Raw genomic sequence first — 144,179 nt, forward strand, 5'->3', positions numbered from 1 at the left:
CGAAATCAAATCCCCATGAACCAATATATTTTCTCAAACGACGAAAATCTGACCCCTCGAAAATGTGATTTTACAAAAATGTATGTAATGATTTCAAAATTATGATTATCAATGTTAAAAATAATCTTTTTCTTGAACAACTTTACCCCTCCTCCTAATTTATATCACCTTCCCTATATAACTTGATTCGGATCTACTTTATTTCATTGTACAAATATGGTATGCAAGGTTCAAGCACAAGCTCTTATTATTAATGATGTCGTATTTTCAGAATGGTCCTCCTTCATGCCATAATCTTTCAAGGTTCATCACATTCATATACTTAACTCATATTTAAGCCAATTTCAAAACTTTTTGAAAAAATACAATTTTAAAGGCACAAAAAAGCTTTAACTGTACTTCATTTCCTTAAAATGTACTAAAGTTATCAAAAAGTTCATGGACCGACTCTGTATAAAGTTAACAACAGATTGTTCTTACACGCATATTAAGGTACGATAAACATTTTTTTATTTTTCAATAGACAGAATATAACCTTTTTCTAATATTTTGATCATTCAAATCTAGTATCATTAACATTTAAATAATTGTCCAAAACAATGCCTTTGAACAAATGAACAAGACAATGTCTGTTAATGTCGACTTACTAAACCACAGGATACTCACACATACTCACATCAAACCCCCTAAGGAGCTTAAATTTCTTTGTGATCCTATATTTTTAAAGTTACTTTTACATGTAGTTTTCAAACAATTAATTGGCCTTTTGATGAAATTAAGCATATCAAAAGCACGGTATTTTCAAATGCTTTATAGCTCTACTGGTCAGAGACCAGAAGAGCTTATGCGATAGTAATGCGTCCGTCGTCCGTCCGTCTGTCTGTCGGTCTGTCTGTAAACAATTTTTCAAATGCTACTCCTCCTACAGTTTTGGTCTGATTTCAATATAACTTGGCACACAAGTAGACTACACTAAGATACATAATTCAGTGCATCAGTTTTTGATTTCGATGAACGATGTTGCCATGGTTACTAAAAATAGAAATGTCTGTGAAATGCTTTCAAAATACTACTCTTCCTACAGTTTTGGTCCAATTTCAATATAACTTGGCACACAAGTAGACTACACTAAGATACATAATTCAGTGCATCAGTTTTTGATTTCGATGAACGATGTTGCCATAGTTACTAAAAATAGAAATTTCTGTGAAATGCTTTCAAAATGCTACTCCTCCTAAAGTTTTGGTCCGATTTCAATATAACTTGGCACACAAGTTGGCTACACTAAGATACATAATTCTGTGCATCGGTTTTTGATTTCGATGAACGATGTTGCCATCGTTACTAAAAATAGAAATTTCTGTGAAATGCTTTCAAAATGCTACTCCTCCTACAGTTTTGGTCCAATTTCAATATAACAAGGCATACAAGTTGGCTACACTATGATGCATAATTCTGTGCATTGGTTTTTGATTTCGATGAACGATGTTGCCATGGTTATTAAAAATAGAAATTTCTGTGAAACGCTTTCAAAATGCTACTCCTCCTACAGTTTTGGTCCGATTTCAATATAACTTGGCACACAAGTTGGCTACACCTTGATGCAAAATTTTTTGCATTGGTTTTTGATCTCGATGAAAGATGTTGCCATGGTTATTAAAAATAGAAATTTCTGTGAAATGCTTTCAAAATGCGACTCCTCCTACAGTTTTGGTCCGATTTCAATATAACTTGGCACACAAGTAGACTATACCTTGATGCATAATTTTTTGCATTGGTTTTTGATTTCGGTGAAAGATGTTGCCAATGGTTACTAAAAATAGAAATGTCTGTGAAATTCTTTCAAAATGCTACTCCTCCTACAGTTTTGGTCCGATTTCAATATAACTTGGCACACAAGAAGACTACACTAAGATACATAATTCTGTGTATCGGTTTTTGATTTCGATAAACGGTGTTGCCATGGTTACTAAAAATAGAAATTTCTGTGAAATGCTTTCAAAATACTACTCTTCCTACAGTTTTGGTCCAATTTCAATATAACTTGGCACACAAGTAGACTACACTAAGATACATTATTCAGTGCATCAGTTTTTGATTTCGATGAACGATGTTGCCATAGTTACTAAAAATAGAAATTTCTGTGAAATGCTTTCAAAATGCTACTCCTCCTAAAGTTTTGGTCCGATTTCAATATAACTTGGCACACAAGTTGGCTACACTAAGATACATAATTCTGTGCATCGGTTTTTGATTTCGATGAACGATGTTGCCATCGTTACTAAAAATAGAACTTTCTGTGAAATGCTTTCAAAATGCTACTCCTCCTACAGTTTTGGTCCAATATCAATATAACAAGGCATACAAGTTGGCTACACTATGATGCATAATTCTGTGCATTGGTTTTTGATTTCGATGAACGATGTTGCCATGGTTACTAAAAATAGAAATTTCTGTGAAATGCTTTCAAAATGCTACTCCTCCTACAGTTTTGGTCCGATTTCAATATAACTTGGCACACAAGTTGGCTACACCTTGATGCAAAATTTTTTGCAGTGGTTTTTGATCTCGATGAAAGATGTTGCCATGGTTATTAAAAATAGAAATTTCTGTGAAATGCTTTCAAAATGCGACTCCTCCTACAGTTTTGGTCCGATTTCAATATAACTTGGCACTCAAGTAGACTATACCTTGATGCATAATTTTTTGCATTGGTTTTTGATTTCGGTGAAAGATGTTGCCATGGTTACTAAAAATAGAAATGTCTGTGAAATTCTTTCAAAATGCTACTCCTCCTACAGTTTTGGTCCGATTTCAATATAACTTGGCACACAAGTAGACTGCACTAAGATACATAATTCTGTGCATCGGCTTTTTATTTGGATTAACGTTGTTGCCATGGTTACTAAAAATAGAAATTTCTGTGAAATGCATTCAAAATGCAACCTTTCCTACAGTTTTTGTCTGATTTCAATATAACTTGGCACACAAGTAGACTACACTAAGATACATAATTCAGTGCATCAGTTTTTTGATTTCGATGAACGATGTTGCCTGGTTTATAACTTAAAATAGAAATTTCTGTGAAATTCTTTCAAAATGCTACTCCTCCTACAGTTTTGGTCCGATTTCAATATAACTTGGCACACAAGTTGGCTACACTAAGATACAGACCCTAAACCGTGCTACTACACCTCAGAAACGAACCGTACCGTTCCGTGCAGAAAGCGTACCGTACCGTCCACAAAGCGTACTGTTCCGTGCAGAAAGCGAACCGTTCCGTGCATAAAGCGTACCGTACCGTGCACAAAGGGAACCGTTCCGTGCACAAAGCATACCGTACCGTCCACAAAGCGAACCGTTCCGTGCACAAAGCGTACCGTACCGTCCACAAAGCGTACCGTTCCGTGCAAGAAACGAACCGTACTGTTCTTTGGTTAATTATGCAAACCACGCCCCCAATGATTTTTGAATTGTGTAATGACCAAATAAGTCATTCTGGTTTATTTCTCGCTACGGCGCCTGTGAAAGGAGGATGGAGGTTGTGTCTGCCTGATCAAAACACCATTACCAAGTATCATGCGTCTGGGCCTTCAACTGTAAAATTAAGGAAACTACTCGAAGCAAACTACAACTTCAAAAAACTAGACAGAGTGTGAGACGATTCCTTATTTGCTATAAATTAGATCAACTGGTTGTGTTTGTGGTCAAAGGTACAGTACAGGCCACGAGGTTTTCCTGCAAAACACGTACGGGGCACAGTGGACCTCGAACAATGTCGGTGTCTTTGAAGTCTTTCATTTTCTTTATTTTAGCAAATTAAATCAATTTCCTTTTTAAATATTAGTTGGATTTAAATATTCGTAATTAAACTATACAGATATTTAAAGTAATATAAGATACCCCAAAATTCAATATATAATCGTGCTCGTGCCCAGGGATAAACCCTCCTTTAATGTGTACATGTACATTCATGTTTCATAATCCTATAATTGTATTTGACATAAAAATAGGTTCAATAGACTGTAATACCACTAAGATAGAACACGCTTTCATGAATTAATTCCCTGGTTGTTTCTACTTTTGATTTAATTTTGCTCATTAAATTCATTAAATCGGATACAAGATCGTTTTTGTCGTAAGTATGCATTCATATGTAGTACATATCAGATGTGTGATTTTACTAATGAATTTTCTGTAAGAAAATTTTTTAAAAAACATATAATTATAAACTTTCTAGAGTAAAATTTAAAAAAGAACCGTATTAGACTTTCACATTAATTCTGTTAAGATTTTTACTATAGGCGAATCACTGGTGCAGTTATACTTACTGAAAATCTGTAATCATGTAAAATATGAATTAAAATATTACATGCGGTAAACATGAAGATTTCTACTGAACAGACAGAAATGATAATCTTACTAATAAAACTGCATACAAAAATCGCCAGACGAATTTCTTGCAAATAAAATGTGCAAACTGCAGTATAAATATTACTTCATTCTGAAAGACATCTGAAATATATCTTATGAAAAATGAAAAAAAAAGTTTGCCAAAAAAATATTTTAAGGTTTGTTACACTGTAACCCTATCCCCTTTGTAGAAAGCAATACGAATTAGCTGGTTAAAAGTTCTTTAGAAGTCTGTAAAATGGTACGTTGTTGTAAATTAAAAAAAAAATCTACAGAAAAATCCTTAATAGTGTCTGAAAAAAGATAATTTACTAAATAAAATGAAATTTAAAAAAAAATATCAATCCTCTTTCAAGCCATATTTTGTTTGTTACTCCCCCCCCCCCCCTAGAAGGCGATACTAATGCGAATTTATGTGACTTTGAATTGTGCTTTTTTAAAAAATAAAAAAGTATAATTTAGGGATACATGCTTATTTATTTTTGTCTGAAAAGGATAATTTAGGAGGTAAATTTGTAATCAGTGTTGTGGTGAAACCTGGAAGATGAGTTTGCTGGATCCATGTCAGTTGAGTGATTAAATACACTTGATGTGGTCAGAATTAAATAATTTGAAAGGTGTGTTAAACACACGGCGCCCCCGTCCCTCCGGCTGCGACCCATTTTTTTTAAACAGGTGTGAACTATGAACTGAACATAAGAATGTTTCAAATCACAGGAGAAATTCTTCCTGCGTAAACAGACTTTCAGGGTCACCTAGCGTCATGCCATTTTGATTGACAGGTGATGCACCAGGATTTAATGCGTGCAGCATGCATGTACAGAGAACGGATTATTCATTGTACTATAGTTGTAAATGGGTTGATTAAATAGCATCATAGACTGATTAATTGTGACTTTGGCGATGTAAATAAAACGAATAATGAGAATAATTACAAGTTATTTTTTTTTTTTTACAGATAATGTATAAAGGGGTTGCATCTCTTTCTCTCTATCTCTCTCTCTCTCTCTCTCATTCACGACATCGTTTTTACAGACTTTACAAGAATAGAATAACTTAATAAAATTAAGAAAAACTTATTAAAATAATTACTCGATACACTGAAAGGATTATTGAAAACATAGATACTTGTCTGTGAAAAGAATGTTTTCTGTTACGAGAAAGCGCTCGGAAGTTTTCGTATTTATTTTGTTTACTGATATTTCTCTTCTGAAGCAAACGTTTAAACGATAGATCTACAATTTTAATAATAAAAAAAGAATGTACATACCTTATTACTAGGGATAAAAATGAAGCAGGAATAGTCATATTTATTTCTATAGATCAATCGATTAAAAATGATTTATATATGTGCGTAGCGTTTTATGTATAGAACAAGTATATACCCGGAATATATTTATTCCTTTTAATTATGTTACAACTTTATTTTAAAGTGAAAAAATGTTTCATTTAATTTTTTTTTCCTTTTTAAAATGTAGGTTCAGCATACGTAAAATATAAGTACGGAAATATTTACGAGTTCTATATATGTTTATACATATCTATACAAAATGCCTAAGAATTCAGTGGGATGATGTTTTTTCTTCCTTTTTTTCATTTTTCCTCCATCACCGCTGTAGTGTAGATTTATATTTTAAATGAAACCGAGAAATTAATTTGTTAATAGCGGAAATATAATTATATACGTGCATTAAGTACTTCAAAAGTCATTTAAAATGAATTAATTAATAGCAGCCAATCAAGAATTAAAGCTAATAGGCTCCGCCCACTTCATTTGCATATCGTTTCCCAAAGCGTGCCGTTCACAAAACGAACCATTCCGTGCCGTCCACAAAGCGTACCGTTCCGTGCACAAAGCGTACCGTTCCGTGCACAAAGCGAACCGTACCGTTCACAAAACGAACCGTTCCGTGCACAAAGCGTACCGAACCGTACCGTTCAAGTGGTGTAGTAGCACGGTTTAGGGTCTGTACATAATTCTGTGCATCGGTTTTTGATTTCGATGAACGATGTTGCCATGGTTACTAAAAATAGAAATTTCTGTGAAATTCTTTCAAAATGCTACTCCTCCTACAGTTTTGGTTCGATTTCAATATAACTTGGCACACAAATAGACTATACTAAGATACATACATGTAATTCTCTTCATCGGTTTTTTTGTATTTTGATGAGCGGCAAGGATCATTTTTCTTTTTATTGCTGTTTTAAAGTTTCCCAACTGCTACTTTTCTCTTCCTTTGTTTTAAGTATAAACCAGTAGAGCTACGTCTCGACAGAGACTTCTGGTTTTCATTATTTCAATCAAGTGATACATAATAGAAAGCATCACTACACTAGTATGCCCCAAGCATGCACACAGCTAAAATTTCCCTGTAAATTTCTTGAAAATATGTTTTGAGAATCCAAATCAGTAAGAATATGGTCACCACATCTCATTTTTAAGGTCTCTAGGGCCTGACCATTGGTACCTCTATATATACCCAGAATCTATATCTAAGACCTGTAATGTTGATTTTATTTTTGGATATTTGTGGGGGGGGGGGGGGGAATTTTATGCTATCAATTTATTTTTTGCTCATATGAATATCTCAGTTTTTGCACAACAGAAAAGAAATCAAAACACACCTTTTATCAAATTCATTAATCACAACTGAACTGCAGGCTATGATAAAGGTGTCTACAATTGCAGAGGTTTAGTTCAACCAATCCTGAATAACTTGCAATCATATCAACTTTTCTAAACAGCACAATACAAGGCTTTAATCTTTATTTTATGATCATTTTTGTGAAATGGTAAAACATGCAAATTTATGCTATAATTCCAAGTTCTTTTAAAATAATTATTTCCGATGAAATGTTTTAAAATTACAGGTAATAATGTTTCATATCAAATGCACTATTAAAACAGTCAGTATCAAACTGAAAATATAAAACACATATTTCAATGCAACTACATTAAAAATGTATTTCAAAAAAACTTTCACTCACTCCAGCACTACTTTATATCGTATCATTGCACATTTTGTGAGTACTTTTCAAACTCTCAGCAAAGATTTCGAAATCCAGACACAAAATTCTTCCCTTCCATTTTCTCCAAAATTCAAGCACTATCACTCGATCAGGCAATTATCAATATGAGCATTAAGATCCACATTAGATATATCCTTAAATTCCTGCTTGCATATAGGACAAATTAAGAGTTTATTGCTTGTTTCTTTCTTCCTTTTAGTCACATTAGCAAACATGGTTGCTAGATTTGACTGTTTCTGCCTTTTGGTAACAGGCGATTCTCCCATATCACCAAATGGTCTCTTTCTAGAGATTTTTGATGAGTCTGAATTTGACTTTGATGTTAAGCCACTCTCCACTGCTTTAGAATGATCACTTTTAGGAGATAAATCTTTTTTATTCACATCAGTTGGTGTTTCTACACGATCACATGATTTCACTCCAGAGTCATCTTTAGCACTGCATGTATCATCATTACTAAAACTAGCTGGTTTGAAGAAGTTTTTGATGGTGACCGGAGGTCTAAGAGCTCTTGCTTTGCATTTCTGGTTGACTGGGGTCACTTTCTCAATGATGACCTGTGTTACTTGGCCTTGATCAGGTTGTGTCAAGGACAAACTTGATCCAGCAGCACCATTCTGTCAAAAAATTCACTTTTACTCACTTGTCTGCTTATCATCAACATGTATAAAACAGTGACATCTAAATTTATGATTTGCTATGCATTAAATTAGTTTTTTGAGGAAAAAAACATTTTATGTAGTTCTTCTACAAAATGTTGACCATTATGGTAAATTGTCCTTAAAATTGTATCATCGAGAATTTGAGATCCTATCTCCTGATTTTCTTTTTGATCTCTTGGTTGTAATGGCTCTATTATTCCTTCATTATTACTAAGAAATTGGCTGACCAGGTTCTTATTGATCAGAAGACCCACTTAAAGGCTCTGCACTTGCTGGTTTTTACAATCAATCCCCGAAGTAAACAAGTGTGCACTCCATTTTTTTACTGCATCTCAATCATATGTCTACACAGCAAAAAGTCGGAAGGGATCTTTTTATTATCTTCATGGAGTTTTGATGTGTAAATAAAGAAACTGCAGTGCAAAACTCAGTTACCAAGTGGGCAAAGGCTAATTGCCTAAAAGAACTATAAGACTTGTGGTGAACTCATTACTGGCTGCTTATCACGTAATCAATAAATTCCTCATTAAACTATCTTCAAGAAAGTTGTTAATAAGCAATTATATGGATTTCCTATATGATCATTAAGTAAGGCTTTGGGTTTTTGTCAATCGAAGAAATCATCAAGATTGAGATGGCGGTTATTTAAAATAAACAATAAATCCACATATGGCTGCATTCAATATCTGCACTTGTACACATGGACAAAGTCCTCGTGTCTTGAGTTTCAAATATGGTCAAATATTGTCTCAGCGTTTTTTTTTTTTCCTTCATGTGGGGCATATTTACTTTTTTTTGTTTTGTGTAAGTTAAAAAATGGGTCTAGTGATAATTCATTATATATGAGCTAGGATTATCAGACCAGAAAATTGTTGTTCTTGCCCCATTGATTCAAAATATTTGACAAATTGATTTGAGAAGCAGACAGCACCAAGTGCTCAATACTAAGTAAACTGTGCTGAAAATTTAATTTATAATTCTCCAGACAAAAGAATGCACTCTTTAACCCAAATGAAGGATAAACATTGGGTTTATGACCTTAACTCTGTAGATAAAATTAACAATTTTCATCCACAAAGGGAATTTAATTTTATCACAACTAAATGTCCCGTATCTGTTCCTACAGTGTGTACAGCCTCCAATAAACAAAACACAGCTATAAATGTTCCTGAAAATAATATTCTTCCTCCAAAATTAAATTATTTTTTTCTTTTAAATTCCTTTATTTTTATTAAATCAACTCGAAATTTAAAACATTATCTTAGTCAAAAAGAAATTCACCAAAAAAATTAATTCAAATTTGGTTAATGCAATATATTTTTACCAAGTAACATTTTTGTAGGATTTAAAGATTTGATCATAAACTAAAAAGCTTTGATGACCTTTAACCTCTCAGCAAAAAAAGATTTAATCCTGAAATATGATAAAATACAAAGCCTAATTCTTAAATGAGGTCAGTGTGACCTACTTTTGTGTTAGGTGACACATCTTTTCTAGCATCAACTGACATAATTTGAAAGTCCGTCAGATGTGATGAAAAAGCTTCTCCATGGATGAGAAGAAAAATTCATTAATGCTACCCAAGAAAACACATCTACAGCGCATGAAGTAATAATCAAAGAACTATTCCAAGTTCAGCCAAAAATCTTTTAGAACTTACTGCCTGTAGCATAAGCTGCTCTGCTTCTGCCTTTTCCTTCATGGTCTTTTCAACATGAGGTATTAACACTGCTGGGTAACGGATGCCCACAACTCGTTCCCCGTTGTTCAGCTTCACCCTCACAACCCTGATATTGGATTCAGACTTACTGTCAAATAAAAAATCAAAAATATGCTTAATATTTCAAACCTTATCATGTTTATGCAACAAAATTAGCCTTGTATTAACAAAATATGTATTTAGAAATGGTTATTTTATATTTTAGATATGTTTGTTGATATTACAGGTAGCTTTTTGAATCTCAAACAAAAATTGTGAATTTGTTGTAAAACTTCTAATTTGCAAAAATGGTTATTTTATGTACCATACCTTAATCCCAATTTATGAGCATTGCTACTTAGTGTGCTCTCCAAGGTGGACATATGACTCAGGATGTTTCCACAGAGTAAATGAATTGTGTAGCATCTGCTACCCACTGTAAAGACATAACTAGAACTGTCCAATTGGGACAAAATACCCCCCCGCTGGGTTTTTCAGAAGTAAGTTTTTGCATAATAAAGATATGTATCAAACACAAATTATGAAAATTTTCTTCCAGTGACCTTGAACTTCCCAAATGACCTTGGGTCAAGGTCATGACACATCCATAGGTCATGGGCAATCTTTGTGTGAAATGAAAACCTACCAAGTTTATCCTTAAGAAAGATATGGACCGGACACGAATTATTAAATTTTTCTACCAGTGACCTTGAACTTCTCCAAATGACCTTGGGTCAAGGTCATGACACACCCTTGGGTCATGGGCAATCTTAATGTGAAATGAAAACCTACCAAGTTTATCCATAAGAAAGATATTCCGGACACGAATTATGAAATTTTTCTTCCAGTGACCTTGAACTTCCCCAAATGACCTTGGGTCAAGGTCATGACACACCCTTGGGTCATGGGCAATCTTTGTATGAAATGAAAACCTACCAAGTTTATCCTTAAGAAAGATATGGACCGGACACGAATTATTAAATTTTTCTACCAGTGACCTTGAACTTCTCCAAATGACCTTGGGTGAAGGTCACGACACACCCTTGGGTCATGGGCAATCTTTATGTGAAATGAAAACCTACCAAGTTTATCCATAAGAAAGATAGAGACCGGACACGAATTATGAAATTTTTCTTCCAGTGACCTTGAACTTCCCCAAATGTCGTTGGGTCAAGGTCATGACACACCCTTGGGTCATGGGCAATCTTTGTATGAACTGAGAACCTACCAAGTTTATCCATAAAAGATATGTGTCAAACATGAATTTTGAAATTTTTCTCCCAGTGACCTTGAACTTCCCCAAATGACCTTGGGTCAAGGTCATGACACACCCTTGGGTCATGGGCAATCTTTGTGTGAAATGAGAACCTACCAAGTTTATCCATAAGAAAGATATGGACCGGACACGAATTATGAAATTTTTCTTCCAGTGACCTTGAACTTCCCCAAATGACCTTTGGTCAAGGTCATGACACACCCTTAGGTTATGAGCAATCTTAGTGTGGAGTAGTAGATTCTAATGTCCCTCTGTAAGAAAGATATGGACCGGACACAATTGCACAGACAGACGGACAGACAGACAGACGGACAGACAGACGGACGGACAGACGGACAGACAGACAGACGGACAAGGTGATTCCTATATACCCCCCCAAACTTCGTTTGCGGGGGGTATAATTATAACAATGTCTAAAAAACATGGGTAGAGGTGATCTTGTTGATTCATTTTAATTATTTACAAGTAATTTAAACATTCATGAAAAGGCCTAAGAAAAAATTTATATTTATTCACAGTTATCCAAATGACTCTAACTGTATGCTATATATATATTTTTTTCAATTGTAAATCTGCAAACTGCCAAATAATTATTTTTGTCATTGATATACATGGGTATATAAGCTCAGTAAGTGTTATTGCCAATCATCTTAATCTGAGATTACTTTTGAAAATTGCTTATTTAAAAAAAAAACTGGTAACCATACCAGAAAATTTCAAATCAGATAACAAATATGTCTTATAAAAGCTGATATTTGTATTGATCAAGTGATTTTGATTTTCTTCCCACAGAGAAGAAATGTGTGGAGTTTGTGAAGCAGTGCCAATACAACAACCAGTCCTGTGTCATGTGTAACCTCCCCCAGTCCTCCCCCTCCTGTACCTCTGCAGGAGCGGCCATGTTTACACCCTCTGCCGTGCATGCAGTGGTCCTTGGAATCCTTGTACTGCTCCTTCCACACAGATTCTAAAAGTAACCAATCAAAAACAATTATTATTTTCTACATCAACAAATCATATGGATCAAGTCTTTAAAGTACTGAGATTGTCAAACTCTTTTGGATCCTCAAAATAAAAAAAATGTAAATCTCAAATAAAGACAACCTTGCCAATCATTAAGAACAGAGAATGATGTACAGTTGAGATTGGAAAGACAGTTTTCATGGATTTGGAATTGGCATCAGTAAAACCCAAGGCTGACAAAACCATGTTTTTTTCCTCTTTCCAATGAAGAGAGGGACACTCATTTCTATGCAGCGTACATGGCCCGGGAAAAAAAGTGTTAATTTCTTTTTTTTCCTTGATTACCCTCTGGAGGTAGAATCAATAACGTTCAGATAAAAGACTGATCACATGATGAAATCATGGCGGGCTTCACCCAGGTGGAAACATTGATGAGGGGTTTTACCTCCTGATAAATCTTCCAAGGCCAATAGAACTCGGAATCTTAGCAACGAGGGTGACAACAGGACAATGGGCAATAGTTACCATTTAGATCAATTTTTTTCCCTATAGTATCCAAAAATAATTTTTGTTCTTCTACAGCACATAATGTGTAACTTGACTTAGATTTTGTGCAATGCAACATTGTGTGCAATCATTTTAAAAACAATCACATGTATGGATCTTATATTTAAGACTTTGTTTGTTAAAGCAAGTCATTGTTTTGGGTACCAGGTATCTGGTCCAGACAATATTTGTTTGTAGTTTCACAGATTGTTTGCAAATTCAATAATTTTCCCTATCACCATGACAGATTCATGTCTCTTTATATCTCTCTTACCATTTGATAATGATTTATACAGCTCATTATGTGGCAGTATTACATGTGATTAAAATGGTTAAATATAGATGTAAAAAGAAAAGACAACTTCTCAGTTTGTAATCAAACAGATTTTATGACTTGTATTATACATGTGTTCTGTGGCAAATTCTATCTTAGTTCAGATTATATGTTACTAAATAGTATTGATTCCTAAACTCTGCTGAGTAATTAACATATAAATATTAAATTCAAATACCTGAAATGCATGTATTTAATTCAATCTTCAAAATTCTTTAAAACTATGTATTCTTTCTTTCCCTCCTACAATATTGAATTTTAATATTAATAATTTCTCTTCCAGAAAAGATATTTAAAATAAAGAAATGGCTATATGTACATTTATCAAGAATATTTCAAAAGCAAAGCAGAAAAAAAGGAAAAATATTATTCGAAAATGAATGGGGTTTTTTTTTGAACATGTTGAAAGCACAAAATATGAAATTCAGGTCAAAGAAGTAAAACCATCTTAACTGCATTCTTTACTGCTGTGTGGATGCATAAACATATTTAACAAGAAATACCCACAGCATTTTTTAAAAATCCATATGCCAAATAAATAGTCGTACCAAATAAAAGAATAGATTGTATTTTGTTGTCATTAGTTATCATGGTTTTAATACACTTTTTAATTCATGCTACTCGTTTCACTACAATAATAACTCCTGACATATGTCGATTTATTCTGTCAAATTAAGTTCACATTCCAACAAGCTTCATCAAAAGAATATTCATTAATTTCCCAATCAATACCTTCTACAGTTCTCAATCTAACTTTATTTTTCTCAAAGCACACTGTTATACTTTGGTCTCTATTGTATTTCAAAGAAAAATAAATGGACCTTACTATTAACATGATTAACTCAACTTTAACTTGATCAAGACTGTTTTTTAGGGGGGGTAGACAATCTTGCAATCTTCATGTTGAAATTTGGGTCACTAAGATTGGTTTGTTAATATAATTATTATTGATCTTATTTTTTCCAAGTTCATTAATCAATTTATGCACAGTACATATACATTTAACTTACATATGATTATTTCTTCTAAATATAAGAGACCTTCATTTTTTTTTTTAGCATGTGAAGAGTATTACGAATGTTTACTTTTGCCTCAGCTGTATTCTCGCTATCTGAATTAATGCTTATAATAAAACCATCTAATCAAAATAATACAATGTGCTTCAATTAAGAATGATGAAAAACAAAACAAAATTATTTTTGGTAGATACAGGATCAGAAGCTGAATGTTGTATTGAGATTTTGTTTTAGTTGTAAATACTTAGTAATATTTGTTAACTAAATGAGAAAAACTCCTCATAGGCACTTTCTGTTAGAACACAAAAACAGCAATTGTTCAACAAAGGAAAGAGAATCAAATACCTATGGATATCTCCTGTACAACTGAAGAATGAACAAGTCCAATTTAAAGTGTTAATCTCCAACTTTAAAATGTATACATGTATGTTTACAAATATTATTATTAAGCACTTGTATATAATCTACATGTATATGCATTATCATGTGAATTTCCAGTTACACTTGTACATGCAAATTAGTTTTCCAAATATATTTTATGCACTCATAGTATCAGACCATTTTAACCTTTGTGAATTTATTTAAAATTTTTGCAATGTGTTAGTATTTATCATGTAAAATACTGTAAATATTTTGTACCAGAAAAGTATGAAAATAGAAATTCTGTAAATTTTTGTGTGCTACTTGAACACAGCAATGTTGCATTTTTTTTCTTTTAATTCATATCTGATCTTTTATCATTTAAAATGAATAACTTACTAACAAAATTAACATTTTTCAATGTTAGCAATGGCATTCTGTACTAACTTGTAATTCTATAATAATGGCTTTCACTTAGTAATTTTGTAATAAAATTTCTTGAACTACATTTGAATGCTTTGTAACTGACTAACTGTTTTTTTGATACATGTAATGTACAATTCTCAACTTCCAACCAAACAAGCTATACAGAAGTTCTGAAAATGCAAGTTCAAAGCAAAAGAAAACTGGAAAAAAAGACTAAAAAGGATTTTTGACCGCTTTTTATTAGAAAGAGGATTTGAAATATATCCAGAACTTACTGTCTACAAATGGCTTTAAAGGAATCAGGAGATCTTTTGATAATGACCACAAAAAGTGTGCATTTAATAGTGTGCATTACTGTCAGTCTACAAGGTCTTATTTAACCATCACATTTACTGAAAGTCCATTTCTTGCCTTGAAGATTCTCATTAAAATCAATACATAATGAAGTTCTAGCCTAACCTATTTACTGTCTTCATTGAATCTGTTCCAACCAAAACTGTGCTTATATAAGAAATATGTCTAGAGTACATGAATGCCCCATCTAAGATACATTTATATTGCAACATGTAAAAAAATGTGTTGTGCCACTATAGTCTGAACTAACTGCAAAATATGATGAAAGATTTCATATACAGAGATTATACCTTCAGTAGAGTTGGCATCCTTTGTTGGTATGTGTAGTTTTGATTCATCGTCAAACAGCTAAAGGTAATTTCTGTTTCAAGTTCATTCTCTCATATGAATCGTATGAAGCACTTTTAAAGTATGTAGGATTCATAAGTTATTACCTTATAGAGATCATTCTGTATATGGAGTTTTATAAAGAATTCCTTCTTTTTGGAAATATAAATAACTAAGAGCAAAACAGGGAAAAAGTGAAATTCAAGGCCAAACTAGAACTGTCCAACAGGGACAAATACCCCCCGCTGGGTTTTTCAGAGAAGGTGCCAATTCAAAAATACTTTATGGATCTAGAGGTGTTCACAATTTACTTACAAAAATTTGCAGTGAAATATTATTGCTCATCATGTTTCTTAATGAAATATATGAAACAAAGGTGCAACCAAATGAAACATCAATACTAATACATTGTAATTCCATTGTAACATGGCAATTTTTTTTTATTTTTTCATCTTTTTTTTTTTTTTTCTGCATTAAAAAAATATATTGCAATTATGTGTTATGTCACTCTGCAAACTGATTGTTGATAAAAAAAAACCATTATACAAAATCAAATTAATCTTCATATATCAATTTGAAATGCGTTTTGAAAATAAAGAGCTGGTCATCCAGTAATGAAGTGCTTTGACAGACAATAAATTACAATTAAGAGAATAAGAGAAGAGAGATCTTTAATTCTTGTGCCTTATTCCCTGGAGATTAGATAACACACACGCTTGATAAGAGATATGCCTTAACAACTTCCAACACCAAACTCATTAATTTATCTTTAACTGGATGCATGTCCAGTCATTATTCCCAAGAGACAAATGAAATTACATTATCTTCTGTGCAATGTAAAAACTGTTTTTAACACTTGATGATGTTTCTTTTTTTAAAGTTTTTATGAGTAGTTTTAAGCTGTAGTATTTTTGAACAGATATTCTAGATTCTATATCTCAAACTTTATACATGAGCCCAAAATGAACAAGTCAATTAAAATAAAAAATAAAATCTGTAAAATGCAAAAAAATTAACAAAAAGAGTTGAAATTCCAGGAGCACACCTTCATATGGTGAATAATAAGTGTACAAATTTTCAGATTAATCCTTGCAATAGTTTCTGAGAAACGGTCCAGACAAAACCACAAAATAAAAATGAAAAAAACACCTGTAAAATTCAAAATAATAATCCAATCAAGATGAAAATATCAGGTGCACAACTTCATATGGTGAATAATATGTGTACAAATTTTCAGACAAACCCATCCAATAGTTTCTGAGAAACGGTCTGGACAAATTCTTGTCTACAGACATACAGACAGACAGACGGACAGATGGACAAGCTGATTCTTGAGAAGAAAATTTTTAAAGACCCCCCCTAAACTTCGTTTGCGGGGGGTATAATGAAGGTCAAGGTTAGAAAATCCTGACACTCTTGAATTGTGCTCCATAATTCAAATCAGCTAGTGATGAAGTTTGGCGAAAAAAACTTAAAACATTTTTTTATTTTTGAAAGGGAGGGCCCTTCCCCCGGGGGGGGGTTGAACAGAAAACTGCACAATGACAGAATAATGAATTGGTCATGAGAAGAGCAAGGTAAGAAAGTAACACACTTGAACTGCTATCACCAATATATATCTTAATTTGCATAAACTTTGATTAAAGAATTTCAGTAGAGATATTGATTATTAGTAGGTCTGACATGGTGGACACTGGACAATATTAAAATTAACATCTTCACAGCACAAACTTGCTTTTTGGATAGAATTTACAATGTACAAATTGTGAAAATGCTAAAAGGCATGATAAATTTTTGTCTTTTACTCTTCAAGGAAAAATGACATTCAAGGCCAAAGGAAGGTCAAGGTTAGAAAATCTTGATACTGTTTATTTGTGCTCCAAATTCTCTTTCAGCTAGTGTATGAAGTTTCTTTTCTTCAATGAATATTATCCCTAAAAACAGGTAGCTGCCTTGGTACAAAATGACATTTATGGAAATCATCACATTCAATTTAAAAAATACCACCTTTGTACATGGGGTTTAGAGAGATATAGAGATGGAGAGCAACTGCAAATTTCCAGAGGAAAAAAAAACAATTAAGGACCCTTATACACTATATTTTTTTGGAACTTTCAGAAAATTAAATCATTTCAAAATGTAAATAAGGATTTCATTTTTTTTTATTTTTTAACATAGCCTTCATGCCACTAAGACCAGGAAAATGTTTAGAGACAATCAAGTGTTGGTAAATAGAAATTACACTAGTACTTAGAGGGAAAATTACAGGAAATAAAATGTTAAATTCACAATGAAATATTTTTATAACCTTTCAAGTTTATTGATATCTAAAACAAGAAAAATACAGAAATATTTCATGCAACACAGGGAAATACATGCAGTATAGAGAAGAAAGACAACACTAATAAACATTTGAGTTCCCAGGATAACATGGTTAAAGATCTATAACTCCTCCCATTATTTTAAAGCTTCCCTTTTTTTCCTTAATAAATAAAAATAATTAACAAATTTTATGGAACAAGACTGAGAAGAACAATGTATATTGCTTTCTTTGTTGTTGAAATTAGGGACTAAAATTACCAGCTTCTTTTCTGTTTTTGTTTTTTTTTTTTTTTTTAAATGAATTCTGTAACACAGGCAAAAAACAAATGGAACTTATTAAAAAGGAAAAGCGTTTCATGTCTAACCTTACGAAATATCCTAAACATTACTAATATCAGTTGTACTAATATTTCCAAAACTCATAAAGCTGCAGTGTTTTTTATCAATATTTAAATGCAGTCTTTCATCCATTTTAGAATAATTATACACTCAAATCTTTAAAAAACTTGGAAGATTTAACTTATTTTTTAAACAAATAACCATTTCCAGGAAAATGTTTCTATTCGTCCGAGTTTTTTGGTAATATCTTAATTGAAATTTGGTTCAAATTTATGTCTATACTAATCCATGCAGAGTTTGAAGCATGTGCCCTTAAGAGTAAATCCTCTCACCTGCTTTTTCTCTAGATATAGGGCTGTATCTGTGAAAGAGATCTGTCTTTTCCTCATCAAACTGAGACAGCCCTGTATTTGGTCTGCAAGAAAAATTTAAAACCACCATGACACACAGATTTTTAAAAAATATATCATTTTTTTCAAACAAATACAAAATCAGCGATTTTTAACAGGGATAACTTGTATGCATATAATTGTAAATTGATTAACAAACAGGGCTAATGTATGTAAAATATAAATAGCATTACCACAACCATGATAACACCTAAATTTTCATTTAAACTAGAAATATGTCCATAGGACATGAATGCCCCGTGGAGGATATATTAGTAAAGCAACATGAAAATTTGTCTGTGTATAAAATTTGACCAGTTTGGTTCAGGTAGGGCTTATAGTTACTAGGGAATGAAAATGTAGGTCAGATCCAGCATCCAAAGCAAGTCTAGTAGTGTCCATCCCTAGATGCATCATCCATGCAAGTTTGGTTCAGGCAGGGCTTTTAGTTACTTGGGAATGAAAATGTAGGTCAGTTTCAGCATCCGAAGCAAGTCTGGTAGTGTCCATCTCTAGATGCATCATCCATGCAAGTTTGGTCCAAGTAGGGCTTATAGTTCCTTAGGAAGGGACCTGCTCCAAAAAACTTTAACCTTGTCACTCATCTGGAAAATGTAGGTCAGATCCAGCATCAGAGTTTTTGCAAATCATGGTATATGTTCATCCCTAGATGCATCATCCATGCAAGTTTGTATCAACTTTGATAACACCATCTTGAATAGTATGTTTAAAATTGAGCTAAACACTAAATTAAGAAAAGTGAGGTCAAGGTAAGAGGAAAGGTCAAGGTAAAAATTTTTGATGCAGTTGCATAGCTCTCATCAATATCTATCAGCATATGAAGTTGATGAAAAGATCTTGGATAATTTCTATTAAACTTAGCTTTGAACAGAGCTAAACGCAAATTAAGTGTGACGGAAGGACAACAAACAGAAGACGGACATGATATATACACTATATGCCCCGGCCATATTAATTTAAAAAAAAAAATCTACTTTTGCATCATTACGTGTTTGTACAGAAGAACTACCACACATCCATAGGCACCTGATGTTCCTTATTTTTCTTTTAATGGAAAAAATATACCACCTAACTAATAATAAACAAGGTGCAAATCGGCGCCATTTTGAATTTTTCTGGGTCGGTCACATCCGCTTGTATTTTTGTATGCAACTCTGTAAAATAAATTCCCTGCAACCATATTCTTTCTGTGGCCAGTCTTTTGATGTCTAAACTTAAGGACAGTGAAACCAGAAGGTCTCATCACACTTGCAAATATTAAAAATTCCTCGTCAAACTTGATCTACTGCTTCAACAATCAAAGAAATGGCAAAAGGGGGGCCGGTAATTTTCATTTGACTTAATTGATCTAGAAAAAATCAAGATGACCCTGATGTGTACCTTGTTTATAATTAGGTAGAGGTGTATTTTTTTATTAAAAGAAAAATACAGTTAATTCTCGATAAACCGCCACCTTTTGTAATTTAGAAATTATGGCGGTATAACGAATTTGGCGATGAATTGAATTTCCCATCTTTTAGGAAACAATAAGTAGAGTTACCGTTCTTAGAAATACCATAAAGTGTTTCTATTCTTATAAGTACATGTATATAAAACATATTTCTAAATTTTAAAATACTTTAAGTAATTTTTTATGTACAATTCCTTTAAAACAAAATGTGCAGTTATGAAATAAAGACAAGTACATGTGCATCTATTTACATGTAAATCGACACTTTAGATTTTCCCAAAAAAAAACATGCTGTGTCATGAAATTTACCAGTTTCCTTATGCTTATACATGTACACAAGAAATACGTAAAATGGTTTCTTGAATAAATTTATATGTTTATTGTTTATGGCAACATTGTTAGTGAAACGTTCACACATTTACACCGTATAATTATTTTTAAGCAAACTTTGCATTTTTTAAAGCAGAGATCATCAAAATAATATCGCAATCACACCTATCCAAAAATTGAAAATGGCGAAAACTAAATGATTTTTTTAAACGAAGAGAAAATTGAAAAAAACAGAACAACATCATTGGTTAGGGGTAACAGTTCATATTAAAATCTTTTGTCCATTTAATTCTAATTTAATTATTTAATTGCTTTTTTTGTACAACTCGGCTACTGGCTTTGCAATGAATTAATAATAAGGTGATCAATGTTTTTAAAATGAATTTTTAGCCGCGCTTCACTGACCGAACGCACCTGTTTGTAAACAATCTGAATAAGTTTGGACACTTAAAAATGGACGTTTGTTTTTGTAAAGTTTTAGTCAATGAAATTGATGAACTTCAAGTATTAATTTCAAAGCAAACATGATTTGATATAGAAGAGAATTTATATGATTTAATGTTCAAGACAAAAATCAAAGAAATAAAATACCCAATTCTTTTGAATATTTTTATAATTTATCATGTACATGCAAGTAACATCAGGTGCCTGTGCACACATCAGGCAAATGGAAAAAGTTTTCAATGAGAAACAGTATTGGTAATTCAATTAAATTCAACAAAATGTGCTTCTATATTTAGACACAGATAATAATTTCAAGGTTTCTCATAAAGGATGTATTCACTTTTACAAAAGAATAAGTGTGCTATAAATTAAACTGAACAGGTGTGTTAAAAATCAATCTTTATTTGTTGACATCATATATATATGTCTAAATTTTTCAAATTTGCATTTTACAAATTATTATACTTTACATTTTCGAAACACCATTTTTCCTCTTCATAAAGTTTTTTTGCATGAATCTTTAATGTGAATTTAGCGCCCTGCAAAACTGGTGTGTTTTATAGACGTAACAGCCGTTTTTGACATTTGTGACGTTGCAAATTTAAATATTTCACGCAAACGAATATTGCGAGGAAAAAGTGACAAATTAATTATAAACGCACATTTGTTGTATTTTTATGTTGAATTTTTAATAGGATTACAGTTTTTGAATTAATAATAAAAAATAATTAAAAAAAATTTAGCTGGTGAAAAAATTGTTTTCAATTATATTCTATTTATAATATTTCAATGCATCTTTCCACCACAGGATTTATTGATATTCAAATTATTTGAATTTTTATTTTGAAAAAACGCTTTTCCCCATAGACTTCAATGCAATCTTTCTTAATTAACTACTGCTTAATTAATTAACTTTTTGAAAATTTCTTGTGGGCAATCCTTTTCCACTATCAAATGCTTTAATATAATATCAGAGTATTGTGTACTTGACGGACATTTAAAGGTAGAGAATTTGGTACCATTAGGGATTGAAATCCTTAAGATACAATTTTTTTAGGGGCACCCCTGCCCTGGGGTCGAAATTCACAAAAAACCTACAAAAAAAAGGCAAATTTTTCATAATCTGCTTTAAATTTATGTCGATTATTCTTATAGTCAGACTAGCTCAGTTGATACATAGCTGGGTTTTTACAATATTTGTAAGCAAGAGAATACCTGGTACAACACTTTTAAAGTTTTAAATTTCGCCTTTTCATAAACTATTTTAATTTTTTTTTAAAGACCTGTGTATTTTTCCTTCAGTTATCTATCCTTTATGCATGCCCATTCTTGATATAAGAAACACTAAAGAGATATCAAATCGTAACAATCCAATGTACAGTTGTCAGTCAGGCGGAACGAACCTCAGCACTCTTTCTCCGAGGACAAGAATAACTCAATACAGGTATTCTTGGCAGCATTGAGCTGCGATGAATTTCAATTGTATATATTTCTTAGAATTTAATCACAGTGATTTTGGCTACATATTTCAGTAAATGCACTCCCTGGGATTTCATTTAGGCCTATATAATTTGCACATATTAATGACATGTATTATGCTGATAAATACAGACATTAAGAATTTAATTTCAGAGACAGTAGACATTACCTTTATGCTCAAAAGAAGTAAAGACAAATATTATTTATTACATTTGGAGATAACAAACTCAGAAAATCAATGAAAGGGTTCCTCCTACCTCTACTCACTGACATAAAGATTTAGGTAAAACAAATTGTTATATGTATTCAGCCTAATGTCATTTACTGGAACAGAAATCGACAAGCTTTTTGTAGAGAAAAAACCAAGCCCGGTCCTATAGGTCAGATCCCTATTTATTATGAAGTGATCCTTAGATTTTCAAAAACAGATATTACATGTCTTTGAAAATTAAAGGAAATAATTCATGAAGTTCTCCTTTAAACAAGGACCTATGGAGGAACTGCAACAGTTTATATATTTTCAGCACTCTGCTTTTTCCTATACTGATTCCTGGAATTAAAGGGAAGGTGAGGAATGGAGCACTAACGCTGGCACAATAACAAAATAATGGCTCTAAATGAAATGTATCAAAATGTATTTTCTGATATTTGTGACAAGCATGGTGATACTCAGGACATGTTTTGTATGGATTGCCAGATTAAGATATGCCTCATATGTGGTCGGCAGGACCACACAAACCATAATTGGAGTAGAGCTGCAATAATTCTAGAGAGACTACGATCTGAACTCCAAGATCAGTGTGGTAATATAAAAAATAAAAGAATCCCTCTACTGCAGGCTGATATCCAGAAAATCAAGTCCCTGAAAAAGGAGAACACAAAGCTGACCACTGCAACAGAAGAGAAACTTATGAAGTATTCTGAAGATCTTGCAAAAAGTATACAAAGGATTTCTGAACAGCTAATTTATTCATGTAAAGAACTAAAGAAAGAGAATGATGAGAAATTTGCCAAGAAGGAAAAAGAAATCACAACTGATTTGGCAAAATTTGAATCCTGTTTCAACCAAATACAAGAAAATGAATTAAAAGATGCATCACAATTACTGCATCTAAGAACAGGACTGTCTCAAATATCTGAACCTCTGAAATTACCAGATGAAGCTTTGACATTTGAGATTACTATTCAGGAAGGTGACCATGTTGGAAGTATTTTGCAATCTATGATGGGCGAGATATCACTGCATTACAAGAACATTACATTAACAAAAATATTTTCTGCAAAACAAGGAGAGAGAGACATCAAGTACATCTCTCACTTGACAGAAAGACTAGCCTGGCTTCGAGAAGTTGGAACTGCAGACCACATAATGATTAACATTAAGGAAAATAGGACAGTCAACATCTACAAGCATACAAAGTCTACCTTTAAGTACTATCCTGAAGACTTTGTAACCTTAAAAAATGGAACACATGTTTTCACATGCCATTCACGTCAGTGTGTGATAAAAATGTCCTCGATGTATTTGGATATTGAAGAATTGATCCCTACTACTATCACGAAACTTGCAGACATTTTTCCACTTTTTCCAGTTGGAATTTGTTCAACAGCAGCTGGTTGCTTCCTCCTCTCTGCAATTGACACACTAGCATTTTCAAAAGACATATACTCTGCCAAACAGCCTAAGGCAAGTGTAGTCCTTGTTCTATCAGAAAAAGGGAAGTTAAAAGAGGTTTACAAATACGCAAATGATGGGAAAACAAAATTATTTTTTTATCCCTACCGAATTGCAGAAAATAACAATGGAGATATTTGTGTTATTGATAGAACACATGCAGACAGTGGACATATATGTGTTCTCTCCTCGTTAGGAAAATTCAAATTCATCTATGATGGTGCAAATCAAAAGTCTAAATTCTCTCCCTTTGGAATTTGTTGTGATGCTCTCAGCAACATACTCATAAGTGACAACAAGTGTGTACACTTAATAAACAAAAGTGGAAAATTCCTGGCCTATCTCACTGTAGCCGATAATGAACTAAGGTCCCTGTCCATGTTTAACAAAACTCTGTGGATAGGAGGCACTGAGGGATTCGTTTATGTCTACAGATATGAACTAAGTGATTCTTAATGACCAGATCTATGCCTTTTAGCTACTTTCATCTATTTGACACAAAGATCCCAAGAATAACATTTTTCAAAGGACAAACATTTCCATGCAACATTGATTTTCACACAGTGATAAAATTGACACAAGTGTTTTATTTGATGCATGAATAATATTAGAGTACATAAAGTAAAACTCAAAGAGGAATATTACATGTTATTGAAAACAACATCAACAATGATTTCCTACCTGGCAATGGTGAAGAGATGAGAAGAGCCCTCTTTTTGTGTTGCTAACAAGTACATCTTCCTTCCGTACATGTCGCGTTTGGAGATATAAAAGCCGTCGTGCTTCCCTTTGTAGTTGTCTGCCCTTGTTGTAGCCATTTCCCAACTCATTCCACGATCAACATTCAGCTCCACTAAGCTTAGCAAATCAAGAGTCATCCATTGAATTTTCAATTCCTTACGAAAAAGTTTTTTTTTTTTGCATAGAACATTAAATTTACAAACAACTATTATTAATTTCCTGTAAAAATAGTGAACTACTGATACTCAATCAATAGTAATGCAGTTAACTGTACTTCAAATGTTGGGAATATGTACATGTTTGCACACAAGTGCACTGTACTTGTATGATTTAACCTTCAATGTTTTCTTGAATTGAATTTCTAAAATTACTTTTTACACATCAGAAAATATAAACCCTAAGAAACAAAGACAACATACAAGTGTATTACTTACTTTGTAACTGCATGGTTTTTGTTGAATTCTTTAAACACTTCCTTGGGTTTCCCCACCATTTCTACAGATGATGCTGTGATATCCAGTAAGCCTTCGTTATATCTACCCTCACTCTTAGCATTGTCTATGGATACTGTCATGCATTCTATGAAGTATTTAAAAATCTGAAAGAAAAAGTATAAGAACTTCTTTAAACTTTTGGTCCAGAATTTTATGAAGTGTAATTCAAATATTGTAGTGATGGCAATATAACATGTTAACCCATTAACAAGGAGATTACGAGTATCAGTTAGTAAAATTGCTAATGGTTGATAAAATGCATCTTATTTGGTAAATAACTAAAAAAAAATGTTAATTTGTTTATAACGTTTTTCTCTAATATTTGTTTAGCTTTTGAATGTATATGGTTTCATTAATACGATTGATTGGTTTTCACACTTAATTGATAGCTTTGATTGCCAGCAGGTTATACAAGTTTTGAAGTCACCCAGGTTATAATTACCTCATTAAATAATTTAACATGATCACTCAGCCGCCAAAGACATGTATAGCTTGGAAGTAGTTTAAAAGAACAGCTGATTCCATAACTGTAAAATGTACTTAATGTGATTGGTGTTATCGTGACTTCAAATTTCTAAATAATTATTCTCCTTGATCGTGACATATATCGGGGGTCGAAATGTAAAACTGATAAACGCCATTGTAAAATAGCATGAAACATTGAATATTTATTTTTCTTCTGATTTAATTAATTTTTTGATTATGAATATATTTAAAATTCAAGATATTGCTTGTTTGTTCTTTTTAAGTTCATAAATAAAGTTAATTCACGATACCTTTGTGCTTTATTAGAACCGATGAGTAAAAGATGAGATAAATGATACATGTGAATAAATATAAGACCTTCTTTAAACTTTAACCGGCTACCAGAATTTTATGATTTGCCAACACTAAAATATTGTAAAATCACATATTTTTGTGGGGTCAAATTTTCGTGGTTTGAGAAAAAACTCTTGCTTCGTGGGGATTTAAATTCGTGGATGAAGAATTGCAAAGTAGTTATGAATGTAACATTTTACATTTTGTGGTGGACATTAATTATACCTTGAAAACAACGAAAATTAAACCCCCACAAAAATTTGTGATTTCACAGTATTTCCAAGCAAAATCACTGGTACCACTAAGACAACAAACTGATTTTTTCTTGTGACCAAACCATGAGAGCATAATTCTTCCAAATAGGGCTACCATGTCCATGCAGTGTTATAGACATTATTTACTCACTTTTATTACCAAGAAAGTTACTTACACAGTTTTGTTTGGCTACAGACAACCCCAGAATACGGTTGAGGAATCTGGAGACATCCCCAGCATCTCTGTCCTTGATCTGTATTCCTACCCTCAGGGCCTCTACGTCAATCAACCCCATCAGGATCAGAGACTCCTATAACATAATATCAGCAATTAATGTAAGGCATGCAGCAGATTAGGCCTTTCAGTTTAATGTACATGTATTCATAAATATCAGATGGATTTAGAAGTCACACATATTTTTCTTCATGTATTTTACGTTTTTTAAATCTTCATACATCTGGAAGATTTTTCTTAGTTAATCAAACTGACACATCTATTGGGTGAGAATAGACACATCTTACCTGCATTATGGCTAGGAAGTCATCCTCACTGTATTTCTCAGACACAGTCTTCATGTTGATACCTGGAAGTATCTTTCTCTGTAAAAAAGACAGCAGGATTCAGACATACAGGTCTATGAAATCATACATGTATCTTTGTTATTTGCAAATAATATAAACTTTTGTCAACCTAAAAATTAATTTTCATTTGACTCTAGATTCTATACGCCATAATTTTTTTCCAGTTCCCAGTTTGTCTTTTTTTTTTACAAAGAGGACAAATAGGATATAATTTAAAACAATTATCAACAATAAGGCCTAAAAAAAAAAGTACGTAAGGGTTGCCCGCAACCCTGTGTCTCGCCTGCTGTCGCTGTGGTTAGTAAGAAATGATTAGAACATCTTGCCACCAGGTATTAAATCATTTAAAATGAAAACACTGATGTTTACCTACTGTGTAACAAAAATATCTGTAAAAGAATGGAAACAATCCTGAAATACAATAATAAAGAAATGGAACAGCTGACTTAATATCTAATCCCTTGGCGATTATATTGGCATTTATATATATATACATATACCCTGTAAATTCACAAATTATTGTGATGTTTTTATTATTGCGAATATTGCAACGTGTTATGAGTCGCAATAATTTGAACTTGCATTTTGAAATCAAATCCACTGTATATGTATCAAGTCATTCATGCAGAAAATGTAGGTGAAGATTACCTAATTTTTCTGATATTGTTGGTTACCCATGATGTGTAGACTGACAAATTATCATGCCACTATAAGTTATGTGTGAGATATGGACCTCCACCATAAATTTATGCAAAGTCACTCATGCGGAAAAATGTAGGTCAAGATGACCTAATTCTGGTACAGGCGTTTGTGGTTACCCATGATGTATCCACTGACAAATTATCATGCCACTATAAGTTATAGTTGCTGAGATATGGACCTCCACCATAAATTTATGCAAAGTCACTCATGCGGAAAAATGTAGGTCAAGATGACCTAAATCTGGTACAGGCGTTTGTGGTTACCCATGATTTATCCACTGACAAACTATCATGCCACTATAAGTTATAGTTGCTGAAATATGAACCTCCATTATCAATTTAACCAAAGTCACTCATGCAGAAAAATGTAGGTCAAGATGACCTAATTCTGGTACTGACGTTTGTGGTTACTTATAACCTGTACAATGACAAATCATCATGCCATTATAAGTTATAGATGCTGAGATATGGACCTCCACCAAAAATTTAACCAAAGTCACTCATGCAGAAAAATGTAGGTCAAGATGACCTAATTCTGGTACTGACGTTTGTGGTTACCCATGATGTATCCACTGACTAATTATCATATCCCTATAACTTATAGTTGCTGGAATATAGGTCTTCACCATAAATTATCATGAAAAAACTAAGTCCAACTTAAGGAAAAAATACGGAAAAATTTGAATTTTTTTTTTCAAAATCATACTTGGGATATAAATTTTTATCCATACTGAATATTGTGTCCAAATTTCAAGAAGACTGAATAAAATTTGAGAAAGTTATTGCAGTTTATAAAACTTTGACATTTGGGTTAACCAAAAGTTGGACGCCGACGACGACGACGACGACGACGGAATCTATGGTCGCTATGTCTCGCTTCGCGACATTCGTCGCAGGCGAGACAAAAATATGTTTGTTTCCTGTAACCCGACCGACCCATTCAAATTATCCCCGGGTGGATTTTTTTTTTCCTGACAAATGGCAAAACTTCGTTTGATCAATCAGCTGATTCCATTTATTAAATAAAAAAAAATAGCTTGTAGCTTAATTTGAGACATAAAATATGTCAACCAAGTTTACATTTACCTTAAATATAAAGACTAATCATTAGTGTAACAACAGTTTCCCCCTACAACTTTCTGAAGTTTGTTTTCTGCCGCTGGCAGCCATTTTGGATGCCATGTTGGGTGTCCACTGTAAATATAACACCTGTTATTTTCAGTCCGGGGATGTTTCACCATTCATAAGCAAAAAAAAAAAAAAAAAAAAAAAAAAAAAGAATTTCCGACCTACCGACCCTTGATTGTTTAGGAATGTTACAGGAAACAAACTTATTTTTTTTTAAGCCTAAACCTATCCTAAACCTAATAATTTTTAAGACTGTTACTTTCCAATACTAATGAGAAATAAATAGCTTACAGTGCAGACACTCTGATACATAGCTCTCAGAGCATTCCTTCCATAAGGTGTATCAAAGTTAAACTCTGTCAGGTCTGCCCCAGATGCAGCTCTCCTATCTCCCTTGGTTAGAGCACCTAAGAACACAGAAACATAAAAGATGCCAAACAAAAATCTCTGTTTTTCTGTTAACTTTATGATTTTTCTATCAGTACTTTGTAGTGTGTATGGGGATTTCCATGTATATTTAAATTAAAAATTCAAGCGCACAAAATGTTTAATATAAAACTTTAACATACACGAAAAAAATACCTTATTCATGTACCTGGAGCCTGTTTTCAATATTTTATTCCAAAAACAAACTTGAAGTGACCAATAAATAGATTTGTACCTAATGACTGCAACCTGCGTGCCACAGCAGCTGCGAATCTCCTCTCACCTCCCAAATCTGTTGTAAGGAGCTTATACATAGGACCACTGAAACAAGGCACAAGAACAGAAATGTTCATTTTGTATATTATTAATGAGGAGAGCAGTTTATCATTGACATTTGACCCTTACCTTGATTGATCTGGCCTTCAACCCTTACTAAATACTTTGAATTGTTTGACCTATGACCCTAACCTTGATTGGTTTGACCTGTGTGACCTTCCCAGCTGTTGAACAGCTTTGTCAGCACTCCACGGTAGCTCTACAGTCAGATGGATTCTCCTTCTCTGGTTGGCACAACGAACATCAGCATGTAAAGATATACCTACGATGATCAAGTAATGCATATGTACATATCGTAAATATGTTAGTACTGTGTACATCTAAAATGATCAAGCACCACATTTCACTTTTTTCAAGAGTTCCATCTCAAAAATATTTAGCATATACAATGCACAGATTCAATATATCTATTGTTTAATAAAAATACATTTCTTGCAGTTTTCAAAAGACAATTTTAATTCAGTTTTATCATGTGCATTTTTTATACTCTGGGAAAACCTTCATCGTATAAAAATTAATGTGAAATTCATTTAAAATTTGAATATTTTACCTGTGCTGGCTGCATCAGATATAATGGCAACTAGCTTTCTTCCTTCCATAAACATGTTTCTCTGAAATACACATTACAAAACTTGAGTGAATACAACCTCCTAAAGCACCTGCATATGAACACAAGACATTAAAATTCCATCTCATCTAATGAAGCTGAGCTTCATACTAGTTCTGACCTCTTGTACATTAAGACTCTCTATTCCCCCGTAACTCTCAGCGTTTGGTGTCCGCAGTTCATATCGAGGCATTTCCTCTGGAGAATTTCTAACAATTCTCCCCTTCCTACCCGTCATTTCAGCCACACAGTTTGGTCCACCTAACTTGTCTATGATGTCATCCAAGGGACTGTTGTAGAAAAAATAACATTGATCTCTCCTACTGATCAACAGTTTTAAATCAATATATATAAGTTCTCTTTTCATTCCTAAAAATTCCTATGTCACACAAAAGAGGTTTTCTGGAATAAATTAAGTTTACAAAGTACAACCTGGTGTCAGGGAAATTCAGAGTCTTAAAATAATATCCAATATTTCACTTAATTTATCTGTACCTGTTTGGTAAGTTAATTTTTTCAGCAAAGCCCAATAATAGATCCCTGGCCTGTTTGCTCCATTCATCCACCAAAACCTCATCCTTGTTCTTAAAGGAGTATAAAACAAAAACATTAATAGGCACAGCACTTTCAAAATTTATTTCACTTTGCTGAATGCTTTATATTATACAGGTATGAGTACAATTTTTCACAGTTTAATCAAAGATCTACTAATCATATTCTAATTGAACGTTACTGTAGATCACTATATTTTCGCAACACTTTATTTTTTGCAAGATAGTGACTCTTCATTGAAAATTTTCACAAATTGTGTTTATTACTCTATATAATCCTTACAGATGATAATAAATACAAGGATTAAATTGTCGAGAGCTAACTATCTCGCTTAATTGTGCAAAATAAAGTTCTACCAAATAAAAAGTGATTTACAGTATACTGCCTTTTAAATTTGATAGATTTGTACATGTATCTCTTACAGTATGAAGATACACATGCTGAAAATCCTTTAAAAAAGAAATACTACCTGGTTCTCTGTCATGATTGGGAAATGTTGAGTGATGAATCTAGTGAAGATCTCCTTACAAAGGGAAACAAATCCTGAAACTTTTCCTTTGTTCTTGCTGAATTCACTTTCAAATGAAGCCTAAAAAGCAAAGCTTTACGTCAGTAGTGCAAACAATCTGATATTCAGCATAAATAATGATGACCATCAGCAGGAAATCAGTTGTGGGGGGGGTAATGGTCTGATATGTGTGGATGTGACCCACAAAATGTAAGTGTTGACAGGTCTGTAATCATATTTCCTTCGTTTATTTCTCATTTTGCCATAGAATTGACATTCGGTAAATGGAGAATTGTTGATAAGAATTTGTAAATGCTTAGGTCACAGCTGTTTCATGCACACATAAAATATCCAAAGTATTTAGATCATCTATATTACATTGAATTTTTAAAGTGCCATACTGAAGAAAAGTGTTTTCAAAGAGAAAGACTGGCATGCAGTTTTTGGACAAAGAACAGTATGTTCTAAACATGATCAGTATAGATCAAAGTATATATACACAACTGTACATCGATCTATATGATTAAAATGAGGTTAAAAAATGTCAACATATAGTGTCGAAACATGAAAATTTTCCCCTCAAAAATACATGTATGTACATTGTACATTATTTTAATTTGCAAAAGTCATACCTCTCCAGTGCTTTGTAGTCCAATAACTACACAACATCCATTTTCTAGAGCTGTCTGAGCTTCTTTGACAATGGTGGGTATCTTCATACCAATGCTTCAAGAATCATAAATAAGAACTTCAGGTACATGTACTTTTCATATTACACATAATATTCTCATTTTGTCAATATATCTAAAATTTCATTAAACTTTGCTTTAAAAGCTCCAAGTTCAAATCCCATGATGCCACTTTTGTCTAAAAAATAAATAATAATTTTCTACATTCATGTCAGAAACATGTATGATATTTAAAAATGTTACACTGGTAGTTCACACATTTTAAAATATATCCCATATAAAAAATGTTGAATTCAAAATGAAAGTTCTACGCAGACAATCAATTAAGAATTGTAATTACCATTACAATACTTTTTAAAATTACAAGGAATTTTTCTTTTATTTAATGTGTACCCCATCATCTGCACATAGGAAAAGATAAATGTATATATATCAGATACTCATAATTTACTTTCATTAACAGATAGTATTAAATGTGTTCTGAGCTGTTATCACACAACAAATTACGTGTACTTTGATAAAGACTGACCAGAGGTGTTTGAAGAATCTCTGATGACAGGACCAGAACTGTGACCAGATTCTGCTGCCGCTGTAGTTAGTTCTCACTATGGCACTCTCCAGAGCCTTCTTCAACTCATTCCTAGAGGGGCAGAAGAAAAATTGTATACTGAATAAATGTACTCAATTGATTATTAAAACTAGTGATGTTCCATAGAGATATGATTGCTAAATGCTCAAACATAACATAAAACACTACAAAACCATCTAAATGATTTACCATTATTATACATGGTGTAAGACCAAATACAGATCTATAATTGAGATTTTCCTTTCATTCCTATCATTCTAGTCTTAATTTGTACTCATATCCCCAATAAATAATTTTAATTTTTCTTGACAACAAAACACATTTTTCATGAAATAACAGACCAGACATGAGCAGCTGTGTCATAAATCTTCCTCTGCTCTTCTGTGAGGGGGATTTCCACAGTAGAGAACTGTTAACAAAAATAATACATTCAATAAATCAATTTCTAGTCTTCAGGTGTAAATTTAATTCAAATATTCAAACCATCAATTCATGAAAAGTTTAAATTGATTAAATTTTTCCCAATTTCATTTAAGACACTTCCAATATTTAAATACTTACATACTGTAAAATAAATTCAGTAAAGCTATATATTATTCTTTACATATTTAAAAATTGTTAAAGGAAAAATTTTAAACTTCTTGTTCTTGTTAAACACTTTAGTTTCCGCCCTCCCCCTACCTCGGCCTGTTTGTAGCTCAGTCCCCTGGACACATACATTCCTGACATCTTCATCTCCATGGCCAACATCTCTGCCATTCCCAGTCCTTTCTTCTGAACAAACTCAATGAACTGTTCAAAGGATCGAAACTGGGCCCCTACACCCCATAGACCTAGCCTCTCCATAAATGCCTACAAATCACCATGTTCATCAAAAGGAATAGTAAAATGTATGTCTGTCGTACACAATAAAATCATACAGATTTAATAATCAGTTTTTAAGAATTTTCATTACAAATTTATTCCAAACATGAAAAGAAAAATTCATTAGAAGTCTGGCAACACATTAACATTTTGCCAATGAATATATTTACAGTGCGTACGTTCAACAATTGTTTAACATTCTTATCATATGACAGGACAGCCTCCTGTGTGCAGCTCTTACCATATTCTTGACATCTGTGACACCAGTGGCACTGCAGTAAAGCACTCTTGCTTTGGGTAACAACCTACAAAACCATCATTCAAATACATAGGTGTATATATGAATATGTATAATTCTACATATCAATAATCTACTACATGTAATTCTATCTAAAAAATTTAGTTTACATAAGTATATACAATACATAGCAGCTTGTAGTTGTCTTACCTTTGAATTGTTGTGACAGCTAGAGCTACCTTAGTACTAGCCTGCTCTTTACCCTAATGGAAAGAAAGTCACATTTAAGTAAATTACAATACCATTTCTCTTAAGTAAGTTATCATTCTCAGCAGGTTCTTTACTCGATATAGACTAACCACTAGATAAGATCTGACAGCATTTTTTACATGTATTATTAATAGTTGCCCAGAATCTTTTTTTTCTTTACTTACAGGGACAAAGTTTTTGGCCTTGTGACATTCATCAAACACCAGACATCCATCAAACTCCTCCCCTCCACACCAGTTCACAAGCTGTTGTAAACGACTTTGTTTTGCACCATTAAAGACACCTAAAAAAAAAAATTATCATTTTCCTTGTATCAATTACCAATATAATGCACATAAATGTACATAAATTAGGGATGTCAACAAATAGTCGACTATTCGACTGTCAGTCGAATGGACCGACGATTGAATAATGAAGCAACATTCAAATATTAAATAAATGCAAGAAAAGGGTGTGATAATGAAATGTTCATCTCAAAATTTAAAAAAAAAAAGGCCCTTCCTCAAACTATACAGCTGTATAGTGCATGTCCTCAGACGAATAAGAACTCAATCACAGTCACAGTATATAAGTAATTTTCCACAAAGTAATTTTCCACATTGTACATATTGAAAATAGTGATTACATACAGCAATAATCATTTCTCAATCACTGTCTTTTCTTTTTTTTTTTTTTGTTATTGTACGTAGTAAATTATGCAACACTATACTGGACTATTAAAATTATTTAATTGACTTGTACCAATTATATTTATAAGCTCTAGGAATTTCAAATGCTTAGGAACACAACATTTGCATAGCCATGAAGTTTTAAAGTTTGATAATTATCAAAACAATAATCTGACATAAAAGACAATTTGATGTGCAGTGATTTTTCTACATTTTTTAAAAGGGGCCTGGGCCTTTACAATTGGGAAAAATCGTCGACATTTGTATCAAATTGGGAAAAATAAAATGTAATAAAATTCATCAATTTATTTGCTACAAAATAATAAATTAAACATAGTTCTATATTTTTAACTTTTTTTTTTAATCTTTGAAAGTTGTTATTGTGACCAACCTATATCAGTATACAGTCATGTATTTCCTTTTTTGCTCTGACATTATGGTAGACTTAATAGAAAATCCTTCTTGAAACAACCATGGTTTAAGATAGAATAATCTGACATGATTTATTACAAATCATTTATTTTTCAAACTAATTATTAAAGCCTTCTAATTACCCTAGCTAAACATTGCTGCAATTTCTCTGCAATACTAGTTGCATCTGCCGGATGTAGAAACAGTTTGATTTTCGTGGAATCAGGGATGCTTCTAGTAGAACTATCAGCACTTGCATTTACAAATAAAGCTATGTTTCGCCGGTTAACTTGCATCTTACACTTTCTTACGATGTATTTACACACAAGTTTGACAAGACCCATGTGTTTTTCTAGGTCTTATTACCGTCTTCCTTGGAAGACGGTATTGTATAGTTGAAGTTTTTTACAGTCTTCGGACTATGCACTTCCTCTCTTTTGTGATTGGTAAAAATTGCATGATGAGAAATTTTTCAATTATTTCATTGGTTGAAATGCTGTTCAAGGCCAGGGAGATAACTTTCTGATGATCTAATTTTCGTACGACTTAACAATTTTGCAAGATTTCCAATCTTAAAAAAATGACAAAACGAACAGCAAAATCAGCAGTAATTAATTCTTAATAACATGGTATTTTTTATAGCAATAAATGAAAAAAGTCTCTTTAATTTCATTATAAATAAAATTTGATTTTCATGGTTTGCAGGCTTTACAATTTGTTATTATTCTTTTCCCCTTTCTTGTTTGAAGACGGGAATGGAATCTGCCGAGGTTTGCCGAAAGCTCTCGGCCAGTCGGCCAATTTACGGAGATGACCGAGCGACAACCATGGTAGAGTTAATGCCCGTAAAAAGCTAATGTAGAAATACAAAATTCAAAAGAATTATACGGCCTGATAGGTGTAGATCAGTTTACTGTTTAAGATTGTTGCTAAAGACGGGAAGCTTTTTTAAAAAGCTCTACTTGTAAACGCTTAAAGTAATCTGCTGTTCCTCACTGTTATTTTAAGAGTCTTAGTGACTGAGAACAATAGCGTTCAATTTTAGATAAGTCGTACGTAAAAAATTCAATATAACAAAAACAACAAAGGTTTTGTGTTGGGAAAAAAGCAACAGAAATTGGGGAAAAAAAACGGTAATTTTTGAGAGGGGAAAGGGCCGATATTCGGACCTAAATTGGGTGTAGAAAAATCACTGATGTGTAGCTTGGGAAATCATTGATTGAACAAACAGTATTTTACATTTTCATCGGAGGTGTGGATAGTGTGTGTTTACAGTTCTCCATTTCCAATTTATTTCAAATTTCCAATTTATTTTAATTAATAAGCTTTCAAAAACACTGTGTTATAAAAAAATTAATAAATGCTCCAAATAGTCGACTATCATTCGAATAATGCAATCGCATGTTCGGCTAAGGAAAATTAATATTTTGACATCCCTAACATTAATCAATTTATTTAATCTGACCTAGTAGAACTCTGTACGAGATACTATTATAATTTCAGACCAATTAAAATTTGACTTTTAAGTTCAATTTCAAATTTCATTTAGGTAAAAATCTATGGTAAGCATGTACAGTACAACTGCATGAAGTATTTCAAAATATTTATGATGAACCATGCTTGCTTACCTCTCTGAACTGAAGATACCAGTGTAGCATATGTACTGAACACAACTCCTTCTTTAAAGTCTGCAGGTAACCCTAACACCCTGTAAAAAGAAAACAAAAATTATCTTCCTCAACTTTGCTTTGAAAGTCAGCACTGTTTGGGAATTTTCATAGATAGCTAGATCTAGGAAAAAATTATTTGAAACAAATTGCACATTAATATAAAATCTATTAAAAATTTCTGATGTTTTCGGTAATTCATAAAGAAAATTTTTCGATATCACTTATATATGTAATATGTCAAACCATTCCTTTGATCCATTCAACTTTTCTATATTTAGAAAGTTAACAGATATACAGGTATATATCAGAACCTTGTTTGTCTGTCCAGCTCCTGACACCCATCAATAACTCTCACGTGGCAACCAATGTCTGATAAATCCCTGAAAATCAGACCAGAATTCTGAAAATTCCAACACTTGATAAGATTTCAAGAACAGTAAAGAATATTTTATTGATTCATGAAAAATATTCAGAATGTTTGATATACATGTCCATGAAAATAAGCTCAAAGTATCTGATAAATCAATGTAAACAAAATTCTGAAAATCTGACAAATCCTTCTATTAGGGCTGGGACGATACCGAACTTAGCCGATCCAATACATATCACGATACCTTAGGTGCGATACGATACATATCACGATACATTTAAAACCAAATAAAACTAGATATTTTTTTAGAACATTTAATTTGGAACATTACAGATTATAAAAAATAAACGAATTCAACAGAAACCCAACTTACTGCCATTTTGTTTTCGTTGATTTAACATAATCCGGCGTGTCTGACGCCATTCTGACGCTTGTATTTTGAATTCTGTATCACCAAGACGTTTGTACTTTATTTCTGATTGTTTAAACGTCTTGATGATACAGACTAAAGGACTAAAAATTTCGAATTCTAAAGCCGGGACATTTTTGGAAATTAAAAAAAAGTGCGGTCAGGTATCGTGATACTAAATTATATGAATCGATCCGTATATCGTCAAAGTGAATACTGTGATGCATCGGTGCACCGGTGGATCGTCCCAGCCCTACCTTCTATATAATTCAGAATATACCGTATCTGTTATATTGCTATTAATAAGGCATATTAATTCAGGATGTGCGTATCATGAAAATCCATCTGAAACGATCATACTTGTGAAATAAAAATGAAAATAAGTACTTGTAGTGAAATGAACAATGTATATAAACATTTTTCAAGTACAGATTTTACCTTCTGCTGTCTACAATTAAATCTGATGAAATGGTGAACCATATATGCTTCGTTCTCCCCCTGGCATAGTTGTCAAAGATAATACCAGAAATCTACAATTGATAGAGCATTCAACTTTATAAACTGTTGATGACAAACCAGCAATAAATGTTTGGATCCACTGTTCATGATAATGTCTTGCTATTCATGGTGGTATTGTACTGTTTGTGCAGTATCTACATCAACTGCAAATTGTACATCTTAAAAATTTACAATAAAAATATTTACTTGAGTGTAAGCTAAAGTAATGACATCTAAATCTTGAATTTAAAACATTGTATTACATTACTATGCATTTTCCTTGAGCAAAGAGAAATCATAAATCACCTGTCGTCCTTTTCCTACACCTGCAGCATCACCAATAAAGAAGCCCGCTCTCTGTCCACTGGGTAATATCCTCATATGCTGCTGACACTAAATCATATAGATAAAGCCTTGATATTGTTCCAGATTATAATAGCCACATACATAACATTTCATTTTCAAATTATATAATCATTTCAAGATATGGAAACGAAACAAAAACAACTTTTCATATTACACATGTACTGAATAGAACAATATTATCATTCTTTGTAAATCACTCATAGATTGAATATAACATTTTAATGCATTTATCATATTTGATTCCTGAATTTCACTGACCTGAAAAAGAATCCATGCCTTTTACATGCCTGTCATTGCATTCAAATATAAGAATTTACTCTGGATTCTTTTACCCGTGTATATGGATTATGCTACACATGTTCAGATGTACTAATACAAAGACAATTTATCCTCCTTATCACATCATTCTATGCAATTCTTTTATAAATACATCTAAATCTCAAAGCATGTACTTGTGAAAATAAACATGATTCTCTGTATTATAGAAAAATATAGACCTACAGCATAAAGCACTCCCTCTAACTGTAAGCTGCTGAGTTTCCCCTCCCTGATCACCTCCTCTGGCAGGGAGTCTGTCAGTGGGTACGTAGGGTCGGGCTGACTCAGAGCCTGGGAGGAAAAATAACGATAAAATACAGGTACCTAATCTGTAAACCAAAATCAATGCTAACTTTCACTATGTTTCTTGTAAAGATTAATTTCAAGTATGAATCAACTTTCAATATTTTTCAACACTCGTCAAAATTTTGTGCCAATATTGCAAGAAGAAAGAGATAGTATGTATATGAATGAAAATAATAAAATAAACACTTTTTTAGAACCACTTTATAGTCTGTCTACACTCCTATATATACTTTTATAGTAACTTACAGCTAAAGGGCCAGCCTCCACAATATCCCCCGGGTGTGGACAGCAGCCTTTGACTATTTCTCTATGCTGGTAAACTGAGAATACCTCAGAACTAAAAGAAACGTAGACATATTCAAATCACCATGCTTTTAATTTAAACTTAATTTAAACCATATTTTTTAATTCAATATGTTAATTTACATTGAACAGTATTAAGATGCAGGCAAAGCTTATTAAAGAATGGAATTTTTTTAGCACAGTCTATTTGTACATCCCTGTCAAAAAAACTGAGATAAAATGTGCTATACCTGACAGCCTCTTGTACACCTTCATCTTGCATCTTCACCAGTTCCTCGTTTTCTTTGTTTGCTGTGGGAGATGTAGCCCCCGCTGCTGTTTTTGTTAGAGGGATGGTTGTGTACAGAGCATTCAGCTGATCTATCTGCTGTAGAATGGGATGAAGTCCACCTGGCGTCCCAGCCATTATATTCTGGTAAGGTGTTGCCATCTCAATTAAATTTCTGAAGAATTTTATCAAGATGAGTGATTTAAAAAATTTCACAGAACTATAAAAACCTATTGTTGTAAAAAAATTTATATTCAACAACTACACTTTATAGATACCTAATGCCTAATGTTTTAATTTTACTGTTCATTTTTTAATGAACTTTTGCAAGAAGCTCTGAAATTGGACAGCTTACCCGGTAATCTTACTCCAAGAAAATAATAGAGACTCTTTTGAGGTATGAATATTTAGCTTACTAGTTTATAAAAATATTTAGCTTACTAGTTTATAAAATGATAATAATTGGCCATTTCAAAGTCCATATGATGTTGTCTAAGATGGGAATGGAAATAATCCTAACTGCATCCCCTTCCTTCCCACCTTAATCAAAATCTGGGTTTTTTTTCTTCTAAAAATTTTTTTTTGTTTGTTTGATTCTGTCAGAAAATGGTAACAAAAGGAGATACTGTCTCTCATGAATAAGGAATTTTAAATGTATTCACCTCCAATCACCACATGCTTGTAAATAATGGAAGTGCCCCTAATACCATAACTCTAACCACTACATAGTTTTTCTTATTTTTTTAAATTAATTTTATATCTCTTAACTTAGTGCTGATTTAAATTTCAAAGTTAGCCGTCAACTATATAAGTCAGTGCTTGAACTGAGCTTCTAGCACAGGGGCTTGCTCCCACTGTGTAATAATTATTAATTAAAAAATTATATATGGTAATGATAAAACTACACAAGGGAGGACACCATTTTTGACCCCTTTCTCACTTCAACCTCTGTTTTCGTTATATTTTGCCGTATTTTACTGACTCACCGCCTCGGATCTGTCAAGTAATGATTCTTCTAAGACCTTATGCTTGAATTTTCCCCTTGGAGCCTCTACAATACAGATTTCAGACTAAAAATAATCCAAACTCACTCGTTGGGACAGAGGTTGAAGTGAGGAAGGGGTCCAATATGGTGCCTCCCTTGGTTACTTGCGCAGTTTTATTATTACCAGATATGACTTTTAATAAATAATTATTACACGCCAGGAGCAAGCCCTTGTGCTTCAAGCTATCATATTGCGTAATGATGGTTTGTGTTTTCCTTTCACTCTATGGATTTTCAAAGTATTTACGGTTTTGTCTCACTATCAACTGAAGACTTACAACGTAATTATGTGTGTAATTTGATTGATCTACAACAAATTTAAAGCAGCCATGCCGAACTTTAAAATCGTGCAGTTGATTACACCATTCACCAAGCATACGATAAATTTCGCCATTTTTAGTTTACACTGTTTACATTTACGTTGTCCTATTTCCATGCTTGCTAACCTTAGATGTACATTAGATGTAATATCATTTCACTGATTGAATATGCTAATTAATATTCATAATGTACACAGATTGAAATTTTTACCATAAGAAGCACAACATTAATCCATAACTATATCTTCAAAAATTTTCCAACTCTGCAGTTTTTCCCGCCAACTGGTCAAGCCGTTCGTCAAATAATTCTGCTCAAGACAAGTCGTTCATGGGAAGAACTAAGAGACGCGGCTGCTTAGAATGAATTGTTTTGAACACTGTTTATCTTTCTACAAAACACATTATATATTGTTATTTTTTGCAATAAAATATTTTAAGATATAAATTATGGTAAAAGACTAATACTTTTACCCCATATTATGATAATATAAATAGAGCGCGTTTTTTACTTTATTTTTTGAATTAAACACTGTTAAGACTTTTGTACACGCTGTCGTTTTCACTCATTTTTCAAAATACAGGGTGACCTTAGAGCACCAAGCTTAATTACTGTCAAACGTTTCTTTAAAACAGTGCAAACTACTCCCGATATGATGTCTATTAAATTTGCAATGTGTCTTAAAGTCAATCATACAATTTATAATTTTTGTTGGCAAGGAGGGTACCCATTTTTGATGCCCATTATATAATTTTTTATCATTGAAATCCACCTGCTCATTTGTCTATAAAACAGGCATCGGTTGCTGTAAATGTCACATACTTCAGTGAATATTTCTTTGGGATTTTTAACAAGTTTTGCAGCAGCTTTAATGTAGCTTTTTTTTCACTCTAGTTTACTGATTCTTTACCATTCATTTATAATGCAGTGTCTCGAATAGCCCTTGTTTCCCAGCTTCTCAAGAAAAAACTATGTGATGAAAAGTGGTCACATAAACTGTTATAAATTCATTAAAGATTCAATAATGAGAGAAAATTAAGCTTTATGTCATATGACAACTATGTTGTATGTCATCGAGCTAATGACATTATTTATTGAACGTCCCTCGTAATAGTATGCTTCATATTTATTATCTATAAAAATTAAGAGGTGTACTTAGGTATTATATAATTCTTTAGATACATTACATATAGCTTCCCAATTTTATATGCCTGTATTCTATTACAACCACATGAGACTGATATTGCACATCCGAATTGCACATCCGATGTTTCAGAGAAGTCATCTTCGCTATTTTGTAAAAAAAAAAAAAAAAAAAAAAAAATCTATCCTTAAACCGTAATTCAATGCCCGCACGTTCTTAATTTTAAAACTGATAATGTAATGCAATCAATAGTTTGATTCAAGAATCTATTCAAAAAGCTCTCGAAATTTAATCATTCTGTTGTCAATCAATGTCGGAAGTTTGAGAATGTGTGAGTGTAGGGGGTAGTGTTCTTTGAAAGCCCCCCCCCCTCAGTCAGATCATAGTATTGTGGTCACAGACCCTTGTTTCGGAAATAAATTTTTAACCCATAGTTTAATAGTAACACTATTATATTATGGGTTAAAAATACTATTAAACAGTAAACTATTAAAAATTTATTTCCGAAACAAGTGCCTGTGACTGTGGTGCACTAAAAAAATTTGATTAAGAAGAAAGTTTCAATATTTTATTATGAATAATAATAAATTGATTAAACAGCAGGCCCTGCCTAAGTCCTTAACCCGCACCCCATAGAAGGCCATCCCCGAAGAAATATTTCCGACAAGCAATTTTCTTTCCCCCTTACACCACTGTCGGGTATCCGCGCCGGTTGTGACATGTTTGGATGCGGTGAAAATGGCGTAAAATGTACAAACGGGGAATACTGTGTACCTTGTCCAGGTCTATATTTTGGTAAATATTAATTTTTTTCTCAATTTTTTATTGAAATTCTATAGGTATCTGGTTAATTTAAATGATGTGTTTGAATTCTGTTTAAAGAGTTCATTAAATAATTCGTTGATGCACTTTTTTATCGATGCACTTGACATTTGTACCCTTTTAGCAAGTTTTAATTCGTGATTGTTAAAATAATATAAAATATATTTAAAATCTGAAGCAGCCAAAAGAAAGAAAAATCATTTTACATTTAGGTTATCAAAAGTGTATTTTATGTCCCATACAAGAAATGCATTTAAAAACCGTTTTATTTTATGTACCCTTAACAAATATAGTACGGTTTGGATGATGGGAGTGTTCTGGTTTGGATGCAAATTCAACATCTATGTGTTACGGTTTGGACGGTCTATAGTTTCAAATTTCTCAATCCAGTAGAGCTATGCGAACCAGTTTGCTTATTTAATACACCCTTACATGAAGGAAATGGCGTTTATGATAACATATATATTAGTATCAATTCATAAAAAATTTTAACAGGCACATAAGAAGTCACCTTTCCCTTCTTCATACATTGTTTTTACAGTTGATTTCATATAAAAATATGTTGAATCCCTTTTTCTCCACACGATTTAAACGAGTTTTCGATCACATCCCCTTTTTTCTTTAAAAACGATACTACATGTCTGATAACATAAAATAAATGTAAAATGTGTTAAATAAAATGAAAAACCAGAAGTCTCTGTCGAGACTGAAGCTCTACTGGTTTGTTCTTATAGCAATGGAAGGGAAAAGTTCTTAAGCAGTTGGGAATTAAAACTTTACCACAGCAATAAAAAGAATAATGATCCTTGATTAAGTCTCTTTATGTTTTTAGTATAGTCTACTTGCATGCCACATTATATTATAATCATACTTAAACTGCAGGAGGAGTAGCATTTTGAGAGTTTTTAACAGAAATTTCTATTTTTAGTTACCATGGCAACATCGTTCATCGAAATCAAGAACCGATATATAGAATTATGTATCTTAGCGTAGTCTACTTGTGTTCCAAGTTATATTGAAATCAGACCAAAACTGTAGGAGGAGTAGCATTTTGAAAGAATTTCACAGAAATTTCTATTTTTAGTAACAACGGCAACACCGTTCATCGAAATCAAAAACCTGATATACAGAATTATGTATCTTAGTGTAGTCTACTTGTATGCCAAGTTATATTGAAATCAGACCAAAACTGTAGGAGGAGTAGCATTTTTAAAGAATTTCATAGAAATTTCTATTTTTAGTAACAATGGCAACACCGTTCATCGAAATCAAAAACCGATATACAGAATTATTTATCTTAGTATAGTCTACTTGTGTGCCAAGTAATATTGAAATCAGACCAAAACTGTAGGAGAAGTAGCATTTTTAAAGAATTTTACAGAAATTTCTATTTTTAGCAACAACGGCAACACCGTTCATCGAAATCAAAAACCGATACACAGAATTATGTATCTTAGTGTGGTCTACTTGTGTGCTAAGTTATATTGAAATCAGACCAAAAATGTAGAAGGAGTAGTATTTTGAAAGAATTTCACAGAAATTTCTATTTTTAGTAACCACGGCAACAACGTTCATCGAAATCAAAAACCGATACACAGAATTATGTATCTTAGTGTAGTCTACTTGTATGCCAAGTTATATTGAAATCAGACCAAAACTGTAGGAGGAGTATCATTTTGAAAGAATTTCACAGAAATTTCTATTTTTAGTAACAACGGCAAAACCGTTCATCGAAATCAGAAACCGATACACAGAATTATGTATCTTAGTGTAGTCTACTTGTGTGCCAAGTTATATTGAAATCAGACCAAAACTGTAGGAGGAGTAGCATTTTGAAAGATTGTTTACAGACAGACGGACAGACAGACGGACGGACGACGGACGCATTACTATCGCATAAGCTCTTCTGGTCTCTGACCAGTAGAGCTAAAAAATCGTCTAATGCATATCCCGTCAACAGTCCCGTCCCATTTATAAGGCAGATTATCCCACGTTTCCAACTTTCTTTGATGCTCTTGCATCGCCCGCGAGGCGCACTGGTTAGAGCGTCTGCTCTCGAGTCGCGAAGTAAGGAGTCAATCCTTACATCGCGGGTTCGAATCCAACTGTGGGAGAGAAGGATCCTTCGGATAAGACAATATAAGGCGAGGCCCCGTGTCGCAGTACATGCTGGCACGAAAAAGATCCGTCACTACTAAATGACCCTGAGTGCCAAGTATAGGACATGTAGATGGAGCTCACAGCTGTATTGAGCTACTGATCGTGTAATACCGGACCCCACTTTGCAGAGAATTTAAACTTGTAATAAACTTGCTCATTTATTACATATGTTATATTCTCCCTCACAATGTCCATTCAAATGTAAAATTATATTCTAAGTATGAGAATTATAAGAAAAAGAACTCTATATTACATACGTATTGAATCCGGGGGGGGGGGTATCATGTTGTAAATTTTGAATTTACTATGGGGGATAAATGCAAAAATTAATTTTGCATTTTAATACCTAGCCCTAGTAAATTTAAAATTTACAACATGAGAGGGGTATCATTAAATAGGCATGCATTGAACATTGGGGCGTTGGTTACCCCCCCCCCCCCCCCTTCAACAGGCATATAATCAAAAAAGGGTAAGCAGTATATTGTGTTTGAAAAAAAATGGTAGAGAAAGAAATCCCCCCCCCCCGCACACACACAGGAAATAGGATTTTCGGGATTGGAAAATTTCAATTCTTTTTGTGGTCCATCAATTAGCCCCCCCCCCCCCCCATTTTGCTTATACTATATAACTATAATATTGATTAATTTATTGTAAATAATTATTTCATGAATCAATATATTCAGAGAATAGTATGTATTGTACATATAAACCGAATATGTCCGATTATGTAATAAGAGAATGAAATTTAAAAAAACAACAACACAGGAATCAGTATATTGACTAAGGGCTAAAAAAGGGGGTGGGGGTCGGCTTCTTACACCATTTCCCCCCAAATATAAATCATAATTAGCTTCTTGCTGTGGAACTTGTTCATTGAAAGGCCTATAAACCTACTCTGTTTTTTGCGGGGTTGCAGTACAGTCAAGTTATCATTTTATAGTATTTGTTTGTGATCCCCCCTTTTCGAAATATGGTTTATGAAGTCCTGATTTGTTACCATTATTTCTTCGTTAAAGATGTTTCTAGGTAAGTTTTCAAACAATTTATCTGGAAACCCCGCCCCTTCCTTTAAAAGTGTTAAAATTGACTTTTTATACCATAATGTTAAGTATGATTTATATCAAAGAATCTCATCCAAACCGTATCAGAACTTCATCCAAACCGTACACAGTTTTGTAAACACTAACATCCAAACATGTTACGTTGTTCTATAGCATGTCACCATCGGAACAGTTTCTTTGCATTAAATTCGTGGATTAATGGCAGAGCTATAGGATGAATAATTACTTTTCAACACAGGCTGTCTCTTAGTTGTAAAATTACATACTACAGATTCCATTTAATAAGACTAAATCCTTTCGATGAGTCGAAGCGGTTGATTGACTCCGCCATTTCCACTGCATCCAAACATGTCACAACCGGCGCGGATACCCGACAGTGTTACACTTTAAAAATGATACTACGAGGGGTTATCAAAAAGTTCGTGGACTGAGGCTATACAATTAGTTCTATGTAGTCTGTGTTTTCAAAATTTATAAGAAACATAAAACAACAAAAAATAAAGAAATGTTGAAAATTTTAGCTTGATATCTTCATTATTTGCCAATTTATTTTAAAACAAGAGGTATTGTAAGCAATGAGCTGATTTTAAATGATACCCCCGCCTCTCATATGGTTACATGTATAATGGCAAAGTCCATGATTTGCAGTGGCCGGGAAACCCAAAACGTCGTGTTAGAGGTTGCGTCGACTGGACATACCATTGTTTACAAAAACATTACTAAATTAATAAAAAATAAAATTTACGAATTATGGTTTATTCGACAGATAGAAAAGATGATGCTTATTACATATTTTAAAATTCATTGATGTACCTAAAGCGGTTTTAATTTTATGTCGCTAGTCCACGAACTTTTTGATACCCCCTCGTTCGTGCCTAATGTCTGAATGTGCATGAATAAAGTGTTATATTTTTTATATCAGCTTTATATAGAATTCAAAAAAAATCTGCCCGAGTATTCTACGTTGTTCAATGCAGCAACATCTTTGCTAAGCATTCATGAGGAGATCAGCGTATAAGAAACCTTTGGCTAGCGAAGATGATGCAGCAAATACTTTCATTGAAAGTAGAAACTCGCTGCTATAATGTAGCCCCCCCTTTTTTTCTAAGGGGGGATCTCCATAAAACATGAATCAGAAAAAAAATCGGAGAGGGGGTTTCATTATTGCAGATAGTAGAAAAATACATTTACATCTGTGCATCCTATAAGAGAGAAATACGTTATATACAGTGCATTGTACTTCGTACATAAACCTCTCACACATTCACAATAAAAAGGGCAACACACAGTCATATAGTAAAATATTTCGTTTATTTTTCACAAGTATACAATAAAAATTTGTGTAAAAATACCAATAAAAGTATTATTAAACAACAAAAAGTATTTGCTTTAAAAGTTGCATTAGTATCACAAAAAACGCCTACAATGTATGGTACATGTATATAAATCCACCGACTCTAAACCGCCGTATAAAAAAATCAATATTACAATTTACTAACATTCTGCTTGTAGCAATATAAAATATATTTTATAATTAATAAAAATGAGTTATTTTGTCAAAATAAAAATAATTTCCTATGACGCTATGAGGTTAAATAAACAAGCTGCTTATACGAATTCCATATCCCCTTCCGTCCTCCACCTGGGACAACCTCGGTTCCAACAACGGCGCTCTTCCGGTTTCTACCAATGCTTTCTTGTGCTTGTATCTGTCGCAACACTTCATCTGGAGGAAGGGCATTTTCCCGATCCTTAAAGTTTAAAAAAATATTAAAATAAAAAAAAATAAATTTAAAATATTTAACAGTCTGGGGATAGAAATTCTGATTGCTTTTTTATGGAACTTTTAAAGCCATATATGGCGTATGTACAATGAAAATTATTGGACTAAAATTATAAGAACTTATTATTTGTATCATTACTTTATATAAAGATGGAACTTTTCCGTAAATTACAAAATCTAAATCAATTGCGTTAGAAAGATATCACAATTTAATTTGGATTCTCGGAATTTTCTCCGACTCGGAAGAAAATACAAAAGATTTAAATAACACTTACAGAGAAGATAAAATCGTATTATTAGATGAAACGAGGTGTTCTCCGTGTTCAGAATTGTATTAAAGGCTTTAATTTAAATGTATCAACTATATTTCTACTAAATTTTGCGTTTTTTTCAAAAATATATTTTTTTGATCAGTTACGCTATATATGGCTTTAAAAAAAAATATATTTATTATTTAATTGAAAGCTGCTGTTTTAAAATACTACATATTATTTAAAGATACTTACCTGTTTACTTGCAATAAACAGAATTGGAATGTTACTAGCGGCCTCCAAACTCAGAAACCTTCTCAGTTCGTCAGCATTCTCTTCTAACCTCGCCTTGCTTGCCGTTGAATCCACCACCCAAACTATTACATGGATCCCTTTTACAAATTCCTTCCAATAAGTTCTACACATTTCTGATCCCCCAACTACAAAGAAACTCAAATGCTGATTATACATGTTATATTATGAATTATGAACACAAACTATTGCTTTAAAGTTCATATCTAAAATTATGTAGATCGTTTGCCTAAATGTGATTAAAATTGTAACATGTACATGTAGTTAGAAAGATTTTTTTTCCCATTTCAGCCTTTTATTTTAATTTTTTAATTTTTTTTATTTATTTGTTTTTAAAGTTTTTTTTCCAGAAATCGGAGAATTTAATTATCTGAATGGCGAGCGCACCAGCGTATAGGGTACACGTATCTTGTATGTTAACTGATTCTTACCATCCCAGATGTCGAACATGACGTCCCCTATGGTGACAGACTTGACGTTGAAGCCGACAGTGGGTCGCGGCATTTCATTCTTTTCCTTTCCCTTACTTAGACACTCCACAAATGCGGTTTTCCCGCTCCCATCCAACCCAACCACAAGTACTCGTGTCCTCGGACGCTCCGAACGAGTCTGTCGGATAGAAAAACAGATATAATATGGTTAATTTGCAACATGCACCTGCACATGATTCATTAAATGCGCACAATATGACACCACAAACATTTTTTTGCATTTTGTTGATATCAGTATGCGTTGTTGATATATCCAGATTTCATTAGTTAATATCATGGATGGGAAACGTATAAAGATGTAAATTTGAAAATGCTTGGATATAAATGTAAAAATGACAAATCAAATCAATGCGTTTTTAATTCATTTTTATTACATTTTGTTTAAAATGTTGTTAATGCCTTTTTATAATATACAATTATTATTATACAACACCATTCCTGCTACTTTATTTGAAATTTTGTCGCGAGAATACATTTAATATGCCTTAGATCCTTAAAAATTGTAATTTCCAACTGGGAGGTTTCAGACCCAGAAGCAATAATTTTTTTTCTCAAAACTTAATTAAATTAAAATTGTTGATAAAAATATTTAAATTTAACATATAAATTAGTTTCTGCAAACTGCAGTATCTCGGATCTAACAATATCATTTCATCAGAGTTGTTTGGTAACTTAATGGTAAGTTTATATACTCATCATGGGAGTCGGAACTTGGGGGGGGGGATGTTGAAACCGGGGCTTTGTTTAATCTAGCCCCCCCTCCTCTCTCCTCTACTTTAAATTTATTTTCGACGCCTATGATACTAATCGTTTGGTTGGCAGATGTGATAAGAGGCCAAGGACTGATTAAAGAGAAACGATTCTTTAATTTTTGTTCAATATTTTTTTTCCCAAGATTGGTCATTCCAAATAAATATTTCAATAAAATAAATTTTTATTTAGACTTATATGCCAACCTCTTTCAAATTGCTTTTGTGGAACTATACTTCAACAGTTTTTTTTATCAGTATAAAACAACAAGTTACAGATTTTTTGAGATTAATAAATTAAAACGCTTCTAGAGCCCTTGAGGCAACAGGCTGAGGTTCTCCGAGTTTAAGTTTGATTTCAATTTTGAGTTGTCCTTCTTTCGCCGAAAGTTTTGAGAAAAAAAATACTTTATCTACTTGACATTTCCACATCATATGTTTAAGTTTTATATCCTTTAACTTTCTGTATTTATACCCACCCCCACCCCCTACACACACACCCTTATGTAAAAAAGATTTATTTTAATATTGTAATGATTATTTAGAGAGGAAGCTTTTTATCATTTTTAATCAGTTGTCTCGCAGTTTGATTTTTAAAAATTATTTGACATATTCATCCCTCTTTATTTAACAAAGAAGTTGGAGACCACTGATTATGTGTATACATGTAATTTAAAAATAAATTGCAAGATATAGGGTATCCCCCTAGAGTAAAATTCATATATATTATAAAAGCACATTGTTTTAAAGTTTTATTTTTATTATTACTTTCCAACACCACATTCAAGTAGTTCAATGATGCTAATTGTTTGTTATGATGGATGTAAGTATGATTCTGGACCATGGTGGGAAATTACATAGATAATTACAAAATTATATACTCAGAGACTAGTACTTAAACATAAGAGACTTGTGTATATCTTTAAAGCTTATGCAATCACAATCAGAATGATATGAATAAAAACAAACCATCCAGAAATTTAAAGTTTCAATAACTTCAAGATGAAAAAAGATATTTATTATAGTTTCATGTGAAATGCTATTGCAATAAACTTAAGTTTTAAGATTTAAGTTTTTTCTGTTTATTTAATGGTCTTGCAGCCTGATGAGTAAGTGAGTGACCAATTAAGAGGTTTTTATCAAGTTCATGTCAGTATCTATGCACCTTTAAGTCTGCATGTTTTCAGTTTAAGATCTCAAGGTCAGATCTACCATTCAATGTATAACTCTTTTAGTGTGCATCCCTTGATGCATCATCCAAGCATATATTTGGTACTGTAACAGGTAGGACTTGGTTACTTGGGAATGGACTTTCTCCTCAATCTTTAATTTGGACATGAATGCTTAGACAACACATGGGTACATGTACAGCATAAGCTAATCTCAGATTTGCCAAATTGAGCAAAAAATCAAATGTGTAATAAAACAACCACAGTACATAATCAAAACTCAAGAGCATAGAAATGGAGGTGCAAGTGTACTCAGGAGAGGTAGATCTTTCTTTACCGGTCCCCAGATCTGCAAGATCCACAGGCTCATTGGACTATGACATTAACATTTAATACCTCACTGAATTGACAAGGGTTAGTCTTGCACACTTTTTGACTGATTAGGGTTAGTCCTGACACAAGTATTTGTTTGATTAGGGTTAGTCTCACGTCCATACGATAGATAAGGGTTAGTCCTCGCACATTATATGACTGATTAGGGTTAGTCTAGCATCTGCCCGTGAGATTTCGTCTTAACATCTTAGTCCTTGCATCTCATCCAAGAGATTAGGGTTAGTGACTCATTCTTTTAGATATTATCGTTTGCAGCTAACTGTAAAGTTTCATGTTACGTCACGATCTAGATGACAGCTGCACTCAAGGTAATTAAATTGTACACGCCTCCTAACCGCAAGCTTTACGACTGGAACTTTCTTCTTATCCCTGATTGGTTGCTTGTGCAACAGGCTATTTCTATGTGAATGTTGATAATTTGAGTTGACCAATCACGTGAATTGATTACGCTGGATGCATCTGACGAAAAACATCGTGATGAAACATGAAACTTTACAGCTGGCTGCAAACAATAATAATTTAGATAAATTAAGAAATTCAGTTGCTGTAATTTTTGCAAGATCATAATTCAACCTCAATGGCATTTCTTTGATTTATTTACATGGACGAATGGCTAAGTCTGAAAGAAATGACACTAGTAAGCATGCACTGCACCCGCTTCATTCTCAATTATTTTTTGTGGATTTTTTCAATGAATAAACAACATCTAACAGAAAACAAGGTTAAAAACTTTGTTTAAAAATGAAGTTTTAAACGAGACTTTTTACCATAGAATTCGATTTTGGGGGTCAAAAGGCAAAAAAATGTCTTCTTTTTTTTTTTTATCGCTTAAGCGATCTCATATAGTAATGTCACTTTTGGCAACACTACTTGATTTTAGCAAATTTTTCAGGGGATCGGTAAAGTAAAGTTGTTTCCTCAGGATTTTTTTATTGAAGAATAGAAACTCTCTTTTGCATAAAATACAGAGATAAAAAACCATGAGCAAGCCTAAAAGTCCCTTGAAACAATACAAAATAGCAGCAAAGCAAACATGGACCTCTAAAACATTAATGATTAATAGAGGTGGGATCTGGTGCCATATTCACAATCATGTTCATTAAACATGTTCAAGCAAGTGTAACATGTCAAAATGCTGCTGAAATTCAAACAATGAATTGCATACAGATATCTAATGAATGCTATGCCATATTATATCTAGTCACTATTGTATAATTGTAAAATGTTTCAACTGAATTAACACTTGGACCATAAACAATCTATATAGGCCTAGTTTATGGTTCTTCTTTTTTTTTTTTGGCAATGGGTGCCGCGGTAATGTACTCACTACGTTCCGCATGCCGATTTTACAATGACATTATTAAGTAAGTAATGACGAAGAAAAGGTATCAAAAAGGGAAATATCAGAGAAATTATGTAGATGCTGCTTACTACGTTTTGAACGTGTCGGAAGTATTCATCGGGCTTGCTTTCTGATTCTTGAAAGAATATGATTAATTTGTAGATTCCATAAGCAACAGCTGATGTGACGATTCCCGAAACTATAAAAGATGTCGGCCTTGTTTCCCACAGGTATTTGAGCCACGAGTTCATCCTCCCAAGCTCCCTACCTACATCATTGTTGACGTTCAAGATAAAATGCGACCCCGATCATTGTCCTGGTGTCTTGATCATCATAGCGTTTGAAATATTGGTGATGCTAATTAAAGAAAAGAAGTATTTCTTTCCCAGTAATGATCGATAGAAAGTTCAAACTATCCTTTTAGATTGTTATTTTGGTAAACAATAAAAATTTTGATATTTATTGTTTCTAAATATCAATAAAATAATTTCTCTAAAATTTCTTAATTTCGTTTCAATTTCTTTTTAAAATATGATTCACAAACATGTTCTCCTCAGTTGTGCCTGGTTTTGTAGTGTTTTTAACCATATGTTTAAAAAATATTCACAAATAATGTGTTTTATTTTCATAAATATTTTTTTATAAAAAACAAGTATATACTGACAAAACGTCAGAAATACTCAAGCTGTAGAAAGTCAGTTAGGAAGTATCATTAATTTATCCTAAAATGGTATTAGATGAGGGCTATCGAGTTCAATTCTCTGTTGAATAAACTACATGACTGTATATATACATGAAACAACATTCATATATTGAATTTTATTAGAAAAAAAAACATTATTATTAATCGTACTACTTTTTAAGATGAATTTACGTGACACACTTTCAGGAATATTTTATAGAGCATAGTAACGTTTCCGTTTCTGAATGAAATATTTTTTATGTAGACATTTAGTATACATGTACTTCAAACTATATACGTTTTTGTATTTTTTGCTTAATGACGTACATCACATTCAATATATACATAAATCTAAATAGCTTGTTTCAAGCCTGTAGAAAAGTTTTTCAAAGTGGAGGGGGGGGGGAGGGGGTCCAAAAACTCCACGTGAGTACGGGTTCATCCATCGTAGCAAACCACGGCCAAACTGTACGATCCTCTCCTACTCCGGACCGTGGCTTGAGACGATGGGGTTCATCTATCTGAGCAGCATGTCCAATGCATATTCCGTACGAACCAAAAGAAGTTATTTAAGTTCCGGTATCAAAGCTTAATACGAGAATTTAACATTGATTTTGTGCTTTTATTTTACTGTCTCTCAAATTACACATCAATTTTAGTTGGGGGTACAGCCATACATTTTCCGGCCATGCATTGTAGAATTAATTTGTTAACAATGGGGTAACCTGCGTCACCTTTCAGAGTCTGCAGTGGACTCGTCCAAGGATGCTTTGTCGGCGACTATAAAAAGTTACCTGAGATTCATACGCAAAGAAAAGCGTGAAATCTCTGTATAGAAACTGTTGCAGCTGCGACGCTTCATTCATTGTTCATTCGCTATAGAAAATAATCCGCTATTTAACACTTAATATCTTTGAATATACAGACGTTTTCAAGATAAGCTTCATTTTTGTTTTTAGAAATATTTTTATCTACAAAAATAATATATTTTTGTAATTTTAAACTGAGTAATTCGATGACCTAGCATCGTTTTAGATAACTCAAGCCCCTCTAGGGCTTGAGTAAAAATTAAAAAGTCTAACCAGCCTTTCTTTACATGTTTTATAAGATATTAATATGATACATCCATTTACAGCAAACTTTTAACTCGAAAACATCTTAGTTGGATATAATTAATTTTTTTCATTTTCTTTGAAAAAATACAAAAAAATTCATATAAAATAATTAAGAGCCAATATCGACTTTTCAAAGCTGAAACCCTTGTTCAAAAGGGATGACTCAAAGATCTATAAAATAAAAAGTTGGTGTGGCATTCCACCTTAATTAATTGCCTGTATGGGCCTTAGGCTTTTTAAATTTAAAACAAACAAAATAAAAACAAACAAACAAAAACAAACTTGAGATCTATTTTTATTGAATTTAAGGGACCCCGACCCTCAGCCAGGAAGGACAACTCTTTAATTTATAATTAAATTCAACTGGAAAATTAAATATTTTCATGCAACAATTTTCATTATATGTCTCTCAATGTGCATCAAGGTTCTTTGTAAAGCTTCATAAATGATTTCTAATTTCATATCATGTTAATAAACGTTGTTATCTAAAAATGCTTTTATGGGATAAAAATTTCTAATTTTAATTTGACCTTTCTGAGAAGTTCAAAGTTAAATTAAAGAGCTGTTCTTCCTGGCTGAGGGTCGGAGTCCTTGAAGCCTATATATATATATATATATATATATATATATATATATATATATATATATATATATATATATATATATATATATATATATATATATATATATATATATCATCTTTTTAGATTTTACTTTTTGTAAATTTTGCAAAGAATAATTGAAAAAATTATTCCAAAAATTGGGGTATAGGTGTTCAAAGAGCTATTTTGCTAAATGATTTATCTGGTCAACCATAATAAAGTATGTGTTATTGTTAGTTAAACCTTAGATATAATTCTTAATAGTTTTAAATAAAAAATTTCATATAAACAGTTCATATTTTGAGAATTATTTAAAAAAAAAAGATATTTTGAGATTATTTCTGAAAAACGTGGGCAGATTTCCTCAAGTTCTTAATGTTTTCCAATAAAGATTTCAAAAATTCTCTTGGAAAATGAATATTTTTAATTTTCATAAGCTTTATCAAAATTTGATGTGATTTGGCGCATAACTTAATAAAATATAATAACCCACTTTATGTTCAAATCAATTTTTGCTGTTGAATTGATAGAGGTATGTATATGTACTATGAAAATTTACCGTCAAAGATATGTCTCTTATGGATGTTTAATTCGTTTATGACTTATTCAAGGTATTCAAATTAAAAAAATTATCAATTTTACAGAAATTTTTGAAAGTACGGACCTATCTTATTTATAAAAGGATAAAAACATATAAATCTTTAAAACATATTGTAAATATTTTTTCGCATTTTGTAGGATTGAATGCAAGTAGGTTCAAAATATTACAAAAGTGAATCATTTGTGTTTTTTATTTCAAAAATATGCAGCCGGTTTCAGATATCGGTACTTGAAAAGCGTATTTAAAAAAAACAAAATAAAAAAAAAAATAATAAAATTGACCAGAGCACAAACACAAAACTGACGGTTAGCCCGCTATAAATGCCTTGTTCACACATATTCATACATATAAAGCAATTCAGAAAGGGCTAATTCAAATCTACGCTAACTTGTTAAAAAATCAATTTCCGCGAAACAAAACATTTACAGTGTTTAGTACAATTCTCTGTTATCCTTGGACTTTCAGTAAGGCGTGGCATTCTCGAGTTCCATAATTAGCATCTGAAATTTACACAACCTTTCATTCACTGTCGAAATATACATGGGATAGAAATTTGGGCGAATATCGATAAGCGTAGCAAGGATCCAATGATAGTTTTTCGTACAGCAAAGAGGTGAGGCTTAAGTCTTTTCATCGATGACAACAATTTAAAGTTGCTGATGTTGTTAATTTCGTAACCAATGAGAATCTATTTACCATATGAGAGACGCTAATTACGTAGCGTCGAGAATGCCACGTCTTACTGAAAGTCCAATGATGACAGAGAATTGTACTATATCAATGGAAAGGTCTTGTCATAATGAATACACATGTGATGCAAAAAAGGCCTAGCACTGATCAAAAGTTAAAGATAAAAATGGTACAAATTCTTGCAGAATGGTTCAAACGTCAAGGTCAAGAGGTGAAATATCTTGGCCGATACTCAACATGTAAGTTATGATCAAGGTTAAAGTTTTTTTTCAAAAAGAGACAAGATAGATCTAGTCAGACAAACGGACGGACAGGGACAAATTGTATACCTCTAATCTTCACTACTGGGGCACAAAACAGAGTAGTAATAAATAAATGGTCAACTGCAAAGAAAATACAGAGGCATTTGACAAATGGTCAAGTATTATAATGTTGTAGCATTCAACAGTGGTCATCATTATACAAAGTTGTTGAATTCTGCCTCCTTTTAGAATCTCTGTATACAAACTCCGTCCCTCCCCATCACTTTCTCTCACTCCCTCTCTTCCCATTCTTTCCCGCTTTTTCTCTCTATCTCCATTCTCACCTACCGCTCTCGCTCCGTCCCCTCTCTCCCTTCTATCTGTCGATCCCTCACTTTCCACTCTCACTCCCCACTCTCACTTTCCCTGTCTCCCCAAGCACACTCTCTCCATTTTCACTCTCACTCCCCTCTCTCCTACTCTCACCCCTTCTCTCTCCATCCTCTCCCCCTCCTTCTCGGTCTTTACCCTCTCACTTCCCCACACTCTCTCTCCCCTTCTCTCTCCCCTCTGTCTTTTTCTACTTCCTCTCCCATTCTCTCTACCTACTATCTCTATCTCTCTGCCTATCTCTCTACTTTTTCCTCCTTATCCCTCTCTCTCTCTTTTCTTTGTTCGTTTGACTCAGCTACAGTTTTATCTTGTTATAAATAAAGTATATACATGTATATTTAATACAAAGATGTTTGAAAGTTTTTACTTTAAAAAAATGAGAGAAAATACTTATTTCTATAATAAACAGAGATTTCCTCTCATCATTATATCATAATTTTTAAAACGTTTATTCTTGATCTTTTTATCTTTACTTGGATTTGACAGAATTGTTTATTTTTGCGAAAAACTTAATATCATTTAAAATTATAAGGGCGATAACTTCAGATAACAGAAATTACTCCTTTTTATTTCAAAATTATTTCAATGCGTTACAGAGTGTATGTTCGCTAATAACATTCCATATGCTTGGAGAACACTATTTATAATATGCTTACTATGCAAGATTTATGATATATCGGCTCGAAATCCCAGTTGGATATGATTTGTTGTACCGGTATGAAGGATAGCTATGCGGCTATGCCCAAGATTATCCACATGCAGAGAGTAGGTCAATAGATATTCTCAAATAAATATTCTTTATTTGACCTAGTTTGTGATTAAGGTTTGACATTCACTATCACAATTTTTCTTATTGTTTATAAATGATTGTTTGGTGTTTTATTATTCAAATACGTATACTGTTCATAAAACTGACTACGTACGTGTAATCTTTACTTGTGACATGGTTCTTCAAATTAACGTTTTTGAATGGACAGTTTCATATGATGAACCGTTGGGCCATCAGCGTAATTTGAGTAAATGTTCACCTTAATACATGCATGTTTCACACATCCCCTCGCCATTCGATTTTATCCCTCTCTCCGCTAATTTCATGGTATTCGGGAAAAGTTTACCAACATATACTTATATATTACAGGTCCTGGTCATGCTTTTGGAAAAATTCAAGTCACTCAATTAAGCAACAGAGCAATTCAATCTAAAAAGAAAGTCAAACAAATTTGGGGCTTCTCATGCTTCATATGTAACACAGGTATAGCTTTCCTAAAAAGCTTGTCTGACGTGAGCAAACTTATTATTATGCGAAGAATCAAGAAATTTAATTAAATTTAATCCAGTGCATCAACATATGATTCTGAGTCCAGAAATAAAGTCTTTTTCTTAGAAACAAGCTTGAGAAAAGTTCAAATTAGTGATTTCAAAATAAAATAAAACTTGGAAATATTTTTTTTTTGTAGAAAATATTACACGTGTATTTTCTTTCATAACGGAAGGAACGGGGGTGGAGGGGTCTAGTAAATATATACATAATTGTAAGGATGCCCTATTACTTTGGTGATACTCGCTAAGGATTTTTTTTTTATAAGTGCACATCCTTAATCGAATTGATTTGGTTGTACACCCTCTCTTGCACGTACAGTCGCCGTCACAGCAAAATAAACATGCGTGTTCGATTGATTGTTGTAACATGTACACGAAAATGATTTCTATTTGATTATAATACAGAAAAAATATCTTAGGCGAAATTATTTAAAATGTTCTTACACAGACAAGCAGACAAATTTCCACCACTCAAAGCAAACGTGCTTTTGACACGGATGCGGTTTTAGCGTCATTAATTTTCCACCCACGAAGGGTTTTTCCAACTACATGTTGACCCCATTCTAAATTTTCTGCATGTGTAATTTTAGTTGAACTGGCCTCGATCAGTGCATGTTTACATATTCAGTAGGATTTCACTGAGGGATGGGACAAATATTAGATAAATGTACTTTAGCATGTTTAGGGCTTTCACGGTTCTACGAAATAACCGAAAACCGCGGTCCCCCATGTTGTTCGGTTCAGTTCCGGTTCCATTTTTCAAAACAAGCAAGAATTGTCAGATTGAAGTTAAAAGCCGTCCCAATAGCCATAAACACAGATGTCTAGACGTTAACATGGATAAGATTTATTTTAAAGGTGAATGTAACCCCCCCCCCCCCCCGATTTTTTAAATGTTAAATTCATGAAGTTAAGGTTTAAATAAAGGTAAATAACTCAGACAACCGAAAAAACCGAATCCGAACCGAAAATTTACAGAACCGATACGACCCGAGAAATTTTGGAACCGTGTGACTGCCTTAATGTACTTTCCCTACTAAACGTTATAGAACATTGTACACTTATCCACTGGTTGTTAGTGGGATAGCTCTTTTATCAAACCCGCGACAGGAAACTATTCCCCGAGGGGAATAGTCCCTGTCAAGGGTTTGATAAAAGAAATATCCCACTCACATCTAGTGGATAAGCATTTTATTATACTGATGTATAATATAATTTCTGAGGTTTTAATTTTTTTTTTTGGAGTAAGATAATACTGCAAGAATAATCTGAAATCCTGATGACGTCACAATGCTACTGAAGTCAACATGACATCATCAGTCAATAGATTTATCGCTGGAAATCAAAATTGGAGGCAAAAATTGCATGAAAATTTTCCAAGAGTGACACCTATTTACTGGCTATGAGGACAATAGCAAGTTTATCGTTCCCCTCGACAGCAAACTATTTCCCTCGGCTGCGCCTCGGGAAATTTAGTTTGCTGTCTTGGGGAACGATAAACTTGCTATTGTCCTCATAGCCAGTAAATAGGTATATACTACATGTATACCCTGGGGTATAGCTTTGCTATCGTAAACTATAAAAGATAGCTATTTTACCTTCTGAACTTTAAATAGGAAACATTTTAACAGAAGTATAGTAATGATTTCTGACTGACCACGTGTATAATCCATTCAATACATAATGATTTACACAATTACATACACGTAATTGCATCGAACTATGAAATTCATTATTTAAAAAAATGTATAATTAAATCAAACGTTTCGCGCATATATAATATTCTACTTTACATTCTTCTTGATATATATATATATATATATATATATATATATATATATATATATATATATATATATATATATATATATATATATATATATATATATATGTTAATATGCACCAAGAATTTTAGAAAAAATACACTTGATGCATGTAAATATCGCTTTTTAATCTATTTAAAGAGACAAAGAAAAAACATTTTCATACAACACTGAATGTCCATCAACTACAGTAATGGGTAATAATAATAATTTATCAGTTTTTGTAAACTTCTAGCCCAGAGTCTACGGATTTTTTTGCATGAACTAATTAGTCTATTTGATAAAGCAAAAGCAATTGTGTATCTCAATATCAGTTCTTGGTGTCAACCGTTTGTTCTACAGTGACGCGCTGTTGTGGATTGTATACTAGCATGACACTGCGCAGGGCAGAAGAAGAATGATGCGTTTACCGCCATCAAGCCATCTGGCACGGGCGTCTAGCGCAGACAACGGCGCTCTACCGTCAAACCGTCTACCAGGAGCAAGAAATATTTACAATTTGTCCGACCTTTTCTTGTAATCGACTGTTAACAAATTCTATCTTTCGTTCCTTTATCAGAAAAAAAGTATAAATAAATGTGTGAGATCATATGTATTCATGTATATACGTATTTTTATTTAAAGGGGAGTTTTAAAGACGAAAAGTGAAAATCATGACCACTTCCTGAACGTTTTCTAGGCAAACCATTCATGAGTGGATATTTATATGAACGACACGGGGGATTTTTTTTCTCGGTTGTTTCTTAAGAGCTGGGTCCTTAAGAATCTCTCTGTTTATGGAGTAAACCTTTAGAAATGTGTCGAAAATGCCTTTCATTTCAAGTGTACGTTCACTGTGTTTAAAGTAGCACCTGAGGAGGTGACAATGACCCCAGAAAAAACAAATAAGATCGCTCTATTGAATGGCGGTCCTCTTCATGAAACCCGACACCCGTTCTTGTCAAAAATGACAATTTGGAACATCTTAAACAAACACTTATCATATCCCCCAAACAGGGATGACAGACACTTGTAACATATATTTTTGTACTTATTTCCATTCAAGGAAAAGTAGTAGTACTTATGAAAGAGAAAATATATAACACAGTCATCAACTCGTGAAGTGTTACGCGGGATGCAAAGTCCAGTAGTTAGTCAAGCCAAAAGTGCAGCACGTGTTTGATTATTATGTCATTCTAAAGAAGTACTCTGTTCATTTTTTGCACAGTCTTTTTAAATCCTGCAATGATTCAACTAGCTGTTTAAAAAAATACCAGTACTAGTTAAGAGAGGGAGGGGGTCACAAAAATTTCAGTAATTGTAAATGTAATGTACAATAAATGCCTTATCGATCATATAGAATATATGTACATGCACATAGATGTAAAGGGATTTATAATTTAGTGCATATCCTAATATGCTTTTGATTCTTTCTAAGAAATCAAAACTCTCGTTCTTCTTATTACTCCATTATTACACATGACCATTCAGAGGCGCATGGGCAGATAATATTTGAATATATATGTGAAAATACACATGCAAAGAATATTGGGGGATGTTGCAAACGTCATTCAATAAAACAATACAAACTGATTCTGAATTTTATTTCATTTTATTTTGCGATAAAAATTTCTCTCTCTCTGTAAACTAGAGCCGTCGTTAACATTCATCCAACAAAACTTTTCAAAATAATACTTTTCATCCGCCGAAATTATATACCGTATAGCGGGTTTCCTTGGCGATGTAAAATTTGGCGTTTTGCCAATAATGCCAATAATTTTGGCGTAATTTATTTTAGCGGACTTGCGGTTTCAGCTCTTTGCAAATGGACACTAAGAAGAGTACTGACTATTTTAGCATATAGCGGACAATTATCAAAACGCCAGAATAAGCCAAAATTAGCATACCGCTAAAATAACCCGCTATACGGTGTATGGCTAAAATGTTGCCGATTCGGCGTTAAACAATATAATGTCTATCAATCAAATATATGAAACCTTTTCATGCTTGCATTGAGCATATAAAGCATTCAACACATCGAAGATACTTTATGTTCCCACGAGTTGAGATTTCAATTAGAATAATTTGAAATTTGATTTGAGAATTAACACGTGGAAAAAAATATGTATCAGCGAAGTTAAACCGGATGCTATGGACAAGACATATGATCGCGCATGCCTCAGAATATAGTAGACCAAGTGGCAATGTTATTGCAAATTGGATGTGATTGGTGCATGGAGGAATACGCATCAGGTCGAAACATTTCTCCGCCGGAAACTGCCTTGTCACCCATTTCATATTTCGCTCTGCATTAAGTTCTTCAAAAAGCTTTCTTAACTTGTTTAATATTTCATTGAAAATAGGTTTTGATTACAACCTTATATTAGTATAGGCTTTGACAGCAAGAATAAAATGTTGCAATTTTAGTTAGAGATGGATGGGGTGGAAGGTAGGTAGAAATTCTTGACAAGCTTAAAAAAAAAAGGTCATCTTACACATAATTTCTTGAAGGGTGATGACCGTAAATAAGTTTGTTCTTCTACTGTAGGGGTTACTGGCAAAATTATTAAGGAGACAAAACTGTAAATTATAGCTTATCTCTTCATAGTGAAGTATAAACTGACACAATTACTAGAATCCCCTCCAAGTTCTTCTAGGCCTGCTATCATACATGTATGTCACCATCATATTTTCATATTTTATTAATACATGTACTTCAAAATAGTAAATTTTCTTGTTTTTAAAATATTTTATTCATTTTTCAAATTGTCTGTGTCTTCATAAACTCTGGCATCGTAGCTGTGCTGTTGGAACATGATTAATAGCTAAGAGATTATGAAATTGAAAACATTGTAAACAACAGTATTTCAATGAATTTATAACCCAGCGATAAGTGTCAAATATATGCAATAAAGCGACAAATATAATTATATACTCATTTTTTTCTGAAAACTTTTTATTTGAACTGTAAAAAAATTTCTTGACTAAAATATAAATACGAATATATTTGATAATCGTCTGCTAGTATTTTATCTTGCACAGAGAAATAGACAATTAAGTTTGCTAATTTTAAACTATAAAGATGAGAATTAAGTGTATATAAAAATTACATGTGATTTGTGTAGATCATGGTCGATACTTTCTCACAACCAAGGATCTAAAAAAATACACAGGCACACACAATTTTTCTCCTATTTTATGTTGAAACTTATAAACGAAGAATTGCAAAATAATTCAAGTTTCTTCAAAGAAGAGTTATAACATGCTTTTATAGCACATTTGTGGACATCATTCATCTGCGGAGAATGTTGACGTGGGAGGTATTGCTGATCGAGGTCCCACAAATTTCCGTCCTCCCGAAAAGACGGGAATATTTACAATATGACGTATCCGGTCTGAGGAAAGTCATATCCTAATGACTCGCAACAAAGACCCAAACCATTTTCTCAAATTTTACTGCCTATTCTGTTTCAGTAATCGTGTAGTTTAAGTTACACCCTTTATGTATAGTTTGTTCTTAAGTGACTTAATTCTTTTCAGTTTTACGTGACAACTGACATGGTTCTTTCTTTTTCTATTTCCGACACTTGCCGCGAAGATTTGGGTATACAGTATACAGAACATGCTGTTTCAATTCTTCTATTTATAATCTATTGTTTTTTCAAATTTCTGCCAATAATCTATAACCGAGAAATAGCTGGAAATGCTCAAAGTCATACCGGGTATTTGTTCCAAGTTCATGGTGAAGGTTATAAGGTTAAACGTCAAGGCCAAGGATATATGTACGTCAAAGATCAAACTGAATCTTATTCTCACTGCTTCGGGTGGGTTGTAATATGTTATTTCTTTTTGAAATATGGGCATATTGAAATTTTTTTTGATTATCATAATTGTACTATTCTTCATGTATTTTATGTTTTTGGGATAACATCAGATTCCGAAAAATACTAGTCTATTATTACTGGCTGGCCCAGCTAGGGTAGCAGTTAAGTCTTCGATTATAAACAATATCTTTTTTACTAATAAAGAACGTACGTTTAATGAAATTTTGTTGAAGAATTTCAGACTGTATACAATATTGCAGATATTTATATACTTTTTTTTTATACATGTAGATCCTATGTATATTGACTTTGAACTGCATCTACATGTAGTTAGGCCTACTAGCATTCCATTCAACAAAGATCCTGTGTACTAGAAATCTTCGTGTCCACATGTACATAAGATTAATAAATACAAAATATGTATTGTTAAAATTAGCTTAGAAACAAAAGTGTATTTTGGCCAGAGATTAATTAAGTCTCCCTGTTCATAATGATTATCTGTATTTCGGCACGTTAAACTGAGGCGCTTTCTGTTTTGGGAGGATACAGCAAATGATACAATGTAGATTTTGTTTCTTAAACAAAGACTCTTTAATTTGTTAATAGCGCACTCCAACTGAAGATCACATCTTGTTGTCCTGAGTAATTTTGTCAACGAAATAAAACCATCTACACGCAAAACTTAATTGCTTTCTAATTGATTTAAGTGTATCTATCTTAAGAAGCAATCTAGAGGCAAGATTCTATGAGTATATGTTACACAGTGTCTTATATAGGTGCTTAGGAAACCAATAAAGTAGCACCACCTATAGTTGTATTTTTATTCAACATTTACAGTGTTATTTGTGGCAGTGTTTCCCATGAGAAAAATGTGGTCAGCCACTTGTTCCTACTATTAAGGTACTTTGCATGTTAAGAGAGTCACTGTTTGTACATATATATTGACCAGCAAAAGTGAAATGCACATGAAAGCAACGTTTTGGAACAGAAGTTTCCAATTTTTCTTTGCAATTCTCCCTTCGCGTAAGGCAGCAATGAGTTCTTTCCCCTGTACAATTTCTCCTCAATATGTGTATTCAGTAATAATTCTCTATATACGATAATTTATGAATGTAAAATACAGATTTTTTTCTTTAAACAAGTATTCTATGTATATACTTATATAACTGAAGAACAGAAAAAAAAATACGAGTACATGTACAAGTAAGCAATCATATAAAAAGGAAAATATGGCATATTTTTATTTTTAAATTTTTATTAGTTTTTATTACCCATCATTTGTACAAATTTAAAAAAAAACACATGTTAAGTCTTTGCAAAAAAATGACATAAAAATAATAACGTATAAAACTGTAAAATATGCAAAATAGTCCAGATTGTTAACAATATTTTTATGAGTATAATGAATCAAAATCTACTAACTTTAATCACGTACGAAAAAATGTCGGAATTTATCGCAATTGATAAAATATTCAACCACACATCAGCACTTTTTTATCCATACATACAATGCTCATGACAGTTACACAGGTCAATATTGTTTTCAATTTTGATTTTCATTTTGTATCATAAACTTTGACGAAATGTATTGTCTTGTCATGAAACACAACTCCTTTTTCACATATTCTTATTCAAAATACAACTCTTATTTACAATATATTATATATTTACAACAAATTGAGGTCAAATACAAATATTATCACCAAGATCGTATGCCTTGGGGTATTTGTGAATTTGCGTAGGGATTTTGTTGCATGGGATTGATGGGAACAGCTGATGAAACGTGAGTGTTCAATGATGAGGGATAATAGGGACTACTGTATGACGCGGAATAAGGGGCTCCGGGGACGTTCTGCGGCAAACATGGCCGTCCATCGCGGACCAGCATTTGAACTGCGACTCGCCTTGGTGGCATGGAAGACAATTCTAAGCTTTTGTCTTGTCTCTGGCGTTTACATTTGTATCTTCTATTTTGGAACCAGATTTTCACCTGCGTAGAAGTCAGTTTGAGTAAGGATGCTAGCTGTTCTCTTTCGGGTGCGGATAAATATCGTTGTTGTTTAAATCTTCTTTCTAATTCAAACACTTGTGCCTGAGAAAATAACACCCTGGGTTTTCGTCTTGAGCGTTGTTTCATTAAATTACATTCTCCTGATTTTTCTGGGTTTTTGTCGTTGTCGTTTTCATCTAAAGGAGATGGAGCTTGGCTGCAGTTTCCATTGTCTAAAATTAAAAAAAAAATTTTATTGAATATGTAAAATGGTATAAAGGAAGCTAAATTAATAGAAATGTTTAGATTTACAGAATAAATCCCCCTTTCCCTATTCGTAAACTGGAGTTGAAGTGAGAACTTCCAATAAAAGCCTAAAACTATAGTTTGGTGTAACTTCAACGTATTTGTTAAACGACTTTTACTGGCGACATGAGATTAACAGAAGCGAAATCTTATATATAATGTATTTACAGGTACCAATAGAAATTGTCAATTGTATCCTTTGCAAAAACATTCTGATTTTTTTTTAAAAAAAAAAATACTTTACGGAAAACAGTTATGAAGGTGAAGCAAGATGATAAACGTTATAGTACTGAGGTTACGCGGACAATCCCTGTATCAATGTAAGGAAACATCTGTGGACAATCCTATCGGTTACCGATTTGTCATTCCGGCAAAGTCCGTCGGTCTTATTGCATCATCGTTTGAAAGACAATGTTCTCATCATGCATTCATCATAATACAAAGACTTAGAATGAATCTTAAATAACCAGACAAGTGTTACACAGGGGAAGGGATTAAGAACAATCCTCTTAATGAGCGGGGACCAACAAAGTAAATACGAAAATAAAATCTAAGTCAGACGGAGACAGGAAATCCATAGAACACGAGCGACAATAAAGGCGTGTATTTAAATATAGACAAAAATAATGAGGAAAAGTAAATAACAATACTTTGGTGATTAAAGAATTTCTTTTAAACATCTCCTTGTATACATGTATACGTCTTGTGTATGCAAAACTTAAAAAAAAAAAAGTTCATGTTCCCTGTGTTAATGTCATCGAAGAAAAATGAACAACTCTCATCTTCTCGTTATGAAAGATATAACTCATCAAATGTTTCTCTTTTTATGTATTAAAAATAAGACCAGTTGTTCCTTCTAATGGATAACATTTGTTTAATGGTTCTGTCGTACTGCCGACTGATGCAGTTTACACATTATACCAAGTGCTTCAGATTTTTTTTTCTTGATTGACAAGCGCATCCTTGCCTCCCTTGAATTCCTCCCGTAGCTTTTAACAGCTCGCAAACAATAATTATTAAGAAGTTATGCTTTAAGAAAAAGACTAACATCGGAAGATTTACACCCGATACTTGAAGAAAGTCTTCAATCCTCGGCAGGGGGCGGAAGCTTGCATAAAGACATAACAACAGTTGTTGAAATTGGCTCGCGGCATGCTTGCGGAGGGTAGACTCCCTCATGTATTATTTTCCAATAATTTTCTTAACAGAGGCAGCGATTCTCTTTTTAAACGAGTTCATTACCTAACAGTTAAAAGATCCACTAACAGGACGGCAAGTAATTAATATTCGGTTATTATTAGCATAAGGAACATTTGCAGGGAGAAAAAAAAAGTTTGGAACTTTAAAGTGTTGTGGGAAAGGCTAGCAATCAAAGACACGCGCCATACCTCCAAGTAATTAATATTAACAGTTTGTCAAGTTTTAAAATGTCAGGAAACAGAAAATGGTAAATGAAAAATGAAAGAATCATTTTGACTGTCTGTAAAGCATAAAAAACATGGTTATGCATCTTCTAAATATATTTGTGTGAAAACGACCAGCCTCAAGAAAACGAGGTAAATGATAAATATATATATATATAGAGAAAGATGGATACAAAAACATCCGCTGTAGAAAAATGGAAAACAAAGTAGCAGTAACTCGAAGTTCTTCATTAAAAATTCATGCAAAAATTCTTACGATATTTTGATATAAGTATATGTAATAAAAATGTTTCTTTTTTCATTATCTCATATTCAGTATTAGATAGTTTCGCTCAATGATCTTAATTAGTATAGTACGTCACTAAAATAAACATCTGTATCGCAAGGACAAGGAAAATCTCTTTTTAATATAAATATTTTTTTGATTACTATTTGACAAAAAATTCCTAAGTTACCATAAAAGAGTATTAGAAATGAAAGGAAACTTTGTAGTTCATATGGCTAAAAGAAAATGTGCACAATTTTCTTCGTACACTTATGCCACCACCTGGTATTATCAAAATTAAAAGATATACAGATATTGCGTCTAAGAAAATTCCTTTAGATTTGAGTAAAGTATATTAGATTGGTTATGCGAATCTTATTCTCCCCTCTCCCTCTTTCTTGATTAATGCTTTATATATATTTCCTATCCTAATACTGTACTTTTCTTCATCATTTTGAGAAAAAATGACGGCATGAATGAAAATCTTTACATAAAGACTTTATACATGTATAAAGAAATTAATTAAGACCGACAAAATGAAAATTTTCAAATTGATTTACAAATGGAAGATACTGTAATATTTTCATTTCCATATGGAAATTACTTTATAATCTTCATTTCCATTTTGAAGTCAATGTTTTATTATATCCTTCTTATACGTTCTATATATTTTATTTTGAAATTTCAAAGTAAATATATTTAATAGATCGATAATATTTTTGCTACCGGAAAGAATATTTTACTCACATAAAACGATATTTTTTACGTGTTTTCTTACATCTATTTCTTTAAAATATTTATCTTCTTTTTTTTTGTTTGTTATAGAACACAAATTTAACAACCCTGGTATGATTTAAAAAAAAAGAAGAAGACAAAAACAAGGATATACTAGTAGTTCCAAAGAAAGCAATGAAAGAACTTGGAATTTGAAACGTTTCACCAAATATATATAGCGATGAATATCATAAAATATTGCTGAAACATTCTTTAAGAGCTAATTTCCAAGTTGAATTCTTTCTAAATATTTGAAGATTATTGGGATATAGTTTTATTTCATTATATTATAACCGTGAAATATAATTTTGACGAGGTAGGGTGGGGGGTGAGGTGGGGGCGGGGATTTTCTCTCCTGTTCGGATAGCACCAGACGCTTAACATGTTTACATTTTTTATACTTGCTTGCATCAGTTCCGTCTGGGGGTATTTAACCCTTTCGACTTTTACTTTGTTTAATTTTTGTTATTTATTTAATTGCAGTTTTCATTCTCCAGACATGTGGTATATCTCTTAGTAAATTTATATCCATTTTTCATCGAGCTGGAAATTATATTTAAGTAATGTGATGACTGTTTTATAAATAGACAGGGGATTTTAGACGTGCTGAATATCACAAAATGTAAATATCTCTGTTGGACTTTCAAATTGCTGTTGATGTTTCTTTGATAAAGAAATCAGAAAACAGTTTGCAAAGATGATAAATTATCAAATCTCTCCTCGTTTCTAACACCTTTCTACATACAAATGATAACATATTGAGCAGATTTTAACGAGATGGACAAATTTTATCGATAAAATGATTTTGTGTTTGAAAGCTTGTTTATTTCTGATGCAAATCTAAAATCATTTTGCAAGCACGGTTCTTAGGTAAGTAATAAATAAATAATGATAAAAATATTGAAAACGAAACAATGAAAAAAACACAGCATATACCACGTAATTCATTTGTTCAGACCAAAGGGTATCACTAATTCTATACAAACTATAGAAGACCAAGCAACATTTTTAATGAAAAAACTAATTAGTGACCCACAAAAGCAGGATACAACAAAAGGGAGGAAGAAATAAAAAATAATAAATGAATGAAAAATTCTAAAAATATACCCCGTTTCCAGTTCAAAAATTATGCTCAAAGGGAAAAGACACATAAAAATGGGGTATTTTCAGAAACTGTCAATAATTACAAATTCTTACTCTCTATATTTGTTCTAGAGATTGATACAGCAAAATCGGAATAGAAGGTGAGGATAATCGGGGTAGGCGATATCGGTAACTTCCAGATTTAACAGATTTGTGATAAAAATTTTCCCTACATCCTGTTGCGAGGCAAAGTAAGCGGATGTCCCCCCGATCGTAGCCCCCTGTTTCCTTGTCGCGCGACAGAGCAACTGCTCACATTTTGCAGGTTGTTGTTCCAATTTTGTCCTCATTTTAGTAGGAAAGAGTAAAAATATGGAAAAAAAAGGATGTTACTGTGCTTTAGTTATTTCAGTAACGTTTTGTCGTGAATCCGATAAAAAAAGCAATTCTGCGATGGGCATAAAAAAGATCGCGTAGACATGTATTTATTACAATTTGGAAGATTATCGTTCATTTGAGTAGATATTAGTTTGACGGAAGAAAATGTTTACTTTGGAATTACTTTAAGTAAACAGATGATATTTAAGTTTTTTCCATAAAAGAACATTTAAAGCTGCAAAAATCCAGATATAATCAATAAATAATATTCTTTTGCCATAAATGAAGAAATATATTAATGTACATATTCATCTATTTTTCATCAACTGAGCATTTGCAAAATATATTTAAGCAATGAAATTCTCTAATAATTTTCTCATCATTTGTATTCGATCAAATCTTTTCCGTTCCACTTCAGCTTATATTGTTTCATTATACATGTATTTTGCAACTTCATTGGGCGCATCACGATAATTTTCCTATCAATAAAACTTAATTGATTTGTTAAGTTTTAAATAAAAAGCACGTGAAATACCCTGAATATTTCTACTTAGCATGACATTCGGCCACACGGGGAAGTAAAAGATCACAAGGGTATTTAATGTCCAATAAATATGGTGATCTTCAGATCGCGTTATGCAGTTTTGAGCTCGACGACCAAGCGTAAACGTTATGAGATAAATACCGCGATCGCGGAGGTATCAGTTCTCCCCTCTCCCCCCATTTAACATCATATGAACTTGATGACCCCTGTTTGCTTAAACACAGATGAACGAAGGAATTTTGTATAACGGTGGTTCCGGAGTACATTGTATAAAATTAAATGAAAAAAATGTGCCAGGAGCCTGATTTATATACAGGAAATGGCAATAGATTTTCTAATAAAGAATCAATATGCTACATGCTAGATGATGTATTTATTTTCTAAATCTATCTATGTTATTCGAATTCTACTTTTCTTATGAGAAATTAAACAAACTAGACATCCAAATATAATTTCTCCATGTCGCAAAATAAGCTCTACAATTTAGCAGATAAAGTATAATTATTATATAAATCGAAATGTTTTTCACTCAAAATTGAATTTTTAATATCACTGTAAAAAATCTTGTATGAATATTCAAAAATTATCTTTAATTTAATGATATATTTTGATTCCGTTGCGGATTAAAAATAAAAAGACTCATTAAGGACCTGTCGGGGTCCGGGGGTTTTCTAGATTTCACGTCTTTGAAGTATTTTTGCTGCCGTATCTGATTGCTTCAAGTTCCACAACGTAATTAGAAAAATGTATCGTAAATAGTGGCTTTATGTTGAGTGATAAGATCATAAAATTAAACGTAGAAAATAAAGACGAAATCAGAATTACAACTCGGGGCCTAGCGTTCACAGGATCCCAACTTGTCCGCACGTTTTTACAGCTCCAGCTGATAAATGCAGTAACATTCTAATTTAGAAAATGTTTAAATAAAAATTAAAGTTTCGTTCAAAATTTGATTTTTATCAGGGTATGTGCTAGAAAGACATTATGCAGCAAAAATGCTTATGGAAGAAAAAAATATATTCACATCAAGAATATTGCATAAGAAGATGATAGAAACAAACATCCGAAGCACCCCAAAAATACAACGTATCAAGGAAATTCATCCTAACAGTCTTTTCTTTAGGAAATACTAAACAGTACAGGAAATTAGAAAATATGCTATCTTCCTATCCATTTACAAGGAAATATTTTTTTCTTGTTATTCTCAGTAAACGCTTTCAGTCTAAGTCACATATTCATATCAAATTGACTATTACTTAGAGAAATTGCTTTTAACAAGGATTTTATCAATCCCTCAATTAATACAAACTCTTGAGAAACTAAAACGCAAGACGGAAAATTAAACCATTAATGATAAAGGCATATGTATCGTAAATCTACATGACACAAATTTCAATTATTAATGATGGAATTTATATACTGCAACATAAGTACTTAAATACAAATACATAGTCATTATGTCTAATTATCCTGCCCGGCTTCCGTTTTGTACGGAAACTGTAACCCGAAAAAATTAATATCCAAATTAAAACTCATGAACTCTACACTATATAAATATAGAGACAAAGCGATCGATGTGAACCATTCCCCCACAAAATAATTTAGACCGTGTCCACCCAAATGCCCAAGGTCTGGGTAATAAGTCTTCTTTGAACTTCAAATTATGACAGAAATAATGTTTGTGAATCCGACCGCGCTCCCGGGCCCCTACAGAGCTGGGGATGAAATTTGCAGAAACCGGTGTGATAAAACCGTTTTTCTGTCGTATATCTTCCCATCAAACTTAGTTCGACATGTGTACGTACATATGTATTTAATATTGCCTCCTATGATATCGTCCTAATATTGACTTTCTCAGGGAAAAAGTGCTCTATGGACAATCCTGCTTTTCTTACTGTTTTGTTTGTTTACCTCTACCATTAAAATTGAAATAATCAAATAAAAGTGTATTTTAACTGATTTAGTTATCGTAATATCTGTTATAAAGGTTTTTGACTTCATTTTCTAAATCTTCTAATAAGATTTCAAGAACATGAAAATGGTGCCGACAATTTTCATTGATAACAATAACTTACATATATAAAATTATCTATATTTAAAAAGAGATAATTTTAAGATAAATTTGTACATGCTAAAAAAAAATTAATAAAGTGAGTTAATGTTTCCGAGTTCTCTTGCTTCAAATTGTTTTGAAGACTTGAAATCTGAAAATTGTGAATGACGAAAAAAAAAAAACACCAACACTATAGCCGGTTTTATTTTTTAACATAACCTTATTTGATCACCTTAAAAAACTGAGAGAATACATATGTGTACGCGTTGAATTTAGATTCCTAGTTTATGCAACATCCGACCACGTTTCCGAAAGATAAACAACACACAAACAGTTTTGATTTAAAAACAGTGTCGTATAAGATAACATTTACAAATCACATTATATAATGACGATGCTATATTCAGATATTCCTACAAATTTTATTTTTATAAATTATTTTTGGATGAATAAAATATTAATCCTTTGCAATAAACTCAAAATTCAAATAATTTTTTTTATTAAAGCAAAATATGTAAATAAAAATTTTAAGTAAATTTATGGGCGGTTACATTACCAATTTCATATTATGTAATAGATTATGAAAAAAAAAAATGGGTGAAACCGAATGTTCTAAAGAGTTACCAAGTGTTACTATTAAAGCGATGACGAAGACACTTTTCTTTTTTGAGATGATGGATGACTTGGATAAGGATTAAATTTCAAATCAAGTATCAAGATTAGAAGAGATTTTGGAATAGCTCTCACCTTTTGAGACGATAAGATTTATGCAACACCTATCACCGCACATTGAAAGCATGCTTAAGCCCCCAATAGCTTTAAGTGGACCACTTCATAGCTACCTATATTGATGATACAAATCGCGATTTCTGAAGACAGAAGGAGTACCCCTTATGGCACAAGAGACTCTTGATCAAACTCAACAAGTCCAGACATTTTAAATACATCGCCACCGCAACAGAAGAGTTTATTTTCAATACATACGTTTGTCAAGATTTTCCATGATTTCGCTGCTTTCGCTCTTTGGGGTGATGGATGAACCGTTATCTGTGGACAGTGAAGATGATCCAGGAGACATCATATCAGGCGAGGATTGGGAGGTCCGAATTTCTCCGGAGACGTGTGAATCTGGTTCTGTCTTGATGGAATCCCCAGGTTGGACAGGTAACGACATACTGTTGGAGACATTGGCAGACAGGTTTGTCAGGGTGTACCCTTGTTGGATAGGAGAAGTCAGAGTTGGAGACGGTGATTTTCCATACATACAGGCTTGGTTGCTGTTGTAAATATGCAATTGGTCTGTCATTCTGTTGTTATCCATGGGAAGTCCGTAGCTATTGTAATAGTCCAAACCGCAATGCATCGCCTGGTGCTCTGTTGGCCACCCTGGACCCTGACTTAATAAGTTCATTACGGAATGATTGGAATAATTCATTGCCACCTTGTCCACACAACCAAATATCCACTCAAGAATGCTACACTGTTGTCAAAACGCTTTTAGATTGTGGAGAGCCTGTTTGTCACGACCAAGTGTTTTGCTCTGTACGATAAAGGGGGTCTCGCTGCATCTCAAATTATGTTCAGGCGCCGTCCAATCACAATCGGTTATGCCAATGACGGAGATTTCCTGCTGTAAAATTCAAGCAGGAAAAGGCGAATTTATCCCTCGTAGTGAGCTTCAGTATTTTACAAAGGCTTATGGTTACATTTATTGTTGTATAATCTCTAGATAATCTTTCAGAGAGTTTTAATCCAAAAGAATAAATATCAGAAAAGGGGAAAAATTATGGTTGCATGCTACCTTTCTGATCATATATTTTTTTTTAAATTTTATTGCTTTTAACATGTTTCAAAAGATTTTTCGTGTTTCAAAATGCCAGCTCTTTTGTAATTATTTTCATTGCAACTGATTCTTATAAATGCCGTAAATGAAACAACGTGTGAAGCCTAGTTTATTTATTAATCTTTTCTTCTTTCGCTTACTAAACGATTCAATTTTCGTATCAACAATGTGGCTTAATGTTATTCTTCAGACTAGGATGTTTACACAGGGTACTGTTTTGTATGAAATTGAAATCATTTGGAAAAGAGTGAAACGACATTTTTCTCGATAAAACCCGATATCGCACGTAGATTAGTGCCTCAAATCACCGTAGAGCGAGTCGTTTACCGCCCGCTAGGAGGGGGTGGTTATTCTCAAAATCGGCGAGCGCATACTGCCCGACATGGCCTGCATGTGAGATCGCCACAATGTCGTGTTTTAGTTTATAGAGCATAACAACAAATTCCAGTCAGTCTGTCGTCGAATCTGTACATTCAGCTCGCATGCTTTATGGCAAAAGAGGGTTTAGTTTCTACAAATAATGTCTCCAGTTCACCTTTTTCTATTATAGAATCTAACAGAATCTAATAGCAAAAAAACCCCACATGCCCCGGCTTCCCTTTTTATTTCTGTTTCTCGTGAACGAAGTGTTTTTGTCTGCCCCTAGCACTATCTTTATTATATCTCATATGCATGTTTTCGTATATCTTGGCGAGTTTTATTAAGCGTTTTGTTACCCAGATGTATAGGTTTTAAATCATCCTTAAAATTTGACTGTTTTCACTTAATTTGCGTCCTAGAGAAACAGTTGTTACATGATACAGACGTTGAGGATTTTCCGCACTCCGAGTTCGTTACCATTTTTTTGAAGTTACAATGTAAACTGTTTTCTATTATCTTGATTTTTAAAAAGAGTTCCGTGCATCATGGATAATTTGTAAATAGCCATTAAAGTAGATTCTAGTACTTTAAAAACATTTATTATTTTGTAAAAAGTTTTCCTTTTTAACCCTGACTTTTATTCTCCCGAACCCTTATAATTTAACTGATTTTGAACTACATAAAAGTATCTTTCATTTTTTATAGGTTAGATCAGTTTCGTTTGAATTAGTGTAAAGATGGATCGACTTGGTGAGTATAAAATTTTTTCATGTTCGTTATGGATGGTAAATGTAAGTCAGTTTTTTTTAATAGCTTCTGAATCAGATCTCAAAAAAGAAAGATGTATAATACATTAATAAAAAAGCTTTAACTGAAGATTGTGAATTGATTATTGACGAATATGATCTATGATTAACAATAATTGAAAACGGAAAATAAGAAACACTTCCTTGAAATTCTTTTCCTTTTCTTTTACTTTCCTGTCTTAAAATTGAATATCTATTTTAATACTTCTGGTTATCATTGATCAGATTTAGTTTACTAAGAATTTATAACCAAAAGAACTAAATCCGAACAGATTAAAACAGCAAAACACTTCTCAAAAGAACACCTTTAAACTTTAATTGCATTATTTTTAGAAAGTTTTGATTCTAACTTTTATATTACATAATTTCACACTTCTTATGAAATAAATCTTTGCAAGGAATTGCAGCCAATTTATATTCTGACCTTTAGATATACAAATAAATTCAAATTTGCTGTTTTAAGCAATAACTTTATTAACTTTAAAATTATGATGATTTTTTTTAAGATAAAGCAATAATAAACATATCAATATACAACAAACTTTATAAAAATAATCTTTTTTGTATTTGTTATAGTTGTAATGTAAAGACTTAATTCAAGAACTAATATACAAAAAGCTCACTTTATTTTAAAGAAAGAGCTCGAGGAACTTTGTTATTAACAACAAATATATTATATTCCAGACAATTCATTAAAAGATAAATGCGCAATTCTAAGAAACATAGACAGATTAATTATCTACCAATGAACAAAAAGCTTAATATTCGTTAAGAATAGATAAAAACAAAATTAGAAAAAGAATGTTAAAATATTAAAGAAATTACTATTGGGACAGGTGTATTGGTGCTCATTTTGGTTTACGGTCTGAATAATACAATAGCAAATAATGCACACCTGTGTTTCTGCATATTTTAAAATAGAACTGTTTTAAGTGATATAGCATGCACAAAGGTCAATGAAATAAAACGAATTTATATGATATCCGAAGGATTCCAATTTTACTCAGTTTCAACGAATTCTGAGGTACAGACTGCTTCATAAACACAAAGTCCAAGCTCGCCTTTTTGCAAAGTTTGCATCTTTTAGGAATAATTTTTTCCTGGACATTACAAAATCGGAATATCGTATCTTCAAGCAATAAAAATTAAGTGTTGCAATACATATGCAAGTAAATGATTACAGTTTGTTACAAATACAGAAAATGTTATTAAAAAATTATTTAATCAGACTCTGATCACAGTAATCAAAATACTTGTCTGTAATGCATGTATTTTACTTGGGTTGGTATTTAGTAGAAGATGCATTGTATGTTTGTTTGTTTGTAATTTAAAGATAGGTTTAATTGCTCTCTGCGTTTCCAAGGCACAATGTATTTAGCTAGAATTTCATGAATATTTATCCAAAACTAGGAAAAGTAATAAATTGATATATGCTTTAAAAAGAGCAATTCCTGAATGAATAAATGTGCCCTAATAGGTTCCTAGTCTGCGAGTTTTATAGTTAAAGGTTTATGTAACATTAACTTATTCGGCAATTTACATACGCTTTTTCTGGTATCAAATGCTTCTAAAAACCATAAGATTTTTGTTTTGCTTAACTTGATACTTAAAAGGAGAAATAACCCAATACACAATATCGGTAATATTTATTTCTAATATTAAATCCAAAATACAATATATTTCTTTATCTCCCAACGTTTCGCTGAAAACTTATTATGAAATGTTCTAATTTTACATACTTTAGTTCACCTATAATACATATGTAAATGCTTAAAATGTTTTTTTTAATGATGAGCGTATTCCTGATTGATCTGCTTTTGACATACAAATCTGAGTCTTTGCAATCACTACCAAAGCTTGTACTTGACAATGGCGAGAGTAAGAAGTCCCCTTAGGCCATTTTTTTCAGTAGCTCCCTTTGAGTGCTGATAATTGGTAATTGCCAGTCAAGTACAACTTAAGGCTAGATATCAAGAACCTCAACTGTACAAATTCTGTAGTTAGTCAGATAAGAACATTTTCACTGAGTTGATACGTGCCAAGATTTAATTAGACTGGAATTGTGCTTTGAATATCGGCATAGGTAAATATTCCGCCTGTACAGATTATATATACTTTAGTAGTACTGAAGGAAATGTTATAACTTACAGTGTATAAGCGTAAAAGATTCTGGTTTTTTTTAACTTAATGAAAAGGAGATTTTAATGTTTATTTTCACTGGACAAAGACTTTCATTTTTTTGCTTGAATTAATTTTTGTTATTTTTGCAAATATATTTTTCATAATTTTTAAAAACGAATTTTTAATTTGGCGCTTTTTGAAAATAAAAAAATATTGTATTTTACGAACTTTGTCACTAGGTATAAAATGAGAAAATTATGAACTATGATAAACCTGTCGGGAAAATATTTTTTTTTTATCATGAGCAATTTATTCCTTAATGTTAATGCTACTGTTTATAATGTTTTAATAATGATATGATAATTAAATTGTTACTAATATAAACATGTAATAGGTCATTGTCTTGCTTTTCAATAGATAATTTAACATTAAAACCTGTTATATGGTAGATTTTTTAAATTTATAGAAATATACTAGACAAGTTCAAACCAATATTATATATGAGAGATATTCTATATGAATATGCATGAATATAATTATGAAAACAAAATGAATAAAACAGTTAAAACAAACAAGCAAACCGAGTTTCATATATGCTTTAAAACAGAAAATATTTAAGTCGTATATTATTTTTGGAATTAACTTTTATAAAAATTGTTCTTTGAACTACAATAATTTGTAATCCATTCCGCAAAACACGTGGAAACATCTGTTTCCTTCAATCTAATAGAATAAAAGAATCTTTTTTTGCGTCTATCCTTTTTTTTCTAAATTATTATTTTATTAAATTAATTGCGACATAAAAAACTGTACTTTTATAATTTCCAACTGGATGTCCTTTTGGTATATAATGTATATTGGAACGACATTCAGGAAAATTGTCACCTGTTGTATGGGCACTTTGAAATCGAGTACTTATTGCAATTGACGCACACTTGATGGATTTTGGTACGTTATGGTATTTTCTTTTTCTAAAAATAATTTTCAGATACATTGCGATTGATTTTAGGAGTTTTTACCTCTCCGATGTCTGGCACTTTCTAGAAAAAAAATATGATTCACGCAAAGAGTATACCTGTTAGAAAGAATATTTCATATATAACAACACTTATGAATAATTAGTCTTAAAATTCCCCATGAGAAAAGTAATTTTTTATTCTAATGATGTTCTTGGGATAAATAATTAATATATATTAATTATCTATATTTTGTTTCCTTAAGCGTTCGTGTAAAAGAATTTTCCTTTTCTTAGCTAAAATTTCTGTTAAAATCAAACAATACTTTCAACATTTGAGATAGAAACTTTATTGGAAATTAACCTTGTTCTGTTGAAGAAGATTTATTAAAACATGAATTTGATTTAAAAGAAAACAACAAGAAAATAAAAAATACCCATCCACCCCCTCTGTATCTCTCCCTGCCTCTCTGTATATCTAATAATCATGTCTAAAATTGGGTTGTAAATTGAATTATGGAAAAGAACCGTCTCTGCTGATTATTTTAGGGTCAGAAGTATTCCGTTTCTAACGTGCACTTAACTTTTCCACCAACCAGAAAGAAATTATAAATAATGTGCAATATGATACAGCTACATATTGTTACACATGTTGAGTATGATCAACATGAAAATTCTATATACGAATAAGAAAATTAATCTTCTCTGTTCATTTCACTGATTATTCATAAAAAAAAAGATAATATGTACCTAACAATGCAATGCTGTTAGTTTATTTTGCTTAACAAAAAGTCAATCAGCTTATTCATTAAATGTTAGTTGAGATGTGCAGGTCTTATATATCGTACTTAAGTGATGGGATTTGATATAATAACCCCAAATCAAGCGATAGCACTTAATTAAAGGCGTTAATCAGCGTAAGATCTCTCAATGAGTTCACACGGACACCCTTGGCTTCCCGCATGAGATATTATTAACGTTCCACACTTGTAACTTATTGATAAACATAATTGATTTTAAAGTATATAAACAATCACAAGTAGTCCCCAAAACCACACTATAGACTGAGAGCCGCAAATCTTCCTTAACAAAGTGTTTTACTAGCTTCTATCAATACGTAGGTTGCACAAGATGAAAGGCTTATGTAAAAGATACTTAAAGGAGTATCTTGTCTCCGTTGAGAAACACTTAAGATTGATATAAATAAGCGACAGCTACTTTTTTTCTGATTTGTAGTAAGAGCTATAGAGCTTCATGGGAAGTTATTTAAAATCCATGATTAAAAATTAACTATGGTATCTGTTGGATCTCAATATGTTTCTATAAGGAGGAAAGTACATTATTTGAATTATCTTTACATGCATTAAGTAAGGTGCTTGGTATCTTTAAATTGCATTCATAAAGTGAGTGCTCGGCATTGTTATTTTTTGTATTTTATTATCTCTGTTAATATTAAAAAGTCTCGAAACTTTCTACTTTTACTTTTTATCATTTAATGAGTGTAGCATTATAGCCGTGTGACATAACGGTTTTTCCACAGGAGAAAAATTGTAGTATGTATTAAAGTTTTTGTGAGTTTTTAACCAATTTATTTATCTGTAATTCTTAAAGTGTAACTTTCCTATGCTATCTCTTTATTAAAAATCTGTCTAACCTTATTTGATATTTAGATAATGTATGATAAATTTGTTTTGAAACTCTGATATATTTGTTAGAACATTCATTGTAATCATTATCATATTAATAGAACATGTACACGTCAACATAGATGATAAACCAGTAAATCTAATAAGAACATCAGCTACTATTATGATTCAGTAAATTGTTCTTCAATAACAGCTGAGCATGTAACGATTTAATGATGTGATTTTGTTTACCGGATTTAAGAGCGGGGACACACAGAAAGGGCACGACCGCAGTTTATATCTAGCTTTGATCAGAGACCCTCGCTATTACTAGTTCTGTACTAATTTTCCTGTTTAGGAGAGCACCGATCAGGGGTTTAGCTGTGCGCAGTTTCCGGTTTGGGGATTTCGTTGACACGTATATTTCCTCTATTATCGATGGCGTCTTCCGTAGCTTTGGGAGTAAGATTTATGTTTACTCTAATAAATTGGGTCATTATTATATATATGAACAAGTATGCGAACATTGTGTACAAAGAAAGCACAAATTAAAGATCCCCAGTTTTCTCTCTAAGATGCAAAATTCAATTGGTACACGTTGTGTTCAGAATAGGTTAGGGGTCACCCGGTGTATCACACCAATAAGAACAAGTATCATGATTTAAAAATTATAATTTTTTATTAGAATTTTTAAAAATGAGAAAACATTTTTCCCAAAAAAGTATCCACTTTTAAGTAAAAGTACTGGCAAACTTTTGCAATAAGATTTTGAAGACTGGCATTGTCTATATTATTATTTTCGATTTTTCAGATGACATATTGACTTAGGCAATTGTATTTATTCATTTGGAAGGATACTCTTAAATCAGAACAAGAAAATAATAATTGAGAAACATACCAATGTTATGCAAATATAAATACATGTATTTCAACTTTGAAAAGTGTCTTTAAATTAGTATCGTATTAGTTTTTTATTACATAATTATAGCTAACAATTTCCTAACTGTAGCTTATACTATTTACAATATTTTGATGATAATCCAAATTTAGTTTCATGTTTCCAAGTATAAAGTAAAATTTGCATGATTATTTAATCCCGTTTCACACAAGTTGATAATAAAAATTATGCGATAATCGGTGAAGTTCAATTATTAATAGCACTTTAGAGAGAAGATAATATTAGTAAAAAGCTGTTGAAAATCAATCACACCAGTCTACTCAAAAAGTTACGACTAGAAATATCAATCCAAATACATGTACGTGTGTATGTACATGCATATATACTTTTTACCTTATGAAAAGAAACATGCGACGAAACATGTTTTGTAAGCTATGATTTTCTTTAAACAAACTTTGAACCTCAGAATATACTTTCTGAAATATTGAACCAGTTATCTATTCATAAGTGTAAACCTACTAATTGATCAATGTGAAAAAGTGAATTGTTCAGATTTGGAAAAAATAGCCTTTTTATTTTCAAAATTTGTTGAGGACTTATTGATCGTTTCATTTTCTATATCGACAAAAGCTGACAAAAATTATGTCAAATATAATGAAAATGCATTCGAGAAAATACTTTTGGAAATTAAGGAAACGACTTACCCCCCTTTATCCCCATTTGTTTACTTCCTGCTTAGACAAGCTGGATGGTGTGTTGAAATACATACAGTTTGTTTTGTAACTTGGGGCACTGAAAATGTCCCGCGTTCAACATTGATATCAATTTTCTTCTTGATTTTGATGACAATTTTTCTCATTTATTTTCCACCACCGCCATTATAATGTCTTGGTTTATTTTTTTTTTTTAGCATTAAAAATTTCTTATCTGTCAACTGCAAAGATATAAGAAAATAATCCTGTTTTTCCTATCACATGGTCCAAAAAATTGTGAAAGTTTGAGATTATGTTATCACTATCCTTGATATCAAAGATTAGTAAGAAAAATGCCATTGTACAGGAAACGTCTGCAACTAGTAATATAAGTTCATGTTACTTATGTTACGTTTCTTTGTATTTTGTTTCAAAAGACCCGATTATATCAGAACCTTAATGTTTAAGGCAGCTACAAAATAGTAAAACAAAAGGAAATTGGAAATATTTTAAGAATTAATATAGAAGAATTTATATTAAGTTAAAAATATATTGCTTCTCTATTTAACCACGATAAACAACAAATTTATCAACAACACAAAGTCCAACACAGCTGCGTCATATCTGAATATTTTACTATAAAAGAAGTCAATGGCAATCTAAGAACAAAGTTTTATTATAAACGTGATGACTTCAACTTTCTATCGTCGACTTCTTTGAATCATGTAGCAATAAAGTGTATATCGTTATCACCTGTATACGGGATTTATATGTCCCTCGAGTGATTCGATAAGCAAGATCATTCTCTACGTATGAACAATTTCTACATCAAAACAATCTACTGACACAAATGTCTATGAAACAAAAGTATCAACAATCTCATTTAAAGGGATGTTTTTCTAAGTTCTATATAATTACTTTTTCAAATACAATTCATCATTTAGACAAATACTGACTGATATTTTTTAAATTAATTGTTATGCCGTAATATATACGCTAAATTGTCTACAGATTTTTCTGTTTTTCATGACAAGGAGCAGAGGGCGGGTGTGACCGGTCGATAGGGGATGCTTACTCCTCCATGACACCTGATCCCACCTCTGTTATTTTAGAGGTCAGTTTTTACTCTGATCTTGATATATATTGTTTGAATGGGTTTATGAATGTGAATACTGTTCTTTATCTCCATATTTTATCATAAGAATTTCAGATAACAAGGAAGACTAATTATAAACAGGAAGAATTGAAAAAAAGTAGTCTTTTTTTAAAACGAGGAACAGATTGGATCCCAAGCAATTCAGGATGTGTTGTAATATCTCCATCTTAACTGTGGTTGTCATGAGCAGAATTGTTAAGATGTTATGAAAGGGTCACTACTTCCTTTCTCCACATTAATATCATATGGATAAACAAAATTTGCTTATACTTTTCTCTGGATGTATTATACTTCCACTTTTTTGTGGAATATGAATTGCTTTTTATTATGTATCACAAATATATTATTGAGATAACACGTTTTGTTTTCATCAGATTGATAAATATTTCAAGTATATATCGGTTTTTCCTTGTGAATTTAGAAAGTAGTCGAATATTTAAGGCTGTTTATTACTTATAACGATTAAAGCTTACTCAATATCATGTGTTTTTCATTTCGTTCCAGTATGAGTTCGGAAGCATAATCTATATAATTGACTCTTGTACCAGATAATGATGTGCCTGGTACTTCCATTGTAATTGTGATTTGGTTAAGAACAATACTTATGTTGAAGAGTATTCGATTTACATATGCCTAAAGTGGCATCTGAAAGGTTCCTGCATATGCAAGCACTGTCCATAGATTTATACATAATGGGAATACATAAGTTATTCTAACTCTTGACCGTGTTTTTACCTATAAGCAATATTTACAGTTAACTTTAGGGGAAAATAAACTTATAGAAAATAACCACCCTTTCTTTTTTCTTCTTTTATTTTCTCTTCAGTATTGCATTAATTGAGGCATTAGTATAGAAAACTTCTGGTTCTTAAGGAATTCAATTTATTATTATTTTATAGTAAGTCAAACATGCATATATGTTTTATTTCTATACAAGGGAAGACATCAATATAAAGTAATCATAAATTCAAAAGTTTGTAAAGAGTTCATCTTGTGTTATTTAAAAGAAATCTACTATTTTTGAGAAAACATCCTTTTGAAAATAATTTTTGGCATGAAAAAAAAAACACCTCCACATCTTAAAAATTTCTTTTAGAATCGAATTTTAATCTTTAGATTTGAAGCTTGATATTTTTGCACAGATTTAGTGCCGATATTTGAAATGTTTCGGTATTCGTCCTTAGAGCTTTTTCTTTTTGGGTCTTTGATGCTTCCACGCTGATATATTCTTTATCCAGTTTATTACCTTTCAATTTTAATTTATTTAAATTTGATACATTTAGCATGTTTTATTTTTGCAGATTGAACCTTTAAATATAATTTATCAATGTATTGCTTATTTTTGTCTAATTTTTTTGTCTAGAGGGATTAATGTTACTGTTGAGCAATTAATATTTCCTTTAGTTTTTATAAAAGAACTTTAAAAATAAACTTCTATTATAGGATAAAGAAAAATATCTGTTCTTTTGATAAGTTCCTCAAAAAGGGATATTGTATAAATGAGATGTTATTCAATGTGGTTATAACAATCTTGCCAGACCAGGTGGTATAGTAAATTCTTTTCTAGAAGTTGATTTTAAACTGAGGTACTCAGTTAGTCAATATCTAAATTTATTCCAATTTGTAGACTCAAAAATTATTACTTAGTTACTTTAATCACTTTATTAATTATTAATAAATTATTACTTAGCTACTTTTATCATTTTCTTTAATCATTTTCTTCATATATTAGACACGTATAAAATGTTGTCAAAGATTTCTTTTAGATTTCAAAATAAAAGTTTAATTCAAAGTATGCTTTCTTGAAATACCAACTATAGGTATGATACTGCATTTATTTAACCGATTGAAATGACGTTTTGTTTGTTTCAAAAAAAAAAAAAAAAAAAAAAAAAAACAATGAGAAAAATGCATTATACTTTAATTAGAATATTTTGGTCAGTAGGAAAATACAAATTTCAATTAAAAGATATTTATAATTTATTTTAAGTTTATTTCTAATATATTGTTGATAAGAGTAGCATATATACGTTGTTGTAAACATTGCTGTTTTTGGATGTTTATATATTGGTCTGTTTAAAAATAATAATTATACAAAACATACGAGGGTTGTCCAAAGAGGTCATTGGCCCGCTGCTGTTTGTCTTTGTTGTTATTTATAAAATTGAATAGTGATTTATTAAAGTCTCAATAAAATCTAATACAATTTAATTTATTTGAAAATTGAAACTGTATTTAGCCTCATGCCATGTGTGTTTCTTCGACATGCTTGAATGTTTTCTTTTTGATTTAATCAATCATAACAAAAATTCACTTTGACTTGGATTTTAAAGAAATATTTAGGCATGCAATGTGTATATCTAAACCATTCAAAATAACAATAGCAACTTTAAAAATGTTCCATAAATTTTTACCTTGCATGTCAAAACTAACAATCGCAACCAGTTTTTACTGTTTCACATACATAAGAAAAGGGAACAAAGAAAACAGACTTAATAATACTAAGTGGTCATATATTATTAGACATCACAGCCAATACAACTTTAAAACAACTAACAACGTCAACTTAAAATGAATCTTACAAATCACAACTGTTAAAAAAATATTATAGTAAAAAGGTTATTACAAAAGAGCATAAAATTCAGTAAAAACGTGGAACACCACATATAATAAGAAAAAAATATGGATGATAGAGGACCATACTCCAGAACGTCTTGATATATTATGCAAACGTATTTTAGATGACAAAAATAATGTGAATTAATCAAGAATTTAAGAAAAATATTATTGTTTATTGTTAAACCTAGGTATGCACATGGCATCAAAATTGTTTCAATACAAAAATATATTTTCTTTCATTTACTCTTAAATTATTATTATTGATTTAGAAATTCGAGATTCTTATGAAGGGTTTTCTCGGGCTTTCAGATCATATTGTATTATTCTGATCTACTTGGGATATGTAGGCTTTGACTTTTGTTTTAATGTTTCTGAAGCTTTTTTAAATTCCTCTCTCCAAAGTAAACGCAATGATTCATAAACAACATGGAACATCAGAACATGGTTTCAGCTACAAACAATCGCATAAAAACCTTCAGACCATTCATTCTGATAATCTTTTTCTTTGCAATAGTATATAAAATATGTGCGTGTATCAACGTACAATATCTATTGTGAATAGTCTCGTAGCTTAAAAAGCAAATGCTCCACCCAGACTTTTTGCTAATTAAATCAATTAAAAAATTTTGAGATGACCGTTTGATATATACTTAAGAATGTGTTGATAAATTAAAAATCAAATTAATCACTTGATATTTGTGTTAAGTCAAATTCTTAAAGTTTAATGATAGTTCAAATTATAGGATCACGTGCATGCTTACTTTCAATGGAACATAAATAAATTGCAATGAATATTATGACTTAAAATAGCTTTTCAATTGGACATCGTTGAAAAACACTTTTGGATTTGTATTTTGTAATGAGTAGCTCAGTGTCTTTAAAAGGATAAGTATTGGTGATACTAGAAATAATGCATTTGGAGATCTCAAAATTAGGAAATTGTCTCTTGTGATCAACAACATAGAAAAATTGAAGTGGGATGGTCATCAAAATTTTACAGCAATTTCCAGTGATTTTCTAAAAAGTGTTAGGAAGTATGATGTTGCAACCAGCCCGAGGAGATGAAATTAGAACACGTGAAAATGTGTCACTGCTATCTTACTCACATCGGGCCGGACGTCGGCACTTGTAAAATTTTCCCTTTCTATAACAGGACAACGGGGAGGTTTCGAAATGTTATCTCTTAAAAAGTTATTCTTTTAATCTAAATCTTTACTCACTTATTATCATAGCTTCGTGTACGATAGGAAAGACAAAAGAGAAAGAAAGAGGTAGAGAGAGAAAAATAGAGAGAGCGATCATGTATAATAAGCATATTAAATGCCTAACACCTGCAAAAGATCAAACAAATGTAAATTTTAATTCATTTTTTAACTTATAAGTACGCGTCTTCTGAAATATTTTTATATACTACTGTTTAGTAGTTTTTGGCATTAATGAATGTCTTGTTTTATTTGGTCGAGATTTATAACAATTGACAGCCTTCAAAATTACATTTACTTCAGTTTGATAGAATTTTAAACCACATCTCGAAGATAATTGCGAACGATGAAATTTTGGTACGTCTCAGCCGCCACATCAATTAGATTATTTCCGGAATAAATATGTTGTCCAGACTCGTATCCATTATAAACCTACTGCAATATTTTTACGTGAAGATTTCCAAGATAATTACTTAAACTTTGATATAAATTCAATCGTAGAAATATTTTAATCAACATGCATTGCGATTGACAAACAAAAGCAAACAATAACGTAAAAAAAATTAAATCGACGGTTATCAAACAAAACAAAATATTTTAACTGAAGCAAAAACTAAACTAAATCACAATCATTCAAATAAAATTGTAATTTTTGAACGTATATTATTATTAAATTTAATCTTCATATTATAATACGAAAAGGCGACATTAATTTAATCAATATTTTATTATGTTAGATTACATAATTGGATTGGACATCAGGCATGGCCTATATAAGTCCTCTCCAAGGCGACATTACTAAATAAGGAAGACTTCTTTCTTGCATAAATCAGAGTGCATTCCGACAAAAATATATGAAATAAACTGAATAAAACATAAGAGTAGAAACAGAAGTGCTTCCTTAGTGACGCTAGTTCTAAGTATTTTTGATATATTATCCTTTGATGAAAATTTTGAATACTTATGCGGCATTTTTTTCAAGAGGACACATTACGTGTCATTGTGAAATTAGGTTAAGATGCTTCATATGCAAAGAAGATTATATATTTGGTCAAAGTACATATAAAATTAATATTTATGTTATTTAGATGTATTTACACCCTTGCCATATTTTCACTTTTACCACTATTGTTTTCAGGAGGTTTGAATGAACAAATATCAATAAAACGTTTTGCGACGATTTCACGAGAATCGACTTAAATTGTAACATTTGGGAAAATTCAACTTACCTATTTTGACAAATTGTATTTTATCAAATAAAATTTGCAAAAATTACAATCAAATTGCATATTTCATAAAATGAAATTTCGAAAAGACTAAATAAGTATAAACTCGCATCTGTAAAGAAGTCATACTAGTTATGTTTCCGCATTCTCATTTCATGCAAAGTATGAACGTAGTTTACAAAAACATACATGTACATATATTTCTCTTATATGTCCTTTTATATATTTTTAAAAAGAAATTTACAATTTATGCATCATTTCTTTCCCTAAATAATCATAATTAATCGTTTTGAAAATTTACATTGAAATTTCTTATTGAATTTATAACAATACTGTTTCTTATTTTTTCTTTTCAAAAACCCCTTTTCAGAAGCACTTTAAACTGCTATAAACAGGTATGATTAATATTTGAAACTGACATTTAATGACATACTTGTATTTCCCAGTTGTTTCATAATCTACCGCCTTCTTTTCTTCAATTTTCCTATATAGTATAAGCGGCTTGAGTCATTGTACCTGCAAGAAAAGATTTTGTGTATCCCATCAGCTAAGAAAATAACATCCTCGTCAAATCAAAAAAAAAAAAAAAAAAAAAAAAACGACAAAGAAGTTTATTTAAAAAAAAATGAATAATTATTGTTATTTAAAATTTTGCAAAGTTTTAAATAAATATATAAATAAGAGCAAAAGCCCCATAATATCTGAATAGAGGAATTGGTATTCGCTTGGTATTTCAAAATCTGATATTATTATTTAATGAAACTTATCAATAATTAGTGTTTTATCAATAATTAGTTTTTTTCATTCCATTCTGTAAAAAAAAGGATTAAACGTTAAATTCAGATTTCAAAGTATACAAAATTAACCTATTTAATGTATAATTTGTAAGACATCATTAGAAATAATAAAAGAAAATATAATATTATTCCATAACTGCACAGAAAATAATATTATGGGCATGTTTTTTAAATCAAGTCCCACCTCTTTTGCCAGTTTTAGTCATGTGTGTTTTATTGTGTACATGCTTATAGAGTTCTATATGCATTGTTGTTCTATATTAATCAGGGCAAATTTAACATATGCATTTCATTTTTTTTGTATGTACCTTTTGGGTTGTTTTTAATTTATTATTGTGACAGGTGTAACATATATTTAATAACAAACAATACTGCTGTATATTTCATTGGCATTTGTAATAAAAGCTCTTTTCAATTCAAATATTTGTTGATATCATTTTTTGGCAAAAAACAGAGCAGAGTAGATTCTGCCAGAAAAATGAGGATTGGTACATGAAGTAAAAATAGACGATGGTATAATTAAAAGTAAATCATTACTCTCGTAATTTAAATGCATTTTTGAAGCAAAAAGTTCTCTGATAGCTCACTGGTCATAAGTGCCAAGGACATATAAATTTGCACAGCCTTTGATTTGGTGGTGTCCCAACATGATTGAATAATATTCTGGAATGGATGTTAAGCAACAAACAAAATTCTTAAAATCCCAAATAAAGTGTATTTTTCTAGTGGAAATCTTCAAGATTCATTCCCTTTAATGCAAACGATTAAACGGCAGGGAATGCATAGACTTTTAATATACCAGGATTTCCAAATGCAATTTGTACATTGTTTCGACTCATTATGTCATCTTTTCCCTCACAATGTTTATTTGCATTATTAACCTTTCTTCTTCACAACCGACGGCTTTTACAATCATTTCATCAATCTTTATCATAAATTTTTAATGTGTGGGTAAATAGATTTTTTGGATGTCATCGGTTCGTTCTTTAGCATCTGACCGTGCCGACAAATCCAAGACCACGAGTTAGCGCGGTATTAAAAATTTGAGGCACGAAATTAAATTCAAGTATTGAATATTTTAGGGTATCAATCATAATTTCAAAGAAATATCAATTTGGATGGTAAAAAAAATTGCAAATATTCAAAGTAAACATGATTAGAAAATTCCAATCGCCTACATGTATATATTTTACGGGTATGAAAATGTTAACATTTGTTTGGCGTGATCTACTTTTTTTCATTGCAGATTTTGTCGATATGATGCACTGCCTACGAAGCAAAGAAAATTGCACTCCTCAAGTTGTCGTTCACAAAATCTCAATTCCTGCAGCCAGGCACCGATAACGCCTCTTTTGAAGTTAATTTCACGCTGAAGAAATCGACATCGTTGGATTAAAAATTTAATAACATAACTAAATTAATTTCAACTCTAATTACGCTACGTTATCATTGCGATTAAATGTATAATAAACAAAACGTTTCAAAATGTTTGAATTTAGAACTCTTTACGACGGGAGGTAGAAATGTGAATTAAAAGATGAAACAGATCAATCTATTTATTATCTTGTTTTATATAAAAGTCTATGCTAATTTTCATGATAAAAATCAAAATAGAGGAATCTCATTTAAGAAAACGTGTTATAAATGTGGCGATATACAATCTAACAAAACCGATTAAGATGTTATTTTGTTCTATGACGGAATATTTGCCATCCCCCGGAGAAGCGCTCGTCTATCAAAGCCATCGCGTGAAGACCTTTTTATTGCTTATCAGAATCCCTACCCTGTTTCAAGATAGCATTAAGTGTAATTAAGTATACACATGCCGCTTATAAGCAGGCTCCGATCGCCTTCTATAATAAAATCATTTCTCATTAAACACGAACTGTGATAAACATTGTGTGTGTTGTATGTCTTTGAAATGTTCAGGTTATTTTCAACTGGAAACCAAACTAATGATGCTTAAACAAAGGCACGTATTTGTTTTCTATGACATTAATTTCATATAGTTGTCTGAATTTTATTTACAAGTTAAAATTATCCCAAAGATTGTTAAATGAATATGTTCATTGTTTTAAATGAAAGAAAGTTATTTTTCCATTTGAAAATTAATATTTTCACCATATTTTTATTGCATATACCATTTTATTTTCAATATCTTAATTTTCATTTAGTATATGATTGATCGTATTATAAAAAAGAAAGACGTACTTTAAAAAAAAAATTCATGAAAAATATTCTAACTCGTCCTTTTGATTTTAAGTCAAGTTCATTTTATAAGTTTTGATAAATGTATATATAATAAGAAAACCCTACGAAATAGAAATTTTGAGCCTTATCAAAATCTTAACGATCACTTTTACGGAAATGAATTCAAAGTTTTTGTAATAAAAAGTACAATTATGAAGATTTTAAAGAGTTTTTGATAAATAAAAATATAATGATAATTTTGTTTTTATTTTCAGAAATATTTGACAGTCTTTTGATTGAAAACTCTCAATATATGCTAAAGCATGGTTCATCATTTCAATAAAATTCAAAAGTCAAAAGCTTGAAACTGAAATCTACATAAGAGCCATTGAAAGTAATAAGGAATCGGGAAAAAGCAGGAATTTAGTGTATGTAGCCGGGTGTCGTGTTTGTATCAATTGAGATGTTTGTTTCCGTATATCCGCGGCATGCGATCGTTCCCATACCACTTAGGAAATAGTTTTGATTCACAAGTGCCGAACAAACATTTTTTTCAAAAACCAATCGGTACCATAAAACGTGCATTTGATTAGGAGTTGACATATGTTCCACTAATAAATATATTAGAAAAAAGTACTTTAGGAAGATAATTTTCATGTAGTTGTTGTTAGATGCTTGCCGTCAAAGACGAACAGACAGTATACAGCTCTTCTGACAAAAAGAAAAGCATTTAGTTGGGTAAAAATGTTCCATAAGCACTTGAGAGATCACAGTAGGGTCGAGGTGACGCCTGCGTTTGATTATTATACAGAGAGAAATGTTTCTCTCTTAAGATTTCGACAGCTGACTCCAAATCGTTTACATGGATTCAAAATGACAGAGAATATTACAAAACGTAAAGCTCCATCATACTTCAGTCCGACCTACGTGGATAGTTTTTAATGATTTGATCGGACGATAATAAAGAAATAATTACTGTTTCTGTATGAAATATAGCGAAAACCTAGTGTGCCCTTCCGGTGAACAAATTAAAAACCTAACGCAATTCTTACAAAATGCACATAGAAAACCATGTCTCGCTCCACAGTTCCGGCGGAAGAAGGCTACAGATGCGATATGAACCAGTTTCTGGAATTGAGATATTATCTACGCTGTCATCTATATTTTTTTTCACTTTTGAAAGATAAATTTAAAACGACAGAAAGAGCAGTTTAAAACATGCAATTTATGTTTTTCGAATTGAGATTTTTTTCAATGACGATATAAGACTATAATTACTGAGTTTAACTTGCGTTAAAATAAAGATTATCAAAATGATATATATGTATCGATGATTACATATATGTGCAGTAAACATCTTAAGTAAATGATAATGTTAGAGAAAAGGAGAAAAAAAGAGAGGAAGTGGTAAGATCTTATTCTTAGCAAAAGAGAAATGATACTGTTCTAGACCTTTTACTATCAATTCTCAAACCTATGAAAGGACTCCAAATTTTTAATTAGAAATGGGAGTAAAGTCAATGACTTTAAAAAAATAAAAACTTAATGGTACATTAAGGTTCATGTGCACGTGTCATATTGTAAATTTTGAATTTACCGGGTGGTACTGAATACAAAATTTACAAGTTGTCATGTTGTAAATTTTGAATTTACCGGGTGGTTGTGAATACAAAATTTATAAGTTGTCATTTTGTAAATTTTGTATTTACTGCCACCCGGTAAATTCAAATTTACAAAACGACACATGTATGATCGTGAATATGATCATGAATCCTATAGCACATTATCATTACAATGCTTTCAGGGAGAATTTAATATTCTGTATAACAGTTCTTGTAGGATTGTAGCACTTATAAAAGAACTTGCAAGAAACAATTAATTGTGCATATTATGAATATTAAGGCAGCTTTAAACATGCACACCACATGAGCATCTGGTTATATGATTAAACAATTTGCTGTTGATAAGTAGTACTGGTTCTATGTGTCAAAAAAAAAAAATAAAAATAAAAATAAAATAAAATAAGACAAAATAAATTTTTCATCCAAGGCCATCTTTTAAATAATTTTGCTTGCCCTCTCCCGACTCTGGGTTTTATTTAGTTGGGAGATAGGTAGGATCCCCCCCCCCCATATTTGTTGACGGGATAAGAGGAATAAAAAGAAAACAAAATTGTGTCCTGGGATGTTAAAAAAAGTTTTGAGTCGGGCCATTGTTAGTAAGTCGGGAGAGGGCAATGTAACATTTTTTTTAAAGGATGATCCAAATGATATTGTGTCTTTCATTTACAAAAATATACACTGTACAACAAATGTTTAGTATTTATATCAATAATGAAAAAAAAAACGGAAAATAAAATAATATACATTGATTAAAGCTTGATTTTGAAGGAAACCATACTTAACATCAAACGATAAAGAAATGGGCGAGTGTATTTGAAAATGACAATGTACTTAATATCATTAAAAAAAAAAGACTCCTGATGTCCGTGTTGTAAAAAAGATTTCCGCAAACTGTCGCGGCTATTGTCTGTCAGACCTATATATCTCTTTGTAACGATCTATATTGAAACATTTCTGCTTCTTATATACCACAAGGAATCAGGGCGATCAGATAGTGGAAGTTACACCCATTTCCATTCTTTCCGACTAGTCTTAACATTTTAAGTCTAGTTTGTTTTTTGCAATATTTATTTTAATCATATAAATTTATATTAAAAACTATTTATATATGTATGAATCATTCTTTTTAAATCGACTGCAATCCAAACAATGGTTCTTGGAATACTAGTAAGGTTTTAAAATAAATAATATTTTTAGCACACGAACTTACGGAATTATTTTATCATTCTAGGTATAAATTGGAGTGAGCATGTGTAAGCATGTTTTTTTTAAAAAAAAAACAATAATATATTTGCATTATTCCTTAAGACACAGACAAACTTTTATTCATATTGCATGCAGATTTAAAATTTCAACATGCCTGTACTACAAATTATTTTTTATTGGAAATCTCATCATCTCCATACAGCATCTCTTTAGACTGATGTTATAAAAAAAGTAAAAAAAAAAATGATGAAAAACATAAATACTTCTCAACAAGAAAAGCAATTAAACCCCTATGACAACCCAAAAATAAAGAAAGCATAAATAAGATACTGTGACATCCCTAATTTCTAAAAGGAAGGGGGTTCTAGGTAAGAGAAGAACCGTGAACCCATGTCCACTACGAAATATGTACTACTTACATGTTACAATTCTTTACTACGTAACCCGAAAAATTCAGTTTTTTCTAATACAAAGAAAATCAAACCCAACTAAAAATGGTCATTAGTAATTGTTGCAACGTTAAGTCCTTTGACATCATTAGTCTTGGTTTTTTTCAAAGAGGATTCACTGTCTTTTGCAGAAAAGGTACGATATGTGATTATTTTGCATCTGAAATATTATCTTCGCTAGCCAAGAGTATCTGATACGTTACTCTCCTCGCAAACCCTTGGACTATGTAGCTGTCAAAAGAAGGGATTGTTTAAGTAAAGTGATCTCGAATTTTAAATGTATGCACAGATTGCTTCATCAGCAGAAATAAATAACGTATACATTTAAATCATTATTAAGTTTTTAAAGAATAATAAACAAGAAAATATTGGTTCATGTTCATTTGTTATTTTAAGTGCAAATCTACATTTATAATAATTTAATATCAAATTTCGCACATAGCTTAAGATATTGGGTGACACCATATCTATTTGTGATCATTGTGCATTTTTCATTCCTGAGAGTAAAGAGTCAAAATATACGAATATATCCCTGAGTGCAGATATTGTCATTTATAATTACAAAAAACAAACAAACAAACAAACAAACAAAAAACAAAACCAATTGCTGATTGGTTGATCTATATCGATCCACTCCAATCACAACTTGAGAAAAAAAATCCATTTTTAACACCCTAGGCCAAAGTTTTTGTAAGGAGAGTAGCGTATCAGAAACCCTTGGGTAGCAAGATGCTGAAACATACAAAATTAACGTTCAAAGTTTACTTTGTGGAAGCATAATTTCTTAGATATTAGAAAAAGTGTATTGCTGTTAAAAATAAATTCGATCGTGCTCTATATCACTTTTATGCAGTCTAAAATCTTTAATCATTTGGATTTATAGTTAAAATATGTGTTTGGTTAAAATGTTACGTGAACAAAAATTATGACCAACATCTAGGTAATTTCTGAATGCTCCTACATAAAGAAAATTTGATACCTAATCCATTACAAAATAATAAATGCAACTTAAATGAAATATGAGATAACGAACAGTATTCAACTACAGACGTCCATGAAAAACTATACAAATCAGGAGCAGAGCTATAGCGGAACTAAAAATTAGAGGTTTGGTCAGTGCTAAGGAGGAGTGAACATCCCCTGCCGACCAGTTGTTCTGATCAGGAAAGCAAAAAAGAATCGCTAGACAATCCAGAGTGTAGCAAAATAATTGACTAACAAGATACAAAATGTATAACAAAATACTCAGTCAGCATTTTAGTTAAGGGTAGACTGTATCTGCTGATAAGCTCATTATATCGACCATAGAACTTCAAACAAGACTGTTTATATTCTTGTTTCATCAACTGTAAAATACTTCGTTTTATAATTTGCTTTTACATAGAGCATATCTTTGCGTATCAAATCAATTCAGACTCTAAACACATATGAAGGCGATAAAGTTATAAATTTCTTCACAAGTATATAAGGGATATTGTCGAGTGAGATTGAGAAGTGATCACGTTTATCATAAAGATTTGAAGTTAGGCAACCATTAAAACCTTTTTTTCAGTAAAATGTCTAATTAAAAAAAAAAGATGTGTCAGAGTCTGTGGTATCCAATATTAACGTTTACTGGGATTAATCGAGTTTTGATATGAATATTAAATATATATATATATATATATATATATATATATATATATATATATATATATATATATATATATATATATATATATATATATATATATATATATATATATAAAGCACTAAAAAACCAACAACACTGTATATCCTAAATGTCGGATCTACCAAGTAGACATGTTCTCAAGTTCAACAACTTCATGTTTAATGGAGAACATTACCTGCAGGTTAATGGCACTGCTATGGGTACGAAAATGGCACCGTCTTATGCCAATGTCTTCATGGGCAGACTGGAACGCAACTTGTTACTTCAAGCACCATTTAGGCCCCATAGCTGGTTGCGTTTCATTGACGATATAGAGATGAAGTGGGTGGAATGTACGAGAGCCTCGAGGCATTCATTACGTTTGCCAACACCTTTCATCAATCGATCAAATTTACAGTAGACGTATCTAATTCGAAAAACGTATTCCTAGATACTACATCTACCCTGATTGATGGTGAAATCGAATTCAGTCTCCACACCAAACCCACAGACTCCCACCTATATCTTATGCCCTCTAGCTGTCATCCCCCACACACTTTTAAGGGAGTGCCTAAGGGTCTAGCCACCAGAATTCGACGCATCTGTTCGTCCCCTGCCTTATATCAGGAGCAAAGTGGTCTTCTTAAGTCCCACTTATGCAAAAGAGGCTACAATGCCCGCACCGTACAAACAGCTATTGATGAGATGGCGGGACATGACAGGCAAAACCTATTACGCTACAAGGAGAAAGACAATAGCGGCAGGGTCCCTCTGGTAACCACATACCATCCCGTCCTTAAGAACCTTAGCGGTATCCTTCAAAAGAACCTACCAATTCTCCATTCAAACAAACGAATGGCAGAGGTCTTTAAGGAACCCCCATTGGCTGCATACAGACGCCCAAGGAACCTAAAGGACATGGTAGTAAGAACCAGACTGGACAACCCATTACCTAACGGGGGCTTTAAAACTTGCTCTGACAGAAGATGTCTTCTTTGTAAGCACAGCACTGACACAGACAGTTTTAGCAGCCCTGTTACAGGCCGCAGCTACAAAATACTAGGGAATTTGTCCTGTCATACTGACAACTGCATTTATCTCATCAGTTGCAAAGTTTGCTCCAAACAGTATATTGGTGAAACAGGAGATCTCCGCAGGAGAGTCAATAACCACCGTTCGACCATTAGGACCAAAAAACTCAATGAACCCGTTGGGGAACATTTCAACCTTGAGGGTCACAAATGGGAGGACATGACAGTAGTGGTGATTGACCATAGCCCAAGATGGACAGATGCTCAGAGAAAAAGCAAAGAAAAATTCTGGATGCACAGATTGAAGTCATTCCGCCCTAATGGTATTAACAAACTGAATGACTTCACCAGAATGAACGTAAACTAGACCCAATTCCTGATGATACTAAACAAGATTATTCCCTCAATTTAGTGTAAACTCTTCAGTTAATTTGCGTCACCAACTCTCGAACAACTTTCATAACTATGTATTGCTTACACCTTTGTTATTTTTTATTTTTTCCCGGTAATAAGTCCTTAAATATTTCAAAATTTATAATTGATCATAATTCATATGTTTAAATATCCCTGCTATATTATTTTTCTCTGATTATTCTTTATTAAGTAAATTTACGCCATTTTGAGAGAATGAAACAATGTACGATTTACTGATTGTCGTAATTAATTAGCATAATTAATTCGTTCAATTATGTAAATCGCACTTCACCCGAGTACACCCGATAGACCGGACGCATTTCATAGCGGTCCGGATTTCTTTCTTTATTAGTGTTCTTAAAAATTTCCAATTCATCATGTAATTAAGTATGTAAATATCTAGTGTTTAGTAGTTTAGTAGTAGTGCTAGTTGTTTTTGTTTCTCTTTTTCCTTTGTTCTTATGACTTTTTAACTTTTTTCTTTGTCCTGAGGAAGGGACAGGGCACGAAAATTTGACAATTTTTATTGTTCGTGTCGTTGGTCATTTTTAGTGCTTATATATATATATATATATATATATATATATATATATATATATATATATATATATATATATATATATATATATTTCATATTTAAGGACATAATTTTTTTAATATTCATATTAAGATTCGATCAATCCAAGTAAACTTAAATATTGGATACCACAGACTCTGACACATCTTTTTTTTTTAAAAAAATTTGGACATTTTATGGAAAAAAAGGTATTATTGTAGATTAAAGGAGTCGCCCGCGTGACGCAGTGGTTAGAGCGTCTGCTCTAGAGTCGCGAAGTAAGGAACTGATCCTTACATCGCGGGCTCGAATCCCACTGTGGAACATGGACACCAGTCTTTTCGAATGAGAGCGTATAAACCGAGGTCCCGTGTCGCAGTAGGTGCTGGCACGAAACAGATCCCTCCCTGCTCAATGGCCCTAAGTGCCGAGTTTAGGACAAAGTTTGCAGCTCTCCACCGGCGATTGGTGGCCTCTCCATATGAGTGAAAAATTCTCGAGAGGGACGTTAAACAATTCACAATCAATCAGATTTAAGGATAATGCGTTTTGCATTAATATTTTTATAACGTAAAATGGCTCTTTTCTGCGGTAGGGAATTTTTTGTGATTTAAACCTGTAAAAATAGCAAATTAATTTTAGTGTTTTCAATTTCTGCGGCTGAAATTTACAGCGTAAATATTATTTACTGGGTATAGTCACCAAACTTTCGGGATTACAAGAACACTGTCATGTTAACTTTTTATAAATTCATAAAGGTATGTTTGTTAAGGGTGCGTGGGAATTAACTGCATTAATCTATTAAACTTAATCAAACTACTGTCTTTTAAACTTAAAGAATGATGTATTTTCAATTTTGTCAATTTCATTTATACTTAAGTATAGTTTTTTTTTTTAGAATATAGGATACAACATTTGTAATAAATTTAACCTGATTGACTGACATACGCACCATGTACTATTACTGCATGTATGAAATAATAAAATAACCGAAAAAACATTTTTTTGTTTGTAATTTTTATCCTGTTTGCAAAATGTCTTGCAAAAAATCGGACAACTGCAGAAAATACCCTTTATACAGTAGTCATATCCATGCACTGTGTATACAACAGTTTTTGAGCGGAATCAGGTTTGATTTGTATATCTGGATTGATAAATTTATTTATTATATCATTGGTTACTCAGTATATTTATTAAAATATTAAATAAGGATATCGTAAGTTTAAATGCATAATTGAAAAAGCTTTACGTTAAATGAAAACTATTCCTTGTCCTTATTTACAAAAAGATTAAGAAGACATGGTAAAACATTTCAACAGATTGACTGTAGTACACCTCAATCATAAGCCAACTACTAACTGAGTTCAAACAAACGCAGAGCATTTTATTTAAGTTTCATCCAAAGGACCCATGACTCCAAACTCGCAATACTGGTTTTTTTTTCTGGTAAGGAATCAAACATAACCTATTTTGCAGATCCGCTTGAAATCAGTACTCTCCACACAGAACCTAACCCTACCATCGAATTTCTAATTCAACAAGCGTTTAGAAAAAAAAGTGCGGAAAACCAAGTGGGACAGACTGATAGACAACTAGATATACGATCGAACGGAGAGGCAGACAGCTAGATGGACGGACAGAGTCAGAGGAACCTATAGTACCCTAATGGTTGGGACTAACAAGAAAAAGGAGAATGTTTACATGCATAGAGAATTTAGCATATACACATGCATACAATACTTAGATGTTGGATCTGGTGCTATGTAGTTGCAAAGAGAAAGTTGACCGTGAAGATGAAATATGCCTTAAATATATCAAGAAATTGAAATTATATGTATGACAAATTTAAAGAGGGGTTGAAACAGGCGATTTCCTTGTAATACTGCAGTGTATATAAGTTGAGATGTTTTACAGTCAGACTGGTACGAGGAAAAAGCAAAAATAACATAAAAGTTTTTGAAGAAAATGTAGAAAAAGCTTAGAAAACATATTTTTGTACGATGGTGTTTAAATATAAAAGATAGATACTTTTACATGCGGATGAGAGAAAGAGATAGAGTATATGTATACATGTATTGGTTTCTAATGAAGGAAGTACTTAAAACCAAATTCAGATTGATTTAGATATCCTGATCAAAATTTTGAAGTGTACACTTAAGATGTTTTGGAGATGTGTCGACAGTTTAAACAGATATGAAGCAGATGATATGACATCCTTTTCACTTTTTGACCTGTTCAATATGAATTCATTGGGTGATAAACCACGAAGACGATGACTTTCAAATAACCACTTGATACACACATTGAGAGAGAGAGAGAGAGAGAGAGAAAGAGAGAGAGAGAGCATTTAAATCAAACTCTGATTTAAACTAATAGTCTGTCTATATAAAACTTGTCTTTAATAGAAATTAAATGCTTAAATTCAAAATGATTTAATTTCAAATTACATGTATAGCGAAATATATCTATATATTTTTTCAAATGTTAGAATTTTTTAGGCAGAAACTTCTTGGGGATTTTTTCTAATTTATGAGATAATACCAAAAAATAACTTGGTTCTTCTGCAGGTTGTTTAAATATTAATTTATATTGTTCTTATCATGAGTCATTTGTTGAATCAAAATTTTTAATAAATATCCGAAAGTAAATAATTTCAGGTTCCAGATATGTCAACTGCGGCAGAATTTATATTAAAAAAGAAAACTTTAAATTAATATATATTCTACTTTTTTCAATTTTGCAGAATGATTATTCTCCAAAAGAATATTAAATTTTTTACTGCGTGATTTCTAAAGATATAAATATAATCATAAAATCTAATTCAAGTACATGTATACTGTGGAATCATCAGATTTTGATTTCCTCCAGAAATTAACATGCTTATTAATTAAGAAAATTATTAAAATCAAAGTCAGATAACCATTTGTAGGTAATAGTATACACAAAATTACGCCCCCAAGAACCTGTTCAAATTATACAATCCACGAAAAATGGCCCCATGAATTTTAAAGATTCCACAGTAAACTCATAGAATTTTTTTCTAAATATATTGAAAGTACATTACCGAATAATAACTATGTCATATTGTCATTTCTAAAGGGAAGGATATAAAAATAATAATTAAAAAGGAAACGGTTAAAAAACTATTCGAGAGAAAAAACTGTCAGTATTAATGTAAAACCAAACATACCTTTTTTTAAGTCGCATAAGTTTATAAACCATGAAAGAAAACACAGAATCGCTTAAGTTAATTTGAAGTATAGAATTTATAGAAGAATTCTGAATGCATTTAAGAGGTCTTTGAATGACGCTAAGTGAAGTCATTGAACTTTCGTTCATGCAAGTTTTTTTCATTGACGAGAAATGAAGTATACTACTAAATCATGACATTAGATATAAGATTCTTCGCTGAAAAAATACTTGAACATGAACAGGTGTATTATCTATAACAAGAGAGTCACGGTCAAAATGGCTCACCCGGCCGTCACCTTTGTTTTCTTTGTTACAAACAAATAATAAAAAGATATATTTTAATCACAAAAATATTAAGATCAAGTCCAAGTCCAACAAACAATACAGATTTGAAGCAAAAAACTCTTAGGTGGGATAAGGTGTCATGGAAAAGTAAGCATCCTCTGCCGACCTGTCGAACCCATCTTTGTCCTGTGGACCTTGTCATGACCAGAAAAAACGTTGAAATTCGTAGACGTAGACAATTAAATGTGTAAGTAATAACCTAACAATAAGTATAAAATCAATCAGCATTTGAGTTAATGATAGATTTTTTTTTTGCTGACAAGCATTGTGTTGACCACAGAACGTTTGAACCTTGATTTAGAAATTGTCCAAACGTAAAGCATGATGTTATATACTAAATACTCAGTGAAGAAACAAAAACCCCAAAATAATTAATGCAGGTGATGAGGGTATGTTAGTTCATAATCAGGGAAAGTTGCCGATTAAAAAGTTGAAGTCATCACATATATCATATATCCTTATTGATAGGTTACTTGGGGTATTGTTGCGCTGGTGTTTCTGATACGAGTATTTATAAAAATTAGCTTGATACTACTTGATGTATATATATATATATATATATATATATATATATATATATATATATATATATATATATATATATATATATACAAAAAAGATCACATTTATATGCCAACCTAGCTTCATGGTCTTAATTTGACAAAATATTAAAGTACATAATTTAGGATGCTAACAAAGCAGTGCATATTTTTCCTGTAACAGAAAAGTTTAAAGGAAATTCCCTGCACATTTCTCTCTCTCTTTTATAAATTAGGATTTTCTCTGGAGATCCTTAAAGGCAATGAATAATTAAAAGCTAAACTAAATCTACACCCAATCAGGTAACATACATGTATATGATATCTTTTCTGGCGAGTGGTACGGTCTTGAGGAGATTTTTAAATGAGTTTCTTTCTTGAAATTTAAGTTGAAAGAACTTGTAACCAATCCTTTTGTATGAATTATAAAATATATGCAAAATGATATTGAAATCATTTCTGAATTGTCTTCACTTGAAGAAGCCCGTGTTTTGTTTTTGTTTTTGTTTTAGAAAAAGATATGAATCAGCTATCGTCATGCATGCTCTGAATTGAGAAGATTATAAATAACAAAAAATTACATTCAACAGCATCTGGACATTGGAGCTCCGATCAGAAAAGCTTACATGGAGTTTTAGCCCAGGTCAGCTAAAAAAAATTATTTCATTTTCAGTTTCAATTTCCGTATTCAATGGCTTAAGATCCGTAATTACTAAAAAAATCTGACACATCCTCTGTAGACGGAATTCAAACTTTGCACATTTTTAATGAGAAAAATTCACACAATTTTTCAAATTAATCATACAGGGGTAGATGGAATGTAAAGTAACTATTTTTTTAAATCTAAAATGGGTTTTAATTAAGAGATCAGTTTTTAAATTAAAGAAACTTTTTCTACATTTTAACATTTACATTCTAATTAAGTACATATTCTGTAGGTTTGTAAAATACGTGTTAGACTAGTATAAATTTTATCAATAAGTTCGAAATCATTTTCATGAACGCTTTGTTTATCAGTTTACTTAGATATCCATAGTTCCATAGATATGTAGAATAGGATTTTTTTTTCCTTGATCAAGACATTATTACAAGCATTAAATACACCCAATGAACTCACTTACTTCAATGGTTTTTATTTCATTTATTTCTACTTTTTTATTAACAATTACAATCAACTCAAATTATTATGGATGTAACGCCGAAGGTAAACTATTTAGTGCTTATTTCATCAAAGTAAATACATGTGGCTCATTTATATCAACATTCCAATATTTTTCACACGTTCACCAACTTGACATGAATAATTTATTTGGATATAAATTTAATTCTCCGGTAATACAACGAATATGAAATAATTTTATTATTATTTACGGAGATGAAAATGCATCATTGCAGTTAAACTAAATTTTTTTCCTGAAAAGTTGCAACCATTTATTTCAAAAAAAAAAAAAAAAAAAAAAACAAAGAAAACATATTTAATCGTTTAATCAATCACAAATGAAGCAAGTCGGACTAAATCTATATGACTTAACTTTGTGATATTGTAGCTATTTGTAACATTGTAATATATGAATGTATATAAATTTTCAGAGGACGAACAAATACATCTGCCAATGGAGAAAGAGAGGAAACCCTGGTTTGTGAAAGAGTATAAAGGTCTCTTCGAGCAATGCAAATACCAGAAATTGCTCCATCAAAATTTAAACTTGTAATATTCTATAGAATATGTTCTTACTATGTCCATCTGCTGTTTAAAATAATGAATCTGAAACCATTTAACAATAATAAAAGATTAAATCATTTCAAAAACATTTACACTAATTCAAAGCATTTTTAAAACAATAGCCTTATTTGCAACTAACAAGCAAACAAGCAAGAAAATACTAGTAACACAAGTCATAGCATAAAATTAATAACACAAACACTCATTTGAATTATACATACGAGGGCTGTTCAATAAATATTGTCCTCGGTGCTCAGAAAGAAGCAAAAGACGCTTTTTAATGATTTAGTCTTCATGATTTTACTAATTAACCTCTTTTAAGTAAAATACATGTCCGTAACATTTTTTATCCAATTTCTGATTGTTTTTAGAACTCATTTTTGGGTATGACCCTTAGTATACTAAAAAATAGCAGGTCCAGTGATTTCCAGGACTTATTTCTTCCCTTTGAAAGGTGTTTTTTCAAGTTTGGAAATGGAAACAAGTCAAAAGTTCAAAGATCTGGCGAATATTGTTAATGTGAAAAATCATTAACTTTCTGTTTATCCCGAAAACCCTTTTACTCTTCAGGGCATGCAGGTTTGGACGCTGTCTTGAAGAAATTCAATGTAGTGGATTCCTGATTCTGGGTCCTTCCTCTAATAAACCTTTTGATTTTTCTGCAAAAAATTGCTTTCTAGACTCCTCCAGAAATTGAACTGTTTCTCCGAATACGAATTTGAACAACAATACCATTAATTTTTAAGAAGATTTCATATAAATCTGTTTTTGTGCTTTTGAATACCTGTGCTATTGTCAGACATTCGCCGTTTTTATCAGGTACATCTTATGGTAATTTTTGTTTTGAGGGTTTTAACCAATAGATTCATGTTCCAATATCTGTTTAAAAATAAAACAAATGTGGATAACTAAAATTACTGATATTTTAAAATGATTGTTAAGAATTTCGTATACGCTGTCGTTTTCAATCATTTTTCAAAATAAAGGGTGACCTTTGAATACCAAGCTTTTTTACCGTCAAACATTTCTTAAAAATAGTGTAAACTACTCCCGATATGATGTCTATCAAATTTGCTATGTGTCTTAAAGTGAATCATACATCATCAAATATTATTTGTTGAAATTTGGCAACCAGTACATAAGTTGTTATTATTTTTGTTGGCAAGGAGGGTACCCATTTTTGATGCCCATTATATAATTTTTTATCATTGAAATCCACCTGTTCTTTTGTCTATAAAACAGGAATTGGTTGCTGTAAATGTCGTATATTTCATTGAATATTTCTTTGGAATTTTTAACAAGTTTTACGGCAGCTATAATGAAACTTTTATTTTCACTCTAGTTTACTGATTCTTTACCATTCATTTATAATGCAGTGTCTCGAAAAACCCTTGTTTCCCAGCTTCTCACGATGAAACTATGTGATGAAAAGTGGTCACATAAACTGTTATAAATTCATGAAAGATTCAATAATGAGAGAAAGTCAAGTTTAATGTTACATGATATCTGTAATATATGTTATATAGTTCAGGACATTATTTATTGAACAGCCCTCGTACTCATTATGAAATATGATCGTTATGCATAGAAATTATTAATGCCACAATTATAGTTCATAGAGAGAGCAAAAATACATAGAATCACTTTTAAAGATGAAGAATTTGCAAGAAAATCCAAAAATAAGAGAAGATTTGGATGCAAAACACAAAGCTAATAACACAAAGACCAAAGATAAGTCCCGAACACGTTTACATGTGTACGTAAATAAGAAAGAATAATCATTGCAATGCTCATTCTTACATGTACCATTATACATGTACGTACAAGAAAAAAAAATGAGAATAAAAAGGAAAAACTAAGAAAAAACAACTGATCACTGACTATACAATAGCAAAAGTAAATATGATAGCAGTTGAAAACACTTCAATCTGAAATGATGAGGATGGGACTATTTAAAATATATGAATATACACATATAATTTTGTATGATTGGCAAACGGTCTCTCTTTAAACCTCAGAGACCAAACTTAAAAAAAAAATTATCAACAATTACTGAAGATTGTTAATAAGGAGAGTGAAAATGCAAATGATGATCCTACAGAAGATTTAGTGCATACGTCAAATACAAAATGACGTCAAAGACGGGAATAGCTGAGTAAGCATGAAAAAAGAAAGCAATTGATCTTTATGTGTAAAGAATAAAGTCACCGAGTTGTTTCAATTAATTAGTTCTATTAAGTATTATCTAGAATGGCTTTACCTTACTCAGCATGGAGATACCAACGTTAAAACACGATTCTTTTGTTTTACTTTGACAATAAAATTATTAGATGCCGTTTAATCGCCATTCTTTATCTTCACTATATACTGGCCCTCTTTTTTTATAACGTTTAAATAAAAAAAGATATAATTGATGTCCGAATTGTGAGTAAATCTTTTGTGAAGTTTCTTCAAAAATATTAAAGAGATTTTAAACCTCAGTTGAAATTCTGCTTATCAATTGATAAAACACAGTTGATCTTTGATGCTAACGTTCCTATAAAGGTAAGAAATAGATTCTTTTAATATTAAACTTACCAAAAAGATAATACTTATATAATAATATGTATATACATACATATAATACATGTATATGTACAGTATTATATGTAACTTGTGGATATGTGAAATAAACTATACAACCAGAATTTCCCTGTCATTATCAAAAACACAAATTTTATGATATATCATTTTATATATGTTTTTGAAATTTTTTATTGGCTTGAAATGATTTTAAAAAGTTATGTGTAGAGGACTAGCTAACATAAAAAGAACATAATAACCAATAACATATAAGTAACCAATAATCAATTAGCATATCTCTACTCTAGAATAATCGCAAATATATTGAATTCACTAATGTACTAATTCGTGGACAAATACATGTACATTTATTTTAGTAATATTTTAACATAAGTTTAATAAAAGACAGACTTAAAATTGAAACGACTGATATATTATAAAGTATTATAACACAAAACATATAAAGTCATGCTTTTCACAATACGGACAAAAATTAGATTTTCAAATATCATAAAAAAATTAGATATCTAAAAAAAAATAACAACCTGATAAACATTTACAATTAAAAAATGTAAAATATAGGCATTATGCATACGTGTTCATGACTTTTCACACATATAATACAGATATTTATTACTGTGAATGACATTTACAAAGAATACTCATAACAAAAATGAATTTGCCTTTGCTTTGACGTTCCTAACTAAAATATGACGTTACTGACGTATTTTCTATTTGTGAATAAATAATTTACATTTTAACAACTAAATCAGTCGTCAAGGAGATATTCTAATGATAAATAGAAAATAGATCAGAAAGTCAAAACAGTTTTACTACAATGCCTTATCCTTCTCCGCTGACACTGAATCCCCGTGACAGAGTCGTTGTCCGGTTTGGAAGAGTCATTCGTTTGTAGTTGTCGATAAGTTTGTCTACTGTTTGAAAATATGTTTTATTATCGATCGTTAGTCCGTCAGGCTGAAGAAGAAATAATTAAGGCATTGAGGAAAATATGATTATGAGTAAAGATCAAATGAATTACTGGTAATTGTAAATGATATTTATCACTGAATTTTCCTGTTACGATATATCTACAATTTAAAGAAAAGTTGAAAATGCCTTAGATGGTACGTGTTTGTCGAGAATATCTTATCTTAAGAAAGAGTAACCAACCTTAGAATAAATTTTATATTCTTTCATTCCTTCTTCTGTTTGGACAGATAAAACCTATTTAACAAAAAAGTACATGTATTTAATTGTGATATAAATCATATAATACAAGCAGGATAAGATTTGAACACAATTTTAAAACACAGAGTTGCACAAAGTTGTTTCGAATGTGAATAGCTTAATACACTTCTTGCTATACATAGTAAAAATTTCTTACACTCGAACAAGTATGTAATGTGGAGCAAAATGCATTAATTGTGCGTGCAAAAAATATCTCATTCGTTGCTAACATCTCCAAAAAATTTGCAAGAGAAAAGTAAACACTTAAGCTGAACCTAACCCATGTTTTGGGTAAGACTGGAATTATGGCTTACGAAAATAGAATAGTACAATCAATATCTTGAACTGTATATAATTTATATTATTATTATTATTAACTAAGCTCTCATGTACAAAACTTTAGAAAAGTTTAATTTTGGAGAAAACTTTATCAAGATGATAAAGACATTATACTTCAAACCAACTTTTAAAGTTAAAAATAATGGCTGGATGTCAAAATCATGTGAAATGCAAAGAGGGGTTAGACAAGGCTGTCCTGTATCAGCGCTTTTATTTATTTTTGTGCTAGAAATACTAGCAGTTCAGCTTAAAAATAATGAAGAAATAATAGGTTTATCGCCAGATGATAATGGAAATTTAAAAATCGTTCAACATGCAGATGATTGCACTAATCTATTGAAAGACACTAATTCAATGAAAAAAGCTTTAGAAACAGTACGTGAATTTAGCAAAGTCGCAGGCCCGAAATTGAATTTGGACAAAACAGAATGTCTATTAACAGGAAAATTTATTGAAAGGTATTTAAATGAAAATCATATTTTTGGTGTAAAAATTGCTAAAAGCCATGTAAAATCATTAGGTATATATCTCGGCCATGATAAGGATTTTTGTTATGATATGAACTGGACAAATAAATTGGAGAAACTTGAAAGAATACCGAGTGTTTGGAGAAGGCGAAACTTAACAATCTTCGGAAAATGTACCATAATTAATACATTAGCATTATCTAAATTGGTATATAATGCTTTTATTTTATCAAATCCAAAAAAAGAATTCTTTAAAAAAGTATCAAAACTTGTATATAACTTTATATGGAAGAAAAAAGATAGGATAAAAAGAAATACGCTAATCGGTAGAGTTGACCAAGGTGGAATAGGTATTGTTGATATAGAGAGTAAATTTACTGCAGCAAAGGCCTCTTGGATAAAACGATTATTAGATAAAGAAAATATAATATGTAAGATGTTGAACAATATTCTTAATCTTAAAAACCTATCAGTTAATGATATTGTTAAAACAAGTGTATGTAACTTTGAAAATACTGATTTTTTAAGATGATAAGAATACCACTTTTTTATGGTGAAGTCCTTTCTGCTTTCAATAAATGTAAAAAAGTTAAACAAATTTGTACTTTAAAGAGAGACCAATTTTTATCAGAATTCATTTGGAACAATAATTTATTTCAGTATGATTCTAAACCTTTTTGTTTTGAAAACTGGATAAAAAGTAATATTCTATATATCAAAGATCTTTTTGATAATGATGGAAACTTTCTTGGTATTGAACACTTTTACAATATACTGGAAAAGAAAAACAATATATTTTGTGAATTTATCATGATAAAAAAAGTACTCAGGGAATACAAAAACAATTTTGATTGTACATATGCCAAATTTGTTAATATTAAAAACGAAGTGTCATTTTTATTTAGAGATAATAGCGTAAGAACTCTAGAAAATCTTAAATGTGATTTTTATTATTCAATTCTGGTAAACATTAAATTTCAAAGATCAGTTTATGAAAATATGTGGCAAAAGACTTTCGATCTTAGTTACAAATATATCTGGAAAAATGTATATCTAGCTAAAAGTAAGTATATGTATGAAAAAAATGTTGCTGAATTCAATTATAAATTGATGAATTGCATATTGAATAAGAATCTAAATGTAAGTAAATGGAACAAAGATGTAGAACCTTATTGTGAATATTGTATGGTTGTTGAAGACAATGAACATCTCTTGTACAAATGTAAACTCTGTGAAAATATATGGAAAAAAATTAGTTTATTTTTGGGTTTTGAAGTCACATGGAAAATACTTGTACTAGGTTTTTATAACGAAATCAATTCAAAAACAACGAGATTGAATAATTTATTGTCATTTATATGTTTTAATATCTATAAATATAAAATGAAATGTAGATTTGAAAAAGAAAATATGTATACAGAAATTTTTCGAAATAAGTTAAAAAATTGTCTTTGTCTACAAAACATAATTCTAAGGAAGGCTCATGTAATTAATGATAATTTATATCTAGAAATAGGCAATTACTTGTGATTTTGATGTTCAAATAGATATGAAATGAATGTATTATGCTTTTTGTGTACAATGAATTATTTATGTACCATGTTTTAATAAAAGAGAAAAAAAAAACTAAGCTCTTTTTAGTAAATTATACATTCATTCCTTAGCTACTTATCAAAAGCAGCTTTATTAAATTATTTAAGGCAAAATAGTGATGTGTATTTATTTCTGCCATTATTTTTCTTTCCTATCTATCTAATCTTATATTCCATAGTTTTACAGTTGCAAATATAAATGTAGTTTAAGTTGAAATAAAAGACAGTATAGAGAGTCTCAATAAATTCTCCACTTACTTGTTGATCACTTGCTCTGGATTTCCGCACCAAGAATGTTCCGCTGCCTCGATTGGATAAAATTCTATTCAAATTATATTACAATGTATAAAAATCCTTCTTTAAATTTTAACTTAGTATAGAATTTTAAGAAGTACACTGGTTACTAGAGAATCTAGCATTTTAGTTTATAGTTTTATGTTTATGAATGACCCTCTGTTTTGTATATATATATCTTTTCGTCATTTACAAAATAAATGAGCGCTTGCCAAACTTTTTGAATTTACCGAGTGGAAGTTCAAAAAATCTTGTTGTTCCTCCACTAAGTAAAATTACTTCAACACTTTATTTTAAAGAAATATCACAGTATGAAAAATGTGAAAATTATATTATTTAACAAATAACACTAAAAACTGCTAATAGAAATTCATCTGAATCATGAATAAATTAAGCCAAATAGTAATTAAGATATCTCATACTCTATTGCCTTGTCCCTGTCGGAGTCATTAAAAACATATTCATCTTCACTTTTCCTTGGTTTCTGAAATTGTGTAAAAGTATATATATTCAATATAGGGACGCGAAAATATTTAGCTTACACAGATTTGTGATTTTAAGCATTGTAAGAGTAAACCAAATAAATATATCTAACCAATTTCTTTGGCTTATGTGGCCTTTTCACAACTTCCTCGGATGGGATGGCTAAATTAAATAAATATCATTTAATTTTAATTATCTATATGGTGTTGATCAATATTTGCTTAATTCATCATCATTTACATAATACTTCATCAGAAGGAATGTTATAACTTATGCCAATAAATAAATCACCCGGTAAAGGTTTCGCCCTGATCTTCTTCATTTCGTCCTCTGCAATCTTATCATAATCAGAATCACTGTCCGTGTCGTCATCATTATCTGTAAAAAAAAATAAGAGGAGGGAGGACATTTTCCCTGATAAAGCACAAACAAATGGTTGTTTTGATATAAGCGATATTTATTTTGTCAGTCCCACCATTACAAGTGTGTAAAACATGATTAATTCATCAAATACAATATCACATTTAATTGTACTGTATAGATATTTTAATTACTTCAGAAAACTTATCAAACGTTAAAAAAAGAAGACAAAATAGCATGCTTACGTTTGGGTGTGCTAGGAGGTTTTCTTTTAGGTACATTAGGTTTTCCTTTTATTATCTTTTCAATGACTGGTCTTTCCAAGTAAACATATTCATCAGACTCAGTCCCTGATATTTCTCTAAAATTCAAACAGAAATAAGATATAAACATATATGAGTGCATTTCTGTTCAAATGTAACTCGAGAGAGTATAAAGTAAAAAGCTTTTATTCTTCGTTTCCCATTCTCGATGTAAAATACTTTTAATGGCCATTGTTTTTAAATGGGGGGATGGAATTTGTCTTACTTTCCATCGTCCGTCACAGAATTGGCAAGGAGCATTTCTTCTCGGATGTGCTGCATCCACTCCTGTTTCAAAATATACATTTGGCCACATTGCTGCATATTTGTATATTACATGTATATACAAAAAAAGTCTTCCATTCCGATATTTAGTTCAATTTAACCATTTTAGAACACAAAAATTTTCGCTACAAAAATGAAAATCAAGTCTTCGACAATATATCTTTCATTTCCTTTTAGAGAAATGTAAAATTTTGAGGAACGGTATATTTTATCTTCTGAGGAACATTTATTGATCTTTTCTGATTCAAAACAACATAATTTACATGTACCTTCCTTTCACCATCTTTTGCACAACCAAAGACAAAGGTTTTCATTGAAGCCTCGTGTGACGGCACCACCTGAAAGCACCTCCTCGTGTCCACCTCTATCCCCATTGCTGGGGGAGGCCTCTCCACTCTACAAAATGCAGATACATGTATTTTTATTTTTTTTTTTAATTGAAATGGTTCTGATAATGTGTGTAACTATTGATTAGTATTTTGTGACATGAAATCATTCGATATATGTTATCAGTTACAATTTCACTCAAGAAGGGATGCTACCAGGGCATTAAAGCAATATGAGCTGCAACTCTGATTTCAAATTTTTCTGTTGCAAAATTGTCATTAACTATATTTCAAAGACAGAGAAAAAGAACATTTAAAAACTTCTGTTGTACACATTTGTAATAAAATAAAATATTTACAAGCTCTTAATGATGCGAATTTACATTATTGTCGTCCTGTACAATATTGTTTTCTTAAATACTGGTAATACTAAATATTTAATTGTACAGGGGTCTTTCTTTTGATATAGATTAATTTTTTTTAATCTAATTGATCATAAAGGTTTAATTTACTTAGTCTTACAAATAAATCATAATGGCATATTTTGATAGCAAAATAAGATTCTCAAAAATGCAGCTCATATTGTTTTAAGATAAACATGAAATAAAATTTAAAAACTTTTTATGTAAAGTAACAAATTTTAATCCAAAGGATATGGTGTTTCACTTAATGCTATAATTCCTGTGTTTTAATTTTTTTTTTCATTTTTACCTGCAATATCCTCTGAGAGACACGGAATATATTGGAGATCTTCCATGTTCATCTTTATAGACGTACAGACACCCTCGCCCAATAATCACAAACCGCTGACGCCCTAGTAATGAAGAATTTATAAAGAAATTAGGAAAAATTGAATTATATAACAAAACTTGAGAAGAAATAAATTAATATAAATCTCTTTGAAAATTATTTGTGGCTTACATTTCGAAAGTTCTGAAAATATGGCTTTAAATAATGCATTTGATCCAACAATTCTCTCCAATTTCCCGCGGTTGCGCAGAAATCCACTGTGACACACACTCTCTTTCTGTTTTAAAAGGTCTTGAGCACCTGTAAACATGCATTTTCAAAAATACTTCACAAAACAATTCATATAGAATCACAATATACGTCTCCTTACTTCTTCCACACTTAAGGACATATTCTTATAATAGATCGTAAGAAAATTTTTTTTTTAAAAACTGAGTTAGGCTATTAACAGGTATGTCAATTTAAGAACCTGTTTAAAATGAGCATTACGTAAGTTCTATGGTTGTTATCATAATAATTACAGACCTTGTTACATATAGCAATAAAACCTATCATTGGGTCATATTTGTGCTCACTTGTTCCATATTAATATTTTTAGGCCTTTGTTTTCTTAATTTTACTACAAGGTGTTCCATCTACTACCGGTATGTTGATCAATATACAAGATTCCCAGCGGGTTTGGCCGGACGACAGAGGGTGCTTACTCCTTTCAGGCACCCGATCCTTCCTCTGGATTTACACCCTGCTCAACGATTTGTATTTTGTTGGATTGTTGCAAATTCCGTGGGATCTAAATTTGTTGCAACTCAAGTCCATTAAAATATCCTTCTTCTCCATAAATAACACTGCTGCCCTGTCTCTTCTAATGAGTAAGTGATTTTAAAACTTATCATTGTGCTGTAAATATTTACATTATTATATCACTTATTCCATTGGTGTACAAAGCTCGCTGAAAACTTGCCAGTCCTAAATCTTATGTTTACAAAATTTCAGAGGCATCATATTTACGTAAATTCCCCTTAAGATTACTAGCCAGACCATTGGTATACATGAATATTGGGCAAAGGGATTGCCTGGAACTTTCACCCCTCCCCTACCTATGTATATGTGACGTTCAAATAAGAATTATTTCACCCCCTCCCCGATTAGATCGAAATATCTGACGTTTTCCAGGCTTTTTATGGTTTGGTATTTTAAGTGCTAGTTTTCCTGGCACGTAAAATTTCAAAATCATGCAAAAGCCTGGAAACCTATGTGTCTGTAAGTTTCAGATAAGGGTTCTTTCACCCCCCCCCCCCCGACCTTTACCTATCTATGTGTCTTTGAGGTTCAAATAAGGATTCTTTGATCCCTTCCCCTACAGATGTGTCTGTGAGGTTCAAATAAGGATTCTTTTATCCCTTCCCCTACATATGTGTCCGTGAGGTTCAAATACGGATTCTTTTATCCCTTCCCCTACATATGTGTCTGTGAGGTTCAAATAAGGATTCTTTTATCCCTTCCCCTACATATGTGTCTTTGAGGTTCAAATAAGGATTCTTTTATCCCTTCCCCTACCTATGTGTCTGTGAGGTTCAAATAAGTTTCTTTCACCCCCTTGCCTACCTTTGTGTCTATGGGGTTAAGATAAGGAATCTTTTTTGGAGAGGACTTATATAGGCCATGCCTGATGTCCAATCCAATTATGTAATCTTACTTTACATAATAAAATATTGATCTTTCATCCCCTCCCCTACCTTTGTGTCTATGAGGTTTAGATAAGGATTTTTTCACCCCACCCCCCTTCCCTACAAATGTGTCTATGAGGTTCCGATAAGGATTTTTTCATCCTTCCCTACCAATGTGTCTGAGGTTCAAATAAGGATTCTTTCAACCCCTTCCCTACCAATGTGTCTTTGAGGTTAAGACAAGGATCCCCCCCCTCCCATACCTATGTGTCTGTGAGGTTCAGATAAGGATTATTTCAGCCCCTCCCCTACCTATGTGTCTGTGAGGTTCAAATAAGGATTCTTTCACCCCTCCCCTACCTATGTGTCTGGAGGTTCAGATAAGGACTTTTTCACCCCCTCCCACCCCCTCCCCTACCTATGTGTCTATGAGGTTCAGATAAGGTTTCTTTCACCCCTTCCCTACCGATGTTTCTGTGAGGTTCAGATAAGGATCCCCCCTCCCCTACCTATGTGTCTGTGAGGTTCAGATAAGGGTTCCTTCTTCCGATTGAATGTTCCTCCGCTCATCTTGTGTCAACTTCTTCATAATCTGTAAAATATTGACAGTTATGGAGTAGAATATGAGGAGTTTCATGCAGGCTGTTTTTGATTTATAAATTCACATACAAATGTACATGCATAATCGCTAAATAATCGAATTATGCCATGATATGATAAGGTAGAAATGATGGGTAGAAAATCTTCGGTTCTGAGAATATTATACTGATAGAAGAACATAGTACTCTTTGGGTAACTTCAAATACATGTAAATCGTATTGAGATCAAACACGTTTTAACCACCCCCCTCCTCCCCACCCTGTTTTCCAAAAGTTATCTTTTTTTCTGTTGCTATGCTATGGAAATTTTCAAATACAGGCTGTTTCACACCCTTTTATGTCAAATCATTCTAACCCCCCCCCCCCCTCCCTCGCTGTATTTTTTTTGTTATCGAAATTTGATCAAAGGATCTGATTTTAATCAGATTGGTATTTTTGCTGCTTTTTTAACTTCTTAACTTCGCGCCTGGAGAGGGAAGGGAAGAAGAAGCATCACAGCACGCCTGGGTGTAATAAATCATAGCTTGTTTGTTTTTAAAATTTATATTCCTTTAACTTAAGCTTATCGATCCAAGTAATCCTTGTTAAACTTTTGGTGACAAGGAAAGAGGAAAGCATATACCATTTATTAAACTTAATTGTTATTAAAAGAAAAAAAATCCCCTGTTAGCTAGTAGATAATGGGTCGTCTTTCATTACTTGTATTTTTACTGTTTTCTTCTGTTTTCAATTTTATTTTTAAAAATTTTGGTTTACAATGCAGGATTGTTTATACACTGTAAAATAGCCTGAAAGTAAGTAGAAAGAAGAGAGAACTTGGAACACTTGTTATCGATTTAAGAGAAAGCTATTTCCATCCGATAACCTACAGCTCTGTGTGTTTCTCGCCTCTTGTTAAAGTCAAACGTTTTTCCATTCACCCGTGGAATGTTCGGTGTGTATTTAAGCCTGTATACCCTGGCACATAAAATTTTCTTCCGTGTTCAAAATTCAAACAATGTCTTTTAAATAAAAGCCGCATACACACATTTTATTTTGAACTTTGATCCATGTTTGATTATTAATATAAGAATATTTAAATATATGATAACATTTTTTTCTTTGACTTTAAACGAAAATATCGTAATTTTGCCGAATATGTCCTTTTATTCTATGTGCTACAAAGACAATGCAAATTAGGAAACAATTTTTATATATCGCAATGCACACCTACTGTAAAAATTAACATTTGATCCATCACAGATCAAGTACTTACCGTTCATGTGAACAATTTTTAAGCACAGGTAACTCTACACATGAAATGATGTTTTAACTTCCTGTTTCAAAGTTAAATCCAAAATATGTATACTGGTTTCTAAAACGTCCATGTAGATCCTATAAGTCATGCAGTTATAATGCTGAAAGATACTTTTAATTTATCGATTAGATATTTTTTTTTTTGCATTTAACATCGATTAATATGGAGATTATTAACTAAAAGCACATTCAGGTGACGTCCTGGCTGTTTATGTAGGAAGTTTACAGTAGTTTGTTTAATACCTGTTTTGATATGGTTTATTTTTAGAACTCAAAGGTGAGATAACATGCATGAACAAACTATTTTCCCTTGGAATATCAATAATACCTGGAAGATTATCGAAAGTAAAGAAAAATAGATATTTCACATGTAGAGAATAATTATTGTATTTCCTTTAATAATGGAGGGCTCAAAAGTTGGTAAAAAATTAATTTCCGGAAAATTATCATCCATTGATGTAATCTTTCTTTTATATACTGCTGAAAAACTTCCGGTGTTTTCTTTAACGTCAAAAGTCAAAAGCGTTTTTTATTCTCGATTCAAGATGTTGTCCATTATATTTAAAAGTTCGACACAATTTACTTTGATATATATTTTCATCAAGAGTGGGAAATAGAAGAAGAATATACATTTTTAATTTAATAAGCTGTAAAATGTCAAAGGTAATGTTGTCTCCAGGTGTTTGTTTATATTATCAGATTATTGTAAAGATTTCACAACAAAAAGAAATAAGTATTTTTGTTGTCTTATTGCAAAGTCTGTTTAGATGTCCAGTTTTTTTTATGGATTTGTTGACGGATTTCGTACAGAAGCAGTGTTCTTTTTGTGCCTATATTCTATAACGAGACATAGGCAAGTTCTTTTTTCACAGAAACGAAAGTAGAATTTATCAAGTTCTACTTCCGTTTTGAAAGCATATGTGTGGTCTTTGATAAAAGAAAATGGCGTTCTATGGGTAATGTATCAAGATATATCGGCTTTAAATATTATTGCACATTTTCAAACTTTAATTTGTAAATTGCCAACAAGTCAATTAACACTAAACAAGTACTTTTGTTTTATTGTAAATGATATAAGATTATTTGAATTTGATTGTAGATTCCCAGTAGCATGCTAGAGGGCCAAAGTACAAGTCAGCAACAGCAGCAAGAAGGGCCCACCCATTTACCACGAACTGAAGAAGAGCCAATGGAAGTTGATGAAATTAGTGACTGTGTCATATGCATGGATGTCTTGCAAAATAAAAAGACACTGGACAAATGCTCACATGAGTTTTGTAAGGACTGCATTGACAGCCATTTTAAGTACAAGCCACAGTGCCCCATATGTTTTACAGCCTATGGAGTTATTATTGGGACTCAGCCACCAGGACACATGGAGATAAATCGGGACCGGCGACACCAGCTTCCAGGTTTTACGGAGAAAGGATTAATTCGAGTGTACTATTCATTTGCTGATGGAAAGCAGGGGGTAAGTGAGATTAAAAAGAAAATTCAAGAACTTGGGTGTGCAAATGGACAGTTGATATAAAAGTTTAATTTGTATTTCAACACTGAAATGTAATATATAAAAAAAAAAGTTTTGTTTCATCTCAAATACTATGTTTGTCATGAAATAATGCAAAATGTACAAGAACATGGATGACTGTGCACACTTCAACAAACAATAATAGATACATGCATTCAGGACTCATAAGACCACATGATCAGAGTTACCTGGTTTTCAAATTAATTATAAACTCAGATGATTCTCATAATTTTAAAGCCAGAACATCCCAACCCAGGACAGAGGTTTTATGGAACAAGTCGTACTGGTTATCTCCCTGACAATGAAAAAGGACAAATTGTGGCCCGTCTCCTGAAAGTAGCATTCAACAGAAGATTAGTTTTCACGGTCGGAAGATCACGAACTACAGGGGCAGACAACTGTGTAACATGGAATGACATTCATCATAAAACTTCCATATCTGGAGGCCCAGAAAAGTAGGTGGTTCCTTCATAGATCAGCATTATATTTGTGCCTCGTGAATAAGTTGATATGGGAAATGGGTTGGGTGGCTTTGTGTTATATTTTATCTAACATATATGGAATGGTAGTTTCACATAAGGTCTTTACATCCTCACAAATCATAATATTTAAATCAAGGAAACCAGTAGAAAAATTAATATCATAATTTGCCAGGGTTTATTATTAAGAGGAAATAGTTGTTAACTGTGTTACAATGTGAAAAAAAATGAATCTCTGTGTGTTTTAATTCAACAGAAAAAAGACAGCTTATCAAGTTAAATTAATAGTTTAAGGCAAATGATTCCATTATCGATTTCATTATGACATTGAATATAATGTACATATGTTACATTTCCGTCCATATTTTCCCCATTGGTCATGTTTAGCTGTAGATTTTAAAAAAGGCACATAGCATTCTATGCATACGTTTACACACCATAGGAAAAGTAGAATAATTGAAAGTTTTAATATAAAGAAGGAATTTATGTAAACAAATTGAAAAAAGTGATTCTTAATTACATATGCAAATGGACATTAGGGATGCACCTTGATTTAATGTTTAAATTGCCTATGTGAAAGCCAGGTAAATTAGAAAACCTTATTTATTAATGCTGAGCATGGGCTTTTAATTTTTTTTTTTCAGGAATGCAAAGGATAATAATCATATTCTCATTATTCATTTCATGATTTTACAAGCTCATGAAAACTAACTAGCAAGATCAAACAATGCCTGACTTAAATTAGTTAAAAAGTCATTTCTAAAGCTTTATGAGATACATGTATTTGAAATGTCTTTACAGTTTTGGATACCCAGATCCCACATTCCTGGACCGTGTGTTAGAAGAATTAGCAGCAAAAGGTGTGACAGAAAATGATCTGCATGAAGCTCCACCTGATGTCATCAAGTGAACTCTGTCAATTTCAGACTCAATGCACATGGAAAAAACATCTTTGATTTTCTCTGCAAAGTTTTAAAGACAAGAATTTTCTATGAATTAATTTAAAAAAAAAAGAATTTATTCTGAATTGTTTAACTTTAATTATTATTCTTCCCTTCAAAGGGGAGGCATATTGTTTTTGTTATTTTTTACAATTTGTAGTATTTGCACAGCAAATCCTTTATTTTAATGTTTAATTGAAACTTTTGTTATACCAGGTAAATTAGTTTCCCGTTACAGATTTTAAATTTTTATACATATACATGTAAAAGGACCTATATTTTTTCTGAACATGAAGTTATTTTGAAACATTACACAAGTTTAATTTAATGCATTGTTAAAGAATTTATGGAGACTAGTGTAAAATCTGTTTGAAAAAGTATCTGTAAGAAATAACATATGTGAATGCGTTTTTAAAAGCATTATCACTAGTCATTGCAAATACACAAAAGACCTACATGTATGTAGATTGAATCAGGCGTTTATGTTTATGTGAATAAAATATATTTTAAAATACATTTGAATGCAAAAAATAGGTTTTATTTCATTTTGTTGTTGTTGATACATGCATGTTTCTATCAAATGAAATTTTATGTAACTATGCATGATGAATATTTACACATTATGTGCAAACAATTAAATAATTATGCAAGCAAAAATTGTTGTGTAGGAAATCAATCTACAGACACTTGAAGATAGATAAATTAACAGGATTTAGTCACTTGTTTTCACTGTGACTTTGACAGTTTCATGATATCTGTCTTCACTGAATTGCCATTATAAAGAAATATTAATTAATTAGAATACAACGAACACACTCAGATTTTGACGCCAACGAATTTCAGTGTGATAAATGTTCAGTGTCACTATGCATATAATTCTAACACTGTCAGTAAAAGTGATTGACAAGGTGTGAAATTGTATAAATACCGCAAGTAATTAGTTAGATTTAACAGTCCAAGTTTTGGGGGCGCGCGAACAAAGACATACTTTGGTGAATATTAATGTCCTTGTATTTTGTATATTTGTGCTAATGGATTTAAATTTGAATGTGAACGAGTGTTTTATATCTGGCGATGCTGAATTGATGCTGAAAAGGTCTTGTGGCCAAGAATGTTTAGTTTTTCAAGATATGAACACTTTTCGACACAGTACGCCGAAAGAAGCTGCAAGTCGATTTCATGGTAAACATGAAAGTGTTCTGCAAACTGGACTATTTTCACAAAGTAAGTCAAAGGAAGATATCTGCGTGAAGAAAGTAAAATGTACACATGAATTTTTACAGCGCAGAAAAGAGGAAATCATTCACAGTACGCCTAAATTTAACAACGATTTAACGAATATTCTAAGTGAGAAAAGTAAAAATCAAGAAACATTGAGAGCAATCAAAAAGCCCGGTCACCGTGCAGTTTTGAAGACAGCTCGAATCTTACACAGGACCCCAAAAGAACATGGAAATAAACTACTGACGAGATGTCAGGCAATCTTAAAAGAAGGCGATTTTTGTCATAGTACACCTAAAGAAATTGAAATTCAATCGCAGACGAAATATGACGTCTTTGCAGAAAAAGGAAAAATTAGACACAGCACACCCAAAGAAGCAACTGACGTCATTGAAGAAGTGGATGAGGATATGTTATGGACTGGTGCCTCGGCAAAAGTTATCCAACGTGCCATTTCTGCTCCACAGCTTCCGGGAAATTCTGAATTTGATTCAAACAATTTGCATCGCGTGATGTCACTTCCGCATTTATGGATTCCAAGACAAAGTACTCAAGTACAGCATTGGCAACGACGTTTGGAAGTGCTAAACCGTAAAACGGAGAAGATGCGACAGAAGGATAAAGCATTGAAAGATAGACTCGAGAGAATTCAGAAACGTGCCGACTTGTTGACGAGTAGTCCCATACCTACGCCAGTAAAGGAACCACAGTCACGAACAGCGTGTTTGAATAAGTATTTCTATAATTATAATGCTAGATCGAACACCATGCGAAATGTACCAAAAATCAAGAAGCGAGTGGTTCACCATCCAAACAATGTTTATTCGTGCACTCTTGGAAACCTCATTATTGGGCGTTCGGAACTTCACACCTACTGGAAGAATGGACAGAAATGTACCTATGTTTAAATATTACTACAATGTACATGTAATTCAACATGTAAAAAGTAACAAATTGTACATAAAATATTTGCCAATATACATAGAAACTGAGCTAATTGTTCATAAATTTATTTGTACATATTTCTATACATGCTGGTGTAAATATGGTAAAATTGTATATAACAAAAATGCAATGCATTATTTTAAATAATTGAGGATGTACAGATTATACAACAATTCTGCGTTTATGTTAGTATTTTACTTACTATGCACTTAATGTGTAAGATCGACGTCGCATTAGTTTTACTTTTTAATGTTTGATTATGATTTGTTATGATTGTTTTGTTAATGAAATTCAAATGATGAAAATAAAATAAAAGTTAAAAAAAAAAACTACACTCGCTTTACTGTATAATTACGTTATTGACGATACATGTACTGGTACATGTTTAATTTGTGTTTGACTGCGGTGTGCAATTCAAATTCTTATCAAAACAAGCAAGCAATTCAACCAAACCAAAAAGGAATTATATATCAGATGAGAAGTCAAATTAATAAGTGGTACATTGCACAAGATTAATAAAATGATTTTTAATTCTTTGTTAATGCAGGTTTACCATCATTGCAATAAACGTAGATGGCCGGTGTACGCTAATTATGCCGTTTTCTGCGATTGTTGCACTCGTTAATCCCATGGTCAAATTAGCATATTTCTATTTTTTTTTTTTTTTGTATAAATTATTCACATAAAAAAAGTTTGCATTGTAAAAATGCAAAATACATGCATTGCATTATTGATAATTTTTTAAATATATTTTATTAAGTGGTTTTCGTGTATAAAGAATGAGGGAGAATAAAATTCAGTGAATGTAAATGCTTGTGTATATGAATATTGTGATGTAAAATTTGGGAATACAAATGTATAGTAATAATTCCACTTATTATAGAAAATTTATTGGAGAACATGATATCAATCGGAAATCAATGTCAAAAAAACTTTATTTACTATATTACATATAAATCTATGTAATACTGTAGTATATATATTTTTAGATGAATACACATATCTATAGAAACCCTACATGGCATATTCTAGACAATGACACCGTACGTCAAAATTGCAAGGGACGACAACTCTGAACAGATAATTAATAAAAATTAAAATAATTACGAATCTCCTTCTGCACCATTTTCCCCTTAGCAGGGTTTATAGACTGGTGTCTTAGATTAACCAGATCTGGGCACAACACCCGAAGAAGATATTGATTTTTAAAGTCACAGACATGGCGTTATTTCTCAATAATAGAATGAGTATTTAGAAATACACATTTAAATAGCAAGCTTGACTAGTTGTTAACAATTTTCAATGCGGACTATGTTGTTCGTAACAGACTGTTTATAAGTGTCGCCCGGTTCCTCTTCTGTGACACACTCCAATGTATGTAAGTACTTGTCAGTTTCGTATCAGTTAAATCAATTCTTCTGTGGGTTAAATTTTGTTCATGTGTCCTTGGCATGTAATGATGGATACATTTCCAAACATGAATGTCCAAACGTAGTGAAGATTTAAGATTAATATTTGATATATGCATAGATCAATGCGACCAATTATGAAAACATGTACATGCGCAAACCCCCCTTATTTAGAATATTTACTTATTTTGGCTTTTAGCAATAGTTTTAAAAATTACATCTTTTTTGTGCATGCATTTCGTGCACTGCAGTTTTCAATTAGAATACAAAACTGCCTATGAGCTGTTTTATTGATTTATTTTCATATATTTTTCAGCCCACCGGAAGCCACGCTCCCCCGGAGAAAGGGGGTCATTACCCTCCGCCTCAGGGTGGATACGGAGGTTACCCGCCTCCCTCTGGCGGCGCTTATCCCCCGCCGCCAGGTGGCGCTCCAGGTTACCCAGGTGGATACGGTCCCCCTCCCGGTGGATATGGTCCTCCTCCTGGTGGATATGGAGGCCCCTCGTCAGGTGGATACGGCCCCCCTCCGGGCGGTTATGGAGGTCATCCCGGTGGATATGGGCCCCCACCAGGAACGGGACCAGTAGGCCCTCCCCCAGGCGGCTACGCTCCTCCTCCGATGGGAAACATGGGGCACATGGGACCCATCTATAACCCGGTAAGTGAGCATCATATTTGTACGTAAAAAGCACAGGCACTTGATTCGGAATAAAGAAGATGAGGCGGACGAAGTGCCTATTTAGTGCGACAGATACATGTAAGAAGTGAAAAATTAAATCTCAATTATATCCAAATTTTATTTGATATTTCATCTAATATTAAAGTTTACTTAATGTAAAATCTCTACAATTTACAAAAACCCCAGAAAGACTGAAAATATTTGCCAATGAAAAAGCATACACACATTAAAAAGAACAAAAACGATCATTTTCTCATATTTCAACAATTTTTTTTAATATGAGTTGGTCTTCACTCCATTTTTTTGAAAGATAATCCTGAAAGTTTGCAATAAAATATACATTTTTTGGTTTACAAAAACATGCATGGAGCGTAGACCCACTACACATTAAAAGTACACTTTTATGGCAAAACATTCGCATCTGTTTGAGAATTACTTCAAGTCCATTAAGTCAAGGGTCATATCACAAAAATGATTTAAATGCCCACAATCATCATGAGCCATGTAGCATAGTGGTTAGCGGGTTAGTCTCAATGCAGTATGGAAATTCGGATTTTTATTGCCAGGGGGTTCGAATCCCACGAATACCATCTAATATTTTTATAAAAAAAATTACGAGATATTTTTTCCTCTCAGAAAAGGTTTTTTTCTCTCATAATTTCATAAATTTAAATAATGAGAAGTTAATTCAAATACTCAATTCACATATTGAATATGATTTCTTAATATCTGACGCTATAGGCATTCTGCCCTCCTTGTTCCCCCATCTTCTTTTTAACCTATAGTATAATAGTAACCAATGGGTTAAAATTTTATTTCCAAAACAAGTGCCTGTGACAAAAAGTGAAATTTTGTTCTGGTTCATCATAAGTGCCCGGTGTTATTTAAGGAATCACTGTCTAGTTTCGAGAGTATGCCAGGGCATCAACAATAGTGGGAAACATGGGATAATTTGCATAACGGGCGAAGCCCGTTATGCTAAAATTATCCCATGTTTTCCACTATTGTTGATGTCCCTGTCATACTCTCGAAACTAGACAGTGATTCCTTATATTTCCATTTCATTGTGAAATAAAATTGTAGATTTAGACATTAAGATGTAGACTAATCGATTTAAATTACACGAGGACTTCTATGCCAATTTCAATAGTCCTCGCACACTGACGTCAAACACAAAGGCAGCCGCACGAGATTTACATGCATATTTGGCCTCTTTAGCGTCAGACACAGAGACAGATGCGCACGAGATTTGCATGCGTATTAGGCCTCCTTAGCTGCTGACCTATCGACCTGCCTAATTTACATTCCGGCAGAATTATCAGGAAATCAACTCCGCTTAATTTCAAAGGGTTATTATAGAGAAAAAATTTAGAAATGGAAATATGATGAATTCATTCAATATAACATTGCATACAAAATTATTACTTTTCGTTATTGCTTCACATGACGGATTGAGTGTGAAGTTTGTCTTTGGTGCTGGTACATCTAGTATTGAAAACTATTATTGGCACTATATATACTATAACAGAAATATTACACAGTATTCTGTACCGTGTAAAAATCACTTACTTTCTTTTTAGCCTTATTTGTTGTCCAAATGTAAAAGACTGCATATACTTGCTCTTTTTTTTATGTTCTACTTTTTAAAATGCCTTCCCGGGAATTAAAACATTTGCAAATTGAATATCTCAATAGACCTACATTTCACCTCAAGTAATGAATCAAATTCTTCATTTGAATACATTATACATATTATTATTTTTTGGGTAATATTTATCTTAAAATCTGATGAAGAAAGAAATAGAAGTTGGTACAGCGTGTATTAACAAATCACGATATATAGAGACTCGAATTGATCATAATATTGGAATAAGAATGAAGACAAACAGACAGACGGGCTGGTTTAAGTTATATAAACACGTTAAAAACCGATTGAAATCTTTTTTCTAATTCAACCATCAATGCATTGAATCAAACTAACATGACATTTTCTTCCGACATCGCTTCCTACAATAAATCTCCCGCTCTTGTTCCTCTCCCCTCAGAATTTTTATCAAGGTCGCAGTATAATTTAATCGTTGATTATACATGCATTTTTAAAAGTAATTCTCCAGTTTCATCTTTTTCCTGATAAGGACAAATACAGAAAACTTTCAAATAAGGCTCGAATGTATTTAAGGAATCACTGTCTAGTTTCGAGAGTATGCCAGGGCATCAACAATAGTGGGAAACATGGGATAATTTGCATAACGGGCGAAGCCCGTTATGCTAAAATTATCCCATGTTTTCCACTATTGTTGATGTCCCTGGCATACTCTCGAAACTAGACAGTGATTCCTTATATTTCCATTTCATTGTGAAATAAAATTGTAGATTTAGACATTAAGATGTAGACTAATCGATTTAAATTACACGAGGACTTCTATGCCAATTTCAATAGTCCTCGCACACTGACGTCAAACACAAAGGCAGCCGCACGAGATTTACATGCATATTTGGCCTCTTTAGCGTCAGACACAGAGACAGATGCGCACGAGATTTGCATGCGTATTAGGCCTCCTTAGCTGCTGACCTATCGACCTGCCTAATTTACATTCCGGCAGAATTATCAGGAAATCAACTCCGCTTAATTTCAAAGGGTTATTATAGAGAAAAAATTTAGAAATGGAAATATTAAACTATATTTGTGTGATGTACATTGCAGCCCATGCCATTCAGGGGTCGTGTTCCTGGCGGAGTTGTTCCAGGGAGATCAATCATCATCAAAGGCATGGTCACCGCAGATGACAGGTATGTTATAGTATTCAAATTTCATAACCATTTTAAAATTATTTATAACCTACATTTTTAGCCCACATGAGCTGAAAGCTCAAGTGAGCTTTCCTGATCACCGTTGTCCGCAGTCGGTACACTTTTCACATTTTCAACTTTTTCTCAAGAATCACAGGGTCAATTTTAACTAAACTTGGTACAAAGCATCCTTGGGCAAGGGTGTGTGTGTGTGTGTTAAATTGTAAAAATAAAGGACCAAGTCCTTTTAAAAGGGGAGATAATCATGAAAAGACAAATTGGAATGGAGTCATTAAAAAATCTTCTCAAGAACCACTGGGCCAGAAAGCTGGAACTTATTTGGAAGCATTCTGGGGTAGTGTATATTCTAAATTGTTCAAATCATGACCTCCGGGGGTAGGGCGGGGTCACAACAGGGAATCTAAGTTTTACATTGAAATAATAATATAGAATCAAATATGAAATAACTATATAAGATGATAAATGAAAATTTAAATCATGGTTGCAGATTTTCAGTGAACCTTAAATGTGGGGATGAATACGGCCTCCACTTTAACCCTCGTCCCAGTCAAGGCTGTGTGGTCCTGAACCATAACCAAAATGGATGGGGACCGGAAGAGAGGCACGACGGAAGTATGTTCCAACCCGGACAACATTTCGAGCTCTGTATACACGTGGAGCCAAACCAATACTTGGTAATGCAAATGGTTATATATTATGCTAATGTTTGAATTCTGTGATTATTTATCAATGTCATTGTTATCATGTAAATGATATGTTACACAGAAAATAGCTTCATTTGTAATGACAGACATGTATCATCGCGTTAAATGACAACCATGTAGCATTCTTTTAATTATGATATTGATCTACAACCAAATTCATAAAATTTTACAATATGTTCATGTTAAAATAAACTATTATGGGGAAGTGCAATAAATAAATGATATCAGTATCAGGAAAACCTTAAATTAAAACTCATATGATAAATCTGAATTAGAAATTCTTTATAATTCTGCTATAAGAAGGCCAATTTCAGTTCTATAGTTGTATAGCTTTGGCATCAAAATAATGGAAGCTCTACTTTCTTGGGCTAAAATCAACTTATAGTGAACGAGGTCTACATTAACCGTGACTTATACACACAGTATTGATGTTGGTTTTTATTTCTTTTCTTTCAGGTATTTATCAATCAGCAACCTAACCCTAACATTACCTTCGCCGCCAGACTGTACCCAATAGAAAAGTACGACGAGTTACACATCGATGGTTCGGTTCAGATCAGCGAAATTAAATTTGCATAATTCTGTTAAAGAAAATAAAAGACTCAGATTTTACAATCCACTTTGACATTTTATAGTACCTATTTTTTCTGCTTCATTTCATGAGTGATGTGCCTTTGTATCGTTTTTAGCGTGTTTTGACTTTTTACTTTGTATTTCATGGAATTTGCTAAATATATATCTTGAAACATTTTTATCTTAAATGAACGTCTAAAAAATAAAGATCATATTGTACATACTACTTACAGCTAATATTTGATTTTTTCCTGAGTTTATACAAGGTTGACAAAATAGAGGAATACAGAATTTAAACATTTCATTTTTAGCGACTTGGGTGAAAAGAGGCTTCTGTTAAAAAAGTGCCTCGCTAAATGCCGTTCTTAAAATGTCGATTGATAATGTTACATTTAGAAAATCCACGCACCTGAAGTATGGATAATACCCCCCCCCCTTTTTTTAATAAAAAAAAAAGTAAGAGTGTACAATATCTCAAAAATATATAATTTCACCGTCAAACACATCTATATGTCGTTATATGCAAGCAGATTGTACTTTTTCTCACGTTTAAAGAATGGCTCTTTTCGGTATAATAAAATATACCGAATAGGGCCATTCTTTAAACGTGAGAAAAAAGTACAATCTGCTTGCATATAACGACATATAGATGTGTTCGACGGGGAAATTATATATTTTTGAGATATTATACACTCTTACATTTTTTTTTCTTTAAAAAAAGGGGGGGGTGGTATTATCCATACTTCAGGTGCCTGTGGAAAATCGAATACCTTTATTTAATCTTCGCAAAATAGCTGGAAAATCAATGCACACGCTAAATACACCACAATTTATTATAAAATTTTAAAAATTCTAAGAAGAACATATCTATGCTGCCCCCAATTCGCGTACGAGAAATTGATATGCTTAGTAATAGGCCAAAGAAAAAAACGAATTAAAGGAAAATATTAAACGTAAACACCCCAGAACATAATTAAACATTCACGAGCAATTTCCGAAAAAAAAAGCAATTATCCCGATTCTTAAAATTATAAACATCCAACTTTAAAAAAATTAAGATATAATTATTTGTTTAAAGTTTATAATTAACTCTTTTCACATCGAATACAATACTCAACGTGGACCCAATATTCAACGAACTGTAGTGAAACAACCACTACTCAGATCAGTATCCAACTAGAGGTACTGTGAGCAATGAGCTCACTAAATGATACCCCCCGCCTCCCATATGAATTTAATGGCAGTGTCCATGTTTTGCTCTGGAAAATCCTAAATATACGTCAGATCAAAAAGTAAAATAAGAGGTGCACAATGGCAATTTGTAATAAAGATTCTGTGAAAGTTTCATTAAATTTCCTTCAGTGGTATGGGAGGAGTTGCGGATAAGAGATGGGTACCCCAAGCGTAACAGACGGACGGACGGACGTACAGACGGACGGACGGAATTAACGATTACTATATACCCTCCCGCTTTTCAAGCGGGGGGTATAATGAACATTCAGGAAGTTAAAATTCCTGAGACTGAGCCAATCGCGTTTCTCGGTCTTTCGGCGAAGTTTTTCCGCTTGTCGGAAGTCCCAGGACGTTGCGAATGGAAGCTGAGCTCGAGTAGACTTAGTTAATGTTATACATGGGAGAGTATTGGTTTCTTTTAATGCAATAATATTCAAACTTTTCAAAGTTGCAAAGCTGATGCTTTTTATCAAATGTCTTGCTTTTAGACGAGCTTTTGCAAAGGTATTAAAAGAATTAACCTTTATTTTTAATTCCTGATAATAATGTTTTTTTTTAATTTGATCAAAATAATTGATATATATGATTGACGACGATATGGCGATTTATTTGCAAGTTACAACATATTTGTTGTTACATGTTTGTGAAAAATGACGACTTGTGACTGGCAACAGAACTTATTTATACACACGGCAACAAAATACAACCAGGAGATATGTTCTTTTAAAATGTGCTTTTAATATACGGAAGGATTCTTGTATGCACAAGTTCATCATCCGAGTACAGATGGACTAAAATCAGTTATCTTCATATCTGTAAAAAATGAAAAAAAAAAAGATTAAAAGGATTAAAGAATTGAATTATGTGTGTTTGTATGTGTAACTAGGGTCAAAACCCGTGAAAAACATTGTGAGAGTTTTGCATGAACAATATCAGTCCCCTACCAGCACGTGTAATCTGGTTTCCGTTAAATTTTGAAAATGTAATAATTCATAAAAATTTCATTGAAATGGAACATAATACAACTTGATTTCTTATAACAAATCAAAGAACACGTAGAATCAGCTCAATATCTGCAAGCGTTCATTGAAAACTATAAAGGTCGTCATTCCCCAAAACGTTTATGTTTCCTCATGCTGCACAATCTCACCTCAGCTCTGTTTTTCTTTTTTTTTTTTTTTTTGGTAAATTATGATCAATGAACACCATTGTTGAGATGAAACATGTCATTTATTTAAAATGACAAAAATAAGAAAAATATATACATAACTTGGTAGGGAATCAGGTCAAAAGGTAATAGCAAGTTGTTAAAAGCGGAACAAAAACTAAACTTGATCCGTATTTCATTTTATAACTCATCAAGACCCACAAACAGCTCTAGAGACGGACAGCTAGCCAGATGAACGGACAGCTAAACAGACGGACGGACAGACGAAGAGGAAACCCATATCACCCTTATACGGGACTACTAAGTTCTATTTTAATTATGGTTAGAGTAAGATGAGTTGAAAATTTCAAGGAAAAAACTTAGTTACGTCACATAGAGTTTGACGATGAACTACCGGTATGACGTTACAATAAACTTACCTTTACTACCAAACAGAGACACAGAAGTGAAACGTAAGTATCAAGTTTTCCTACCTTAAAGACGTTTGCGGGATTTTTTTGTGCGCATCTTTCTGCGCAATCGAAGCTCTTCAATCGAAGGAGTCTGGTAAAATGGGAAGGAATGTTGGTAAAATCAGGTGGCAAATGCTGGCCGGGCCAAAGGACAATTATAATTTATGAAAGGCATATCATTTTCTTTGTTTTTATAAAAAAAGAATAAGATAATAAAATTTTAATTTATCTGAAAATTTCAGTTCAATTATATAGGTATTTTGTAAGAAATTTGAAAAAAAATAAAATGTGCCCGGTTGTAAAAAGGTGCCTCATTTTACCAGGACACACAAAGATGGCGCCGTAGAGATCTGACATCGTCTGTCAAGCGGTCGAAACATGTTGAAAATGACTGATCGCGATCGAGTTGGGGGGAGATTTGTGAAAAAGGGTACAATGAATAGAAGATTAAACATGATGAAGATACGTGAGGCTACTGTGTAAGTATACATTGATATAATAATTACACATTTTTTGTCCTTTCATATCGATTACTTTATCAGCGCTTTTATCAGCAACAGTGATGCATTTGATCTTTTGTCTTACAAAATGAGGCTATTGAGTAGCTATTGACATTTGACAGTATGTGAATTAGATTACTAATCACAGTAATTCGCAGACCTGGTTCAAAATTTGCATCTGGGTCGAACTTGCAGACTAAATATAAAGCTTATGTTTTTGATATTCAGCAGTAAACAAAACACAACTTGGGTATTTATACAAATATTGATTTATAAATTTATAAATTTTATTACTAAGACTAGGTTGTTGTTTACTTTCAGGACTCAAAATGTTGCACAAACAGAAGGGCACACATGTGAATCGAATGATGAATCATGGAGAAAAGGGAGGCGAATCGTTGAGTTGGATCATATGGCGAAACAAATGAACTGTTGGGATTGTGGGCACACACTGACTTTAAATAACATCGTAAATGAAAGGCGTCAAGGGTTTGCTTCAAACCTGACTATTACCTGTGAGTGCGGTGTTCTGAATGAAGTAACAACTGGCAAGTCACACAGAGTTAATAAACGCGGACCTGCTGTGTTTGACATAAACACAAAGGCAGCTTTAGGTATTGATAGTTTATATACCATTATAGTCAATATTTAAATATAAAAATAACAATAAAAATTTTATGTGATAAAATTGAATACGTTGATTGACAGACATTTAGCAACAATTGATCATTATAGTAGAGGGTGGGGCACTGTCATGATTAGCAACTGAAAATATGGGCAAACTTTATCTTGCTAAGAAGAATTTACTTGTTTATTTATTATTCTGTTTTACCTTTTTCTTGTATGTACCTTATTGCAGCTGAAGTAAGTAAAACCGTAAGCTTGTAGTAGTTCTACCACTATTTATAGTAGTGCTAACCATACATCTATCTGTTGTAAAATTACCGGTATACTGGGTAATAGCTACTTAGACAAGAATGTCACGCTTTATACCCTCCTTTTGTGGTGCTTGGTACTAACAATTTTGTAACCCTTTGCACTCCTTCTGTGCTACATGTAAAACCTATATTTCATTGATATATTTCTAACAGCTTGCCTACTAGATTAGAATAATGACTCTTTTATCACTTTTATAAATGTAGCTTTGATAGAAACAATTATTTAAAAGCTATATTGAATTTAATTGTTTGATTTGAAAATATGTAATTGCTTTCCTATCATAAGAAAACTTTAATATTCCTTTATATCATTATCAGCCATAATTTCTACCAGTAATTTGTTGTTTTTGATTTTTTAACATTCTTCATATGTGTTGTTATTAGACTGACATACGATTAGATATATATAAAGTGACCTTAAATTATTATACAGGTATGCTTCATAGTGGATCCGGGCACACACAGGTCACCAACTTTATGTCTTCCATAGAGATAGAGGGTATGCACCATAGAACTATGAAAGCCCGTGAGTGTGAAGTGGAGCCACATATCCAATCTGTTGCCCAGCAGTCATGCAGTGAGGCCTTATTGGAGGAAATACAGGGCAATGTATCAGCAAGAAGGTACATGCTATATGGTTTTTATATACCCAAAAGATCATGTTATGCCAAAGTGTCCATCATCTCCATCCTCTATAACACACTGAAATGACAGGTTTCCATACTGTTTCAAGTTCTGTAGGTCAAAGATCAACTTCACACTGATAGGTCCAAATTGGGGCTGGTTTATATATAACCCTTAGGCCAGATTTGATTACATGCTAAAGTGAGCTAGGATAAGCACAATTTATAAAAAAAAAGGAAGTGCTGTTATGAATAATTGATGACTCACTCTTATACTTTTGCTATAAAATATATACCGGTATACATTATTTCTTACGAGTCTTAAAATGAGTTTTCTTGTTTCCAGTGTAAATGAATCCAATGACGGTCAGCAGGCTCGCAGCTCTGGGGAGTTTAAGTACGACATGGGATGGCAGAAGCGTGGGTCAGGAAGGGCCTATAACAGTAAATCTGGAGTGGGAACATTAATCGGCAACAAGTCCGGGAAAATATGTGGCTTTGGTGTTCGATCAAAGGATTGTCGCAAATGTTCCTTTCATACAAATATGGGGAAAACTCCTCCAGAACATAAGTGCTGTAAAAATTGGGAGGGCTCGTCAAAAGCAATGGAGAGTAACGTTGCAGTTGAATTAGTGAACAAAATTGAAAAAGAAAATGTTGAAGTATCAGTGTTAGTTATGGATGACGACTGCACAACAATGGCACGAATCAATGAAGAAATTCCACATCCGGTGATCAAATGGAGTGACATTAGTCACACTAAAAAGCATCTTGGTAACAGTTTATACCAACTACAAAAGAAACACAAGAATTTCAACAACAATTGTGTCAAGTATTTTCAAAAATGCTTCTCTTACGCTATTGTACAAAATAAAAATGATACAGAAGCATTAAAGAAAAACCTAAAGCAAATAGTGCCACATGCTTTTGGAGAGCATGACCAGTGTGACTCAAAATGGTGTACTTATAAAACTAATCCTGAAGAGTTCCGCCACAAGTCCCTTCCATCTGGAAAAGATCTACAGGGTGATGAATTAAAAAATGACCTGAACATTATATTTGAAACATTTATCAATAATGCTCACAAGATTTCCCCTGCTGCATCTACTAGAGATGTTGAATCATTCAATAATTCAATTGCTGCAAAAGCCCCCAAAAGACTGCACTATTCTTCATCATCTAGTTTGCAAAATAGAGTTAGTTGTGCAGTAGCAGAGAAAAACATGGGCTCAACATACGTCAACAAAGTTAACGAACTGGTGGGTGTTTCGCCTGGACGAGTTTTTCAAAAACTTGCAGAAAAAAAAGACAAAACGCGCAAACGCAGACTCGCGTATGAAAATACAAGAGAATTCAAAAAAAGAAAACTTGAAAGAAAATTAAAAAACAGTACCATGAATTCCGCTTCTCAAATTCGGGAAGGAGTAACTTATCAGTCATCTGTTGATTTGACACAATCTGACGGCGAGTTTGTCAAAGAAATACCTGCTCCAAGCATTGTACCAACTGTCACTCCATGTATATTACCAAAGAAATATACCTTTGTGTATTGTGACATCGAAACAACATCTCTTAATAAAACGTGTGATATCATTCAGATTGCGGCTGTTTCAGAAAATGGCAAGTTTTCGAAATACATCTTACCTAGTCAACGAATTTCAACAGCAGCTTCTCAAGTCACTGGACTGACTGTTCATGGAAATGTTTTGCATTTGAATGGTACTCCTGTAACATCCGTTTCATTGCAACTTGCATTGGCATCATTTCTGGCATGGTTAGATGATCAAAAGCCTTGTATTTTTGTAGGACATAATTTCTTGAGGTTTGATTTACCTAGGGTCTTACGAAATTTTGAAATTTGTCATTTTCTTCATGCTTTAGAACCAGTTGTATTAGGTGTAGTAGACACACTACTTCTGTTTAGAGAAGTTTATCCTGGTCTGGAAAAATATTCACAAGAGTTTCTTGTTACATATTTTTTAAATGAAAACTATGCAGCTCACAATGCTGAGGATGATGTTCTTGTTCTTCAAAAACTTGTTCAACATGTAAAACCGTGCACTGAAGTTCTTGTACGCCACAGTTCAAGTATGCATACCTTGGTTGAGAAGTACCTTTTTGACAAAATTGTAGATAAAAACTTAAACACCTTGTTAGTTTTATGCAATGATAAGATACTTTCAAAGCAAATGTGTAAAAAGATTGCTGAAAGTGGATTAAACTTAGGTCATCTAAAACTTGCTCACACCAGAGGTGGTTTAAAAACACTCTTGTCTGAAAAATTCGATGGGAAACCTCGAGTAACATCAAAAAAATGTTTACTTGAAAAAGTAAATAAGTATTTTGAAGACAAACAGTAAGGCAAAACAAATTTTAGCTGAATGTAACAATAGACATTAGACGTTTAATTGGCTGTATTTGTACATGTATAGTTTTTTTGCATCTTAGTTTTACAAGCTCTGTATAGCTGTAAACATTTGAATGTATATATGGCCATACCAATTAGAAAAGTAAATAATATTTCTGTAGTTTTTTAATTTCAGCATTTAAGGGACATTATCCCTCTGCTAAGAAGGATAACTTCTTTTTTAGATTTTTCACAAATTCATCATAGATCTAATGTAAATTTGTAAATAAGAAAAACAAAACCCTGTATGTAACCTGCATTATACCACGTTGTATAAGGTTTTGTATTTGGTTTTAAAGTCATTGTTGTGTTCATGAAAATCAATATTAGAAATTTAAAATTTCCATAGTGAAATTTAGAGGAGAGGGTCAGGACCCCTTAAAGAGGAATTTCAGATGTAATATGTTGCATTGGGGTTTTTTTGTAATTGAAATCAAAATCTAAGAAAAAATGTATGTTTTTCTTATGTTGATGCATATTTTACAACCTCTGACATTGAAAAACGTCTAACATCGTGCTAGCAAATGTTGTTTTATTTACTAAATGAATATGATGACCCCCATTTTTCTTTATATCATTATTATCAGTATACAAAATATTTTTTTCGAACAATATATTTTATTAACTATAATCAACTACAAAAGAGGGGGGGGGGGGTCTTCTTAAAAATTCTATTACTATGGAAATTCAAATTGGAAAGGTTTAGATTTGATCATGAAAATGATTTGCAAACAACAATTTTGCAATGGGATTTATTACTCTGTAGAATTGAGAATCGCTATAAACAAAAAAGACTGAGATACTTAATATATCTTAATTGAGTTCTTACGGTTGATTTCAATGGTTTATTCCCACTTAGCCAAAATTCTGAATTTCTTATTCCCATCTAGCCAAAATTGGGATTTTTCACACCTTAGTGGTCACCTGTGTATAGTCTGTTTGGGTGCGTATCATTACCGCTACATTTTCAAAATTTGCATTACCGCTACATAGTCATTACCGCTACAAAAAACGTTACATTACCGCTACATATAAAAGTATACATTACCGCTCCATTGTCAATTTCGTTAGCCATGTACAGATTGATGTAAAGTACAACATATGCATGCATAAGACCTGTATCCCCTGAAATACAAAATCCCACATTCACACGCGACTTAAAATATGTAGAGTGAGATACAACAAATCATGGACTAAGTAATATATTCCAATATTTGAAGCAATTTACATGCTTACATGGCAGCAACTAAAGGTTTTATTTAACATTGCCATGTATCTTAATTCTGTCAACATTTCCAAAAATTCAATTTTTTTAGAATGACAACTGTAAAACATTGTGCTGAATTCTTTGTGAAAGCTTCGTGATTGGAACTTATATTCCGTACCTGGATACCTGGCTGGTTCCATATGTAGCGGTAATGAGTTGTTTTCGACTAAAAAAATGTAGCGGTAATGATCGGTCGAAAATCTGAAAAAATGTAGCGGTAATGATTTGAAATTTTTGGCGATGTAGCGGTAATGTTGACCTCCCGTCTGTTTTAGGCTTATTACCTGTAATGTTTACCTGTGCTGTACTGGTTCATAAATCATATAAATGAATATCATGGATATTTGTTTAGATATTGGGCTAATCAAAAATAAAGTTATACTTATTAATTATTTAAAATGCTTGATATCAATTCAATTTTTAAAAAAGAAAAAAAAATAATTGCATTTTAAGGCACAAGTTATAAAAGGATAATGGAGAATATGATTTATTTGAATAAATTTATTTTAAAATGATATGATAAATTTCTTTTTCCAATAAATTAAAAAATGTCCAAAAGAAAAACAATTCAGCGTATTGGGAATATCACTTTTTTAATAAGTAGGTCAAGAAAAAGATCGATAGAAAGAATAAAAAGAAAAGTATTCGAATTGAGTTTACTGTTTAATTTATTTTGCAGAAATAATGCTAATTATTAGAACTCATAAACATGCATGATTGTAATTGAGATAAATGCATTTAAATTCAAGTGAATAAATTAATTTCTTATATAACTAGGTCAATACACAGGCACATGTTTCGGAATACAATTTTAAACCATAGTGTGTTATAATTAACCTATGACATTTAAAATGATAACATTTTATTCCGAAACAAGAATGATTAAAAGTGTCCAAAACTGATATTAAATTGATTAATGTACAAAAAATTTGCTTAATAAGTAGAGTTTTTATGCAAACATGTCCATATTCATTTACAAAAGATTGACATGCTTATAATGTTTTAAAAATGCAGCATTTTATGCTTGAGAAAAAAAAACATCGATTGCTCTCATAGTATCAGATGCACTTAAGGTAAAAATCCTACCCTAAAATGAACAAATGTTTGATTTCCGGAAAAAAAGAAAAAAAAAAAACTTTGACTACATGTAACTCTGATCTCAAGTATTCGCATAAGTATGTGCATAATTTATTTATAATAAGTGTTTTTGAAATTGAACACTATTTGCTTTAACATTAATTTTATCAGGAAACCATCTTATTTCATTGCTTTTTATTTCCATTAATTTGATTTTTTTGTTTTAATTAATTTGATTTTTTGTTTTAATTAGCTGAATTAGAATTTAAACACATGATTTACGGTACAGATTCCAGATTTCAAAAACATTACCAGTATCTTACTTTTGCATGACCAATTTATTTTCCTAATACACCACATGATACATGTAGTACTTAAACATTTCAAATAAGGCAAGCTATGATATCAACTCACAGAGATTAAAAATGAAAAGATATAAACTAAAAAAAAATACAATTTAAATTTGTAAATGTAAATGAAAATTTAAAAAAAACATATATTTTTCTATTATATTAATTAATTTGAATTATTTAAAATCTGTATCGAATTATTAATAAATATTTATGTTAATTACCATTCATAAAATGATCAGATTTTGCTTATATTATATTAATTAGCTTTCTTTCCAGGGTTCATCTGAACAGACTATAGGTCACCTGTAATTAATTTCTTTTGTTCTCTCCCTCCTCTTACCTGTACACCATTCCCACCTAGCCAAAACCAGTCACCTATACTTTTTTTTCAGAATTTTGGCTAAGTGGGAAGACACCATTTCAATAGGGTGGTGTAAATTAAAATCTTCATTAGTATAATTTTTTTTACCGAGTATACAAATTTTACATTTTGTTTTAAACTGAAGATTGGTACCTGTATAATCTAATATACAAGCACCTATGTTAAGGTCAAAATCTAGTAAATGCCTTTAGACTAATTTTTTTTTTTTACCTCTTTAGACTAATAGATCCATTATGACGTCATAATCAATTTCAACTTTCTTTTTCCCGTACTTTACGGCTTTAGCAGAATTATGTAGAAATAGGGTATTTTCATGACATTCAATTTGAAATCATACATGTATGAAAAGTAAACCGGATACCTATATTAAATTTGATATTATTTTAAAGAAGAGGTCAAAAACATACAAATTACCGTTTTCTGAGAGACTGTAGGCAATCTGGATACATTGCCTTTGTCGAAAATGGAAAAAATCCCATATTCATGACTGGTTAAATTCTTAATTTACCATTGAAAATGACAGTTTCAACTATGGTTTTTCATCTTGTTTTCCTACAAATTATGCCCAGAAACACCTTATTTGACCAAGCTAAAGTTTAAAGCATCAATAAAGGAATGTATTATGCCAGTAGCTGTAATTCGAATAAAAAATATATGATTTAACGAAAATATCTCTTAATATATCACTTAAAAATTCTTTTTCAAAAATGGAATAAATTGTGTCTAAAGAAATTGTGAATGTGAATGACAGGAGAGTTAGCAAAACTGCAGAACAAATAACAATAAATATACATGTAAATGTGATCTAGAACAAAAACATCAAGGAATAGTGCATATACATACATGCAGCTATAACGTCATTACTTATGTCACGTGAACTAACGTAATAATGATCTAACGTCATAATAGTTACTACAACAAAACTTCAAGGTAAAAGCCCTGTGAATGCAGGCGATTCTATAATCTAATTAATACAATAATCTGTATCCTTTATCATCTTTTGCTTTAAAATAACCTTTTTTTATTCCTTTATTTATTTATTTATTACAGGTGTATTAATAGTATTTCGGATAAGAAAATGGATATGAACGAAATTCTAGATTTTGGAGAAAGTGCCGTTACGGATGTGGTAAGTGACAATCACGGACATATATATAAATAGAATTTTAAAAAAAATCTTTAATCCTTTCTTTCATTGTCTGACGAAACGCCGGTCAATGAGCTCAGTCCGATATGCATTTACACAATTCTATATTAATTTTTTTTTTCAGGAGACAAAACTTAATATTTTAAAATTCGATTACAACTGGTGCGATGCAGTCGAAGAGCATGAAAGACAAATGGAGGTATTCAGATACTACTATTGAGATTTAAAAAGTTTGAATCGTAGAATAATTCTTATTTAAATTGTTATTTCCTTTTTTAAACTCGATAATCAGTATATGGTGGTAATGGCACATATGAAAATATAGAGGTAACATAATTCTCTTCTTTTGGGGGTGGGGTGGAGGTTAGTTTATATAAGGGGCCCCTTTAAGATAATTTTTTAAATATAATTTTACAATAATTTACAACGTAAGATTTTCTAAAATTTCACTTGTGTGAGGAATAAGGAGACTGTAAACTTGTTGAATATATTACAAGAAAAAAAAATCAAACACACCTATCTTTAAAAAGATCTACTGTTCATACAAAGTACCTCCTTTGTAAATATATTTGATTCAACTATTAAAGTGGATGTGAATGAAGGTATGTTTTAAAATTTTATTTAGACGGAGAAATTTGAGACCTGTAAGTTCGACAACGCTGCAAGTGAAAAAGTCGAGGATAAGAGAAAAATTGAGGTATTTCAATACATTTTTAAAAAGGGCTGAGATCTAAAATGGGATAAAATTAGAGCTTAAGTTCTTGTTTTTTTTTTTTTCGTATAAAGTGAATTTTTAATTGTGCAAAAAAAAAAAAAAAAATAAAAAAAAAAAATAAAAAAAAAACAAAAAAAAACAACAACAACAACAAACAAACAAACAAAAAAACAAAAACAAAACAAAACAAAAAAGAAAAAACAAAAACAAAACAAAACAAAACAAAAAAAACCCCTTGCAAAATGCATTATTAACCGAAGGATATGACATTCAAATGTCCATCCAAAATCATAAAAACTTACATGTTGCAGTTGAAAAAAAAAACGGATACAATAATTAATGTACGAGGGCTGTTCAATAAATAATGTCCTGGACTGTATGACATACAATACAGATATCATATGACATTAAACTTGACTTTCTCTCATTATTGAATCTTTACTGAATTTATAACAGTTTATGTGACCACTTTTCATCACATAGTTTCATCGTGAGAAGCTGGGAAACAAGGGCTATTCGAGACACTGCATTATTAATGAACGGTAAAGAATCAGTAAACTAGAGTGAAAATAAAGGCTACATTAAAGCTGCTGTAAAACTTAAAAAAGAAATATTCACTGAAATATGTGTCATCTATAACAACCAATGCCTTTTTATAGACAAATGAGCAGGTTGATTTCAATGATAAAAAAATATATAATGGACATCAAAAATGGGTAACCTCCATGCCAACAAAAATTATAACAACTTATGTACTGTTTGCCAAATTTCAACAAATAATATTTGATGTATGATTGACTTTAAGACACAAAGCAAATTTGATAGACATCATATCGGGAGTAATTTACACTGTTTTTAAGAAACGTTTGATAGTAAAAAAGCTTGGTACTCAAAGGTCACCCTATATTTTGAAAAACGAGTGAAAACGACAGCGTGTACGAAAGTCTTAACACTTATTTTAAAATATCAGTAATTGTAGTTATCCATGTTTTTTTATATTCAAAATATTGGAGCATGAATCTATTGATTAAAATTGCGAAAGTCTAACAAAAGCAAAGGTATGTAAGAGCACAAAGACAGATTTATATGCAATTTTCTTAAATATTTGTGGTATTGTTGTTCAAATTCGTATTCGGGGAGACGGTTTAATATCTGGAGGAGTCTAGAAAACAATTTTTTGCAAAAAAATCGAAAGGTTAATTAGAGGAAGGACCCAGAATCAGGAATCCACTACATAAATTTCTTCATGACAACGTCCAAACCCGCACGCCCTGAAGGGGTTTTCGGGATAAACAGAAAGTTAATGTTTTTTCACATTAACAATATTCGCCAGATCTTTGACCTTTTGACTTGTTTCTATTTCCAAACTTGAAAAAAAAAAACACCTTTCAGAATGAAAAAAACAAGTCCAGAAAATCATTGGATCTGCCATTTTCCAGTATACTGGGGTCATACCCAAAAATGAGTTCTAAAATCAATCAGAAATTAGATAAAAAATGTTACGGACATGTGTTTGAATTAAAAGAGATTAATAAGTAAAATCATGAAGACTAAATCATTGAAAAGCGTCGTTTGCTTCTTTCTGAGCACCGAGGACATTATTTATAGTGAACAGCCCTCGTACATGTACATGGAAATATAGTTATTATAGTTTATGTTAATTAATGAATTTTCTCTTTAAAGCGATGTGCAGAAATTGAAAGAGAAGTAAAGTCCACTCTTTTCGGGAAAATAAAAAAGCGACATTACCGGCAGAAAGGAGCATACTGTCAGGTAGATTTTACATTTATATCAGATCCTTTGTCATTTACTAGTATATAATTTATCTACATTGTGTATTCTGAAAACGGTGTTTAAATTTAAACTTGTTTTTTCTCGTAGAAATGAAGAAGAGATGTTAGACAATCCCCTAAAAGATAAGGTAAGCATTGTTTATATCGTCATGCATGGTGTGATTTTTTTTGAGTTCTTTCTTTCAATTTCTAATTCGTTGGGGAACTATAGGGAGTTGTAGTGAAATGTTGATAATTTTTCTCGTCTTTTTTTTAAAATTATTTTTCTCGATATTTTCAAATAGGAGATTAATATCACGGATCAATGTGCAGAAATTGAGAGAGAAATTAAGAAACGTCTTTTTGGACAGAAAACAAACAGCGACATCACCGACAGAGGGGAGAATTTTGCCAGGTACGTAGAATCTACAATTACATCAAAATCTTTTAATTTTGTCACACATATACAGGTAGATTGTTATTTCCTGATTTATAAAGATGGTTAGTTTTGAATCCTTTTTTTTTTCTTTGTAGCGAAGAAGCACAGATTTTTAAACACAAGCCCCTGAAAGAGCCCCTGCAAGATTTGGTAAGTACAGTTTTATTAAATTATTAAGGGGTGACTGATTTTGTTCTGATTTACGTTTCTTTCCCTTTTTTATTCGTTGTGGGCGGGGGATTTAGTGATAACATTTTTGGTATTTGTTATGGTTGAAAATTTTCAATAATTTCAAATAGGTTAAACCGAAGACATTAGCAAATATATAAATCAGTAATATGTATGATGAAATAAGGCGGTTTCTTTTATGATGAAATAAGGCGGTTTCTTTCAAAATAATGCTGAAGAAGAGGGATAAGATGAAAATACTCAAATGATAATTTAGAGGCCTTTGGTGCGATGCATATGTTAAAGTAACAGTGTATAGTAATATTCTTCGAGTTTTTAAAAAAAATTTGGAGTTACATGTAATTTAATATGCGCTTTTAAAATTTGCAGAGGGAGAAACTGGAAATGCATAAATTTGATAACCCGTGGACTGACGGTGTGGAGAAAGAAATGAAAACATACAAGGTATTGCAAAATAAATTACTGTCGAATCCATAAATAAATGAGGGACAATTTCTGTGGATTGCTTGAATTTCACTGGTTCGTTGGGGCAGAATTTCGTGTATTCCCCTTTGCCTACAGAAAGAAATATGATTTTGTAACTAACTTCTATTACCTTATGGAGGATGTTTATTCGTGGATGAAAAGTACTCACGAATCTAAACTATTTTCTTTTGATAAACAAAATAGGGAAAAAAGAATTACATGGTAGAGAAAAAAATGTTATCTGATCATTTGAAAAAAAAATTAACATTGGCTACAAGTATACCCCTAACTATTTTGTAGAAAATAAGAGCAACGGATAGAGCAATCAACAAAAAGACGAAGTCGAGTGTAAAGAAGGCCATCAAAAAGGAAACTAAAGACGACTTTCGAATTCTTAGGTAATGTGTTATATCGTAAATAAATTTTGTAGAATTTACTATTAGTTTTGAATTTCTTAAATTGCAAAACTTTAATGTAACAAATGCATGATGACCTGTGTTGATTTCTTACTTTAAATCTTTTAACAAAATATGAAGAATTTAAAATTTTTCTTTTTTATCTAGGTTAAAGTCAGTATGCTGAAATATCCTGTTTTTATTACGTTTTAAAATTCAAAACAAATGAATATATCAAATATTATTGCAAAGCTTTTACTTTTTACGCAGAGAGAGCCCAGAAAAAGACAAGAGAGAAAGGCAATCTAAAGTGCATTATGAAGAAGACATCCAAAAGGATCTTCAAACCATCCAGACAAAAGTATCTGAAGAAAATCAAGAGACCCCAAATCTTCAGCCATTGGCTACGACAAATGATGAGAGAAAGGTATTGCATACTTGTATTGCAGACTTTGACAACTTCCCTATCTTTTGTCTTTGCGTTAGCACACGAAAGCAACAGCAGGGAATTACAAAAGATATTTTACCTAATTTATATGAATTCAATTAAATCTGAATCTGGAATGTTTTTGATATGTGTCATGTTGTAAATTTGAATAGTGGATGGCAATGAATACAAAATTAGAAAGTTATAATCTTGTACATTTTCTACTTTCTGCCATCTAGTAAATTTACAATTTCAAATATGACAGTTTTTGTTGAAAAGTCGACATATGCTGTGTGGGCGGCAATACATACAAAATTAAAAAGAAATTAATATATTATCTTGTACATTTTGTAAATTTAAAATTTCAAACAGGACACAGTTTTGTCGAAAAGCAGACAAATGCTATCTATAATAGTATATATTTTAAAATTTCTTTCCCAAGCTTGTGATGTCTATGAGGTCTTTGACAATGAAGGTGACGATGATGTATTCATGCCGAGGAAACTTTTCCTGTTCAACATCTGTGATTTTAAGGTACTGAAAAAAAATTCTTAAAGCTTTTCACTAACTGTTTGAAAAAAGTGAGAGATAGAAACAAGTTGGAAACGAAATGATCTTGTTAATTCATTTGAGTCCATTTGTACTTCAAAAATTCCAAAATAAATTTTATGTGTGTGGCAGTTCTACAATTTTTCATGTAGCTTACTCATTACACGTATATCGACAATTAATTAATTCTTTTTATTTCATTGGATGTAGAGTCAAGAAAAAATGGCTTGATACAGTGGAAAAGCAAAAG

General features: G+C 31.9%; 10 protein-coding genes and 1 long non-coding RNA gene across 13 annotated transcripts in view; 6 read left to right on the plus strand and 5 right to left on the minus strand.

Moving 5' to 3' along the window:
* Positions 1-6,958: 6,958 nt before the first annotated feature.
* LOC134267315 (uncharacterized) lies at positions 6,959-39,402 on the minus strand. The gene is made up of 30 exons (XM_062749537.1): positions 39,203-39,402; positions 38,916-39,006; positions 38,547-38,654; positions 37,986-38,072; positions 37,620-37,711; positions 36,714-36,782; positions 36,361-36,440; positions 33,818-33,936; positions 33,594-33,646; positions 33,387-33,450; positions 32,963-33,133; positions 32,623-32,690; positions 32,222-32,332; positions 31,636-31,729; positions 30,965-31,084; positions 30,439-30,527; positions 30,065-30,233; positions 29,887-29,947; positions 29,469-29,598; positions 29,236-29,321; positions 28,866-28,981; positions 26,686-26,763; positions 26,340-26,474; positions 25,031-25,194; positions 24,537-24,713; positions 18,400-18,482; positions 11,964-12,047; positions 10,135-10,240; positions 9,766-9,913; positions 6,959-8,060 (listed from the first exon to the last, which is right to left on the minus strand). Exons 1-30 carry the CDS (start codon positions 39,400-39,402, stop codon positions 7,524-7,526), a joined length of 3,690 nt encoding a protein of 1,229 aa, XP_062605521.1. The 3' UTR covers positions 6,959-7,523.
* Positions 39,403-47,082: 7,680 nt separating this feature from the next.
* Positions 47,083-52,628, minus strand: LOC134267308 (uncharacterized). Its single transcript, XM_062749532.1, has 4 exons — positions 52,370-52,628; positions 48,568-48,745; positions 48,080-48,264; positions 47,083-47,541 (listed from the first exon to the last, which is right to left on the minus strand). Exons 1-4 carry the CDS (start codon positions 52,529-52,531, stop codon positions 47,374-47,376), a joined length of 693 nt encoding a protein of 230 aa, XP_062605516.1. The 5' UTR covers positions 52,532-52,628; the 3' UTR covers positions 47,083-47,373.
* A 12,158-nt stretch (positions 52,629-64,786) lies between these two features.
* Positions 64,787-73,981, minus strand: LOC134267317 (homeobox protein ceh-28-like). The gene is made up of 2 exons (XM_062749540.1): positions 73,353-73,981; positions 64,787-65,774 (listed from the first exon to the last, which is right to left on the minus strand). The coding sequence occupies exons 1-2, from the start codon at positions 73,801-73,803 to the stop codon at positions 65,251-65,253; spliced, it is 975 nt and encodes a 324-aa protein (XP_062605524.1). The 5' UTR covers positions 73,804-73,981; the 3' UTR covers positions 64,787-65,250.
* Positions 73,982-74,426: 445 nt separating this feature from the next.
* Positions 74,427-90,710, plus strand: LOC134267318 (uncharacterized). Its single transcript, XR_009992133.1, has 3 exons — positions 74,427-75,068; positions 75,277-75,321; positions 89,915-90,710. It is a non-coding gene; the product is annotated as an uncharacterized LOC134267318 (long non-coding RNA).
* Positions 90,711-106,672: 15,962 nt separating this feature from the next.
* On the minus strand, positions 106,673-116,268 carry LOC134267309 (SH3 domain-binding protein 2-like). The gene is made up of 13 exons (XM_062749533.1): positions 116,098-116,268; positions 114,753-114,835; positions 112,748-112,876; positions 112,538-112,640; positions 111,770-111,896; positions 111,442-111,503; positions 111,159-111,274; positions 110,845-110,931; positions 110,666-110,715; positions 110,493-110,554; positions 110,035-110,098; positions 107,322-107,375; positions 106,673-107,126 (listed from the first exon to the last, which is right to left on the minus strand). The coding sequence occupies exons 2-13, from the start codon at positions 114,811-114,813 to the stop codon at positions 106,992-106,994; spliced, it is 1,050 nt and encodes a 349-aa protein (XP_062605517.1). The 5' UTR covers positions 114,814-114,835; positions 116,098-116,268; the 3' UTR covers positions 106,673-106,991.
* Positions 116,269-116,660: 392 nt separating this feature from the next.
* LOC134267310 (probable E3 ubiquitin-protein ligase DTX3) lies at positions 116,661-119,131 on the plus strand. Its single transcript, XM_062749534.1, has 4 exons — positions 116,661-116,801; positions 117,238-117,609; positions 117,904-118,121; positions 118,947-119,131. The coding sequence occupies exons 1-4, from the start codon at positions 116,793-116,795 to the stop codon at positions 119,053-119,055; spliced, it is 708 nt and encodes a 235-aa protein (XP_062605518.1). The 5' UTR covers positions 116,661-116,792; the 3' UTR covers positions 119,056-119,131.
* Positions 119,132-119,401: 270 nt separating this feature from the next.
* On the plus strand, positions 119,402-121,478 carry LOC134267319 (uncharacterized). Its single transcript, XM_062749541.1, has one exon. It carries the CDS (start codon positions 120,118-120,120, stop codon positions 121,213-121,215), a length of 1,098 nt encoding a protein of 365 aa, XP_062605525.1. The 5' UTR covers positions 119,402-120,117; the 3' UTR covers positions 121,216-121,478.
* Positions 121,479-122,524: 1,046 nt separating this feature from the next.
* Positions 122,525-127,657, plus strand: LOC134267320 (galectin-5-like). Its single transcript, XM_062749542.1, has 5 exons — positions 122,525-122,630; positions 122,978-123,322; positions 126,048-126,133; positions 126,642-126,828; positions 127,315-127,657. The coding sequence occupies exons 1-5, from the start codon at positions 122,625-122,627 to the stop codon at positions 127,435-127,437; spliced, it is 747 nt and encodes a 248-aa protein (XP_062605526.1). The 5' UTR covers positions 122,525-122,624; the 3' UTR covers positions 127,438-127,657.
* Positions 127,658-129,382: 1,725 nt separating this feature from the next.
* Positions 129,383-144,179, minus strand: part of LOC134267311 (uncharacterized) — a 42,455-nt gene continuing 27,658 nt past the window's right edge. Inside the window, exon 8 of the mRNA XM_062749535.1 lies at positions 129,383-129,477. Within this exon, the coding sequence (XP_062605519.1) occupies positions 129,437-129,477 (41 nt within the window). The 3' untranslated portion in view covers positions 129,383-129,436. The remainder of the gene's footprint in view (positions 129,478-144,179) is intronic.
* LOC134267321 (uncharacterized) lies at positions 130,337-134,924 on the plus strand. Of its 3 annotated transcripts, XM_062749544.1 has the most exons (4): positions 130,337-130,763; positions 131,106-131,398; positions 132,156-132,345; positions 132,692-134,924. In XM_062749544.1, exons 1-4 carry the CDS (start codon positions 130,663-130,665, stop codon positions 134,703-134,705), a joined length of 2,598 nt encoding a protein of 865 aa, XP_062605528.1. In that variant the 5' UTR covers positions 130,337-130,662; the 3' UTR covers positions 134,706-134,924. The 3 variants fall into 3 exon arrangements, with proteins under 3 accessions (XP_062605528.1, XP_062605527.1, XP_062605529.1); XM_062749543.1 differs by lacking the exon at positions 130,337-130,763 and having other exon boundaries at positions 130,838-131,398; XM_062749545.1 differs by lacking the exon at positions 130,337-130,763 and having other exon boundaries at positions 131,267-131,398; positions 131,644-132,345.
* LOC134267304 (uncharacterized) lies at positions 138,953-143,619 on the plus strand. Its single transcript, XM_062749530.1, has 9 exons — positions 138,953-139,177; positions 141,377-141,466; positions 141,575-141,614; positions 141,771-141,880; positions 142,000-142,054; positions 142,463-142,537; positions 142,859-142,956; positions 143,224-143,380; positions 143,554-143,619. Exons 3-9 carry the CDS (start codon positions 141,588-141,590, stop codon positions 143,617-143,619), a joined length of 588 nt encoding a protein of 195 aa, XP_062605514.1. The 5' UTR covers positions 138,953-139,177; positions 141,377-141,466; positions 141,575-141,587.

The sequence above is a fragment of the Saccostrea cucullata genome, unplaced genomic scaffold, assembly GCF_032062105.1.
Source record: "Saccostrea cucullata isolate Sc308-1 unplaced genomic scaffold, CSIRO_AGI_Scuc_v1 ctg1642, whole genome shotgun sequence".
NCBI lineage: Eukaryota > Metazoa > Mollusca > Bivalvia > Ostreida > Ostreidae > Saccostrea > Saccostrea cuccullata.

Bases quoted from the DNA above. Each gene is read 5' to 3' on its own strand.
- LOC134267315 (XM_062749537.1), bottom strand. From the start codon at position 39,402: ATGGCAACACCTTACCAGAATATAATGGCTGGGACGCCAGGTGGACTT. The intron at 30,234-30,438 runs GTACAGATAAAT...TTTCTACAACAG, and splicing joins AAAATTAACTTACCAAACAG to TCCCTTGGATGACATCATAG. The intron at 18,483-24,536 runs GTAGGAAATCAT...TTTTTCTTGCAG, and splicing joins CATCTCTTCACCATTGCCAG to ACCAAATACAGGGCTGTCTC.
- LOC134267308 (XM_062749532.1), bottom strand. From the start codon at position 52,531: ATGAACTCGTGGCTCAAATACCTGTGGGAAACAAGGCCGACATCTTTT. The intron at 48,746-52,369 runs GTAAGCAGCATC...TCTATCCGACAG, and splicing joins TCCGACACGTTCAAAACGTA to ACTCGTTCGGAGCGTCCGAG. The intron at 48,265-48,567 runs GTAAGAATCAGT...GTTTCTTTGTAG, and splicing joins CATGTTCGACATCTGGGATG to TTGGGGGATCAGAAATGTGT.
- LOC134267317 (XM_062749540.1), bottom strand. From the start codon at position 73,803: ATGAATTATTCCAATCATTCCGTAATGAACTTATTAAGTCAGGGTCCA. The intron at 65,775-73,352 runs GTATGTATTGAA...TTTTAATTTTAG, and splicing joins CATGGAAAATCTTGACAAAC to ACAATGGAAACTGCAGCCAA.
- LOC134267309 (XM_062749533.1), bottom strand. From the start codon at position 114,813: ATGAGCGGAGGAACATTCAATCGGAAGAAGGAACCCTTATCTGAACCT. The intron at 112,877-114,752 runs GTAGGGGAGGGG...GCATGTTTACAG, and splicing joins TGAACCTCACAGACACATAG to GTGCTCAAGACCTTTTAAAA. The intron at 110,716-110,844 runs GTGATTTATTTA...TATTTAATTTAG, and splicing joins CAGGGCGAAACCTTTACCGG to CCATCCCATCCGAGGAAGTT.
- LOC134267310 (XM_062749534.1), top strand. The intron at 117,610-117,903 runs GTAAGTGAGATT...ATAATTTTAAAG, and splicing joins TTGCTGATGGAAAGCAGGGG to CCAGAACATCCCAACCCAGG. The intron at 118,122-118,946 runs GTAGGTGGTTCC...ATGTCTTTACAG, and splicing joins ATATCTGGAGGCCCAGAAAA to TTTTGGATACCCAGATCCCA.
- LOC134267319 (XM_062749541.1), top strand. From the start codon at position 120,118: ATGGATTTAAATTTGAATGTGAACGAGTGTTTTATATCTGGCGATGCT.
- LOC134267320 (XM_062749542.1), top strand. The intron at 123,323-126,047 runs GTAAGTGAGCAT...TGTACATTGCAG, and splicing joins TGGGACCCATCTATAACCCG to CCCATGCCATTCAGGGGTCG. The intron at 126,134-126,641 runs GTATGTTATAGT...TCATGGTTGCAG, and splicing joins ATGGTCACCGCAGATGACAG to ATTTTCAGTGAACCTTAAAT.
- LOC134267321 (XM_062749543.1), top strand. From the start codon at position 130,996: ATGTTTTTGATATTCAGCAGTAAACAAAACACAACTTGGGTATTTATA. The intron at 131,399-132,155 runs GTATTGATAGTT...ATTATTATACAG, and splicing joins AAACACAAAGGCAGCTTTAG to GTATGCTTCATAGTGGATCC. The intron at 132,346-132,691 runs GTACATGCTATA...TCTTGTTTCCAG, and splicing joins GGCAATGTATCAGCAAGAAG to TGTAAATGAATCCAATGACG.
- LOC134267304 (XM_062749530.1), top strand. From the start codon at position 141,588: ATGTTAGACAATCCCCTAAAAGATAAG. The intron at 142,538-142,858 runs GTATTGCAAAAT...ACTATTTTGTAG, and splicing joins AAGAAATGAAAACATACAAG to AAAATAAGAGCAACGGATAG. The intron at 142,957-143,223 runs GTAATGTGTTAT...CTTTTTACGCAG, and splicing joins GACGACTTTCGAATTCTTAG to AGAGAGCCCAGAAAAAGACA.